Source organism: Choloepus didactylus, chromosome 15, assembly GCF_015220235.1.
Source record: "Choloepus didactylus isolate mChoDid1 chromosome 15, mChoDid1.pri, whole genome shotgun sequence".
Taxonomy (NCBI): domain Eukaryota; kingdom Metazoa; phylum Chordata; class Mammalia; order Pilosa; family Megalonychidae; genus Choloepus; species Choloepus didactylus.
The window spans coordinates 18,608,373-18,730,268 of record NC_051321.1 but is presented as its reverse complement, the minus strand read 5'-3'; the positions used below and the strand labels follow the sequence as shown (position 1 = coordinate 18,730,268).

At 37.3% G+C, this 121,896-nt stretch overlaps 1 protein-coding gene across 2 annotated transcripts; it reads left to right on the top strand.

The window, feature by feature from the left end:
• Positions 1 to 2,540: 2,540 nt before the first annotated feature.
• TRUB1 (TruB pseudouridine synthase family member 1) lies at positions 2,541 to 64,450 on the top strand. 2 transcript variants are annotated; one of them, XM_037805181.1, is made up of 8 exons: positions 2,541 to 2,842; positions 6,543 to 6,641; positions 20,865 to 20,920; positions 34,306 to 34,387; positions 57,382 to 57,454; positions 58,846 to 58,985; positions 60,995 to 61,051; positions 61,806 to 64,450. In XM_037805181.1, the coding sequence occupies exons 1-8, from the start codon at positions 2,557 to 2,559 to the stop codon at positions 62,063 to 62,065; spliced, it is 1,053 nt and encodes a 350-aa protein (XP_037661109.1). In that variant the 5' UTR covers positions 2,541 to 2,556; the 3' UTR covers positions 62,066 to 64,450. The 2 variants fall into 2 exon arrangements, with proteins under 2 accessions (XP_037661109.1, XP_037661110.1); XM_037805182.1 differs by lacking the exons at positions 20,865 to 20,920; positions 34,306 to 34,387.
• Positions 64,451 to 121,896: the final 57,446 nt, after the last annotated feature.

Genomic DNA, 121,896 nt, shown 5'->3' with positions numbered 1-121,896 from the left:
ACTGACTAATGATGTAAATCCATCTATGAAATTCCCTCACATTATCAATCAGGTCAGTATGTGTTTGACCAAACAAACTGGTCACCATAACCTAGCTAACGTGACACATGAAATTAACCATCATGGATGCCAAGCAGGCAGATTTGATAACAGAGTAGAATTAATTTTTCTGTGTCCTGGCATCCCAGAAATCCAATGTGTAAGAAATATCCAATTTTTTTGTATCTTTCAAATGAAATTAACTGATTCTTCACTGGGTTGGTGGAAAATTCAAATGTAAGCATTCTTTGTTATTCCTGGTTCTGTCCTGTCTCTCTGCTCCTTACCTCAGGGTCACAAAAGAATTAGGGAGGCTACCATGTCCAGAAAATTGGAGGAAGGCCTTCTAATCTCTGAGTCATCATTGTTTAAGCCTGCAACCTTCCCTTAAAGTCCCTGGCTCTCTGCTTCCATGCCAAGGGGAGAGCATGGAAGTCTTTGCTGAGGCAGAAGGACACCTGCCACCTTTCTGAAAAAGATAAAATCTCAAAGCTGGGTCCAGGTATCCACTAATACCCGGATCTGCCAATCTTACAGTTTCTCCGTCCTTATTCTCCAAATAAATCTCTTCTCTTTTGGCTTCCGAGGTAACCCCTCCCCCTCAACACACACACACTCACATAATCTTTTTGGTGAATTTAGGATTTTATAATATGTGAGAATGAGATTAAGTTTAACTTTTACACAGGATAGGTGTGCCTGGCAGGGTGGGGCAGTTCAGGAATTGGCAGAAAGTTAAAAAGACAAACTAGTCCACAGTCAGTCCCCTTGTTTATCCGCCCACCATCTACTATCCTTGCAAGGTGGAGACTTGGGGTAGAGGTTCCCAAAATAGCCTCATAACTTGTTACCAAACTAGTCCAGACTGGCTCTAAAGAGGCCTGAGCATAACCGTTATAGTCAGGGGTGGAAATTTGTTCCAACCATTCCAAATATTGCAAATTCACCCAGGGAAACTTATTTCAAATGTTTCCAATTTGTGCTGGCTGCATGTTTCAAATTTGCGCTGGCTAGTTAGGCTTGTCGAATAGAATGTAACCTCTGGAGTATCCAGCCACTGGAGAAACGGGAGAGACTTGCAGTTAGGTGTAGGAAATAAATTCTGCTGGGTCTGTTGTTCTGAGCGCCAACCCCCCATATTTTGGTCGGGCGCCCATTCTTGCAAGATGGTGAATAAATTCTTTTCTTCTCCACAATTGGGTGAGCGTTTATTCCTTTTAGGAATAGTGCGTGTTTCTCACATAATAGAACACAAGAGTAGGTGACTTCCTTCTAGCAGCTATGGCTTTCTAACCCGCAAAAACTCCCCAGACAAAAATTTAGTGAAGGCCTTGTGATCTAATTAAAATGAGCAAGGGTGGAAATTCAGTAAGAACTTGTTCTGTCATGTATTTGTTGAATGAACAGGGACACATTCAAACGGGGTCCCTAACTGATGATCCTGAGCAGCTAATTGGCATCATCAGATTATATATTTATGTCCAAGGGGAGGTTGAGGAGAAATAGTAACTATAAGGAGATGTGGGAAAACAAAGAGGACAAACTTTGTCTCATAATACTCACAATACCATTTAATTTACCTGGAAAGTAACATGAAGAATTTTCCTCCACTCTGTTTTATAACAGCATCAGAGCAATGAGCTTTGCTGGGAAGGGAAATACTTCTATAGGAAGGACTCAAATTGAAAGTAAGGTTTAATTTTGCAGTGTAAAGAGGGGGTTTGTATTAAAAATCTTAGAATTATTAAGAATTACAGTGGAAGGGAGAAGGGAGTGTAGGGGTGCAAGAAGGGGGTGTAGGGTGCAAGAAAGGCCTCAAAATTAGCCAGATATAACAGTGTCGTGGCCTAAAAGTTACTGCTGGGCATTTGAAGGCTTTTATTTATTTATATTCCTACTATGTAATGGCATTTGAGATACAGTAGTAATCAGGGTAAACAGGTTTCTTGCTCTACTAGAACTTACACTTGAGTGTATTTTAATTGTGAACCGTGAATCTAAGAGCACGATAGATTAGATGAAGCAGCGAGCTAACGGAGCCATAGTTCTTCACAAGCAGCAGCAAAAGTCAGTATTTTAAGTTTTCAGTTGGACGCTTGTTGCCCTTAGTTGCATGGGAGTGTGGTGAAGAGTAGGGGGTAGGAGGAAACAGGTTGAACAGATTTCCCGTCAAAAGTATACAGACTAGTTATACTTATACCGGGTTCGGTAGTTGCGTAGTGCAACTCCATATTATTCCTGTAGCTTCGAACTAACCCCACTTAAAAAGCACAGAATATTATAGAAGAAAAACGACTCCGTCATAAGTCTCAGAAGCCTCCGCAATCCCCTGGGCCTACGTGTGACAGCCATGTACTACAATTCCCACAAGCCCCTGCGATGCCCTCCCCGCGCGGCCCTGTCAACTCAGTTCTTCATGTGGGAAAGGATAAGGCGGGGATTAGGGAATTTTGGGCGCCCTCTTGTTGCGTCATCAGTGTGCGCCTAAAGTAAAACACAGATCTGGGCCACAAAAGCATGGCAGGTGCTGAGGCGGCGTTGGGTTCGTCGTCGTCTTTGAAAACAGATACAGCTCCAGTCCCTAAAACTGCAGAAACAGCCTCAGTAATGGCCGCTACGTCGCCAGCGACGGCTGCAGCCGCGGCGGTTGTGGCCGCGGTCAGGACTGGGTCCGAAGCCCGGGTCTCCAAGGCCCCTTTGGCTACTAAGCTGCTGTCCCTGAGTGGGGTGTTTGCTGTGCACAAGCCCAAAGGGCCCACTTCAGCCGAGTTGCTGAATCGGCTGAAGGAGAAGCTGCTGGCAGGTATTGCAGCCCGGGTGGGGACGAGGCTGAGGTAATCGGTGCGAAGGGAAAGTCGCAGAGAGCACACTGGGCTTATTTTGCGACGCTCATGGCTTAAGAGCTTAAAGGAAGGGAAAGGGAGAACGACCATGAAATTATCTCCGACATAAATCTGGGGCATTTCGGGCTTGGAATTTCCCTGACGTGAACTCCTTCAGCCTAGTTGGCAATTGTCGCTCTCAAGAGGAAAAACAAACCAAAAACACCACCACAACAAACTTCTGCTCTTGGGCAAGCAGACCGATTTTTCTATAATTTTATCTTCTAGGAGCCTTTTGTTTGGTGCGCATGGATGTTTCCGTCTCCCCCCATGGAAGCGCTGGCTCTGTGCCTTCAAAGTTACATTCTTAAAAATATTTTGGAAGTGCAGACATACTTAGTTAAACAAGATTTATTACAGTGTTTTCCACATTTTGGTGGGCATAAGAATTACGTGCAATCTCTTGCAGATTCCTCATCCCTACCTAGAGGTTCTTATTCTGGGGAACTGGGGTACTTGTAGGAAACTGCAATTTTAAACATTTGCTCCAGGTTTAAGTAGTCTCTGGCCCATATTTTGAGGGACACTAAATTTTACTTGGTCACTCTCTAACGGCATTCTTTTTGTTTGTTTGTTTCTTCATATACATTGGGAGAAAATGAGAAAAGTCTAAAGGTCAGATGGTTCATGAACTGGGTAGATCATTTCAGACAGCGATGTCAAGGAACTTTAAGTTTGTTGAGCACCTGTAATAAACCAGGCTTGTGCTAGCCTATAGAGACATGAAGATAAAAGATACTGTCCCTTCCCTTAACCCAGCTCATAGTTTAGTAATTTCTTCAGCCTTTGGTGGTAAAATTGTTGTTTAGTATTCAGACCCTCCAGAGTTTGGCCCTGGCCCATCTTTCCATTTAACCTATACAGGTACTTTCTTGTAACATAGTTTACTATACTCTAGCAAACTTTATATGTGCATATACATATATATATATATATATATATATATATATATATATATATATATATATACACACACACACACATATATATACACATATATATATATATACACACACATATATATATATATTATAAAAGCAGATTATCCTGATATGAATTTGTTAATAACTGACACAGAATACAGATTTAAATGTTCCTTAGTAAATAAGTATACTCTTGCAGATATTTTATTTCAATGCTATACCTACTCATCCTTTGGTTAAACTTTTCTTAGACTTTGTTTCCTGTAAGTTCATATAGGGGATGTTGAAGGGATGAATTGCAGCAAGGGCAAGCTTTGTGGTACCAAAGGTTTTCCTTCATAGCATTGGTACTTTCATTTGATCTGATTTGTTAGCTAAACTATGGGCATTTTGATCCTCAAGGTAATGATTACCATTCTTTCTTTCAGGGAGGTTTGTGATAAGGTCAAGAGCCACATCTTGGCCTTCTAGTTAATGTGTCCAATTATAACAACCAGTTAAAACTGATTGTTTCAAAGCTGTTGCTGACATCTTCGGGAAGCCACTCACTCAGATGTAGACATTCTCATTCCCTCCATTTCTATATGTTTGTGATTGATGTATTCTATATTTATGTCAGCTCGACCAGGCTTCCCAAATGCCACTGAGAAAGTTTTTAAAGATACAGATTCCAGAACACCACATTCTGATGCCAGCCACAGTCAATAGTCATGGCTTATTAACATTCCTTGCTTTCCTTTACAATGATTCATGTCGTAATGCAATCTCTTCTTTTTGTCTGTCTGAATCTTTCAGAGCCTAAAACATAATAGAATTTTATAGCTAGTGTTGGGGATTGAGTTATGTATTCCACAAAAGACATGATCAAGTCTTAATCTGTATTTCTGTGGGTGTGAACCCATTTGTAAATAGGACCTTTGAAGTTGTTATTGTTAGTTACAGTGTGGATTCATTTGTGAATAGAATCTTTGAAGATCCAATTTAGTTCAGGCCAAATTAAATCAGGGAGGGCCTTGCTCCATATGACTGGAGTCCTTATAAGGCAGAGGAAATTCGGACACAGTCTGTCAGTAGAACCAGAAGTCAGAGAATGAAGCAGATTGCCACGTGATGGAGGCAGAGATGCAAGCATAGGAACCCTCAGGGTTGCAGGAAGCCAGCACCAGAACAGTACAGACTCAGAGAAAGAGTGGCCTATCAAGACCTTGATATTAGACCTATCCTCCAAAACCATGAGACGATAAATTCCTGATGCTTAAGCAGCCCTGGCAATCTGAGAAGTAGAAAAGACCTTAAAAAGTATTCATCCATGATTGGTACCAATGGAATGAACCAAATTCCAATATGGTAGAGGTGGTATCTCTTTAAGCTTATAAAGAGGTAAATTGGGGCACAAAGAGAAGATAGTAAATTAAGGCGTTTCATACTCCAAGGAGCATCACGCTGGAAATACAAATAGTTCCCCAAAAGGTTTCTATAAAGTCATGCATGAGAGATCTGTAATGAGTTGCAAATGAAGGTTGAAGTGTTTGAAGCCTATGCCTAGCCTTAAAGATTTATGTTGAAGCAGACAGCCATGCCCTTCCAAGCATGTTGATGTTATCAGAGAGCATTCCAGGACTGTGTTCCACTCACAAGGGTTCTGACTCAATAGAGTGGTAATTATATCTTGAGGTTGAGCAACCTCGCATATCCTCTTGGCCATTATAATCTGGCTTCTCCACTTTCCACTGTTGCTTTGCTTTTGCCTTTTCCTTTCCCTGTCTTTCTTCTCTTTCCTTTTTCATTTGCTCTATTTTTTTCTGTGTCAGTGATAATGTAAGGAAGGTTCAGTGGGTTTCAGTATGGTTTTCCCTGCTCCTTCTTTCATTTAAAGACCAGTAGCTAGTATTTTCTGTTTATTTCTTATTATATGCCAAAGTAATAATAATAATAATAGCATTGCTATATTGCTCCCATAGTTTCCAAGCACTTTCATATACATTATTTTATCTTTATAACAGGAATATGAGATAGGCCAGGCTGGTAAACTCTCTTTTAAAATGTGTATACTTGGTAGGTTAAGATGCAAGTAGATGATGAATGAAGCTGTTAGCTACATCCCACATAACCTTTTATTGACATTAAGCTCCTTTAAAGAGTTAAGTTTTGATTAGGAGAGGGAGACCATGAATGTGGGTAGTTTGGGCACTTAATATACTTAGAAGTACGCCCTGCATGAGATGTACTTCCATCTTTTAGGTACCTTGGAGAACCAGGAAAGAACTTCCAGGAAACAGAAGAAGAGATGTAGTAAATGGAATTGAGCACTTTTTAAAACTACCTGCCCGTATCAAAATTTAGCATCTTTTCAGCATTCTCTGTCTAATAGTGCACCAGTAATCAGGTCTTCACTACATTTTTGTCTGTTAGCCTGGGCATTTACCTACTTCTAAAAATGTTTGTTTCTTAGAAAATGAATTCCGGTTTCTAGATAACTAAACTAATTTTGGGATACCATTCCTTTGTAATTTAGGGACAGTTTATACATTTTTAAATGTATTTTGCTAGTGGTGTTATCACAGTCTTCATATGACAAGCTTGTATAATACTTTTTATTTTTTTGATAATTCATCTCCCCCTTTATACTTCTGGAGAATCTACTCTATTTGTCTTGGTAATTACCTTTTTTTTTTTTAAATCATAACTACTTTCATAGAAGCTGGAATATCTTCTACCGAATGGACTAAGAGGAAAAAGCAGACTTTGAAAATTGGTCATGGAGGGACCCTTGACAGTGCAGCCAGAGGAGTTCTGGGTAAGAGATATGAATGGAAGTTTAATGTAACTGTCACTTAATATCAGAAAGAAATACTGGTTAAAAACAAATAAGATTGGCCAAAGCCTTGCTGTTTTCAGTCTACTTAGGACTAACATATGTATACACATGCTAGGGTATATTTTCTAAAATTTTTTGTAACTGCATCCATAGTCACAGAAGTAACATTCATTCGGATTCCCCATCTATACTCCCCCACTCCAGAAACAAACTTCTGTGGAACAGTACTTACCTTTCTACATGCAATGTCCTCTGGTGTTTTATATTCTGTTCTTTTTTTTTAAATATTGAGGTAAAATTCACATGGCATGAAATTCACTGTTTTAAAGTGAACAATTCAGTGGCATTTACTACATTCACAATGTTATACAACTACATACCTCTATTTCGTTCCAAAACATTTTCAACACCAAATAAACCTATTTCATTTAAGTGTGGATTATAACCCATTAAATTGATTTCATGATGCACTAATGGGATGTGACTTATGGTTTGTAAAATACTGTGCTACAGTATCCAATCCATTTTATTAGAGCTAAAATTAGATACAAACAAACGATAAAAACAAACCCTGATCTAAGCTTTCCAGTGCTAAGTAATGCTAAGGAATGGAATCAATGTTTATTTAAAAGCAAATGATAATTTTGGTGAAGAAAATGATCTTTTCCAAAAAAATTAGAAACAATGTATGATCTTGCATTTTCTAAAATTATAAATTATCTAATTCATGTCAGCAAGAGTATCTTTAATTGAGATTAAAATAGAAACAAATCATAATGAAATACATTTTTCTCAATTAGAAGACTTGAATAGGCAAATTCCCACACCAAAGTTATTGTTCCTTACAATAACTAATGATAACCATTTATTGTGTACTACTATGCATAAGGTCCTTGGCTGAGGACATCATAAACTATATACTTTAATCCTTATTATAAACCTATGAGGTAAGTATATCCCAATTTTACAGAGGAGAAATGAAGATCCTTTGTCATAAGGTAGTGAGTGGCAAAGCCAGGATTTGAACCCACTGTCACAGCACTCTGAACGCAGTACTCCAGGTAGCTTCTACCAGTCAGAGTTGCCCTTCAGTTGAGGTCTATGTGTCATAACTGTTCTATTCTTACTGTTTTCCAAGGCAACAATACCATAAATACAAAGGCAGAGAGGATAAGTTATGCTGCTGACTTGTGAATGGGCCCATTGTTTTTCATTTATGGTGGGTTGTTCCTCACTGATTTTCAGAACAATGGTTGACATTGAGGATAGTGAATGAAATCAAATTTATTTTTCACCCTAGCCTAAAGGATCCTGTTGAAGCCGCCTTTTTAGTTATGAAGGGTTGGCATTTGGCTGAAATTTGTCCTTGTGGAGATATTCTTTTGGAAAAAAAAAATTTCCATTTGGAGCCTGTTCAAGTTTGCTAATGCTGCTGTTATGGAAAATACCAGAAATGGATTGCCTGTTATAAAGGGGATTAATTTAAAAATTCACAGTCTTAAGGCCATAAGAGTATCAAAATTAAGGCATCAACAAGAGGTACCTTCATTGAAGAATGGCCGATGGCGTCCGGAACACCTCTGTCAGCTGGGAAGGCACGTGGCTGGCATCTACTGGTCCTCTGCTCCTGGGTTGTGTTTCAAAATGGCTTTCTCCAAAATGTCTCTGGGCGTCTGTTCTTCTCTCCTCCCTCTCAGCTCCTCTGTGTCCTTGCTTCTTTCTTCCAGGGGCATTTCTCTCTAAGCATCTGGGGGTCCTCACTTAGGCTTCTCTGGGGCAAACTTGGCTTCATCTCTTAGGTTAGCATTTCCAGACCTCCTTCTGTCCTCCTTTCCAAGCATCTCCAAGCGTCAGCATCAGTGTAAGTGTCAGCGTAAGTGTCGGCACTTAGCTTCTCGTAAGTATTTTAGTGAACTAATCAAGACCCACCCTGAATGGGCGGGGCCATACTTCATGGAAATAATTTAATCAGAGACTCTACGCTAATCATCAGACTAATCAGTCTGCCCCCACAAGATTGCATTAAAGAATATGGCTGTTCTGGTGGACATAATATATCCAAATCGGCATAGAGCCTTAATTTATGATTGATCACACAGACTTCTATGATGGTGTAACATGTTCATATGTCAAATTAATTAATTTTTCTTCTAATGCCCATGGTTTCTGATGAAGTAAAAGTAAAAAGAAAAAAATGTAGGTGGTTAGCCACAAATAAGGGATATTTGTTTTCTAAGTGGTTCTGAAGACTGTGACAAGATCCTTTTTAAAAAAGCTGGATCTGTGTGAAAAAAATATACTTTCAACATCAACATTTTATACGTTTTTGCTGTGTTTTCTTTGTAATATTAATGGTGTAGATTTAGAAATTTAGCTGGTAAATTAAGATTATAATCTGAAATTCAGGTTTATAGTTCTATAACATAATTACAAGAGAACCTGGAAAATTCTCAAAAGCCAGAATGGTGCCCCCCCCCCCCAAAAAAAAGACATGCACATTGTAATCTCCAGAACCTGTGAATATGTTGTGTTACACAGCAAGGGAGAATTAAAGTTGTATATGGAATTAAGGTTGCTAATCCACTGACTTTATGATAAAGAGATCTTCTGGAATGTCTTGGTGGGTCCAGTGTAAACACAGGGGTCTTTAAAAGTGGAAGCATGAGGCAGAGGAGAGATTTAGACAAAGAGACGTGAGGATGGAAGAAGAGGCTGGAGTAACTTGATTGCTAGCATTGAAGATGGGTGGGGGCCAGGAGCCAAAGGACATAGGCAACCTCTGGAAGCTGAAAAAGGCAAAGAATCTGATTCTGTCTGTCTCCAGAAATGAAAGAAGCCCTGTTAACGTCTTGATTTTAGCTGATTGAGATCCATTTTGGATTTTTGACCTTCAAAACTTTAAGATAATAAGTCTGTGTTGTTTTAAGTCACTAAGTTTGTGTTAAATTATTACAGCAGCAGTAGGAAATGAGTACATTCTTTTAAATCACTTAAAGTGAAAACTAAATTTCTATATACCACTTTTTTTTTTAACTTTAAGATTATAAAAGCACAGTGGAGAAATTTTAAAAAATATAGAGAAAAATGAAGATGAAAATCAAAATTACCCAATTTTCTACCTTCTAAGAGCAATCACTTTTAACATTTTTGCTATATTTTCTCCTAGTCTTTTATCGATGCGCATTTTATAAGCTGAGCTCTATTTTACTATATGTACAATTTTATACTTGTTTTTTTTTTACTTAACATTATAACATAACTATTTTTCATGTTAAAAAAAACTCATTGTAAACATTTTTAATGGCTGCATAATGTGCTATCCTATGGGTAAAATGCTATTTATTTAACTATTCCTCTATTTGAGATGATTGAGGTTATTACTATAGTTTTTTAAGTAGAAATAATTGTGTGAGGAACATCTTTATAAATAAAATTTTTTCCTTGGATTTTTAGGATAGATTCCTAGAAATGGAAAGATACAGGACTTTTATGATGATTGGAAGGGTATTACAGAATCAGATAAATGGTCGTGGAAACTTCCAACCACAGAAAGCTTTGGAATTGCATGTATATGCCCTTGCTTTCCCTAAAGTAGTTCTCATCATAAGGAAATTCTATCCATATGATTTGATAATAGAATAATTGACGTTTGGGTAGGTTGAGAGATAGTGGGTTTTCTGCAGAAAATAGCATTTTAATGAGCACAGAAAATTTGGGATAGAGAGAAGCAGTTTTGCAAGAGTGCTTGGAAAACCCTGCTTTTCATTCATTCTCTAAATTTTCCACACTTTTTCAAAACTTTGTGTCTTTAAAGCTCATGCTTTTCTTTTCATATAAAGTGTCCATTTCTGCCCTCTTCTTCAGTTGTAGATATCCTATTGACCTTTCTAGGTTAAGCTGACATGCCTTCACCTATGAATGAAACCCACCTACTCTCCAGTTTTTATACCACTAATGTAAAACTGCCTTCATGCTGTTTTCTTAGTTTTTGTTAACATCTTTCTCCCTATTAGATTTTTATTTTATTTTATTTTATTTTTTTTTTATTTTGAAATAAATTCAAAGTTGTAGGAACAGTTGCAAAAACAATACTAACCCCATACACAGAACTCCATGATACCCTGACCCCCCTCCCCCGATAACTCAATCCACCAACTTTAACATGCTGTCACATCGCTATTTCTTTCCCTCCCTCCCTCCCTCCCTATCATCCATCATCTATTGCTCTGTCTTCTGAACATATGAGAGCTAGCTGCACACAACCTTGAACAAACACTATAATTCACATATACACTTCCCATGAACAAGAACATTCTTTTATGCAATCCCATTAAGCGCAGCTAAGAAGTACAAGAGATTCAACAATGATACAAAGCTTACATTCTATATTTCCTTTTCCTTATGTCTCAATTATGTCCCTTTGAGCCTCCTGTTTTCCATCCTCCAATCCCATCCAGGTTCATCCTGGCATTCAATTGTCAGCTATTTAGACTGTCTTTTTTTTTTTTCAATTGTGGAAACATATATACAGCCTAAATCTTCCCATTCCACCCCCTCCCTAGCATCCCATTAGTGGGATTAATCATCTTTAGAATGTTGTAATGCTCTTTCCCACCATCCATTACTAGAAATTTCCCTTCACCTCAAACAGCAACCCTACACTCATTTCTTAACTCCCCATTGCCCCTTCCCCCATTTCTCTTAACCCATACTCTACTTTTCATCTCTATGGTGATATTCTCTGATAATTTCTTTGTGTTTACTGTGGGGCTTAAAATTAACCTCTTAAATCCATAACAATCTTGTTTTTCTTTGATACCACCTTCACTTCAATGGGACATATAAACTATGTGCCTATACTCCTCCATTCCCCCACCTTTATATAGTTGTCTAAAATTACATATTTTACATTGAGTTCAAAACCACTGATTTGTCATTAGAGTTTGTGTATTTTATATCATGTAGGAAGTAAATAGTGGAGTTACAATTCAAAAATTATTGACTTCTATTTGTATTCCATTGTGGTTGGAGAATGTGCTTTGAGTATAGTGATTTTGTTTTTTTTTAATTTATTGAGGCTTGTTTTATGTCCCACCTTATGGTCCCTTCTGGAGAAAGATCTGTGATCACTGGAGAAAAATGACTGTCCTGGTGATTTGGGATGTAAGGTTCTATATGTATCTGTTAAAATTCTCTTTGTCTCTCTCTCCTTTCTTTGTTTCTTTGTTGGTAGGGCTCTCTTTAGTATCTGAAGTAGGGCAGGTCTTTTAATTGGCAAAGTCTCTCAGCAGTTGTTTGTGAAAAATTTAAGCTCTCCCTCAAATTTGAAGGAGAGTTTTGCTGGATAAAGTATTCTTGGTTGGAAATTTTTGTCTCTCAGAATTTTAAATATGTCATCCCACTTCCTTCTTGCCTCCACGGTGGCCACTGAGTAGTCACAACTTAGTCTTATGTTGTTTCCTTTGCATGTGGTGAATTGCTTTTCTCTTGCTGCTTGCAGAACTTGCTCCTTCTCTGATCAGAATATGTCTTGAGGTGGGTTTATTTGGATTTATTCTATTTGGAGTTTGCTGGGAATTTATGCTTTGTGTATTTATATTGTGTAGAAGGTTGGGGAAGTTTTCCCCAACAATTTCTTTGAATACTCTTTCTAGACCTTTACCCTTCTCTTCCCCTTCTGGGACACTAATGAGTCTTAAGTTTGGATGTTTCATTTTATCTATCATATCCCTGAGATCCATTTCGATTTTTTCAATTTTTTTCTCCATTCTTTCTTTTGTTCTTTCATTTTCTGTTCTGTGGACTTCTAGGACACTGAGACGTTGTTCAACTTCCTGTAGTTTTGTATTGTGAATATCCAGAGTCTTTTTAATTTGGCCAACAGTTTCTTTTATTTCCATAAGATCTTCTGTTTTTTTATTTACTCTTGCAATGACTTCTTCATGCTCTTCTAGGATCTTCTTTATGTTGCTTATATCTTGGGCCATGGTCTTCTTGATGTCCTTTAACTCCTTTGCCATGTTTTCGTTCCTCGATTGTAGTTCTTTGATTAATTGTGCCAAGTACTGTGTCTCTTCCGATATTTTGGTTTGGGTGTTTGGAATTGGATTCTCCATATCGTCTGGTTTTATCATATCCATTAAGATTTTCTGTTGTTTTTGGCCTCTTGGCATTTGCTTTGCTTGATAGGATTCTTTCAAGTTGTAAAAAAAAATACCAATCTAATTTTTCAGAAACAGTTTGGTGGCATACACTTTCTGTAACTAACCAGCATACGGCATCTGTGAGTCACCTATACCCCTCAAGTCAGTTCTCAACCTTGTCCCCGCGGTGTGTGGGGAAATGATTCTTGTGGGGTTCAGGTGAAGAACTCAGTTTGGGTGTGTTGCTGGAGCCGTCTGCCCTGAATGTGGGGCATGTGTCCAGGTGGCCAGGGAGGAAGGGCAGCTTTAATATTCAAACCCCCCAGGTTCCCGGAGATTCAAGGCCACCGCAGGAGTCTAAGCCTTCATTTCAGTTCAGCCCCAGACCCTCTCTCTCGCTGTCCCACAAACCACCGGACTTGGCGTAGCGCCCCTGGGTTCTCTGAGCGGGCCCCCCCCCTCCCAGCCACGATCCTCCAGGACCTCTGCCGAGGGAATGCCGTGCTACGTCACCAGTGTGCGCCGTCCCTCAAGGGAAGCCCCGGGCCGCCGGGCCATGCAGGGGCTCTCTCAGCCTGATGCAAAGATGGCCGAACGGGGCGTCTCAATTCCCACTCCTCGCACAGTTCCTCCTTCCCAGCTCCGGGACAACTGGCGGGGCCCTGGGCTGTGGGCACGGCCCTGGGCAGGAGTTTATCCAGCCCTCCAGGGAGCCAGCTGCTAGCCGCGGGGTTTCTTTCTGCTTCTGGCTCTCCCCTCCGCTCCCCCAGCCCTGATGGTATCTGCAGTGGGCTATCCTTCAGGCCAGACACCGAGAGGCTGGCCCAGCCCCCTCTTGCTGTGTTTTACTGCGTGGTTCCCACTGTCACAACTGCAGCCGCTCCTGGGTTTTTCCCTTTTTAAAAGAACCAGTTGGTCTCCAAACGCCAACCCCTGGCTTCCCCACACCGCCTTGCGGCTGCGGGTCTTCCAGCCATCTTACTCGTTTCAGAATGCAGACTCCCGGTTTCACCAAGTATACAGCCCCTGTGGTACTAGCAGACCTTGTTCAGCTGGCACATTGCTGTAAACGGTATTCTGGGTCACTTTCTGGTTTTTATCTAGTGTTTTTCACAGAGGTGTTTTTTTGCCCTGTCTCACCTAGCTGCCATCTTAGTTTCTCCTCCCTATTAGATTTTAATTCATTGAAGGCTGGAACCAGGTCTTATTTATTTCTGTACATACACTATAACTTCTTAACAAATTGTGAATGATTGAATGTGGAAAAAGTTGAGTAAAATTCTGTCAAGGAGGCTATCCCTTGAATGAAAAAACCGCTGGTTGGCTGGGTCCCAACTCCAGATAATCCTTTTTACATACTATTTCTGGATCAGTCTTCCTAAAATACTACTTTACTAACCATTTAATTTCAAAAGACCTTGGTTTCCTTGGCTATAATATGAAAGGGTTAAATTATCTAAGTTGCTCTTTTGTTTTAAATTCTGTCATTCTGGGTCACTTAACTAACTTAGAAACCATTACCAGTTCATCATTTCAAACAGGATAAAGACAAACATGTCAGGTGGCTTTTTTTGTCCTTTTATTTTGAAAATACTTTCAAACTTACACGACAGTTACAAAAAATAACAACCACCCCATACCAAGAATTCCAGCATACCCCTACCTTCCCTAGATACCAAGATTGACCAGTTTTAACATTTTGCCTCATGTGTCATTTCTCTGTCCATCTATCTATCCATAGCTGTCTATCCATCCATCCATCTATCCATCCATCCATTCATTCATCTATCAGTCTATTTTTTTATCAATCAATCCATTTTCTGAGCACTTGAGTATAGGTTGTTTATCATGCTTCATGAATACTTAATATTACCACATGTATTTTCAGTATATTCACTTATATAACCATCTTAAGTGCAGTTATCAAGTTCAAGAAATTTAACATTGATATAAAGCTTAAAGTCTATGTTCCAATTTTCTCCTGTTCTAGTAGTGTTCCTTTGACCCTTTTCTCCTTCCTTCGTAGATCCCATCCAGGATCATGTATTGCAATTAATTGTCATTGTTTCTTTTGTTGTTCTTTCTTTTTCTTATTTAATTGTGGGAACATTTATACAGCATTTTCTGATCTCAGCCACTCCCAAGCATACCATTCAGTGGGATTAATCACCACTTTCACCACTTCACTACCTTCCATCATTAAAACTTTACCATCTTCCCAAACAGAAAGCTTACACCTGTTATTTTTATTTATTTATTTTTATTCCTTTTGGTTAAGGTACTGTGCTCCACTAGAACATGCAGTCATAATGTTTCTGAGATTACTGGCACATATTAATGCTTCATCTAGTATTTTTTTAAATTCATTTTTATTGAGATATATTCACGTACCATGAAGTCATACAAAGCATACATTCAGTTGTTCACAGTACCATTGTATAGTTGTGCGTTCATCACCAAAATTAATGTTTGAACATTTTCATTACCACACACACAAAAATAATAAGAATAAAAATTAAAGTGAAAAAGAACAATTAAAGTAAAAAAGAACACTGGGTGCTTTTTTTTTTTTTTGCCCCAATTTTTCTACTCATTCATCTATACACTGGACAAAGGGGAGTGTGGTCCATATGGCTTTTCCAATCCCCTTTTCACCCCTCATAAGCTACATTTTTATACAATTGTCTTAAAGATTCAAGGGTTCTGGGTTGTAGTTTGATTGTTTCAGGTATTTACTGCTAGCTAGTCCAACTCATTAGAACCTAAAAAGGGTTGTCTATATTGTGTGTAAAAGTGTCTACCAGAGTGACCTCTCGGCTCCTTTTGGAATCTCTCAGTCACTGAAAATAATTTCATTTCCTTTCACATCCCCCTTTTGGTCAAGAAGATGTTCTCTATCCCACAGTGCTGGGTCTAGATTCCTCCCTGGGAATCATATTCCACGTTGCCAGGGGTATTTACACCCCGGGTGTCAGATCCCACGTAGCGGAGAGGGCAGTGATTTCACCTGCCAAGTTGGCTTAGCTAGAGAGAGAGGGCCACATCTGAGCAACAAAGAGGCATTCGGGAGGAGGCTCTTAGGCACAATTATAGGCAGGCCTACCCTCTCCTTTGCAGCAACAGTCTTGCCAAGGGCAAATCCCATGGTAGAGAGTTCAGGCCATCAAACCACCAGTCCCCTATGTCTGTGAGCACATCAGCAACTATCGAGGTGGGGAAGCCCAACAGCCCTGAATTCTCCACCAGTTCATCAAGGGGGCTCTGCATATTTTTTTCTTTTTTTTTTTTTTTAACTTAACTCTTTTTTTTTTTTTTAACTATATCCAAAAAAAATTTTTAAAAACGTACAGTAAAAAAACATTTCAGACAAACCCTAACATAACAAGGGAGTAAGAAAAAGACAACTAACCTAAAATAACTGCTTTACTTCCAACATGTTCCTACTCTACCCCAAGAAAATAACCTAATATAACAACATTTCTGCCTACACCTATTATTAACTTCCCATTCCCCCTGCCCTGTGTCCCTGCCATCCTGCATTCTAATTGCTGTCTTTACAAATGTGAATAGTCTCTGATATTTTCTTTGTAGTTACTATGTGCTTAAATTTAACATCCTAAATCTATAACAATCTCGTTTGATTTGATACCAACTTAACTTCGATAATATATACAAACTATGTTCCTATACCCCACCAGCTCCCCACCTTTATGTACTTCTTGTTATAAAATACATTTATACATTATGAATCCAAACCCATTGATGAATTATTACATTTTATGCATTTGCCTTTTAGATCCTGTGGGAAGTAAAAATGGAGTTACAAACCAAAAACATGATAGTAGTGGCATTTATATTTACCCATGTTGTTACTCTTACCAGTAATCTTTATTTCTTCATGTGGCTTCCATCTATTGTCCTTTCTTTCACCTTGCAGAACTCTCTTTAACATCTCTTGTAGGGCCAGTCTAATGATGACAGAATTCCTCAGCTTTTGTTTATCTGGCAATGTCTTTATTCCTCCCTCATTTTTGAAAGGCAGTTTTTCTGGATATAGAATTCTTGGTTGGCAATTTTTTTCTATCCTTACTTAAATATGACATCCCACTGTCTTCTTGCCTCCTTGGTTTCAGTAAGAGATTGGAACATAATCTTATCGAGGCTTCCTTTTATGGGACATGTTGCTATTCCCTTGCAGCTTTCAGAATTCTCTCTTCATCTTTGGCACTTGACATATTGATTATTATATGCTGTAGTGAGAGTCTGTTTGGGGTTTATCCTGTTTGGAGTTTGTTTAGTGTCTTGAATGTGTATATTTATGTCTTTTGTTAAATTTGGGAAATTTTCATCCAATATTTCTTTGAATATTCCCTCTACCCCTTCCTCTTTTTTTTCTCTCTGGTCCTCGCATATCGCATACATTGGTAGACTGGTAGTTCTTCAGGCTCTGTTCACTTTTCTTCATTCTTTCTTCCTTCTGCTTCTCAGACTGAATTTCAGTTGTCTCATCTTCAGGTTCACTGATTCTTTCTTCTGCCAGCTCCCATCTGCTGTTGTACCCCTCTAGAGAATTTTTAATTTCTGTCACTGTGATCATCAGTTCTGTTTGTTCCTTTTCATAACTTCCATCTCTCTATTGATATTCTGTTTGTGTTCATCTGTTATTTTCCTGATTTCCTTTAGTTTCTTGTCCATGTTTTCCTTTAGCTTTTTGAGCATGTTTAGAACCTTTTTTTTGTCTGGAATGTCCCAGATCTGGTCTTCCTCAATGATGGTTTCTAATTCTTTAATCTCCTTTCCTGTTTCTTTGTATGTTTTGTAATCTTTTGTTGAAACCTGGACATTTTGATATTTTAATGTGTTATCACTGGAATTTAGACTCTGAGGCATCTGTTCCTTAAGCTTGTATCCACTAGTGTTATAACATAGCTTTCCTTGAATGCCAGGAGCTAACAAATGAAAAAGAAGGAAAAAAGAAAAATACCTTTCCCAGTGTTTTCAGATTGACCTGTGGGTCAGTACTCCTTCAGGGGTTATCCGTACAATGAATTTAGAGAAGAGCTCCAGACCAAAGAGTAGGGACTTCCTTGATCCTCTCTGTGCATGATTCTTGTCTTGGGCATGTCTCTTTGGCCCTGGGAATTCCCTGGTAAGTAGATAGGAATGTTCTCTCTCCTAAGATACAGTTTCCTCATGGTTCTGGGCATTGTGCTGTATGTCCTATAGCCATCAGTCCTTTGTCTCAGGCAGCACGACTTGACTGCTCTCCCGGGCATTCTGCAGGAAAACTCTGTGAGCTGCCTTCTACATGCAGGGCAAATTCTGAGACAGTGAATTCCTCAGGCCACCATCAGACAGGTTGGGCCAGACATACATGCTCCTAGTATGCATATGAGGGTTACTCTACTACCTCCGGATCTAGACCAGGGATCCGCACTGGGAGTGTGGGCTGGCTCTGTGCTGAGCTGATGAGGGGTGGAGGAGGGACCAGCCAGGGCACCGTGAGATCCCACTGCTTTTTTTTTAAAATGCAGTTTTATAGAGATACAGTCACACACCATACAAAGCATCTGAAGTATATAGTTGCTTGCTCATAATATCCTCACACACTTGTGCATGCATCCACATGATCAGTTTAAGAACATTTTCATTGCTCCAGAAAAGAAATAAAAATAAAAAAGAAAACCCAAATCTTTCCATACCCCTTATCCCCTCCTATTCCCCCCATTATTGGCTCATAGTATTGGTGTGGTACATTTCTTACTGTTGATGAAAGAATATTAAAATATTACTGTTAACTATAGTCCATAGTGTTGCAATAGGTACTATTTTTGCTATATAATCCCACTGCTTTTTAGTATCCTTTTTCTTGATTTGGCACTTACCCTGTTACTGCAAACCTTTAACTGTGTTCTGGAGCTTTGAGAAGGAGGTTTCTGCCATTTTTTTCTGGTTGTTCAAAGCTTCTGTGGGGGGGCAGCGTACGGAAGCATCTCAGTTCATATCGTTGGGGGCATGTCTGTTAGAGGCATCATACTGCTGTTGAGCTTCTCTGCACTCGGGTCGATAAACTCACTGTACTCTTCCTTGGGTCTGAGAATATGTGCAGTTTGTTTCTTCTTTAGAACATGCTTCTCCCTGTGTCATGTCATCAAATCCTATACATCCTTCAAGGCCTAACTCAAACTTTTTGAATGCTCGAATGAAGCATTCTCTGGCATCTAGATATTTCGAGTGCTACTTCCTTTGACATCCCATAGCGCTTATTTTCCTTCTGTTCATTTTGACTCTTAAACATGTACTAGTTTATGTTATTAGCATTATTGACTCACTAATTCAGTCAGCATTTTTTTTGAGCACTTGGATTTCCCTGTGTCTGTCTTTTATTTTCCTTGTAAGAGTACAAGCTCTTTCAAACTCAGGAAACATGTCTCAGGCTTCCTTGTTGTCCCATTAAATGTATTCCTCTTGGACCTGTGCACATAGTAGCTGCTCAAGAAATAATGACTGGGGGATTCATTTGAATGGAATAATTTTGCATTGAATCTTTGTTATGTTACTATGCTAAGTTTTCTGCCTCATAAGCAGCAACATCAATAAGTCCTGTCATTTGTAGGGCATTGTGCTCTACAGAGGACACTGAGGGTTAACAGTTCATGATTTTAGTCTTGAATTAATAAGACTATTGAGAAATAAAGGATCAAGATAAATAAGTATCCTAGCAGTTTAGAGGGGGTTTGGGTAGACTTTATGAAGGAGTTGGGATTTGAACTGGCTTTGAAGGTTGAACTTTGAATACTTTATTAAGGAGTTGGTACTTTAGGCATTGGGACTATAGAGGGTTGTTGAGGGACTTTGTTGTATGCAAAATAGGATTTTAGAAATAGTCATAAAATAGTGTGAATTGGAAGAGGAAGTGATGGGACATAGTGCAGTCTTGTTTGCAGCGTTTCAGAAACAAGGTGATGATAACCTGGTTTAAGCTGGTGGCAGGGGAAATGGAAAGAAAGAGGGTTGCTATTAGACTGTCTGGTTTGGATTTTACTCCACCATATACTAGTTGTGAGATGCTGGGCAAAGTTCTTCTCTCTGTGCTTCAGTTTCCTCACCTATAAAATTGGGATAATAATTGTATTACCTTTTAAGGTTGTTATAAGAAGTAAATGAGATAGTGAACAGAGAGCATTAGAGTGGAACCTGATAACATGACAAACTCACTGAACGGTGGCTGTTATAAATATTGATAATTCTTTCAGCTGGCCAATCATTTCTCCTTGTTTCTTGTGATTCTGAATTGTGTTGGTAATATTGTGTTCTTTTTTCTTATAATACACAACTGTATCTGTTGATGATAGATACCTCAATGTTTACAAAATTTTGCCTGCTATTAAGTGAAGAAATTATTAAATCCTCTCAGACTTACTTAGTGCAATGTGTTGTTGTAAGGAATAAGTAATTTTTGAAATTGAAGAGATAAGTGGGCTATTTTTGTACTTTGTTTGGTTTATCTTAGCATAAGTTCTCCAGGCTTTCATTTTTCCCCAAATTCTTTTTTGTGTTAGGTCAATTTGTTATGTTTCTATTTTCTTAATTGTATATTGCCAGGCACTAATGAACTTGTCATGGTTCATTAGCTATGATGATGGCTTTTGCTTTGTTTGATAATGAAGTCTGTCAAAAGACTTCATATCAGACATTTGAACATGGTTAATTGTAGCATGTGTTTTGCACTGATGCCCATATAAAATCCCAGTTAGTTTTTTGAGATTGTTCTAAAATTTATTGTTATCTAATTGGCTGGGTTGAGGTGTCTACCATGTTTATTAACACACTGAGAATGAAAAAGAAAATAGTCTCCCCTTTTTCACTCTTCAAAATTTCTTAGTTATGTGACAAGTTCAACTGATTAGAGTAATAGGAGCCCTCAAATTATGCTAACAATATGCCTTTTCCAACTTCATGCTATGTATGCCAGGAAATTATGACCAAAAAATAAAGATATTTTTAAAACCCAGACTTCAGAATAGAGTGTCATGATATTTCTTTCTTTGATTTGTAGTGGTTGGAATTGGAAGGGGAACAAAAATGTTGACCAGTATGTTGTCAGGGTCTAAGGTAAGAACACTGAAATAGTTCTGTTTTTATTTTTTCTTTAAGGTTTTTCTTAATCGCCTATGGGTTAGATTTTAAATCAATTAAAAAAAAATGAACTGTATAACTTGCATTAATGAGTGTCACTATTCCTGACTGTTAATTACAATGTCTATAATCCTGATATTTGAGATTTTAAATATTGGGACTATAAATTGGAAATCATAATTGAAAAACATATTAGACTTTTAGAAGCAAAAACTCTGTAATGCCCATAATTAGAAAAATATATACTTAGAATTTTTCATGTAATCATATTGCTTAGATGAAAAGGACTTAAAGACCATAAATTCTATTGGCAGATTTTTTTAAACCTTGGAATTTTTATAGAAGCAGTACCATTTTTAAACCATTCTGTTTTCAACAAAATTCATGATTTGTTGAATGGTTACAAATTGTTTGTTAAAGAAAAAAGTGGGCTTCTTTAATATGGTAAATTATATTGTTCATCTATGAGAGTAGCCTTGGCTAAATAAAAAAAAAAATCCCTTTTTGAGGCATCTGATAGGATTGATAGGAGGATTGGAGAGGCATAAACCTGTGAACTGCTTGAGGCATTCAGTGAATAACCCTCATGAGAAAGAGGATGTTGGAAGGAGCATTAAAATAGAAGTCAAGATGCCAAAGAGTTTAACTTTTGTGGGCCTCTCAGTTTTTCCTTAGGAAAAATGATTTGATCATCTCTTCCAGCTCTAAAAGAGATCAGAATATCTATATTCTGTTTAGCAACTAGATTAATGGTTGGGACTCGGGACAAAGAAAATGCCTGTGGAAAGGAGACTAATGTACCAGTAGATAGAGAAGAGTTTCAACAAGTTCCTGAACTAGATCTTTTCCTGTAAATGGGTTATAAATAGTAGGTAAAATGGTCAAATTTTGTCTAATTTTTCTTCTAAAAAGTCTGAGGTAAAATGCCATTTAAAACGTTTTTCCAATTCATCATAGACTGATGACTTTTTAAAAATATAACAGAAGTGTTTTGGCAATGTCAAATTGCAAAATGAGTATCTAAACACCCTCATTTTCTGAACTTATCTTGTCGTGGACTAGTGCTGGTCTGTGGACCACATTTTGAATGGTATTAGTCCAACTAAGCTTTCTTTAAAAAATAAAAAGCACTGGAGAGCATATTGTCTTTGACACTCCCATTTTAGTTATCCACTGCTGTGAAGACCTTGTGTCTTTCAGTTGGAAAGGATCTTATGCCGTAGATAAACTGAAAAATTTTAGTATTGCTTGCTCTTCAATGTTCAAAATGTTGGTGATAAAAAGTCACAGAATATTTGGTAATGGATGGTGTGATGGCAGCACAACATTGTGAACACAATTAACAGCACTGAAATATATATCTGAATATGATTAAAAGGGGAAATATTAGATTGTATATATGTTAACAGAATAATTTTTTTTTTAAAAAGTCACAGAATACATAAATTGTGTTAGAATGGAGAATTTTGACTATTATACAGTAAATATATACACTGTACTTAAATACTGATATACACAGTTTAAAATCTATATATGATATAGGCTTTTGCCAGTCGCTTGATATTTGTTTCTTAACTCCAAAATATAAGCAATGGTTATATTGATATATGATTAGGGATGATTTTTATTTTCTTTTTTCACATTATTTGGTATTTTCCAAAATTTCTTATAAAGATATTTTACATTAAGACATATTTGTTCTTTAAAAGATAAAATATGTTCAGTTCATTGGAATATTCATTAACCACCCCTTCCCTCTCAGAACATAAACACACAAGCTATATGCTGTTGAAAGGTTTTACTTGTGAATCCCAGGTATATTTCCAGGTATATGTTGGCCGAAAATGTAAATATATCATTGACTTTGTTTTAAATTTTGTCACGTATCATTTTAGTATTCAGCTAGGAAAGCTGAATGTCATACAGTGAAATTATTGATCCTTGGATGACTCTATAGCATAAATAGAAGATCCCAGGCGTATCTTGTTACAGAAACCTAGTTCTTGGGAGCGTCACATTTCAAAAATGAATATTGTCTTTTTAACTATTTGTATTTCTTACACTTTTAATTTTATATTACGTATTTGCAGAAGGATTGAAATCATTTAAGTTTACCTTTAGGTATGTTGAAAATTACATTTTTATCAAAAGAAATTAAAAATTATTAGCAAATTAAAAAAAAATAGATTTTGTTTTTAGCACTGGAAAGAATTTTAGAGATCGTCTTGCCCAGTAGCTTTCAGACTTTTTGACCAAGACCCATAGTTAGAAGTTCATTTTACATCATTTCCCTGTGTACACATACATGTATAAAAAATAAAAATTTCATCCAACAACTTTAATTCTGTGTATGTAGTACTCTTTTTTAAATGCAATTTTATTGAAATATATTCACATACTGTACATCATCCAAAGTGTACAGTTGCTCACACTATCATCATATAGTTTTTTGTTCATTACCACAATTTTTGAACATTTTAATTACTCCAAAAAATAAAAATAAAAGTAAAAATAAGAATAAAAATAAAAGTAAAAGAGAACACCCAAAACATCCCATACCTTTCCTCCCCCACTAGTATTCATTTACTTTTTTCCCCCCATTTTTCTATTCATCTATCCATATACTGGCTAAAGGGAGTGTGAGCCATAAGGTTTTCACAATCACATGGTCACACCTTATAAGCTATATAGTTATACACTCATCTTTAAGAATTAATGATACTAGATTGCAGTTCAACAGTTTCAGATATTTCCTTCTGGCTATTCTAATAAACTGAAAACAAAAAAGGGATGTCTATATAATGCATAAGAGTAACCTCCAGAATGACCTCTCAACTCCATTTGAAGTCTGTCAGCCAGTGAAACTTTCTTTTGTTTCATTTCTTGTCCCCCTTTTGGTCTAAGAAGTCTTTCTCAATTCTACAATGTGAGTCCAGGCTCTTCCCCAGGAGTCAGGTCTCATGTTGTCAGGGAGACCTATACTCCTGGGAGTCATATCCCACACTGGGGATAAGGCAGTGTGTCTACCTGCGAGTTGGCTTAGAGAGAGAGGGCACATCTGAGCAACAAAAGAGGTTCCCTGGGGATAACTCCCAGGCACAATTACAAGTAGGCTTAGCCTCTCCTTTGCAGTAATAAGCTTAATAAGGGCAAGCCCCAAAATCGAGGGCTCAGCCTATTAACCATACAAGTTAAATTATATAGTGTGCTCCAGAAAATATAGATTTTGCACCAAAAACTTCTCTTCCTTTGGTCCCACATAGAAGCCAAAGTTTTAAAACATAGTCAATATAATCCTCTACTCTTTAGTGTGATCTACCCCAGTCTCAACCAAGTTTTCATTCATATGTCCAATCAAAGTCTGATCTCCTTTTCATCCTTTTTAACATTGCTTCATAGGACATTGCCAACACTCACAGCTGCTAAACTCTGGCTCCTAGTCTCAGGTGCCAGACAGACATCTGAATTTCCAGGGACCGACCAGGTCACACACAAACAGCTCAGCCTCTCAGAATTTAGAAATAACCATTACAACTCATGAATAGATGAGACTGCTGTAAGAGCTTGAAGTCTAGGAACCTTTACAATAAGCCTTCCCTGGATAACCCATGTTCCCAGATTAAATTCTCAGAGTTTGCACATTATTGTGAGTCCATATTAGTGAGGGGTTACAATGTTTGTCTTTTCATTTCTGACTTATTTCACTCAACATACTGTCCTAAAGTTCCATTCACCTAGTTTCATGCCTCACAACTTCATTCCTTCTTGCCACTGCTCAATATTCCCTTGTATGTATATGCTGCAGTTCACCATTCCGTTTTTCAGTTGATATACCCTTAGGCCACCTCCATCCATTGCAAATCGTGACTACTGCCACCACAAACACCAGTGTACAAATGGCCACTCCTGTGCCCACTCTTAGTTCCTCCAAGTATACACCCAATAACAGGGTTGCAGGACCATATGGCAACCCCATATTTAGCTTCCTATGACACAACCACACTGCCATCTGAATGGGCTACACCATTCTTCAGTAAATAGGTACATCCCCCTCTCCACATTTTCTCCAGGAATTGTATCCCTCTGTATATTTTTTAAACAGTTTTATTCACACACTATACAATCCATCCTAAATAAATAATGATTCCCAGTATAATCACATAGTTATGCATTTACCACTACAATCTATATGAGGACATTTCCATTTCTACCACAAAAAAAGAGGAAGAGGAGAAAAAAAGAATAAAAATATGAAATATAGAAGAAAAAATTAAAATAAAATACGGTGAGAATTCATACAACAACAACAGCACCAAAAATCCTATACCACTCCCTTATATCCCCCTCTTACAGACATTTAGCTTTGGTATATTGCCTTTGTCACAATTAATGGAAACATATTACAATGTTGTTAACTGTAGACTCTAGTTTGCATTGATTGTATTTTTTTTTCCTATACCATCCAGTTTTCAACACTTTGCAATGCTGACATTCATTTGTTCTCCCTCATGTAAAAACTTTCTTATATTAGTACATTTGATCACCATCATTGACCAATCCAGGTTTCACCAAGTTATACAGTCCCTGTCTTTATCTTCTGTCTTTCCTTCTGGTGTTCTCTCTCTCTTGTCTTTTGTTATCTGCCTGTAGTGCTCCCTTTAGTATTTCCTGTAGAGCAGGTATCTTGTTCACAGAGTCTCTCAGTGTCTGTTTGTCTGAAAATATTTTAAACTCTCCCTCATTTTTGAAGGACAGTTTTGCCAGATATAGAATTCTTGGTTGGCAGTTTTTCTCTTTCATTATCTTAACTATATCACACCACTGCCTTCTTGCCTCCATGGTTTTCACTGAGAAATTTGCACATAGTCTTATCGAGCTTCCCTTGTATATGATGGATCGCTTTTCTCTTGCTGCTTTCAGAATTCTCTCTGTCTTTGACATTTGATCACCTGATTGTTAAGTGTCTTAGATTAGGTTTGTTCGGATTTGTTATGTTTGGGGTGCACTGCGCTTCCTGGACTCATGTGCTTTATGTGGTCATTCAGTTCTCTGAGACACTGCCTATATTTTTCTGTTTCCCTGTCTGTTCTTTTGTGTGTAGGATTTCTGATGTCCTGTTCTCTAGTTCATGAATCCTTTCTTCTGCCTCTTCAAATCTGCTGTTGTATGTCTCCCATGTGTTTTTCATCTCTTCTATTGTGCCTTTCATTCCCATAAGTTCTGCCATTTGTTTTTTCAAGCTTACGAGTTCTTCATCACCCAGTGTCTTCTTTATATCTTTCATCACTTTTGCCACATTTTCCTTTAGCTCATTGATTTTATTTAGCGTATTTGTTTGAACATCTTTAATTAGTTTTTTCAACTCCTTCATTTGTGGTATAAAGTTTGTTTTATAAGTTTTATAAGTTTGCTCCTTTGGGCCATACCTTTGTTTTTCCTAGTGTGACTCATAATTTTTTGTTGTCTAGGCATCTGGTTTCTTTGATTACCCCAATCAGATTTTCCCAGACCAGACAGGCCCAGGCCTCAGGAGGAGGGTATAATTAGTATCAAGTTTCCCTGAGGTTGAGTCCCAGCTGATTGTCAGACTTTCCTGTGAGGCCTCTAGAATCTGTGCTTTTCTTATTCTGCCCAGCAGGTGCACTTGTCAGCCTGCAGCTCCCCACTGCGTAAACAGGTGTGGTGCCTTCAATTCTCAGAGGACCCTGTCCCTGCTCAGGACAAGGGTGGTCAGAAGCCAAGCTTAAGCTGTTTCTGTTTTTTTTTTCTTGTAACCTCCAGGTCCTGGGGTTTGAATTCTCTGAAAGAGGGCAGTCACCTGAGCTGGGCCCTGACCCCCCTTTTCTTAGGGTTAAGATAAGCTCTTTAGGGACATATCTCCTTTACTTGACTTCTTCTTTTGTCTCTCTGATTATCTTAACTCTACCCTTGCCTGGATCAGTGCTGACAATTGAAAATGCCTGAGGGTTTCTCTAATGGGCTACTTAGAATGAGAAAAAAAAAGAAAAAAGGAAGGAATCCCCTTTTCAGAGCCAGTCCCCAGCCCCCCATTTCTCTAGTCAAGAGCCGTAGTTGGTACCTGGTTCTGTATGCCCCTTTTCTTGGGACACAGCTTTTTTCCAGTATTCTCAGCTCAGCTGTCTACAAAAGCCTCCATTTTTATTTATTTATTGTTATTATTATTTTCTGTCATCTCCATCTCCTCTCTGCTGGGAGAGACCTCAGGATTCCTTTCCTGCTTGCTCCAGATTTATCTATGCTCATAGTTTGTATTTAGTAGTTCAAATTTGTTAATTGAAACCACAGTTGGAGCTTGGTTGAGTTACTTTGCCTTGCTTCTAGCAGAGACTGCTTCTTATTCCCACAGGGAAGTGTTCCAACTCAGCCTGCCATGCCAGTTGGGGAGGGGCACCACCTCTGCAGTTTTGGGGGCTTTACTTACAGTTCTATGCTGTGGTCTTGGTCCTTTCACTCATTTCAGACTGGTGTATGATGTGTGTCTAGTCATGGATGTCATCCAGACAGTTGTTCCAGACTATTTACTAGTTGCTCTAGAGGACTAACAAAATTCCATGCCTCCTTATGCTGCCATCTTTCCCTGCCTCCCTGGGTATGATGTCCTCTTGATATTTTTTCTTCTATTTCATTAGGAAAAATTTGATAACTGCAGCCTCATAACTGGATCTGGATCTGATGTTGGACCTACCATTTACTCTTACTCCACTCCTCAGCACTGTGCATGAGTTTTTATTTGCATCACACCATTACTAGAGAAATTAGACGTAGTATGGAGTAGGGTAGAGTTACTTCAAGAGTAGAAATTTTTAGTTGTGGGATGGCAGATATTCAATGTTCATTCTCTAGCTGTATCATAGTACACCCTTCCCTCATCAACCAGTCTTAGTTAGAAATATTGCTAATTGAACATGCTTACATTCTTTCCTGCTTAACCAATAAACATCCATAGAATCCCTTTCAACATAGTGCTTCATGCAGCCACTACCAATTAATAAGTGGAATGTTGACCTTTGTTATAAAATCTTTAGACCATGAGATTATTTTGCTTCTATTCTGTGAAGATCAGAGGTTATTCAGACCATCAACTCTTGTTTTCCTTCCCATTCAGATCAGGGTATGATTAAAGAAAAGAGGTTCTCTTTGTGTTCTTCATTCTCTTCTTCTCCTGTTGTCCAGTAAGATTTGCTTTGCCAATGATAATGTCTCTCTTGAGTTGTCTTCTTTCTACTGCATGATCTTTTGGGGTCAAGTATATAGTATGTGTAAAAAGCATCTCAGTTTTCTGTACAATGCCTGGTATAAAGATTGTAGTCAATAAATACTGTTATTACTGTTCCCTAATGTTTTACCTATCCATGAATCTCTGTTTCTCCTGAGTTCTAGGCCTCTTCAACTTTAAGTTCTGTGGATTTTTTTACCCAAGAAAGTTCTGGGAATCTTGAATGCAGTTAATTTTATTCCTTTCATCCCTGTCTGTGATTTCCTGTGGGCTAGGCTAAACAGGACACTCAACAGAAAGAGGAAGTATATCAGTTCTTTAAGGGAGACAGAGTTCCTCTTGGCATTGAAGTTAGAAAGAAACTTCTTACATAGAGCTTCATGTAAGAGATATTGAGTGACACAGTAGATGGGTCTCATAAATAATTTTACAACAGATCTAGAAGTGGCTTTATGTAAAATGTAAATTAGGTAAAAATTCTGAGGTTAGGCTAATGTGTTCCTGTGACCTAACTTGATTTAAAGATAGAATGTAAATTATCTAGAAGAAGGCAATGGATGCATAGCCCCTCTACTAATTTGCCAAAATTAAGTTTTCTTTGAGCTAGCCATTCACTAGAAGCTGGATAGCAGATGCTGCACTTGGAAGTAACAGACTTTGATGAGGTTTGGGGGTATTATCTTCATTAGCTTTCTGTCTTTCTATATATATTTTCCAAAAAGTTGGTTACTTATGTTTTACAAACCAGATGAGAGTTGATGGCTTTTGTGAAACTTGAAGAGTCTAACTAGCATTGTCCAGATAGAAGGCTACGCTCACATCTTTCTGGAGGTACAGCCATAGTGGTACCTGCAGGCAAAGCCAGCATTTCCTCAGAAAGCAACTTTGTATCCTCTCCAAAAATTGAATAAGTATTATCATTAGGATATGAAAAGTTTCCCATGCTGGATTAATGTATTCAAAGGACAGTAACTTTTCCTAAGTATAGTAATTTTTTAGGTTAACCAGTCAATACAGACTCCAAAATGAGACTTGAATAATGTTCCTATGAAACTTAGCCAACTCTGAGATTTGAGCATTTTTAGTCAGTTTTTTCCAAGTCCAATTTGTACATCTCCTTCCCCCTATTTGTAGTTTTTATTAGTACTATATGGAAAAGTTTGAAGGGCTTATACTAACTGTAAAGAGATGTTGCTTTTTAATGAAGACATTCAAAGCCACCTGTTATTGGTTTGGAGGTTTTTAAAAATGTTCTTCCTCATTCTAAATAGTATCCCTATATTGTTTCCTTGCTTTTGAAACTTGGAATCACAAGCTTCAAAATCAAACCTCAGAAAAAGCAGTTGCCTAGTTGAGATGGGAACAATTATGCATAATTTTGTAAGACAAACATTTTCTTTTCTCCTGAGTAGTACAGAAGCAGATTTACTCTTTTTTTATTATTGTTTTTTATTATGGTAACATATATTTTGATTGTCCAATTCATTGACATTAATTACTTTTACAATGTTGTACTACCATCACCACCTTCCATTATTAAAGCTTTTTCACCACCCGAAACAGAAACTCTTTACCCATTAAGCAATAATTCCCCACTCTCCACCCCCACCCCCACCCCCGGCCACCACCCCTGGTATCTGTACTCTACTTTCTTTCTCTATGAATTTGCTTATTCTAGATGTTTCAGATACATGGAATCATGCAGTACTTGTCCTTTTGTGTCTGACTTCTTTTACTTAGCATGTTTTCAAGGTTCATCCATGTTGTAGAATATATCAGAACTAAATTCCTTTTGATGATTGAATAGTATCCTGTTGTGTGTGTGTGTATACACCACATTTTGTTTATCCATTCAGCCATCGAGGGACACTTGGGTTGTTTCCACCTTTTGGCTATTGTGAATAATGCTCCTGTGAACATTGATGTACAAGTATTTGAGTCCCTGCTTTCAGTTCTTTGGGGGTATATATACCTAAGAGTGGAATTGCTGGGTTGCTTGGGAATTCCATGTTTACCTTTCTGAGGAGGCACAAAACTATTTTCCTTAGTAGCATCACCATTTTACATTCCCAGTGGAAGTGTACAAGGGTCCCTATTTCTCCACATATCCTCATCAGGCACTTGTTATTTTCTGTTTTGTTAATAATAGTCATCCCAGTGGCTGTGAGGTGATATCTCAGTGTGGATTTCATTTTCATTTCCTAGATGCTAATGATGTTGAATATCTTTTCATGTGCTTATTGGCTGTTTGTCTATCTTCTTTGTAGAGATGTCTATTCAAGTTCTTTGTACGTTTTTAAATTGGGTTGTTTGTCTTTTTATTGTTGATTTGTAGCAGTTTTTTATATATTCTGGATTTTAAACCTTTATCATTTATATGGTTTCCAAATAATTTCCCCCATTCTTTAGGTTGTCTTTTTGCTTCCTTCGTGTATCCTTTGATGCATGAAAGTTTTTATTTTGATGAAGTCCAACATCTTTTTTTTTTCTTTCTTTTCCTCCCATTTTTTGGTATAATGTCTAAGAATTCATTGCCTAGTATAAGAGTCTGAAAATATTTGCTTACGTTTTCTTCTAAGAGTTTTATAGTTTTAGCTTTTATTTTTAGGCCATTGATCTATTTTGAGTTAAATTTGTATATGGTGTGAGTAGGGGTCTACTTTCATACTCTTGCATATGAATATCTAGTTTTCTCAGCACCATTTTTTGAAGAAACTATTCTTTCCTCACTGAGTGGACTTGGCACCCTTATCAAAAATCAAGTGACCTTAGGTGTGGAAGGTTTACTTCTGAATTCTCAATTTATTCCATTGGTTATATGTCTGTCCATATGCCAGTACCACACCATTTTGATTATTATAGCGTTGTAGTAAGTTTTGAAATTAGGGAGCATGAGTCCTCTGATTTTGTTTCTGATTTGCTTTTAAAGCAGATTTGTCTGCTTGACATCTGCTGTGATGTGCAGGGAGCTTAAAGAAAGGTGAATAGGAGAATAAAGTCACATTGGTGAGAAACCATGAATCCCAAAGAGCACACAACTCGGAAAATTCTTTAAAAATTCTATTGGACTTCCTTTTTTTTCCTTTTTTTTTTTTTTTTAGTGGACTTATGTTGTAATGAATACATTAATAGAATTTACAATTCCTAGGCATAGAACTTGGAGACTAAACAACTCTAAAACCCAGACTTTGTATAGAATTTATGCAAATGTAAAGTATTTTTAGACCTTATAGAATGAAAGGGTAGGGTTGTATGCATCCATTTCCATGTCTTTTTTCTTCTTCTATCATGTATCTTCTTGGTGGCAAGGCCTTGTTTCAGCAGGAGGCTTTACTGTTCAGGTTAAGTTTTTCCAAGTGGTTTGTGGATCATTGACTACAATTGAAAAATAATTATTACTAGATGCCTGGACAAGGGAATTTAGGAAACAGCTATGATTTAAATCAATGGTTTACAAAGTATGGTTCAGGAACCTGTAGGGATTCCTGAGGCTCTTTTAGGGAGTCTATTGAAGTCAAAACTATTTTCATAGTTTTGCCTGTTTTACACTTGTACGATGTAGTTTTTCAGAGGTTCCATAATGTTCAATAACATTTCTCTAATGGCTAATGAAATGTGTGCATATATATTGTTATTTTAAACATTTTTCAATTTTAACTTCTAATATGGTAAATAGTGCCAGATAAACCCATATAAAAAGAGATTTTGGGGTTTCTCAATAATTTTAAGTGTATATGGGTTCTGAAACCAAAAAGTTGGAGAACTACTAGTTTAGTATTTTTTCCCCTAAAAGGAATCCAGCATGTAACCAGATACGGCATAGCCACAGAACTTGGAATGATTTGAGACTTGGTAGATGCTTGGTAGATGCACTATGGTGAAATGTGAAGATTGCACACTTCAGAACTTCTCCAGCATGTTCTGAAGAGATTACTGTCAACAGCTTTTCATTAAGTTGCTATTGTGTTTTCATCTATTAAGGAATGTAGGAGAACAATAGAGCCAACAGAGTTTAATATTTGGGAAGATAAGGACCAATGAATATCATGCGTCAAGCAGTATGGTACTTAGGAGAAGAAGCCGTGGGAGTTGGGAGAGTTGATTCTCACAGACATCGTTGTCTGTTAGCACCATGACACTCGTTCCCCTCTGTAGTAGTTGTCTTTATTGATGTCTTATTCTGTTATACTCTAACCTTCTAGAGGCAGGGAACTCTTTAGTATGTATCTTTGTATACCCCCAAGCACCCAGGAGAGCAGATTATACTTCATAGTGCACAGGAAATATGAGTGAACGAAATAATGGCTAGTAAATGGATGAATATTTGATTTAGATTTGATATGGACCATCATTTTTTTTCTGTAAGAAACTTGCCAGGGGGTGGGGGTTGGATTTGGGAGTTGGGATGGATTGACAAGGAGGTTTTGAAAGATGAATAGGGTGTGATCTTTAGAGAAGAGCTTAAGGCTAGGCTCTGAGTGCAGAGACTAGAATGATCATTGTATACTTGGAAAGCATGTTAAGGTTCCTGACTAAAGGTTGGTACATAGCATAATAGTGCAAATACATTCAAGGCACCGTAGATAAGATTGCATTGTGTTTTTCTTATGCAACTAGGCAGACTGTTAAGGCAAAAATCAGAGAAAGCATTTGGTTGCTTTACTCTTCCTTATAAGAATTTCCTGTAACCAGATGAGTCATTTTAACCAATGTTACTGTGAATCATTCTTTATCCTTTTTTTTTAAAATAGTAACAATAAAAGTATTGTTTTCCATTGCTGACCATGGGTTAGCTACTGTTCTCAACTCTTTGCTCTTTGCTTCTTCTTATGAAGTACTATTACTATCCCATTTTAAGATAGGGAAAGGAGGCTTCTGCAGGAAAGACGAACTACTTGACCAACTGTGGTGGAGTTGGGATTCAAACCAGCCAGTTTGAATCTAAACCAGTGCTATTAACATTCACTCTGCTATACTTCTCCTGCATTATATGGTTAATCAAGGTTGATTGTTCTAAAATATAGAAGCAGGAATGGGGCATTTCAGGTGATGAGACTGAATGTTTAGTTACCAGAAACTAATTTTTCTCGGTATTAATGAAATAAAAAATAATAATAATTCAAATAAATGTATCAGAATATTCCCTCTTGTATTGTATTTGTTAAAAAAAAATCTGAGTTTTATAATGTGAAGGTGATTTCATCAAAGGGCATTTAGGCTGATATAAAATGTCATTTTTATGGAAATTTGGAGTTTTAATGTTTTTTCCTCAATTTTGTCTCTATTCACTTGCACAATGAACTTGCAAAGTACTTTGAGCTTCCTCTAAAAAAATGCTCACATAAATACAGATTATTTTCAGTAGGACCTATATGCCTTGCAGTTTTTGTTCTCTTCATATGATGCTCTAAATACAATTTTAACTTGGTCAAAAGAGAGTAGTAGAAAGAATATGTACTGTGTAAGTCTGCCATGAGATGAGAAGTAAGATAATCCTCACTTGACTAAGTATGATCTAAATCTTCAGTTATGAATAATGATCAATTCTTAAGAATTAGCTTTTTTCCTTTCAGAGACCTTAAGAAGTATTTCTCTTTATTAAGAAAACACAGTATTAGTTAAGTACACTACCTCTGCTATACTAGTTTTGCTGATTTTTTACATATTTAGCTGTGTTTAAATGCATGGTCTATTTACTAGCATTTTTGTTATTTCATATAAAAAGTAATAAATTGTTTTATTTAAATTAATTTTAATTGTGTGACAAAATTGTTGAATCTGGTGATGGCTTTGTAAGGGTTGATTCATGGATATATTTGAAAATTTTCATTAAAAAACAAAGTTGTCCACTATAAAACTGGTTTTAGAAAATTTGTTTGCAATAATAGTATGTTGATAATCCATAATTGTCAATAGAATCAGACTTTTTTGTCTCATGTTGGCTAGTGTCAGAAGTTTCTGAATGTTCCTCAATTTATATTTATGCTTCCTGCATATCAAAAATAAACAAATAATTGCAGTCTTATTTTTGCCTTCATTTTATTTCAAGTTGGTTGCATTAACAAAATTCTGTATGAACTTCAGGACATGCATACAGTTTTCTCCCTTATTTGTTTTCCTTTAGAGGTATATTGCCATTGGAGAACTGGGAAAAGCTACTGATACACTAGATTCTACAGGGAGAGTAACAGAAGAAAAACCTTACGGTATGAAATTCATCTAATATATTCCTTTTTAACAATCAGAGAAAGTTTCTGGGAATTCAGAACTTTTAAATAAATCTCTTATTTGATATTATCAATGATTTTAATTTTCAATGTATTTCTTTAGGTTAAGAAGTTTGGAAATTGTTTATCACATTGTAACTTGTTTGGTATGAGTTTATTAATAAAGATTTATTGTAATCACCTCTTTTCTTATAAACCAAATTTTGCAAATGACTCCTTTGCCAAAAAACATTTATAGCTAGGAGTTACGATGTTTTTTCTAGTCAATGGGAAACAAATCAGAGATACTCTCTTGTTAGATTTTTTTTTTTTTTTCATTTTTATTGAGATTGTTCAGATACCATACAATTATCCAAAGATCCAAAGTGTACAATCACTTGCCCCTGGGTACCCTCATACAGCTGTGCATCCATCACACTTAATTTTTGTTCAATTTTTAGAAACTTTTCATTACTCCAGACAAGAAATAAAGTGAAAGATGAAAAAAGAAAAAAAGAAAAGGAAACTCTAATCCTCCCCTATCCCTAACCAACCCCCCTCAATTGTTGACTCGTAGTATTGGTATAGTACATTTGTTACTGTTTATGAAAAAATGTTGAAATACTACTAACTGTAGTATATAGTTTGTAATAGGTATATAGTTCTTCCCTATATGTCCCTCTATTATTAACTTCTAATTGTATTGTCATACATTTGTTCTGGTTCATGGAAGTGATTTCTAGTATTTGTACAGTTGATCATGGACATTGCCCACCATAGGATTCAGTGTTATACATTCCCATCTTTTGACCTCCAACTTTCCTTCTGGTGACATACATGACTCTGAGCGTCCCCTTTCCACCTCATTCACACACCATTTGGCGCTGTTAGTTATTCTCACATCTTGCTACCAACACCCCTGTTCATTTCCAAACATTTGAGTTCATCCTAATTCAGCATTCTCCTCATATTAAGTAACCACTCCCCATTCTTAAGCCTCGTCCTATATCTTGGTACCTTATATTTCATGTCTATGAGTTTACATATTATAATTAGTTCCTGTCACTGAGACCCTGTAATAATTGTCCTAATGTGTCTGGCTTATTTCACTCAGTATATTGCCCTCGAGGTTTGTCATCAACCCATTTTTTTTTTAATATGGTTTTGTTCACTCACCATGCATTCCATCCCAAGTAAATAATCGATGGTTTTCTGCATGGTCATACATTTATGTGTTCACCACCTTCACCACTATCTATATAAGAGCATCTACATTTCTTCCACAAGGCAGGAGGGAGAGTCAAAGAAGGTAGAGAGGCAAAAGAAAGAGGAAAAAAAAAATGACAGCTAGGAAGCAGCAAAAGGAAAAATAACCTTAAATCAAAGTAGAATAAAGAATCAGACAATACCACCAATGTCAAGTGTCTAACATGCCTCCCCTATCCCCCTCTCTTATCTGCATTCACCTTGGTATATCACCTTTGTTACACTAAAGGAAGCATAATACAATGACTCTATTAGTTACAGTCTCTAGTTTATGCTGATTGCATCCCTCCCCCAATGCCTCCCCATTTTTAAAACCTTGCAAGGTTGACATTTGCTTGTTCTCCCTCATAAAAGAACATATTTGTACATTTTGTCACAATTGTTGAATACTCTAGATTTCACCAAGTTACACAGTCCCAGTCGTTATCGTTCCTCCTTTCTTGTGGTGTCTCACATGCTCCCCACCTTCCTCTCTCAACCGTATTCATAGTTACCTTTGTTCAGTGTACTTACATTGTTGTGCTACCATCTCCCAAAATTGTGTTCCAAACCACGCACTCCTGTCTTCTATCACCCTGTAGTGCTCCTTTTAGTATTTCCTGTAGGACAGGTGTCTTGTTCACAAAGTCTCTCATTGTCTGTTTGTCAGAAAATATTTTGAGATCTCCCTCATATTTGAAGGACAGCTTTGCTGGATACAGGATTCTTGGTTGGCGGTTTTTCTCTTTCAGTATCTTAAATATATCACACCACTTCCTTCTTGCCTCCATGGTTTCTGCTGAGAGATCCGCACATAGTCTTATAAAGCTACCTTTGTATGTAATGGATCGCTTTTCTCTTGCTGCTTTCAGGATTCTCTCTTTGTCTTTGACATTTGATAATCTGATTATTAAGTGTCTTGGCGTAGGCCTCTTCATATCTCTTCTGTTTGGAGTACGCTGCGCTTCTTGTATCTGTAATTTTATGTCTTTCATAAGAGATGGGAAATTTTCATTAATTATTTCCTCTATTATTGCTTCTGCCCCCTTTCCCTTCTCTTCTCCTTCTGGGGCACCAATGATATGTACATTATTGTACTTTGTTTCATCCTTGAGTTCCCGGAGATGTTGCTCATATTTTTTCATTCTTTTCTCCATCTGCTCCTTCGCGTGTAGGCTTTCAGGTGTTTTGTTCTCCAGTTCCTGGGTGTTTCCTTCTGCCTCTTGAGATTTGCTGTTGTATGTTTCCATTGTGTCTTTCATCTCTTGTGTTGTGCCTTTCATTTCCATAGATTCTTCTAGTTGTTTTTTTGAACTTTTGATTTCTGCCGTATACATGTCCAGTGCTTCCTTTACAGCCTCTATCTCTTTTGCAATATCTTCTCTAAACTTTTTGAACTGATTTAGCATTAGTTGTTTAAATTCCTGTATCTCAGTTGAAGTGTACGTTTGTTCCTTTGACTGGGCCATAACTTTGTTTTTCTTAGTGTAGGTTTTAATTTTCTGTTGCCTAGGCATGGTTTCCTTGGTTATCCAAATCAGGTTTTCCCAGACCAGAACAGGCTCAGGTCCCAGAGGGAAGAAATATTCAGTATCTGGTTTCCCTGTGGGTGTGTCTTAGAAAATTGCTCCACCCTTTGATGCCTCGAGTCACTGTGCTTTTCTGCCCAGCAGGTGGCACCTGTCAGCCTATAATTCTTGACTGGTGTGAGGAGGTATGGCTGTGTTCCCCAGGCTCTGGGGTCTGGTTCTGAATGGAAAGGGCACCACCCCTTTCCTCCTAGAGAAGACAGACCCCCCAGGTGGAGGTCATTAGCATTTCAATGGTCTCGCTCTCTGCTTGTGCTGTCTCCACCCTTCCCTGAGTCACAGCCCTGGAAACTGAAAATGACTGGGGCTTTCTCCACTGAGCCAAAAAAGAAACAGTCCCCTTCAGACCCAGTCCAGGGCGACCCTCCGGCTCTCCCAGGTCAGTCATCACCCAAAGCCTCTGTCTGTTTTTGGGGATGCGTACCTGTAGTGAGCAGTTCACACTCGCTACTTAAAACCCCAGTTGGAGCTCAGCTGAGCTATATTCGCTTGCTGGGAGAGAGCTTCTCTCTGGCACCACGAGGCTTTGCAGCTCAGGCTATGGGGGAGGGGGTCTCACGACTTGGTTCCGCAGGTTTTAGTTACAGATTTTATGCTGTGTTCTCAGGCATTCCTCCCAATTCAGGTTGGTGTATGATAAGTGGATGGTCTCGTTTGTCCCCCCACAGTTATTCTGGATTATTTACTAGTTGTTTCTGTTTTTTTGTAGTTGTTCCAGGGGGACTACTTAGCTTCCACTCCTCTCTATGCTGCCATCTTGCCCCTCTTGTTAGATTTTATCTGTGTCTTGCCATAGTGTTTTTTTACAATTACTTGTCAGCTATTGAAATAGATGCTCCTGTGGTTTTCGAATATGTAACAAAAGATATGATAGAGGGAAACCTATTTCTCTGGAAGTAAAGCAGAACTCACTGGGCCCACCATAATTTTTCTACCATTCCTTCTTTCACTACTCTAAGATAGAGTAGATAAATGACATGGTCTCCTAGCAACTCTCGCAGTGCTTATGCTATGTATAATGCAACAGTTGTGGTTTTTTATAGTCGGTTCTCCTGCATTATTTGAATTATTTGTAGACTTTCTGTGCCCTTCCTCCCTTAATGTTATCTCTTCTTAATTTAGTTTTAGGCAGTTTACTGTCTGACTTTTTCGTGTTTATTTTAAGTATGACCTGACTTGAGTGGCCTTATTATATATTACATATTGCCCCAGTGATGAAACGAACCTTTTCTTGTTTATAATAGCGTCACTTCTCCTGTTAGCATTTATGTGTAGCTTAGCATCTTGCTTGATTAATCAGGCAATGAAATGAAAAAAACAATCACTGATTTATTTCAAGGCTTTTTAAAAAGAGCTGTTGAAATATTCTTTAAATTATTATTATGAAATAATAGCAGACTCTCACTTAATTGCAACCCAACTAGAACCTTCAGCCAGAAGGCTTTTAGGATGAAAAAGGCATAGGGAAATAGGAAGACATCAGAGATTTCTAGAGGGTACTACAGTATACTGTCAGTACATATATAATTAAGTCTCCTACATCTCTGTCTCCATCTGCCAAAGTGTAAATGAGGAATGATTGTTATTCAGAATAATGGTCTTAGGGTAATATAATTAAGGGTTCATTTAGGAATGGGGTGCAGCTTCATGAAATATAGAGAACACTAGAGTAAGCAAACTGGGGTTTCATTTCTAGCTCTGCTCTTTTCTAGTTGTATAACTGAAAATTTCTTAGTATCTTTTTGTTTCAGTTTCCTCATCTCCAAAATGAGGAAGATGATACTTACCTCACAGAATTATTAGGATTGATTGAAAAAGAATGGATATGGAGATCTCATAGGCAAGTTATGAGGCTCCTATAGTAGTCCAGGTAGAGATGATGCTGCTTGGACTAGGGTGGTGGTAGCAGAGATAAGAGAAGTTTTCAGATGAGAAGAATGGTTAAGAAGTAAACTTGGTAAGACTTGTTGGTTGGTTGGATGGGGTAGTGAGGAAGAGGAGGTTGACAACGAAAATCTGTTTCCAGATTTTAAAACAAAGTACGTGATTATGTCATTCTTTGAAAGAGGACCAGAGTGACCAAAGTACTTAAATATATTTCTCCTTCCTGTCCTTAAGCATGTCAGAATTATCAAAAATTTTACTTTCTATTGTGTAATATGTAACCTTATTCAGTTCCTTAAAGAAAGTATGATTTTGAAGAAATTATCTTATTATAATATTGAAATAAATCATAGAGAAACTGAATAACTCTCCTCAGGTTCTGAACAGGAGCATACCCTGCAGTTTATTGAACAGTATTTATAGTTCCAGAAAATGAGAGTTCAGAGAATTTTTCTGATTCACATGATTTTGCTGTATGATTTCAGTAAATTAACAAATATTTATTGTCATATGTAAGCTGCTATGGCAGGTACCAAGGAGAAGGTAAAGAAGTGTAAGACCTAGCCAGTTTCCTTAAGGAACTTACTGTCTACTGGAGAACTGTGATAGTCTTCATTACTTGTTCTGAACTTTTCTGATAACCTAATGCTCCTTTTTTAATAACTACTTTTCTGTAATGCTTCTTTACTATCCTGAAAGAAAATTCAAAGATGCTGTAACCTATGTATATATATATTTCTAAAAAAATCAATAAAATGCAGTAAATGAAATCTAAAGAAGAAATACAAGTAATTTATAATTAAGTAGATACTTTGATATACAAATGCACAATATTAATACACTATAATTTGTAATGAAGTAATCAGATGTTTACAGCTATACATAAATGACAGAATATCATCAGTACAAATGCGGACTCTTACAGATGTGTTGTATTGATAACTCATTCCTGGAAAATTAAGTATATGTAAAAACCATACAAAAAATACTTTGTTTAAAGGTAAACTGAAGTTAGGTTTTAGCCTCAGGTGATTATAAAGAGGCTTTTCACTTCATGAGTATTGGGTAAACATTCAAAAGTTATGCATACAAGACAATTCTTCATTGTTACACTGTCTTATACATTGCAGGACATGTAGCATCTCTGGCCACCATCCATTAAATGCCACCCAGTCATTGTAATAAACGAAAACAGTCCTTAACTGGCCTATTGAAAGCAACTGATCTGTGGAAAAAGTAACTGAGACAGTATGTAGTAACTGGAAAATGAATACTTTTAAGTCATTTTGTCCTATCAAGACTAATACTATTTTTTTTATTGAGATATATTCACATACCACGCAGTCATACAAAACACATCGTACATTCGATTGTTCACAGTACCATTACATAGTTGTACATTCATCACCTAAATCAATCCCTGACACCTTCATTAGCACACACCCAAAAATAACAAGAATAATAATTAAAGTGAAAGAGCAATTGAAGTAAAAAAGAACACTGGGTACCTTTGTCTGTTTGTTTGTTTGTTTCCTTCCCCTATTTTTCTACTCATCCATCCATAAACTAGACAAAGTGGAGTGTGGTCCTTATGGCTTTCCCAATCCCATTGTCACCCCTCATAAGCTACATTTTTATACAATTGTCTTCGAGATTCATGGGTTCTGGGTTGTAGTTTGATAGTTTCAGGTATCCACCACCAGCTTAGAACCTAAAAAGGGTTGTCTAAATTGTGTGTAAGAGTGCCCACCAGAGTGACCTCTCGGCTCCTTTTGGAATCTCTCTGCCACTGAAGCTTACTTCATTTCCTTTCACATCCTCCTTTTGGTCAAGAAGATGGCTCTGACCAACGACGCCAGGTCTACATTCCTCCCCGGGAGTCATATTCCACGTTGCCAGGGAGATTCACTCCCCTGAGTGTCTGATCCCACGTAGTGGGGAGGGCAGTGATTTCACCTTTCAAGTTGGCTTAGCTAGAGAGAGCGGGCCACATCTGAGCAACGAAGAGGCATTCGGGAGGAGGCTCTTAGTCACAATTATAGGGAGGCCTAGCCTCTCCTTTGCAGCAACCGTCCTCCCAAGGGTAAAACCTATGGTAGAGGGCTCAACCCATCAAACCACCAGTCCCCTATGTCTGTGGTCATGTTAGCAACCATCAAGGTGGGGTAGGCCAATACCCCTGCATTCTCCACAGGCTCCTCAAGGGGGCTCTACATATTTTTTTTCCTTTTTTTTTTTTTTTTTTTAAATCAACTGTATGGAAAAAAAAAATTAAAAAAAAAAAAACATACAATAAAAGAACATTTCAAAGAGACCATAATAAGGGAGTAAGAAAAAGACAACTAACCTAAGATAACTGCTTTACTTCCAACATGTTCCTACTTTACCCCAAGAAAGTTACCTAATATAGCAATATTTCTGTGAACTTGTTCCTACTATATCCATCAGAAATTAACAGACCATAGTCATTCCTGGGCATCCCCAGAATGTTAAATAGCTTATCTGTTCTTCTTGGATTATTGTTCCCCCTTCCTTAATTGCTCTCTATTGCTAGTTCCCCTACATTCTACATTATAAACCATTTGTTTTACATTTTTCAAAGTTCACATTAGTGGTAGCATATAATATTTGTCTTTTTGTGCCTGGCTTATTTCGCTAAGCATTATGTCTTCAAGGTTCATCGATGTTGTCATATGTTTCACGAGATCGTTCCTTCTTACTGCCATGTAGTATTCCATCCTGTGTATATACCACATTTTATTTATCCACTCGTCTGTTGAAGGACATTTGGGTTGTTTCCATCTCTTGGCAATTGTGAATAATGCTGCTATGAACATTGGCGTGCAGATATCTGTTCGTGTCACTGCTTTCAGATCTTCCGGGTATATACCGAGAAGTGTAATTGCTGGATCGAATGGTAACTCTATATCTAGTTTTCTAAGGAACTGCCAGACTGACTTCCAGAGTGGCTGAACCATTATACAGTCCCACCAACAATGAATAAGAGTCTCAATTTCTCCACATCCCCTCCAGCATTTGTAGTTTCCTGTTTGTTTAATGGCAGCCATTCTAATCGGTGTTAGATGGTATCTCATTGTGGTCTTAATTTGCATCTCTCTAATAGCTAGTGAAATTGAACATTTTTTCTTGTGTTTCTTGGTCATTTGTATTTCCTCTTCTGAGAACTGTCTTTTCATATCTTTTGCCCATTTTATAATTGGGCTGTCTGTACTATTGTCATTGAGTTGTAGGATTTCTTTATATATGCAAGATATCAGTCTTTTGTCAGATACATGGTTTCCAAAAATTTTTCCCATTGAGTTGGCTGCCTCTTTACCTTTTTGAGAAATTCCTTTGAGGTGCCGAAACCTCTGAGCTTGAGGAGTTCCCATTTATCTGTTTTTTCTTTTGTTGCTTGTGCTTTGGGTGTAAAGTCTATGAAGTGGGCGCTTAATACAAGGTCTTGAAGATGTTTTCCTACGTTATCTTCTAGGAGTTTTATGGTACTTTCTTTTATATTGAGATCTTTGATCCATTTTGAGTTAATTTTTGTGTAGGGTGTGAGGTAGGGGTCCTCTTTCATTCTTTTGGATATGGATATCCAACTCTCCCAGCCCCATTTGTTGAAAAGACCATTATGACTCAGTTCAGTGACTTTGGGGGCCTTATCAAAGATCAGTCGGCCATAGATCTGAGGGTCTATCTCCGAATTCTCAATTCGATTCCATTGATCTATATGTCTATCTTTGTGCCAGTACCATGCTGTATTGACAACTGTGGCTTTATAATAAGCTTCAAAGTCAGGGAGTGTAAGTTGTTCCACTTCATTTTTCTTTTTTAGAGTGTCTTTAGCAATTCGAGGCATCTTCCCTTTCCAAATAAGTTTGATAACTAGCTTTTCCAAGTCTGTAAAGTAGGTTGTTGGAATTTTGATTGGGATTGCATTGAATCTGTAGATGAGTTCGGGTAGAATTGACATCTTAATGACATTTAGCGTTCCTATCCATGAACATGGAATATTTTTCCATCTTTTAAGGTCCCCTTCTATTTCTTTCAGTAGAGTTATGTAGTTTTCTTTGTATAGGTCTTTTACATCTTTGGTTAAGTTTATTCCTAGGTACTTGATTTTTTTAGTTGCTATTGAAAATGGTGTCTTTTTCTTGAGTGTCTCTTCAGTTTGTTCATTTCTAGCATATAGAAACATTACTGACTTACGTGCATTAATCTTGTATCCCGTTGCTTTGCTAAATTTGTTTATTAGCTCTAGTAGCTGTATTGTCGATTTCTCAGGGTTTTCCAGATATAAGATCATATCATCTGCAAACAATGACAGTTTTACTTCTTCTTTTCCAATTTGGATGCCTTTTATTTCTTTGTCTTGCCGGATTGCCCTGGCTAGCACTTCCAGCACAATGTTGAATAACAGTGGTGACAGCGGGCATCCTTGTCTTGTTCCTGATCTTAAAGGGAAGGCTTTCAGTCTCTCACCATTGAGTACTATGCTGGCTGTGGGTTTTTCATATATGCTCTTTATCATGTTGAGGAAGTTTCCTTCAATTCCTACCTTTTGAAGTGTTTTTATCAAAAACGGATGTTGGATTTTGTCAAATACTTTTTCAGCATCTATTGAGATGATCATTTGATTATTCCCTTTCGAATTTTTAATGTGTTGTAATACATTGATTGATTTTCTTATGTTGAACCATCCTTGCATGCCTGGAATGAACCCCACTTGGTCATGGTGTATGATTTTTTTACTGTGTCTTTGGATTTGATTTGCAAGTATTTTGTTGAGGATTTTTGCATCTATATTCATTAGGGAGATTGGCCGGTGGTTTTCCTTTTCTGTAGCATCTTTGCCTGGTTTTGGTATTAGATTGATGTTAGCTTCATAAAATGAGTTAGGTAGTGTTCCATTTTCTTCAATGTTTTGAAAGAGTTTGAGTAAGATTGGTGTCAGTTCTTTCTGGAAAGTTTGGTAGAATTCCCCTGTGAAGCCATCTGGCCCTGGGCATTTGTTTGTGGGAAGATTTTTGATGACTGATTGGATCTCTTTGCTTGTAATGGGTTGATTGAGGTCTTCTATTTCTCCTCTGGTCAGTCTAGGTTGTTCATATGTTTCCAGGAAATTGTCCATTTCCTCTACATTATCCAGTTTGTTGCCATACAATTGTTCATAGTATCCTCTTATAATTTTTTTAATTTCTTCAGGATCTGCAGTTATGTCACCTTTTTCATTCATTATTTTGTTTATATGGGTCTTCTCTCTTTTTGATTTTGTCAGTCTAGCTAGGGGCTTGTCAATCTTGTTGATCTTCTCAAAGAACCAACTTTTGGTGATATTTATCCTCTCTCTTGTTTTTTTGTTCTCTATGTCATTTATTTCTGCTTTAATCCTTGTTATTTCTTTTCTTCTACTTGGTTTAGGATTGGTTTGGTGTTCATTTTCTAGCTTCTTCAGTTGATCCATTAGTTCTTTGATTTTGGCTCTTTCTTCCTTTTTAATATATGCATTTAGTGCTATAAATTTCCCCCTCAGTACTGCTTTTGCTGCATCCCATAGGTTTTGGTATGTTGTGTTCTCATTTTCATTCATCTCTATATATTTAGCAATTTCTCTTGCTATTTCTTCTTTAACCCACTGATTGTTTAGGAGTGTGTTGTTTAACCTCCAGGTATTTGTGAATTTTCTAAGTCTCTGATGGTTATTGACTTCTAATTGTATTCCATTGTGGTCAGAGAATGTGCTTTGAATAATTTCAATCTTCTTAAATTTATTGAGGCTTGTTTTATGTCCTAGCATATGATCTATTCTGGAGAAAGTTCCGTGAGCACTAGAAAAGTATGTGTATCCTGGTGATTTGGGATGTAATGTCCTATATATGTCTGTTAAATCTAATTCATTTATCAGATTGTTTAGGTTTTCAGTTTCCTTATTGGTCTTCTGTCTGGTTGATCTATCTATAGGAGAGAGTGATGTGTTGAAGTCTCCCACAATTATTGTGGAAACATCAATTGCTTCCTTTAGTTTTGCCAGTGTTTCTCTCATGTATTTTGTGGCACCTTGATTGGTTGCATAGACATTTACGATTGTTATTTCTTCTTGTTGAATTCCCCTTTTTATTAGTATGTAGTGGCCTTCTTTGTCTCTCAAAACATCCCTGCATTTAAAGTCTATTTTATCTGAGATTAATATTGCTACACCTGCTTTCTTTTGGCTGTAGCTTGCATGAAATATTTTTTTCCATCCTTTCACTTTCAGTTTCTTTGTGTCCCTGTGTCTAAGATGAGTCTCTTGTATGCAACATATTGATGGTTCATTTTTTTTGATCCATTCTGCGAATCTATATCTTTTAATTGGGGAGTTTAATCCATTTACATTCAACGTTATAACCGTGAAGGCATTTCTTGAATCAGCCATCTTATCCTTTGGTTTATGTTTGTCATATTTTTCCCCTCTGTCTATTAATATCCTTTATTGTACCCATACCGAATCTCTTTAGTACTGAACCTTTCTCCAAGTCTCTCTGTCCTGTCTTTGTTTCTCTGTCTGTAGGGCTCCCTTTAGTATCTCCAGTAGCGCAGGTCTCTTGTTAGCAAATTCTCTCAGCATTTGTTTGTCTGTGAAAAATTTAAGCTCTCCCTCAAATTTGAAGGAGAAGTTTGCTGGATAAAGTATTCTTGGTTGGAAATTTTTCTCACTCAGAATTTTAAATATATCGTGCCACTGCCTTCTTGCCTCCATGGTGGCTGCTGAGTAGTCACTACTTAGAACACTAATACTATTTTTATCCATTTATTCAGATAGCTGAAAATTCACTTAGAGGAAGAAGAAAATGAGCCTCTGGCTTAATCGTTCCAAAGTTCAAATCAAATTATCAGGGTGCCTCCCTTTCATCTCTATCATAGCACCCTCTGTTATTCCTAAATAGTGTTTGTCCCAGTTTATAAATGTTAAGCTCTATGCTGCAGGGCTGAGACCATGTCTCTCTTGGTCCTCACTATATTCTTAGTGTGTAGAGCAATACGTGATGCACAGAAAAAACATTTAGTGTATGAGTAGATAAGGCATAGAGGCATTCTCAAAGATGGCTGCAGGTGAGTCACACAAAAGGCAAAGCATCTTCCTACCTTCTGCCACTTTTTTCTCATCTACATCCAGGTATTGAGCCTCAGGTGCCATTGCTGGTGTGTCTGAGGACTCAGAACTTCACTGCGCTCATCTGTTTTCCAGTGAGCCAAGGATGCTGTGGCTGTGGTTTCTCATGTTGTCTTAGTTGTGGGCCAGACTTCTGGGAAGGCATAAGCTCCTGCAGTAGCAGTATTATTTTTCCAGCCCCCCTGTGACTTTCTTTTATTAGGAGGCTAGAAACATAAAAGGAAACAATGGTATCTCATGCTAATCCTCTGTTCTAAACACCACCACCCCTTGTTCCAAGATCGGGTATTACCAGGATCTTCTCAAATAACATAGCTGGTGTTGTATCAAATGGGAAGGGCTCCCCTTGGACTGTGGTTTGTCTGCCCACACTTCAGATGTTGATCCTGGAGGAAGCTGAAGGGTCATGTCTCAATTACAGTTTAATAACAGGGCCAATGTGTAGCTGGGTATCAGTCTTCTTAGGGTGTCTTTTGTTTGTATGAAAAAAATTTTTGAAGTATTGCATACATAAAGAAAAGTGAACAAATTTATAGCTCAATGAATTATCATAAAGCAAATATCCATGCAGTTACTGCCCTAGTCAAGAAATAGAAGATTCCCAGAAGCCCCTCTCATACCCCATCCAGTCACTACCCCATTCCTCCTTTCCAAAGGTGACTACTACTTTAACACTATGGTTATATTTCTAAAACTATCATATCATTTTGCCTACTTTTGAACTTTATACACTTTGAATAAAAGTTAATAAAAGGCAGCAGTTTATAAAAAATAATCCTTTTGTGTCTGAAATCTTCCACTTGATATGATTGTGAGACTTATCCATGTTGTATGTTGCTGTAGTTCATATTCATACTGTAGTAAATTTTAGTATACTATAATTTATCTTCTAGTCTTCCATTGATGGACAAATAATACTGCTCTGATTGGTTAAAAATATTCTTTTCAGGGGCATATGGTTCCACCTCATTGATTTTCTTTTTATCTTTTTTTTCTTTTCTTTTTATTGAATTAAATATATAGAACATTTCTATCACTCCAAAAAATTCCCCATGCGCTTTCCAAGTTATTCACTCCCCTCCGCCTGCCATAGCTATTCTGATTAATCACCATAGATTAGTTTTGCATGTTCTTGAACTTCGTATTAATAGTAGCATACCATACACACTCCTATGTCTTCTTTCATTGTTTTTGAGATCCATCCATGTTTTTGCATGTGTTGGTATTTTGGACTTTTTTTTTTATTGCTGTGTAGTATATCATTGTATGAATATACCACAATATATATACATTCTTCTGCAGACATTTAGGTTGTTCACAGTTAGGGCCTTTATTAATAAAGCTGCTGTGTATATTTTGTATCTGTCTTTTGGTAGGCACATGCACTCATTTGTCTTGAGTAGTGGAATTGCTGGGTCATAGGGTAGACGCATTTTTCACTTTATTGGAAATTGCCAAATGTTATATAACTTTGCATTTCCGCCAGCAATGTATAAGAGTTCAACTTGCTCCATGTCCTTGGCAATACATTATATTAAGAGTGTTTTTAATTTTGGCCGTTCTGGTGGATGTAGTGTTATTTTAAGAGTGGCTTTAATTTGATTACAGTGTAATTCAGCACTTTTTCACATGTTTTTGGTCTCTTGGCCATCTTCCCTTGTATATTGTCTATTCCGGTCTCTTGTCCTTTTTTTTTTTCCTATTGAGTTGCCTTTTTCTTATTGATTTTTGTTAATTCTTTATATACTCTGGATATGTGCCCTATTTTTGGTTATATATGTTGCAGATCTCTTCTACTCTGTGACTTGCCTTTTCCTTCTCTTAATTGTATCCTTTGAAAATAGAGGTTCTTATTTAATTTAGTCCAATTCTTCAAGTCTTTTCCTTTTTATGCTTTGCCATTTTGGTGTCCTGTTTCAGAAAACTTTTCCTCCAAAGTCATGAAGATACTACCTTTATTATCTTCTAGAAGCTTCATTGTTTTGCCTTTCGTATTGCATCTGGATTTTGTAATGTACCATTTTATTTCTATATGAATATTAAATTGACCCAATACTTTTCCCTACTGCTCTGCATTGCTTCCTTTATCACAAATCAAGTACTCTATGTGCATGGGTTTGTTTAGAATCTATTTTGTTACATGGGTATGTTTGTCTGTCCTGTACTAACATTAACCTGTCTTAATTGTTATAGCCTTGTAAGTCTTGATATCTGGAAAACCAAGTCTTCCCAACTTATGGTTTGTTGCATTTTGTTTTGTTTTGTTTTTTGGTAGCCCTCTATAAAATTAAGTAAGTTCTTCTCTATTTCTAATTTTGATGAGTTTTTTTTTCTTTTTAACATGAATGGAGATTGAATTTTGTCAAATGCCTTTTTTCATCTATTGATTTTTTTCTCCTTATTCAAATGTTAAAAGATCTTTATATTTTTGGAATAAACCCAACTTGCTTGTGATATGTTATCCTTTATATAAATTGCTAGATTTGGTTTGCCAATGTTTAGTTTAGGATTTTTGCATGTGTGAGATTACTCTGTATTTTTCCTTTTTCTTAATGTCTTTGATTGATTTTAACATCAAGGTTATGCTGACTTCATAAAATGGGTTAGGGAATATACTCTTTTATTTACTCTTCTCTGGAAAGTTTATGTCAGATTGTAATTATTCTTTAATATTTGGTAGAATCCACTGGTAAAGACATCTGGTTTTGGAGTTTTCTTTGTTAGGCAAGCTTTTAATTATGGATTGGATTTCTATACTAGCTATTGAACTTAATATATCGTTTAATTTCTTGTGTATTCTAGGTAATTTTCCCCCTAGGGATTTGTCCATTTCATCTAGATTTTTAAACTTATTGGTATGAAGTTGTTCATAATATCCCTTATGACCTTTCTTTTTATTTTGAAATAATACCAAACTTACAGAAAAGTTGCAAAGATAGAGCAGATAAGTTTTCCTGAACCACCCAAGAGCAAACTGCAACAGTGATATCCTACAACCCCCAGATGCTCCAATGTGCATCTTCCATAAACAAGAACACTCTACTCCATAACTGCAACACAACTATCAAGTCAGGAAATTAACTTCAGTACCTTACTGAGATCCAATCCAGGGAGCCCATTTAGATTTTTAAAACAGCTTTCTTCAGGAATAATTGACATATACAAAAATAGACATATTTATTTAAAGTATACAATTTGATAAGTTTTGATATATGTGTTCACCTATGAAGCCATCACTGCAGTCAACATAGTGAACATATCCATTGCCGATAAAAGTTTCCTCATGCCTCTTTGTAATCTCTCCCTCTGTGGTCCATTTTTAGTTAATTTTTGTATATTGTATATGGTGTGATGTGTGACTGAGTCTATTTTTTTTTTACCTATGGATATAAAATTGTTTTGGTACTGTTTGTTAAAAGGTCTGGTTTTTTCTCCAGTTGCCTTTGCACCTATGTCAAAAATACAGTCTATATCTGTGCATGTTTATATCTGGTCTCTCTATTTCTATTCCATTGATCTGTTTGTCTATTTTTACAAAAATACCACACTGTCTTGATTACTACAGCTTTATAATAAGTCTTGAAATCAGATAGTATTAGCCCTCTACCTTATAATTCTTTTCCAAAGTTGTTTTGGCTATTGTAGGTCTTCTGCATTTCCCTATGAATTTTAGAATTAACTTATCAGTTTCTACACACACATACACACACACAAGCCTGCTGAGATTTTGACTGAGATTGGATTGAATCTATAAATCAATTTGAAGAGTATTGACATCTTTTTTTTAAATTCAATTTTATTGTGGTATGTTCACATACCATATTGCATCCAAAGTATACAGTCAGTGGCTCATAGTATCATTATATACTTATGCAATCATCACTGTGAACAATTTTAGAATTTTTCATTACTTCAAAAAAAAATAAAAAAATAAACATAATAAATAAAATCCAAAACACCTCATACCCCATATCCCTTCTTATTGTTGAGGCCTAGTATTGGTGTGGTACATTTGTTACTGTTGATGAAAGAATATTAAAATATTACTGTTAACCATAGTCTGTAGTTTGCAATAGGTACATTTTCCCCCATATACTGCCCCATCATTCACACTTTTTAAATGTTTCATACATTTGTTCTGGTTGATGAAATAATTTATTTATATTTATAGGGTTTATCTCAAACATCATCCACCACAATGTTCACTGTGTTATACATTCCCATGTTTTAACCCCTGGCTTTCCTTCTGGTGGCAAACATGACTCAGCTTTTCATTCCTTTTTATGGCTGAACAATATGCATTCAATAGATATATTACATTGTATTCTATAGTCATCAGTTGTCAGACATTTAGGTTGTGTCCGCTTTGAGGCTATTATGAACAAGTCAATACAATTTAAAATGAGCATGACTAGGATAAAGGACTAGTCATAAATGAGCATGGCTAGGATAAGTGAGCTTTGTGATGCTCAATTTACACACTCACAAAATGTGTAGATTCCTTATCTTAAAACTAAAACTCATTTGAATACTTGCTCAGTGTTATATTCTCAGCACCTAGAAACATAGATGGTTCATAGCATGTGTCAGTGAAGGTTTGCTGAATGAACAACTAAATTCAAAAAAGAGATTAAAATGGGATGGAAAGAAAGCGGAAATGGAAAGGTCTAGGGGTCAAATAGGAGGCAAAATCCAACCTGGGATTTAAAATGACATCTTAATATTGAGTCTTCCAACTCTCAGACAAGGTATAGTGCTCCGTTTATGTGGGTCTTTCATTTCTCTCAGCAATAATATGTAGTTTTCAATGTACAAATCTTTCCTAATTTTACATGATTAACCTCTAAATATTTCATATTTTTATGCCATTGTAAGTGATTTATATATTTTTAAAATTTTAATTTCCAATTGTTTGTTGAAATGCGATTGACTATTGTAAATTGATCTTTTGTCTTATAACCTTGCCAAACTCACTTATTGCTTCTCATTGCTTTTGTATAGATTCTGGGTTAGAGTGGGTCTAAAGCAGACTTTTCTCCAGGTCTAGATTAGCTCTACTCCTAGGGCATGGCTATTCTGAGGTTTCTGTTGAATGCTCTAGGTGTTCAACAAGGCATCTTCATTCTGGATGGTCAAAATTCAAATATCTCCCAGTCTTGTAAGAGCCTGCATAGTAGTTTTTGCTTAACTTTGTGGAGGTTTGCTGTATATGTGTACAACTTAGTATTTAGCCAGAGACCCAAGCCACTGTGAAAATTTCTGAAGTTCTTTCTTTTTGTAATTCCCTCAAAATCCAGTGGTGACTCCTTCTCAAACTTTGTTCTCTTTCTCCTAAACTCAATAAGATCACTGTGCTTTGTTTGGGATCCTCCTGTACCTCCAAGTTCAGAAAGTACCTCCAAGGGCTCACCTCATTTGTTTTCCTTCTCTCAGGGATTACAGTTCTATGCTGCCTGTTACCTAACGTCTAAAAACAGTTTAATATATTTTACCAGTTTAATAGTTGCTATGGTGGCAGGGCTTGAGTGGTACCAGTTACTCTATCGCTATTGAATAGTGTTTTTAATTAGATAGATAGGTAAATACCAACTACCATGTTGTAGTTTCCCTGGAAGAGCCACAAATTTTAAGCAAATAATGACATAAAATAATCTTGTGTATATTAATTTCATGAGACAGACTTTAAAAATTAATTTGAAATGAATACTCTCAGTCACATTGATGGTTTATTAATTTACTAAACAAAGAATATTTACCCAAGTCTTATGACACTTATACTATCGCCATCTTCTTTCACTAAATGTTCTTCTTATGCCTAGTTATTGGCTATAATTGCTTTAGAGATTTTGTTCTTTATTTCTTTTTAATTCTTTGGAGGTAGATTCTTTATTCTTATACCTCTTGTAAGGACAATGCTTATTATTTGGCTAACATCATGCTTTAGATATAACTAGCATACTACAGTATATATTCATGTATGACAAACTTAGCTTTTCATCTTCCAGTAGTAATATCTTTTTTTTACTTGAGATAAAATTCATATAATATAAAATTAACCATTTAAAAAGTATTCAGTCCATTGATTTGTGTTGTACAACTGTCATCACTGTCTAATTCCAGAATATTTTCATCACCCCAAAAAGAAACTTCATAACCATTAAGCACTTGTGTTCCTCATTCTCTCCTCCCCCAGTCCATGGCAATCACTAATCTACTTTCTGCATCTGTGGACTTGCCTATTCTGTTCATTTCATATAAATGCAATCATAAAATATGTGACCTTTTTAATCTGGCTTTTTTTAGTGTAATGCTTTCAGGTTTTATCCATATTGTAGCATGTATCAGAACTTCGTTCCTTTTTATGGTGAATAATATTTCATTCTGTGTATGCATCACATTTTGTTTATCCATTCATCTGTTGGTGGACATTTGGGTTGTTTCTACTTTTTGACTTATGAATAATGCTGTGAGCATTTGTGTAAAAGATTTTGTGTGGACATATGTTTTCACTTCTCTTGGGTTTATACTTACGAATGGACTTGTGGATGGTAACACAAACTTAGCTTTTATAATAAAATAATTTGGTAGGATTTTTGTCTGGTGATTCATACAGCAGATGTATGATTGACCTAGGTGACTTTTAAGTGTCTGGTCAACTTTGAGATTCTGTTATTCCTAATTAAATTCAGCAGGAATGTTGTATCATTTAATTGTGTATGATATGTAAGGAGAAAAATTGTCTTCATCTTCCCAGAGCTTAGAATTTCACTGGTCAGATAATATTTACGCACATAGTAGGTAACAGAAATGGTGTATGATTAGTTGCAGAATGAGTAGCACAAATCATAAATGCCTGAGATGTTAGGCTGGAAAAAGGAGACCCCATGGCAGAAGTGGAATGGGGTCTGAGCTTAGATAGGTGGAGGAGGAGGAAGAAAGCATCCTGTCATCTTGTTTGTAGGAATATCAGTAAACCAGAGCAGCCAAGCAGGACAAAGGAGTATGCTTTTACAGCAGTGTCAGTAAGAACAGGCCCACCAGAAGTAGAAAGCTGTTTTGTCTTTTTTTAAAAATGTGTGGCTGAGACACAAAAGGACAAATATTGTATAATTCCACTTATATGGAATATCCAGAATAAGCAAATTCATAGAGACAGAAAGTAGATCTGAGATTACCGGGGGCCAGGCAGGAGAGGGAGGCAGGGAATGGGGAGTTACTGCTTAGTAGTACAGAGTTTCGAGTTAGGGTGATGAAAAAGTTTTGGCAATGGAAGGTGGTGATGGCAGCACAACATTGTAAATGTAACTAATGCCACCAAATCGTACATTTAAAAATGGTTAAAATGGCAAATTTTATGTTGTGTGTGTGTGTGTGTGTGCATACATATGTTACCATGATGAAATATATATATATATATAACCACAATAAAAAGAATTTCAAAAATGTGTGACTAAGTTATGAACTATTTTAACTTTATCAACAAAGGCATTTTTGGCAATCATGCAGCACAGTGCATTGGCAGTCTAGATTTGGAAGTCTTAGGTTTGCATAACTAAGGTACCGCCACCGGTAATTATGTTGTAATGTTATAGTAGAGCAAAAATTTTTCATGGAAAAAGTCCTCATCTGTATCATGAGATACATGTGTTTCAGAAACAGTTTGAATAGAATAGCCATCTAAGTGAGAATTACCTTAGTGAAGCTGCTAGGTGTTAGGAGAAATTCTTTTGAGTTCCATAGCTCTTCTCAATCTGTTTGAGTCTAGTCTAGTTTTTTGTTTGTATTTAGCTTGTAAGGATCAAGGTCACATTAAGGTTAAACCTGTCTTGCCGTGATGCTATTCAAATCCGGGCACAATATTCCATTTTAGCTTTTAAATTTTTATTCTGGTGTCAGAACAGTACTTCCAAAGATGTTTATTAGTTCTTGTTTAATATTGTCTACATAAAATTGGATGTAACATGAACATACCAGAATAAGAACAGTTTAAATAAACATCCCATGGAATGAAAAAGAAGCACTGTCATTTCTTTCCATTGTCTATGATCTAAACAAGTTATAGAGACTTTCTGTGATTTAATTTATTATTGAATATGAAATATGTGTAAGGACTCATATGTAAGTATGTATGAAAATCCCAAATAATTGAAGTTTAGTATGTCATAATTTTCACTTTTTAAAATTTTAGAACTGTACTCTGAAAAAAAGTCTCAGTACTCATGCTAAAATCCTTGTTATTTATATATATTCTCTTTTGTGCACTGGCCCTTTTTCTTTAAAATACGATTTTATTGAGATACATTCACATACCATACACTCATCCAAAGTTTACAATCAGTTGTTCACAGTGCCATTGTATAATTGTGCATTCATCACCACAATTAATTTTTGAACATTTTCATTAATTCCAAAAAAAAAGATAAAAATTAAAGTAAAAAAAAAAAAACACCTGAAGCATCCCATTCCCCCCATCCCTCCCTATTATTCGTTTACTTTTTGTCCTCATTTTTCTACTCATCTGTCCATACACTGGCTAAAGGAAGTGTGACCTACAAGGTTTTCACAGTCACGTAGTCATACCATATAAGCTGTTTGGTTATACAATTGTCTTCAGGAATCAAGGCTACTGAGTTACAGTTCAACAGTTCTAGGTTTTTCCTTCTAGCTATTCCAATACACTAAAAACCAAAGAGGCATATCTATATATATATATCTATATAATGAATGAGAATAACCTCCAGAATGTCCTCTCAATTCCATTTGAAATCTCTCAGCCATTGAAACTTTATTTATTTTTTAATTCAGTTTTATTGAGAAATATTCACATACCATACAGTCATCCATGGTATACAACCAGCTGTTCACAGTACCATCTTATAGTTGTGCATTTATCACCCCAGTCTATTTTTGAACATTTTCCTTACACCAGAAAGAATCAGAATCAGAATAAAAAATAAAAATAAAAAAAAGAACACTCAGATCACACCCCCCCATCCCACTCTATTTTTCATTTAGTTTTTGTCCCCATTTTTCTATTCATCCATCCATACACTGGATAAAGGGAGTGTGATCCACAGGGTTTTCACAATCACACTGTCACCCCTTGTAAGCTACATTATTATACAGTCGTCTTCAAGAGTCAAGGCTACTGGGTTAGAGTTTGGTAGTTTCAGGTATTTACTTCTAGCTATTCCGTCATATTAAAACCTAAAAAGTGTTATCTATATAGTGCGTAAGAATGTCCACCAGTGTGACCGCTTGACTCCATCTGAAATCTCTCAGCCACTGGAGCTTTATTTCGCAAAACTTTATTTTATTTCATTATTTCATTTTTCTTTCCCCTTTTGGTCAAGAATGCTTTCTCAATCCTATGATGCCAGGTCCAGGCTCATCCCTGGGAGTCATGCCCCACATTGCCAGGGAGACCTACACCCCTGGGAGTCACGTCCCATGTAGGAGGGAGGGCAGTGAGTTTACCTGCAGAGCTGGCTTAGAGAGGCCACATCTGAGCAACAAAAGAGATTCTCTGGTGGTGTCTCTTAGGCACAATTTAAGTAGGCTTAGCTTCTCCTTTGCAGTAGCAGACTTCATAAGGGCAAGCCCCAAGATCAAGGGCTCGGCCTTCTAAATTGGTAGACCCCAATGCTTGTGAGAATATTAGTAATTTGCCAGGTGGGGAAGTTTAATATTTCCACATTTTCCCCCAGTCCGTCAAGGGGATTTTGCAAATAAATTTTTATTTTCTACCCAAATTACTCTGGGATATATCAGGACTTCAGACTAACCTGTACGAACCAACCAGATCTCACTCCCTATTCAATGTTCCATGTAATTACGGTGTTTGAATAAACTGACCATACAAGTTATACTCTATGGTGTGCTACAGAAAATACAGATTTTGCACCGAATAAACATCTCTTCCTTTGATCTCACACAGAAGTTGAAGTCTTAAAACACCATCAATATCATCCTTTACACTTTAGTCTGATTTACCTTGGTCCTAACCAAGTTCGTTTCATTCATATCTCTAATTGAAGTCTGATCTTTTTCAGCTTCTTTAACATTTGCTGTATGGGGTAATGCTGACATTTATAGCTGGCACTGGGCCATTTTTGAGGCAAAAGTTAGATTCCTTACTGAAAGTGTTCATTTAAAAGAACAGAAATTCCAAGAGAAGGGAAGTTTGGTGCGGGTAGAGCAAGATAAATACAACTTTACTTGGAGACAACATTTAAGGTGAGTGTATGGTATAATGAAGAGTAATTTTGAAATTTCAGAGTACAGTTCTATAATTTTAATTTCAGATAAAAATTAAAATGTAGATAATACTTGATAATCTTCAGTGTTATATTAATATTAAGTTATTTACAGTATTTGATGCCCAGAAAAACTTAGAAAAGAACTTAGGGGTATTACTTTTCTTCTTCCTTTCTGTTCACGTCATTATTGATGACTGCAGGAATGGTTCAAGAACTAATGTTACAGTAACAAGCGTACTATATCAATACTAGGAGTCAACAATTGAGGGGGGTTGGTTAGGGATAGGGGAGGTTTAGAGTTTCCTTTTCTTTTTTTCTTTTTTCATCTTTCATTTTATTTCTTGTCTGGAGTAATGAAAAGTTTCTAAAAATTGAACAAAAATTAAGTGTGATGGATGCACAGCTGTATGAGGGTACCCAGGGGCAAGTGATTGTACACTTTGGATCTTTGGATAATTGTATGTATCTGAACAATCTCAATAAAAATGAAAAAGAAAAAAAAACATAAAATACAAAAAAAAAAAGAACTAATGTTACATTTTTCTGAGATATTCGAAAGGTCTTACTAAGAACCAACTAAATGCGTATAAGATGATGGGTTTATTTTTATTGGAAGAAAAATTGAAGCAAAGGTAATTTTGTCTTAATAATCATGTAATACTTTTCTCCCCCTTTATCTCATCAGTGTATATTTTATTCCTCTCAACAGGGTAGACTTTTCTTGTAAAACATACATTGTAGTATATATTTTGTTGGAAATTTTTTTAAATGAATTTTCAGAGCTATTGGTGCAGTGAAAATAGCACATGTGCTCCTGTAGCTGTTTTAGTGTTACCTTTTTTCCTTCATTTTTGGCAGATGAAATAACACAAGAAGATATTGAGAGCATTCTACAGAAATTTACTGGGAATATAATGCAAGTACCACCCCTGTAAGTTCAGTTATCAAATTTGAATAATTGTTTAATTTTCTTTTCAAGTGGTTGATATCACTTTAATTAAAATAAATGGGCCTCTTTTTATCGTACAGTGAGGTAGGCTTTAAATCTGGCATAGCAAATGGTCAAATAAATGTCCCTCATTTAGAAAGGACGTGGAGCTTCTGACATTCTTGAAGAAGTTGTGTTATGTGGTCTCTTCTGTCCCTGGATGTTGCCACAGTCCAACGCTTGTGCTATTCCAGTGTTTATTGTTTTTTTTTTTTAAGTCCATCTGCAGACATCAGGACATGTTCTGAAGCCCAGGGATGTCACTTTTGCTCAGTTGCTGTGAAAGCACCAGTCCATTCTGGATTTAATTATGTTTCAGAGTCCTGATGTGCATGGCTATAAGGTGTTGGGCCCATTCCTTTTGACCCAGAATCATCTTTTGCTTCTCTATTCTTTGTAATAAACAAAACAGATGAGAGTTATAATTTATTAAAAGTATACTGCTTTACCACTTAACCATATTTTGTTTTTGTTTTTTCATGGTTAAATGGGTATAGGATGTGTCAGGATAAGATACTATCATTTCTTTTTGAATTTAGTATTTATTTTGTATTTTTAAAAGCCTTGGTTTCTTCAAGAATGCTTAAACATCTATAGGGAAAAGTTTCTTCATGATTTTGCCTCAAATGTAAAGGTTTAAAATTTTTGCAGGCTCTGCATAAATGTTATTTTGGATCATTATTGTTAAAATGCTCTCGTATTTATTAAGAACTGTTTTGGAATTTTCTTCTCCATGATTGTGCCAAGGATTTGGTCATCTAAAAACATTTTAACATCCAAAGCTATGATCTGTTCAGTAGATCATTTGCTTATTTGTTTTGTAGAGACATTTTGGTAACTTTTATATGAAAATGAATATTATTGTAATAGAAATCATTTTAAGGAAATATAGCCTAGATCACTGTGACCAGAAGCTACTGAGTTCCTTGTACCCTTAACCCAGAATGAGTAGTAGTAAAGAGAAGACCTTCTCCAGGAAGATAGTTAAAGATTAAAATTGACAACATCCCTCATTGAATAACAGAATGAGATACATTAACCTAAAGATTGAGTACCAGAATGAGATATATTAACCTAAAGATTTTTGGGCACCATTTTGTGAAGTAGAATCAAAGAAAAAAATTAGTCTATGTTTAAGAAGGATTTTCCGTTTGAGGGCTGTTAGTCATCCTTTCTTTCTTTGCTGTAATCTAGAATTATTCTCTCATTCTCTCTCAATGCTATGCCCCTCCCTCCATTCTTCCTTCCTTCCCTCCCTCTCTCCTTCCCTTTCTCTTTCCATCCATTCATCTATCTTCTCTCCTGTCCCTTTTCCCCCTCTCTTCTCTTACAAGCTATTCTGCATTAAAAAAAGATGGACAGAGACTTTCAACTTTGATGAAGAGAGGTGAAGTAGTAGAAGCAAAACCTGCCAGACCAGTTACTGTATACAGTCTCTCCCTTCAAAAATTCCAGCCACCATTTTTCACATTAGGTAAGATGTTTGATATCATTTGTATTTACATATACCGTTATTTCATATTTGACTACTTTTGTGTAATTAAAAAATCTGCCTATAATGTTGACAATTTTTAAAATTTTGAATTTAAGGAAGGTTAGAATTGGCTAATACCTTTCTGATAACACATTTATGAGACACCTATAGGTATATGTAGGTTCAGAAAAGCCTTTCTAAATAGGTTGAATTTTTCATATACTGTATTACATTACCTCGGAAGTACCATTTCTTAGATCTCTAGGGAGAAGAGTAAATAAGGAGTATATAGTTTCACAATTTTGTACTTTATAATCTTATGGACAGTTTTTCCCTATCTTGGCTAGTACCAGAGATTTTATGTTCTGTTTAAGAATTGGCATTATTTTGTCTCCTTTAAAACATGGCATTTTGAGTTTTTGGACATGAAGCGGAGTGTTTTTTTCCTTTCTTAGTCCCCTACTTCTGTTAAAGATCCTGGCAATATGGAAAAATAAGTAAGGTAGAAATGTATTCTTGGACACATGGTTGAATTTTAATTTGGCTTATCAATTTGAATTAGATACATATGGATTAGATAATCCATATTAGAAATAAATGTAAAAACCAAAAAGTTTTTTTTTCCTCATTTGGAAATTTTACGATCTTAGCTGTAGAAGTTGCTGAAGCCCTGAACATGCATGAGCTGTGAAGAAACAAAAGCTGTAGTTCTTCTTAATCCTTAGGCTCTCTTAAACTGACCCTACCCTTAATTTCATAGTGCATACCAATTAGGGTTCTCTGTAGAAATAATTTCCCAAACTTGTTCCCCTAAACTTGGTTACTTTTTTCCCTGAACATAATTTAATGTGTATTAAGTTCCTGTAGAATGTAGTTTTGTACAGTTAAAAAAAGGTCACTCCTTTTGTTAAGTTTCCTGATTCTAAAATATTTGACAGATAATGAAAAAAAAAACACACTTAAAAATGTTTTCCTCATTCCATGGAAATGTAGCAGATAGATATTATCTTTGAAAGTAAGAAAAACACTAATTTTTCCAACTGCATTTAAGTCATAAATACTTTATTTTGTTGATTGAAGATTGAAATAGGCCAAGAGTTGTCTTTTCACCAGTTATCAACTATAATGCAAAAATACTAGCACACCTACATTTGATCCTAGTGCTCAGTTTTGATCTAAGCAGTGCCGGCCAGCCTTGAGCTGAAAGAAAGAAAAAGAAAAAAAAAAAAGAATTAGATTCTCCAAGTGGTGAGTTTTAATTCTCCCAATGGTTTTATGTGCTTAAATTAGAAACAGCTGGAGTGTAGTCCTTTTTTGTGAAAATGTGGTGGCTTTTTTCAAAAGATCTTGTTGATGAATAAAAATAACCAGAATAGTGATTTTCTCTAGTTCTAGAGTAAATGATGCTTCAAAAATGCACCTCATTGACCAATCATGCTGTAAACAAATAAACTTTGTTATACTAAGTGTTAAGGAGATGCTTAGCTATACATTCAGTTTGGGGACATTTTGTAATTTTAATGGTTATTTTATGATTTCTTCAGAAGTATTTCCAAGAGAATATTTAAATATGCTGAGCTCTCTGTATATTGCATTACCCCAAACATAATTCTTGTCACATTGAAAAGGTTTTTTTGTTTATTGTTGTGTTTTTTGAGCATACAAATCTGAAAATATTTTTAAAATCTACAGCTCATGATAGCAAAACTGAGATTTCTAACCATTTAAAACCTATTAAATGAACAAGGCTGAAGTATTAAAGTGGTATGATTTGCCAGTTAATTTAAAATATGTTCATGAATTTCTGCTGTTTGCTTTCTCCACACCCTGACTTCTCAATCTCACAGACACATATGCTACCAGATGAATAATTTATGTTTCAGCACATAAATATTTTATCACTCAGTTGTTTGCATAGAACATTTTTACATTTGTTAGGGGCATCATTTCTATGTAAAGTGGATTTCATAGAAGGTTGGCAATTTACCATGTCACTGTTAACATTCCAGATGTTGAGTGTGGAGGAGGTTTTTATATCAGAAGCTTGGTCAGTGATATTGGCAAAGGTAAGCATGAAAATGAATTATGAATTATCATTTAGAGAGTAATCTTCCTTTTTTGATGGGAAGAGGGAATTTTCTGTTTTCCATGTTACTTAGGAAGTAAACTTGAGCTGCCTTCAGCTTTAGAAGCACTGTAAGTTTATGGCATGCAATTATCAGCATCAGCAGCTGCAGTGAAATGCTTGTAATGGGAGAGAAGATGAGAAAGAGAGGAACAGAAAATGAAGCCAGCAGTAATGAATATAAGGGCCAAGATTTTTTTCAAGTACAAAATACTTTAACTCAACAGGGAGCGGAAAACAAAATATTTATACTTCCTTCTAAAAGTTTTCATTGGTTCAAATCAAATTTTGTATCGAATTTTTAAAAACCTGGAAGCCAAACAGCAAGGAAGCTGCAATTCTGGCTCTGCCATTTACTGGCAGTTGTGACACTGGACAGGTCCTATTGCCTCATCTGTAAAGTGAGGATAATATTTACTTCATGGGTTTGCTTCGTGGGTTAAATAAGAACAATGTATGCACAAGTTCTTTGTAGATTTTAAAGCAATTTATAAGGTGAGTTATTAAAAATTATATTGCCACTTAATCATTTCTTAATCTGAAGACCCTTGGTTTTTAAATTGGATTGTTACTAAAACTATACTCTTGAGGTGGTTTAGAGAGGTTTAAATCAAGTTCTGCCATTTGAAAATTATAGACTGTGAAATTCTGGATCATTTATCTTGTGGATTTTTTTTCACCTTTTGTTGAGGTAGAACTCTCTTCCTGTGCCAATGTACTGGAGCTGACCCGAACCAAACAGGGACCATTTACACTAGAAGAACATGCCCTTCCTGAAGACAAATGGACAATTGATGACATTGCACAGTCTCTCCAGCATTACTCATCTCTTCTCCCAGCAGAGTTTGCACTTAAAAAATCAAAAGCTGAGGAGTCTAAAGAACAGGTTCTGAGCTGTGAATATATAACATTAAATGAGACAAAGGGAGAAGATGATGTAATTAAGACATTTTAAGATTGGCCTGAGATTGTCATCATTTCCTGGTTGACATTTGAATCCTGTGTGCAGAATAACAAGCTACATGCAAGAGAAAAACAATTATTTCTAACTTTTTTTTTTGCATGAAGAAAAGTGTCCCTCATTTACAGTTTGTATAGTGTACACTTCATCTGCTGTACATTATAAATGGCTTTGCAGTTCAGTTCTTTGCTGTATTATGGAATGTTCTTTTAGCCTGTTTTCATGTTGGTAGATTGGATTCAGGAAAATTAACTTTCTGAATTTTATCTCCCTTCAAAGTTATTTTTTCCCTGAAAATGTTGAACAAATATTCTAATCAAAGAAAAAAGAAATAGGGAACTACATGTTTCTTTGGTTTCACAAAAGTAAACATAATTTAGTGCTGTGACTTTATTCTGGCTGCCTGGTGGCTCTGCATTGTATTGAAATTCTGTTTTTAACTATGTTTGAAATGACCATTGTTTAGCTTTCTTATGTTTTTTGAGATTTCATTATTATTCAGACCATTTCTTTGAAAAGATTGTATTCATCTAGTAATGCTGTGTTTGTTTAGATCTTGGAAACAAATAAACTTTTCTAATAAATGTTTGTAAATTAACCAAGTTATTGCTACTACCACTAACAGGATGTAAATAGAAGACAAGTGTCTAATTAAATTCACTTCTACTCTACCATTAGAGCAGAGGACAGTTCCTATGGCTTATATTTTGGCAGTTATGAGATTTTTTCCTGATCATTTCATCAATACAGTTGACCAGTTTGTACCAGGTTACTAAATAATGTATCTCTTATTTAAACTAATGAATGTCTTCAATTAAAATTTTCTTTTCTCCATTCTTTGGCATTTATTTGTATCTCTTCATAGGGCATTGATCCCCCAAATATCAGTTTTTTTAGTTGTTTGCTCTTTCAGAGGATTTATAGACTTTGAGATAGCTGTCTTGCATTTCTGGTTAATCTCTTCCACTCTAAACATTTAATAACAGATATTGTCAAATGTTTTCATTCAGATAGCCTACTGGAAATTCTCTATTCCTCTTTATCATCTTGAAAACAGTCACTTTACAAAATAGCAAATTTCATAATTAATAGTGCTTCATAATTTTGTTATGGGAGAGTAATATAGTATGCAGTCTGTAGAAAAGTTAAAATTCTCTTTATTTGTTCAAGCATTACTTCAAAAAAGTCATTAAAAATTTTATAAAATAGGAGTTTTTGGTTTTTATAGATTGACTTTATGTTAAAAATGATTGCCTGCTTGCTACCTCTAACTCAAAAACTTTAAATATGTGAACTAAAGTGGTTTTATTTGTGCTTAATCTAATGTAGACTCAAAATAAAAAGTTACATGCTTCTAGTAGAGTATTTTCAGCATATGAGCAATGTATTTTAACTGAAAATAGTAAAACTAATTCTTAGTATGATCCAGAAAATTATAAGAAAAGGGCTTTGATATTTTGGCATATTGACATAAAATACAGAACACACAAAGTTGTAAGTTGAAAGCTTTCGGTTTTGCTTATTCTTATCTAGTATACTGCAGTTTGTGGCTGCCTCTGTTACTGGAATGGGGGAAGGTTACAGTATGTCTTCATGCATTGCCAGTTAAGGTCCAAAAATAGGAATATTTATGTTTAGGAAACAGCTGAGGCATTTCTGCTCTATCAACTTAAAAATTGACGTGTGTAATTTACTAATGGAGGTGAGTAGATATAATTTGGAAAGACAAGTGACTTTTAAAATGACAACCAGTCTTTTTCTTTTATATTGAAAACAGTGAAGAAAATTTTGTGAACAGTTACTTCAGAAATCTAATTTTTATATTATTTTCTCCTTTTGTTCTACATAATTGCACTCTTAAGGCACCTATAATTTTTAATTGATTAATTTTTCTCATTTGCTACTATCTAACTCTTTATACTTTCGATGATTATTTTAATCATATTATATCATACTTATCTATTATAATTTATTTAAACCATTTCTCTATTGCAAAATACATTGTTTTCAATTTTATTGGGATAAATACATGGGAGTGGGATTATTAAGTGGATAATACAAGCAATTTTAGGGTTAATATGTTCGCTTTATTGCTTTCCCAAAGAGTTGCAACATTTTACAGTGTTACCATTTGAGTATATCAGTTTTACTAAAATTTTACAGTGTTGAGTGGGGGTTTATACTTAGCTGTTGTTAATTTATTAAGTTTAAGAGATAGTTCAAAGTTGCTTTAGTTTGTTTTTCTTTGATTTCTAGCAAGGATGAACATTTTTCCATGCTTCAGTTTGCTATTACTATTTGCTTTTATGTGACTTGTCTGTATGATTTGTTCACTTATATAAATAAACGTCCTGGTTTCATTACACATATGAATAAGTTCTTTATACAGTAGATACTTTTTTTTTATTTTTGCTAACTAAATTCACCAACTAATTTTGATAACTCGCCCGTTTTTGCAGTTGTCAGATTCATGACTATGAATAAAGTTTATTGAAACTTAAATATTTTATTCTTAATTCTTTTGAACAGCTGAAAGTAATCGAGATGCTCTCAAAAGTTAAAAACTAACCCACAAATCTAATTAATTTTTTCCCTGGGAGTCTGGTAGTTAAGTACCAGCTTTTTTTTTTTTTTTTATTTTAATCAAAATATTAAAGAAAATCTCTGTGCTTTATATATTTCTAGACATAGAGCTTCATGACATCATAAAGTGGTTTTATTTGTAAGAAAAAGATATATTAGTAAGTCCTGAAACTCTTTCAACCTGGAATATCACAAATCACTTATTTTAACACATTTAAATTATTTTTTAATATTTCTGAAAAATATTGTCTCAATTTTTAAAAATTGCCAAAATAGCAAATAATTTTTTATTTATGATTTAAAATCCGCAAGTGTTAAAGTAATGAAAATTTGCTGTCTGCTATTTCAAAATTGTGAAACTTGAATAAATGCTAAAGTCAGATTTTCCTACACTAACTAGATCTTTTCTTCTTAAATACTTGAATTAATAAAAGCTACTAACCCATCACTGGAAATGATTCATTGTATAAGAAAAGGGTGCTTTATATTAGGTCTTCAGTACGTTTTATGCCCCTCTGACCAGTTTGAAATTTGTGTCAGACTTACAATAGGTACTTAGAGGTTCAATTAGATTGTGAATTATTCTGTCTCAAAAGAAGAAAGTAAATTACCTTATATCATGATGTATGTAATAGAAAAACTGTGATTCAAAAAGCACTCTAAACATTTTAACAAAGGAGGATAATAGATGTGAGGTTTATGCACAGAAATGATTATAATGGCCTTGTAGTTAAATTTAAATGGAAGGCTTGTCTTGAAACTATTTCTTTCGTTAAGGTATATGAGAGCAGCTCTAGTATGGGCTAATCATTTGTTAAATGTCATTTGTTAAGCACTTACTTTGTGGTGCTTGAATCAGTTATGCCTTCGTATTTTCAACTTTTGAGTTAAATTCTCTTTATGAGCAGGAATATCTTCTGATTTTTTGAGATTACCATGAGGAAAATTGAAGTTAGAAATTATTGTTTTGCTTTTCTTTTCCATAATCCTTAAAATATAACATTAAAATTATATCCTTCTACACAGATTATTTTGGTCTCTATCACCTTTTTGACCCTAGGAAAATAATCTTTTTATGCCTTAGTTTTCTCACCTTTTAAAGGAAGGGCACAGACTAGTCCATCTCTAAGATCTGAACTAGTAGCCTTCTATGCGTAGGTAATTTGTGTTTATTCTGCTCGAGACTTTTTCTTCATGAACACATCATAACTTTCATCAACTCTGGAAAATTTCCATCTTTTATCTCTTTGAATATTGCATCTCTTCCAGCTAGTGGTCCTATTAGAGTTATGTCTTCTCGTTTTATTCCATATGTCTAATTTCTCTCTCATATTTTCTATCTCTTCATCCTTGTGTGCTGCATCCTAGGAAATTCCCTTCAGTCTCTTTTTCAGGTAACAAATTCCCTCTTCTGTTATTTTAATTTACTATTTAACTATCTTAGTATTTATTTCAATGACTGTTGTATTTTTTATTTCTAGAACATCAACCTTCCCCCCCACCCCAAAATCTGCCTTTTTTGGCTGTATGTATGTTCTCTTATTCTTTTGTTAAGTTTTCATTATATGCATATTTTTAACCTAATTGACATTTAATACACATGCAGAAAATTGCACATATTATAAATGTACATCTTGATGAATTTTCACAAATCAAACACGTGTGTAACCAGCACCAAATCAAAAATGGAACATTGCTAGCCCCCCAGGGAGCCTTCCGGAAACTCTTTTCCAGTTACTGCCCACCCCAGTGCACAGGATGACCACTCTTCTGACTTCTAACAATAATTAATTTTGTCTGCTCTTGTACTTAATATACATAGAAGCATATAATATATGCTCATTTATGTATGGCTTCTTTTGCTCCACCTTACACTTGTGAGGTTCTTCTATATTGTTGTGTATGGTCATAGACTATTCATTCTCATTATTTTCTATTCCATTGTGTGAATATGTTACCATTTATCAGTTTTACTGAATGATGTAAGCTTGGCTAGCTTCCAATCTTGGCTATTTTGATAGTGCCTCTATGAGCAATCTGGTATATGTCTCTTGCTGAACATATGTACATATATATATTTTGGATGTATCTAAGCGTGGTATTTAGGTCATAGAGTATACATACGTTAAGCTTTAGCAGTCTTTTCAAAGTTACAGTATCAATAGTGTTTTTTTTTTAATTGTAATCAATCTCCTTTCCCACCCCCACCATTGTTGTTTCATAGCTTCATCAGGACCACGTGTTTAGATTTTCATTTTAACTATTTGGTGGGTGTTAGTTCACGTTGTGGTTTTAATGAACTTTTCTCTAATTTCTTAGGGTTTTGATTTCTTATATGTATTTATTTTTTAGAGCCATCCCTTTTAATTCAGTTATTTGACATTCTATGGGGTAAGGTCTAATATTGTTTGTTAACTGTACTAATTCTGAGACATAATAAATTGTTTCCTCTGTGTTCTGCAAACTTGGATTATGAGTTAATTCAGTGCAGCATTATTTATGGGAATCTTGTAGGCCTGGGTTGACAGTGTCCAGAGAAGTTTGGGGATTGTTTCTGCTAAGCACACCAGGTAATCACTTCTGAAACCCTGATTGTAAATAATGTTACTGTGTTGTCTTGTTTTTTAATCTAAAGTCTAAACCGGTACAGAAAACCTTCCTTGTTTTTGCCTTTTATTTGTGGTTTTCCAGTTTGCCACATGTAGACCTCTGAGGGTACCAGTTTTGTGTGTGTGTGTGTGTGTGTGTGTGTGTGTGTGTGTGTGTGTGTGTGTGTGTGTGTGTGTGGTGGTGGTGGTGGTGGGGTTTTAAAGACACCTCTCATGACCTTAGGCCTTCATTTCTGTTCCCACTTGAAATCCACACCCTTATTTACAGAGAGGAGTAAACTGGTGAGTTTTGACAAACATATAAAGTCGTGTAACAGCCATGAACACAGTGAAGATAATAAAACATTTCCCTAGAACTTCCCTGTTGCCCTTTTGCAGTCAATCCCGTTTCTTCCCTAACCCCAAACCTGGCAACCATTAATCTGATTTCTATCCCTATTGTTTTGCCTTTCGCGGAATGTCATAAAATGGAATCATATAGTTTGTAGTTTTTTGTATTTGGCTTCCTTCACTTAATATAAAGTTTTTGAGATTCAATCATGGTACATAGCTCTTTTCTTTCTGTTGCTTTCCATTGTATGAATATACCACAATTTGTTTATCCATTAGTCAGTTGATAGACATTTAAGTTTCTTCCGGTTTGACGCCATTATGAATAAAACTGCTAGAAACATTCATGTACAAGTCTTTGTATAGATACATGTTTTCTTCTCTTGAGAGTGGCATTGTCATACAGTAAATATGTTTTACTTTTTTAAGAAATTGCCAAACTGGTTTCTAGAGATACAGTGCCGTTTTGCATTCTCTCTAGCAATGTATGAGATTTCCAGTTGTTTCAAGGCCTTGCCAGTACTTGGTATTATGAGTCTTTTTAATATTACCCATTCTAGTAGAAGTGAAGTATCGTCTCATGGTTTGAACTTGCATTTCCGTAATGAACAATGACATTGAGTATCCTTTCATGTGCATATTTGCCATCCTTATAACTTCCTTAGTGAACTGTTTAAATCTTTTGCCCATTTTTTACATTGGGTTACACATGAATACCAGTTATTCCAGCACTATTTGTTGCAAATATTATCCTTTCTCCATTAAATTACCTTGGCATCTTTGTTGAAAATCTCTTGGCCATATTGTATACCTCTAAATGGATTGTCTCTTCTTTCCACTAATTTTTATGTCTATCAGTATATACTAATACCACACTCTCTCTCTTTTTTAAATAGGTTTAAGACCTTTGTTTAATTTTTTTAAATTAATTTTATTGTGATTATGTATAATACAAATTGCCTGTTTTAACCATTTTTCCATTTTTTAAATGTACATTTCAGTGGTATTAATTATATTCACAATGTTATGCTGCCATCACACTGTTCTTTCATTCCTGATCTTGGTAATTTTTTCACTATTTTTCTGATATCTATTTTTTCACATATGTGTTTAAGCTCTTTATTTTTTTCCTCTGTTAGCTTTTGGTTTGATTTGCTTTTTTTCTAGTTTTTCAGGTAGAAACTTAGGTCACCGAGTCAATAATTTTCTAATATAAGCATTTAATGCTGTTAATTTTCTTTGAATGCTACTGTTGTGATTTAATTTAAAATATTTTCTAATTTCCTTTGTGATTTCTGCCTTTACCTATTACTTATTTAGAAGTTTGCTGTAATACATGAACATGAGATGTATGATGTCAATCTTTATAAATTTATTGATACTTGTTTTATGAACCAGAATTGGTCTCTATTGGAATATATTCCATGTACACTTGAAAAGAATGTGTTTCTCCTGCTGTTGGGTGGCTAGTTCTGTAAATGACAATTAGGTCAAGTTGGGTGACAGTCTTGTTCAAGTCTTCTATAGCCTTACTGATGTTTTTTTTGTGTACTTCATCTATCAGTTACAGCAAGGGAATTGAAGTTTCCAAATGTAATGGTGGATTTATCTGTATCTTCTTTCAGTTCTATCCCTTGTTGATTTATGTACTTTGAAGCTATATATATGTTTAGGATTATGTCTTCTTGATGAATTAACTTCTTTATCATCATGAAATCCCTGGTGGTATTTATTTTTCTGAATTCTAAAGTAGATTTTAAAAAAGCCTCTCTATCCTTTTTTTTTTTTTTTCTTTGTGTTCTTATGGTATGTCTTTTTCAGATTTTTTTTTTTAGCTTCTCTTTTATTGGGGTGGATTTCTTATAAGAAACCTATCATTGGGACTTGCTTTTTTAACCAACCAAAAAGGACAATTTTGACCTTTTTGTTGGCGTGTTTAGACTACTTACTTTTAGTGTAATTGTTGATATGGTATGATTAACTTTACCATGTTACAATTTGTTTTTTATTTGAGCAATCTTTTCCTTGTTGCTTTTTCATCTTTAGCTGCTTTCTTTAGGACTGAATATTTTTTAGTATTCCATTATATCTCCACTATTGGCTTCTAAATTATATCTCTTTAACACCCCACCCCCCATTCCACCCCCAGCATAGACCGCTGTTACTGGTTATTTGGTGTGAGGCTCATGGTGAGGAAGGGGTGTTGCTTGTATCTCTGGCTCCAGTCTCAATCTTAAGCAGACCCTGTGCTCCTGGAACTCAGGGGTGGAGGTTTCTCAGCGATTCTGCCCCTTCTGCTGTGATAGCAGATCTCTGCTTTGTTTAAGTGCAGGACCCTGAACTGAATTCATTTTCTGACCTTTCTGCAGTGGCAAGCAGCTTTTGCTTCAACCCTTCCACCAAAGGCCATGGATCTTTGGTTGAACCTCTTCTTCTCTTCTCTTCCTCAGCAGCTTATGGCTTTTGCTTCAGATAAGAAAGGTTCATGTAGAGATGGGGTTTTGTGCCTTTGTGCCAGCAGTGCGGTCTATCCATGTTTCCTCCCCTGCCCCCATTCTTTCTCATGAGCACCTAGTGGAAATCATGGAAAAGAACAAGGAAGTGAATGCAGACCTCCCTTGTGTCTGGGGCATCCAGGGTATCTAAACTGTCACTCTCATCCTTTAAGAATTCATTACAATTTCAACTATTTTCTTACTTGCTCTTAGGGTGACTGCCTCTTTCTTCAGTACTCTGCCTAAAGTGAAACAGTGGTTGTAGTTCATCAACCTTTTGAATTCAGTTTATCTTTTGGCCTCAGCTCTCTGATGGGCTCAGAAATTATCCAGCCTTTTCTCATTGGGGTGGAATTGATGTTCTCTTAAAGCTTTCTACATCCTAAGTGGAAGCAGAGCCTTAAATAATGCTTTTATATTTCCCCCCAGAATTTGTAGTTGGAAGGGTTTTTGAGGGTGTTTTGTCCACAATTTTTTTAACTTTTATTTTGAAATAATTTCCAACTTATAGGACAGTTGCAAAAATAATACCAATGGCAACATAATCCCACCCAGATACCCAGCTCCACCAACTTATAATATTTGATCACGTTTGCCATATCATTGTATCTGTCCATATATCCATCCGTCCATCTATTTTCTAAACATTTGGGAGTAGGTTGTATTCATCATGCTCCTCAATTACTTAATACTTCCATGTATATTTTCTTGAGAACAAGGATATACATTTATTTAACCATCTTATGTACAGTTATCAAGTTCAAGAAATTTAACATTGATATAAACCTTGCAGTCTATATTCCAGTTTTTTCATATGTCCTAATAAAGTCATTTTAGGCCTTTTCTCCTCTATTATTAGACCTAGTCCAGGATCATGAACTGAATTTAATTGCCTGTCTTTTCAGTTGCTCTTTTTTTATTTTTTTTAAATTGTGGGAACATATATACAAAATAAACTTTCCCATCTCAGCCACTCCCAAGCATACCATTCAGTGGGCTTAATCATATTCACAATGTTGCACTATCCTCAACAACATCCATAACCAGAACTTTCCCAGCACCTCAAGTAAAAACCTTCTACCCATTATGCAGTAACTCCTTATTCTCCCTCTACCCACCTACCCACACATGCCCTTGGTATCCTGTACTCTACTTTCTATCTCTATTAATTTGCATATTCTAGCTATTTCATGTAAGTGGAATCAACAGTATCTGTCCCTTTGTGTTTGACTTCTTTCACTCAACATGATGTCTTCAAGGTACATCCATGTTGTCTCATATATCAGAACTTTGTTCCTTTTATGGCTGAATAATATTCTTATATAGATATGCCACATTTTGTTTATTGATTCATCTGTTGATGGACACTTTAGTTTCTATAACTTTGGTTATTATAAATAATTCACCAATATGAACATTGGTGTAGAAATATCTGAGTCCCTGCCTTCAATTCTTTGGGGTATATACCTAGAAGTGAAATTGCCAGGTCATATGGAATTCTATGTTTAACTTTTTGAGGAGCCGTCAAACTGTTTTCCATAGTGGAAATGTTGTTGAGCATCTTTTCATGTGTTTATTGCCCATTTGCCTATCTTTTTTGGAGAAATGTTATTCAAGTCCTTTGCTAATTTTTAAATTGGGTTGTTTGTCTTTTTATTGTTAAACTGTAGGAGTTCCTTATGTGTTCTGGATATTACACCTTTATCAGATATATGATTTTCAAACATTTTCTTCCATCCTTTAGGTTGTCTTTTTACCTTCTTGGTAGTCTTATTTGGTACAAAAACTTTTTAATTTTGATGAAGTCCAATTTATCAGTTTTTTGAGTGTGTTGCTTGTAGTTTTGGTGTAAAGTCTAAGAATGCATTGCCTAGTACAAGGACCTGAAGATATTTCTCTAAGTTTTCTTCTAAGGGTTTTATAATTTTTACTCTTTTATTTATGTTGTTGATTCATTTTGAGTTAATTTTTGTATAAGATGTGAGGTAGGGGTCCACTTTTCATTCTTTTGCATATGGACATCCAGTTTTCCAATCAACAATTGTAAAAGATTCTTCTGGATTTCCTATTTATAGGATCTTGCCATCTGAGATAGGGACAATTTTCCTCTTCCTTTACAATTTGGATGCCTTTTCTTTTTCTTGCCTGGTTGCCTTGGCTAGAACTTCCAGTATAATGTTGAATAGAAATGGTGATAGCAGGTTTCCTTGTCTTGTTCCTCATCTTTGGAGGAAAGATTTCAATCTTTTGCCATGGAGTATGGTGTTAGCTATGGATTTTTCATATATGTGTTTTATCATGTTGAGGAACTTCCCTTCTATTCTTAATTTTCTAAATGTCTTTATCAAGAAAGGGTGTTGGTCATGGAATTGAGAAAGTGTTCTTGACCAAAAGGGGGAAGAGAAATGAAGCAAGATAAAGTTTCAGTGGCTGAGAGATTTCAAATGGAGTCGAGTGGTCATTCTAGAGGTTATACTTATGTGTTATATAGATATCCCTTTTTAGTTATTAGTGTATTGGAATAGCTAGAAGGAAACACCTGAAACTGTTCAACTGTAACCCAGTAGCCTTGATTTTTTTAAATTAAACTCAGTTTTATTGAAATATATTCACATACCATACAGTCATCCATGGTGTACAATCAACTGTTCACAGTTCCATCATATAGTTATGCATTCATCACCCCAATCTATTTTTGAACATTATCCTTACATCAGAAAGAATCAGAATAAAAATAAAAAATAAAAGTAAAAAAGAACACCCAAATCATCCCCCATACCACCCTATTTTTCATTTAGTTTTTGTCTCCATTTTTCTACTCATCCATCCATACATTAGATAAAGGGAGTGTGATTCACAGGGTTTTCACAATCAAACTGTCACCCCTTATAATCTACATTGTCATCTTCAGGAGTCCAGACTACTGGTTTGGAGTTTGATAGTTTCAGGTGTTTACTTCTAGCTATTCCAATACATTAAAATCTAAGTGGCGTTAATGTCTATAGTGCATGACTGTCCACCAGAGTGACCTTTCGACTCCATCTGAAATCTCTCAGCCACTGAAACTTTATTTTGTTTCATTTTGCATCCCCCTTTTGGTCAAGAAGATATTCTCAATCCCACGATGCTGGGTCCAGATTCATCCCTGGGAGTCATATCCCAGATTTACACCCCTGGGAATCAGGTCCCATGTAATGGGGAGGGCAGTGAATTCATCTGCCAAGGTGGCTTGGTTAGAGAGAGAGAGGGGGTCACATCTGAGCAACAAAAAGGTACTCAGGGAGACTCTCAGGCACAATTATATGCAGGTTTAGCCTGTCCTTTGCAGTAAGAGTTTCAGAAGGGCAAATCCCATGATAGAGGGCTCGGCACATCAAACTACCAGTCCTCAATGTCTGACAACATCAGCATCAGTCCAGGTGGGGAAGTCCGACACTTCCACATTTTCCCCCAGCTCCTAAGGGGGACCCTGCAAATATATTTTTATTCTCTGCCCAAATTACTTTGGGATGTGTTACTATTTCACTCTAACCTGTACTAACGTACCATATCTCACTTCCTATTCGAAGTTCCATGTAATTGTGGTGTTTGAACAAACTGACTGTAGAGTTATACTGTTTAGAAAAGATAGCTCCTGCGCCAAATAGACATCTCTTCCCTTGGTCTCACATGGAAGTTGAAGTTTTAAAACACAGTCAGTTTTGACCTTTACCCTTTGGTCCGGTTTACCCTAGTCTTAACCAGATCTGCTTCATTCATATCACTAATTCACTAATTGAAGTCTGGGCTCTTTTTCAGCTTTTTTTTTTTTTTTTTTTTTTTTAACAGTTGCTGTATGTGCTAATACTGACATTCATATCTGCCAAGCTCTAGCTCTGAGTTTCAGGTGTCACAGAGATACCCAATGTTCCAGAGACCAGTCAGGTTATACACTAAGAGATCAGCATCACAGAGTTTGGAGACAGTGATTACAATTCAGGAATAATTTGACTGCTGTAAGAGCTTCCAATCTAGGGACCATTACAATAATCCTTTCTCTCTTTGACTGTGTTCTAAGATTCAATTCTGAGTTTACACATTGTAGTTGGTCCATATTGGTGGGGCATTACAGTGTTTGCCTTTATTTTTGGCGTACTTCACTCAAAATGCTGTGTACAGGATCCATTCACCTTGTTGCGTGTCTCACAGCTTCATCCCTTCTCATAGTTGCTCAATATTCCATTGTATGCATACACCACGGTTCACCATTCTGTTCCTCAGTCTAAGTACCCTTGGGCCGCCTCCACCAGTTCCAAATCATGCCTGCATGAACACACTAGTGTACAAATGTCCATTCATGTCTCTGTTCTCAGATCTTTCAATTACGTACCCCATAATGAGGTTGCAGGACCTTACGGCTCCCACATACTTAGCTTTTTATGGAACCACCACAGTGACCTCCAGAAAGGCAGTAGCCTTGATTTTTGAAGATGATTTTATAACTATGCAGCGTACATGGTATGACTATGTGATTGTGAAAACCCGGTGGTTCACACTCCCTTTATCCAGTGTATGGACAGAGGGATAGAAAAATGGGGACAAAATTTAAATGAATAATAAGGGGATGGGAGGATGGGATGTTTTGGGTGTTCTTTCTTCTTTACTTGTATTTTTGTTCTTATTCTTTTTTTTTTTTTTTTTTTTTTTTGGAGTAATGAAAATGTTCAAAAATTGGAAAAAGAAAAAGTGCTAGATTTTGTCAAAAACCTTTTCAAAGAGCTCGGCAACTATTAATGTCAGTATTACTTTATACAGCAACTGTTAAAAGAGCTGAAAAAGAGTTCAGACAGTTTGAAGGAAAATGATGTTGTTCAGTGATGTATTGGACAATTGAGAGCCAGGGAATTGGAGGAAAAATGATTAGCAGTAGTCATTAAATAGTTTTTCTTAAAGGGAATGAAGCTAAATTTTTGTTTGACAGTAACATTTTCTTAGGCATTTGGTAGTTGGTATCATTGCCTATGATGACAGTAACCACCAAGCTTGTTCTTCTTTTAGCAGCCATGAGTTCTGCCCTATCCGAACAGTGAGCTGTTTGGAGAAGAGCATACCTTTTTACTTCCCTCTAAAGTATCTGGCATATCATAGATTTATTGAGGTTGGTCTCTAATTAGTGGTTTCCAATTACTATTTGAAATATTAAATCATGCCAGTGGTTGAGAGCATGAGCTCTGGTGTTGTAGGCTTTCTTAGCCCTACTGTTACTATCCGTAGGGAAGTTAGTTAACCCTTTTGAGCCCCAGTTTCCTCATTGGTAAAGCGGGGGTATAAATAGTATCAACTTCATAAAATTCAGAAGCTTAAATTAGGTCATTCACCTAAAGTGCTTAAGCATGATTCTTTTTTTTTTTTTAATATTCATTTTATTGAGGTATATTCACATACCACGCAGTCATACAAAACAAATCGTACATTCGATTGTTCACAGTACCATTACATAGTTGTACATTCATCACCTAAATCAATCCCTGACACCTTCATTACCACACAGACAAAAATAACAAGAATAATAACTGAAGTGAAAAAGAGCAATTCAAGTAAAAAAGAACACTGGGTGCCTTTGTTTGTTCGTTTGTTTCCTTCCCCTATTTTTCTACTCATCCATCCATAAACTAGATAAAGGGGAGTGTGGTCCTTATGGCTTTCCCAATCCCATTGTCACCCCTCATAAGCTACAGTTTTATACAATTGTCTTCAAGATTCATGGGTTCTGGGTTGTAGTTTGATAGTTTCAGGTATCTACCACCAGCTACCCCAATTCATTAGAACCTAAAAAGGGTTGTCTATATTGTGCGTAAGAGTGCCCACCAGAGTGACCTCTCGGCTCCTTTTGGAATCTCTCTGCCACTGAAGTTTATTTCATTTCCTTTCACATCCCCCTTTTGGTCAAGAAGATGTTCTCCATCCCACGATGCCAGGTCTATATTCCTCCCCAGGAGTCATATTCCATGTCGCCGGGAAGATTCACTCCCCTGGGTGTCTGATCCCACGTAGGGGGGAGGGCAGTGATTTCACCTTTCAAGTTGGCTTAGCTAGAGAGAGAGGGCCACATCTGAGCAACAAAGAGGCATTCGGGAGGAGGCTCTTAGTCACAATTATAGGGAGGCCTAGCCTCTCCTTTGCAGCAACTGTCTTCCCAAGGGCAAATCCTGTGGTAGAGGGCTCAACCCATCAAACCACCAGTCCCCTATGTCTGTGGGCATGTTAGCAACCATAAGCATGATTCTTAGAATCTGGTAAACAGTAGTAACCAGAAGCAAATGCCATATACTTGATTTATATGCAAGAGGATAAAGATAAATCTGCAATTCTCCTGGTTTATGGACTTAAATTATACATTTCAAAGATGCTTTGGAAGATATGGTTTTAGTAGGAAGAATCAAGCTGAAACAGAAAGAATTTCCTGAGAGTAAAGATTTTTAAACAGGGTGTGATGGTTAACTACATGTTTCTACTTGGCTAGGTTATGGTGTCCAGATGTTTGATCAAGCGGACCCTGACCTGAATTTGTTGCTGTGAGGGTATTTCGAAGATGGATTTACATCTATAGACAGTTGATTGCATATAAGGCTGATTGCATCTACAATCAACAAAGGAAATTGCTCTTGGCAATGTAGGGTGTTTCTTCACCCAATCAGATGGAGGTCTTAAAAGCCAGAACTGAGGATTTCAGAAGTCAGAAACAAGAATTTCTGCCTCAACTTCAGTAAGCCATCTTCCCCAGGAGAATTTGGACTCAACTTCAGCATCATCTTTATCGGAATTTCCAGCTTTCAACCTTCCCTACGGAATTTGGACTTGCCCACCCCCAGGGTCATCTGAGCCAGTTCCTTATAATGAATCTCAATACGTATCTCCTGTCAGTTTGTTTCTCTGAAGAACCCTGACTAATACATGGTACTAGGCTATTGATGCAAGTAAACAAAGTCTTTACAGATTGTTGATGTTCATCTTTTGCATATTATTGTGCTACAGTTTTGAAAGACAGTTGTGGAGCTGTGGCCCATGGCATTCTTTGAGGTTTGCTCTCTGGCTGCTTGTTGAATCGTGCTTTGAGAGTTGTCGCCATTCTGTGTATGTGTTGGATTTCACAATAAAAAAAATGTATTTAAGGAAAAAAAAGAAAGTCAATGTGATGACCATTTTGTCCATCCAATTATATTCCATTCAAGATTATATGTCCATTAAAAAGTTATGTCCATGACAAAAGCAACAATGCCAGAACATGAAAGTCTGTTAATTATATTGAACAATAAAAAAGTAAGAAGGAAACACCAAACTCTAAAAACTAAAAAATGCTATATAGAAAAGTATTAGCACGTAATGTCTTAGGTTTCTAGAGTTGCAAGATGCTTAATTCTTCCCGTATTCTTTTTGTATCACTCCAGGATTCTTCACTGAAACTAGTCCAGTTGAGTGGAGATGAGCTTATGTAGTCAACACGTATTGATTTTACGTTTTATGGCACGCTTAAAACAATATAGCATATTGGTAGATAAGAGTACCAGCTCCAGTAGTGATTCGCTCAGTATACAGACAGGTGTGTCTTCACTGACTGTCCCTCATCCTGTCTCTCTTAAGACCTTGTGATTATGTTTATATTGGGACACAGTCTGAGTAGAATCAAAGAGCTAAAAGGAAACTCTTGTAACATAAATCACCAAGGCCCAAGGAGAAGTGACTTATCTATGTGGATTCAGTACTATATAGAAGGTTGGGAATGAAGAAAAGATTTCTTTTTTCCCCGTAATGTAAAGAACAGATTTTACCTTATGAAACACTTTCTTTTGGTCCAATAGCTGAGATTTGGGCACATACTTAAATGTGCATTTGAATGAGTTTAGCTATTGTTACTAAAGGGGGAAAAGTTTTGGATGAACTTCAAATAAAAGGCTAAAAAAAAAAAAAAAAAGAAAAAGAAAATTACCAGTGCCTTTAATTGTGGGGCTGTCTCATATGCAGAAATCCAACTGTGTAGCCATGGTTAACTTGACTCACAGAAAATAGAATAATAAACTAGATACATTTGAACTTAAAGTATTATAAACATTGTTTTCAGTGCAGTCAAAGTTTTGGATTACCAAAGAATTTGGGAATATAAACAATAATGTTATATATGTGTGTATGTGTATATGTGTCTATCTGCCCACACGCACACACAGGCCATTAAATTAATATACCTCTTTCATTTACATCATCTTATTTGATCCTCTGATAGTCCTGTGAGGTAGAAAGGATAGTTTTTATGTATTATTTAGGTGAAGAACCTGCAGTGGCACTGAGGACCAGATGACTTGTCCGGAGTTGTGTAAAGTGGCAGAGCTGGGTCTCTGTACTCTTCTGATTCCAAAATGCTGTTTACATTCCATCTGGGGAAAAGTGATCTGAAGCACAGATGTTTGGTGGGAGGAATGAAACACAGGCTGTAATGCCAAAAAAAAAAAATAATAACTTGTAATAAGAGTGGAAAACAAGACATTTGTTTCTGGTATAATATGACAGAAAATAAGGCTCTTGTGGTTTGAGATTGAGCATTCAGGAAAGAAACAGGGAGCTGTTTTATTTGGGTGAGACTACTTTTGGAACACTGCATCTGGTTCTGGACCACTCGTTACTAGGCTTATATAAGCCAGCTGGTCGAGGTTCAAAGAAAAGCTCCAAAATGATTAAGGAACTGATGAGATTGATTTATAATGAAACATTAGAAGAATATGTATAGCCTAGCTAAGCAAAGACTAAGGAAAGACAAGCTAAATGTATACAACTACCTGAAATGTACAGACATTGAAAAGGGAGATTAATTATTTAGCATTATACATGGAGGTATAATAAGCAGTAATAGGAGGAGGCGGGGCAAGATGGCAGACTGGTGAGCTGTATGTTTTAGTTACTCCTCCAGGAAAGTAGGTAAAAAGCCAGGAACTGCGTGGACTGGACACCACAGAGCAATCTGTCTTTGGGCATACTTCATACAACACTCATGAAAACGTGGAACTGCTGAGATCAGCGAAATCTGTAAGTTTTTGCGGCCAGGGGACCCGCGCCCCTCCCTGCCAGGCTCAGTCCCGGGGGAGGAGGGGCTGTCAGCTCCAGGAAGGAGAAGGGAGAATTGCAGTGGCTGCTCTCATCGGAAACTCATTCTACTGATTCAAACTCCAACCATAGATAGACTGAGGCCAGACACCAGAGACTCTGAGAGCAGCCAGCCCAGCAGAGAGGAGACGGGCATAGAAGGAAAACAACACGAGAAGCTCCAAAGTAAAAGCAGAGGATTTTTGGAGTTCTGGTGAACACAGAAAGGGGAAGGGCGGAGATCAGGCCTTGAGGCGCATATGCAAATCCCGAAGCAAGGCTGATCTCTCTGCCCAGGGCACCTTTCCTTAACGGCCCTGGTTGCTTTGTCTATTAGCATTTCAATAACCCATTAGATCTCTGAGGAGGGCCGTTTTTTTTTTTTTTTTTTTTTTTTTTTTTTTTTTTTTTAAATCCTTTTTTGCTTTTTCTAAAACAATTACTCTAAGAAGCTCAATACAGAAAGCTTCAAAGAATTGAAATTTGGGCACGTCAAGTCAAGAGCAGAACTAAGAGAGCTCTGAGACAAAAGGCAATAATCCAGTGGCTGAGAAAATTCACTAAACAACACAACTTCCCAAGAAAAGGGGGGTGTCCGCTCACAGCCACCATCCTGGTGGACAGGAAACACTCCTGCCCATCGCCAGCCCCATAGCCCAGAGCTGCCCCAGACAACCCAGTGTGACCGAAGTGCTTCAAATAACAGGCACACACCACAAAACTGGGCGTGGACATTAGCCTTCCCTGCAACCTCAGCTGAATGTCCCAGAGCTGGGAAGGGGGAGCAGTGTGAATTAACAGAGCCCCATTCAGCCATCATTTGAGCAGACTGGGAGCCTCCCAACACAGCCCAGCAGCCCAGAACTGCCCTGGGGGGACGGCACTCACCTGTGACATAGCACAGTCATCCCTCAACAGAGGACCCGGGGTGCACAGCCTGGAAGAGGGGCCCACTTGCAAGTCTCAGGAGCCATACGCCAATACCAAAGACTTGTGGGTCAGTGGCAGAGACAAACTGTGGCAGGACTGAACTGAAGGATTAGACTATTGCAGTAGCTTTAAAACTCTAGGATCATCAGGGAGATTTGATTGTTAGGGCCACCCCCTCCCCGACTGCCCAGAAACACGCCCCACATACAGGGCAGGCAACACCAACTACACACGCAAGCTTGGGACACCAATTGGGCCCCACAAGACTCACTCCCCCACTCACCAAAAAGGCTAAGCAGGGGAGATCTGGCTTGTGGAGAACAGGTGGCTCGTGGACGCCACCTGCTGGTTAGTTAGAGAAAGTGTACTCCACGAAGCTGTAGATCTGATAAATTAGAGATAAGGACTTCAACTGGTCTACAAACCCTAAAAGAACCCTATCAAGGACAGCAAATGCCACGAGGCCAAAAACAACAGAAAATTATAAAGCATATGAAAAAACCAGACGATATGGATAACCCAAGCCCAAGCACCCAAATCAAAAGACCAGAAGAGACACACCTAGAGCAGCTACTCAAAGAACTAAAGATGAACAATGAGACCCTAGTACGGGATATGAAGGAAATCAAGAAGACCCTAGAAGAGCATAAAGAAGACATTGCAAGACTAAATAAAAAAATGGATGATCTTATGGAAATTAAAGAAACTGTTGACCAAATTAAAAAGATTCTGGACACTCATAGTACAAGACTAGAGGAAGTTGAACAACGAATCAGTGACCTGGAAGATGACAGAATGGAAAATGAAAGCATAAAAGAAAGAATGGGGAAAAAAATTGAAAAACTCGAAATGGACCTCAGGGATATGATAGATAATATGAAACGTCCGAATATAAGACTCATTGGTGTCCCAGAAGGGGAAGAAAAGGGTAAAGGTCTAGGAAGAGTATTCAAAGAAATTGTTGGGGAAAACTTCCCAAATCTTCTAAACAACATAAATACACAAATCATAAATGCTCAGCGAACTCCAAATAGAATAAATCCAAAAAAAACCCACTCCGAGACATATACTGATCACACTGTCAAACATAGAAGAGAAGGAGCAAGTTCTGAAAGCAGCAAGAGAAAAGCAATTCACCACATACAAAGGAAACAGCATAAGACTAAGTAGTGACTACTCAGCAGCCACTATGGAGGCGAGAAGGCAATGGCACGATATATTTAAAATTCTGAGAGAGAGGAATTTCCAGCCAAGAATACTTTATCCAGCAAAGCTCTCCTTCAAATTTGAGGGAGAGCTTAAATTTTTCACAGACAAAGAAATGCTGAGAGAATTTGCTAACAAGAGACCTGCCCTACTGGAGATACTAAAGGGAGCCCTACAGACAGAGAAACAAAGACAGGACAGAGAGACTTGGAGAAAGGTTCAGTACTAAAGAGATTCGGTATGGGTACAATAAAGGATATTAATAGAGAGAGGGAAAAATATGGCAAACATAATCCAAAGGATAAGATGGCCGATTCAAGAAATGCCTTCACGGTTTTAACGTTGAATGTAAATGGATTAAACTCCCCAATTAAAAGATATAGATTCGCAGAATGGATCAAAAAAAATGAACCATCAATATGTTGCATACAAGAGACTCATCTTAGACACAGGGACACAAAGAAATTGAAAGTGAAAGGATGGAAAAAAATATTTCATGCAAGCTACAGCCAAAAGAAAGCAGGTGTAGCAATATTAATCTCAGATAAAATAGACTTCAAATGCAGGGATGTTTTGAGAGACAAAGAAGGCCACTACATACTAATAAAAGGGGCAATTCAGCAAGAAGAAATAACAATCGTAAATGTCTATGCACCCAATCAAGGTGCCACAAAATACATGAGAGAAACATTGGCAAAACTAAAGGAAGCAATTGATGTTTCCACAATAATTGTGGGAGACTTCAACACATCACTCTCTCCTATAGATAGATCAACCAGACAGAAGACCAATAAGGAAATTGAAAACCTAAACAATCTGATAAATGAATTAGATTTAACAGACATCTACAGGACATTACATCCCAAATCACCAGGATACACATACTTTTCTAGTGCTCACGGAACTTTCTCCAGAATAGATCATATGCTGGGACATAAAACAAGCCTCAATAAATTTAAAAAGATTGAAATTATTCAAAGCACATTCTCTGACCACAATGGAATACAATTAGAAGTCAATAACCATCAGAGACTTAGAAAATTCACAAATACCTGGAGGTTAAACAACACACTCCTAAACAATCAGTGGGTTAAAGAAGAAATAGCAAGAGAAATTGCTAAATATATAGAGACGAATGAAAATGAGAACACAACATACCAAAACCTATGGGATGCAGCAAAAGCAGTGCTAAGGGGGAAATTTATAGCACTAAACGCATATATTAAAAAGGAAGAAAGAGCCAAAATCAAAGAACTAATGGATCAACTGAAGAAGCTAGAAAATGAATAGCAAACCAATCCTAAACCAAGTAGAAGAAAAGAAATAACAAGGATTAAAGCAGAAATAAATGACATAGAGAACAAAAAAACAATAGAAAGGATAAATATCACCAAAAGTTGGTTCTTTGAGAAGATCAACAAGATTGACAAGCCCCTAGCTAGACTGACAAAATCAAAAAGAGAGAAGACCCATATAAACAAAATAATGAATGAAAAAGGTGACATAACTGCAGATCCTGAAGAAATTAAAAAAATTATAAGAGGATATTATGAACAACTGTATGGCAACAAACTGGATAATGTAGAAGAAATGGACAATTTCCTGGAAACATATGAACAACCTAGACTGACCAGAGAAGAAATAGAAGACCTCAACCAACCCATCACAAGCAAAGAGATCCAATCAGTCATCAAAAATCTTCCCACAAATAAATGCCCAGGGCCAGATGGCTTCACAGGGGAATTCTACCAAACTTTCCAGAAAGAACTGATACCAATCTTACTCAAACTCTTTCAAAACATTGAAAAAAATGGAACACTACCTAACTCATTTTATGAAGCTAACATCAATCTAATACCAAAACCAGGCAAAGATGCTACAAAAAAGGAAAACTACCGGCCAATCTCCCTAATGAATATAGATGCAAAAATCCTCAACAAAATACTTGCAAATCGAATCCAAAGACACATTAAAAAAATCATACACCATGACCAAGTGGGGTTCATTCCAGGCATGCAAGGATGGTTCAACATCAGAAAAACAATCAATGTATTACAACACATTAAAAACTCGAAAGGGAAAAATCAATTGATCATCTCAATAGATGCTGAAAAAGCATTTGACAAAATCCAACATCCCTTTTTGATAAAAACACTTCAAAAGGTAGGAATTGAAGGAAACTTCCTCAACATGATAAAGAGCATATATGAAAAACCCACAGCCAGCATAGTACTCAATGGTGAGAGACTGAAAGCCTTCCCTCTAAGATCAGGAACAAGACAAGGATGCCCGCTGTCACCACTGTTATTCAACATTGTGCTGGAAGTGCTAGCCAGGGCAATCCGGCAAGACAAAGAAATAAAAGGCATCCAAATTGGAAAAGAAGAAGTAAAACTGTCATTGTTCGCAGATGATATGATCTTATATCTAGAAAACCCTGAGAAATCAACGATACACCTACTAGAGCTAATAAACAAATTTAGCAAAGTAGCGGGATACAAGATTAATGCACATAAGTCAGTAATGTTTCTATATGCTAGAAATGAACAAACTGAAGAGACACTCAAGAAAAAGATACCATTTTCAATAGCAACTAAAAAAATCAAGTACCTAGGAATCAACTTAACCAAAGATGTAAAAGACCTATACAAAGAAAACTACATAACTCTACTAAAAGAAATAGAAGGGGACCTTAAAAGATGGAAAAATATTCCATGTTCATGGATAGGAAGGCTAAATGTCATTAAGATGTCAATTCTACCCAAACTCATCTACAGATTCAATGCAATCCCAATCAAAATTCCAACAACCTACTTTGCAGACTTGGAAAAGCTAGTTATCAAATTTATTTGGAAAGGGAAGATGCCTCGAATTGCTAAAGACACTCTAAAAAAGAAAAACGAAGTGGGAGGACTTACACTCCCTGACTTTGAAGCTTATTATAAAGCCACAGTTGCCAAGACAGCATGGTACTGGCACAAAGATAGACATATAGATCAATGGAATCGAATTGAGAATTCAGAGATAGACCCTCAGATCTATGGCCGACTGATCTTTGATAAGGCCCCCAAAGTCACCGAACTGAGCCATAATGGTCTTTTCAACAAATGGGGCTGGGAGAGTTGGATATCCATATCCAAAAGAATGAAAGAGGACCCCTACCTCACCCCCTACACAAAAATTAACTCAAAATGGACCAAAGATCTCAATATAAAAGAAAGTACCGTAAAACTCCTAGAAGATAATGTAGGAAAACATCTTCAAGACCTTGTATTAGGAGGCCACTTCCTAGACTTTACACCCAAAGCACAAGCAACAAAAGAGAAAATAGATAAATGGGAACTCCTCAAGCTTAGAAGTTTCTGCACCTCAAAGGAATTTCTCAAAAAGGTAAAGAGGCAGCCAACTCAATGGGAAAAAATTTTTGGAAACCATGTATCTGACAAAAGACTGATATCTTGCATATACAAAGAAATCCTACAACTCAATGACAATAGTACAGACAGCCCAATTATAAAATGGGCAAAAGATATGAAAAGACAGTTCTCTGAAGAGGAAATACAAATGACCAAGAAACACATGAAAAAATGTTCAGCTTCACTAGCTATTAGAGAGATGCAAATTAAGACCACAATGAGATACCATCTAACACCGGTTAGAATGGCTGCCATTAAACAAACAGGAAACTACAAATGCTGGAGGGGATGTGGAGAAATTGGAACTCTTATTCATTGCTGGTGGGACTGTATAATGGTTCAGCCACTCTGGAAGTCAGTCTGGCAGTTCCTTAGAAAACTAGATATAGAGCTACCATTCGATCCAGCGATTGCACTCCTCGGTATATACCCGGAAGATCGGAAAGCAGTGACACGAACAGATATCTGCACGCCAATGTTCATAGCAGCATTATTCACAATTGCCAAGAGATGGAAACAACCCAAATGTCCTTCAACAGATGAGTGGATAAATAAAATGTGGTATATACACACGATGGAATACTACGCGGCAGTAAGAAGGAACGATCTGGTGAAACATATGACAACATGGATGAACCTTGAAGACATAATGCTGAGCGAAATAAGCCAGGCACAAAAAGAGAAATATTATATGCTACCACTAATGTGAACTTTGAAAAATGTAAAACAAATGGTTTATAATGTAGAATGTAGGGGAACTAGCAGTAGAGAGCAATTAAGGAAGGGGGAACAATAATCCAGGAAGAACAGATAAGCTATTTAACGTTCTGGGGATGCCCAGAAATGACTATGGTCTGTTAATTTCTGATGGTTGTAGTAGGAACAAGTTCACTGAAATGTTGCTATATTATGTAACTTTCTTGGGGTAAAGTAGGTACATGTTGGAAGTTAAGCAGTTATCTTAGGTTAGTTGTCTTTTTCTTACTCCCTTGCTATGGTCTCTTTGAAATGCTCTTTTATTGTATGTTTGTTTTCTTTTTAACTTTTTTTTTCATACAGGTGATTTGAAAAAAGAAGGGAAAGTTAAAAAAAAAAAAAAAAAAAAAAAAAATAAAAAAGACAAACAAGGGAAAAAAAAAAAAAAAAAAAGATGTAGTGCCCCCTTGAGGAGCCTGTGGAGAATGCAGGGGTATTCGCCTACCCCACCTCCATGGTTGCTAACATGACCACAGACATAGGGGACTGATGGTTTGATGGGTTGAGCCCTCTACCATAAGTTTTACCCTTGGGAAGACGGTTGCTGCAAAGGAGAGGCTAGGCCTCCCTGTATTTGTGCCTAAGAGTCTCCTCCTGAATGCCTCTTTGTTGCTCAGATGTGGCCCTCTCTCTCTGGCTAAGCCAACTTGAAAGGTGAAATCACTGCCCTCCCCCCTACGTGGGATCAGACACCCAGGGAAGTGAATCTCCCTGGCAACGTGGAATATGACTCCCAGGGAGGAATGTAGACCTGGCACCGTGGGACGGAGAACATCTTCTTGACCAAAAGGGGGATGTGAAAGGAAATGAAATAAGCTTCAGTGGCAGAGAGATTCCAAAAGGAGCCGAGAGGTCACTCTGGTGGGCACTCTTATACACACTTTAGACAACCCTTTTTAGGTTCTAAAGAATTGGGGTAGCTGGTGGTGGATACCTGAAACTATCAAACTACAACCCAGAACCCATGAATCTCGAAGACAGTTGTATAAAAATGTAGCTTATGAGGGGTGACAATGGGATTGGGAAAGCCATAAGGACCAAACACCACTTTGTCTAGTTTATGGATGGATGTGTAGAAAAGTAGGGGAAGGAAACAAACAGACAAAGGTACCCAGTGTTCTTTTTTACTTCAATTGCTCTTTTTCACTCTAATTATTATTCTTGTTATTTTTGTGTGTGTGCTAATGAAGGTGTCAGGGATTGATTTAGGTGATGAATGTACAACTATGTAATGGTACTGTAAACAATCGAAAGTACAATTTGTTTTGTATGACTGCGTGGTATGTGAATATATCTCAATAAAATGATGATTTAAAAAAAAAAAAAATAAGCAGTAATAGGATGAAGAGTTAAGCTTAAATAAGGAAACATTTAATGATAATGAATCTATTAAAGCTTTATTTAGCCTAGCCTTTACCTGGAGAGGCAATAGAAATCTCAAGCCTTATGACTTTAAAAACTTTCCTGGGTACTAGATATTAGATATTAGAGCATTATTATCACTTTGGTCAAGTGTGATCATGGTATTGTGGTGATATAAGAAAATGTCATTTTTCAGAGTTACATACCCTGGAATAATGGGGCAGAAAAACATGATGTAGGAGATTTGCTTTAAAATACTACAGCAAGCCTTCCCTCTCTGTGGGACATGACTTCTAGCAGTGTAAATCTCCCTAGTGATGTGGGACATGATTCCCCAGGATGAGACTGGACCTGGCATTATAGGATTGAGAAAGCCTTCTAGACCAAAAAGGGGATGAGAAAATTAAGCAAAATAAAGTTTTCAAATGAAGTCGAGAGGTCATTCTGGAGGTTATTCTTATGCATTATATAGATATCCCTTTTTAGTTTTTAGTATCTTGGAATAGCTAGAAGGAAATACCTGAAACTGTTGAACTGCAATCCAGTATCCTTGGTTCTTGAAGATGATCATATAACTATTTGCTTACATGGTATGACTGTGTGATTGAAAATCTTGTGGCTCACACTCCCTTTATCCAGTGTATGGACAGATGAGTAGAAAGATGGGGATTAAAAAGCAAATTAATAATAGGGGGTAGGAGAGGTATGGGATGTTTTGGGTATTCTTTCTTACTTTTATTTTTCTTATTTTTATTTTTTAGAGTAATGAAAATGTTCAAAAATTGTGATGATGAAAGCGCAACTATATGATGATACGGTAAATGACTGTACACTTTGGATGATTGTATGGTATGTGAATACATCTCAATAAAATTGCATAAAAAATACTACAGCAAGGAAAGAATGGGGGAAGGAAGAAGAAGGAAGGGAGAGGGAGAGAAAAAGAGATGGAAGGAAGAAGAGGAGGGAAGAAGAAAAAGAATGGAAAGAATATATGTGAAGCAAGCATAGCAAAATATTAATAATGTATCTGAGGGATGGTGATATTTTAGTCTTCTCTCTGCTTTTATATCTGTTTGAAAAGTGTCATAATAAAAACTTTAAATTATGTTTTCCTGCGTAAACTCAGTAGTGTATTAATTCCTGGCCTCTGTGAATAGGCAAACCTCACTGCCACTTGGGCAGACTTCCCACTGACAGGAAGGAAGGAATGCTCGCGTTCACCACCTTGCTCAAGTGATGTAGGTTGGGCTGGGCTGCAGGACCCTTCCTAAACCTGCTCTACTTGTAGATAAAATTCCAAGAAAATTCTTAGGACTGTAGGTTTGTAGGATTGTAGTTTCCAGAGGTGGAAAGATGTCGAAGGTGAAAAGACAGAGAGCAGGGTTGTCACGCCATTCACGACTGACCTCTTCTGCTGTCCTGTCCTTTCCATTCATGGAAAATACCGGCCATTGAACAGAAGCCTTGATGCCTTCTGGAATGGCAAAACCTTGTTCTCTTGAATGGAGAGATGCTTTCCCTTTATTTATTGAGTTTGGCGAGCAAGAAGAGGGGTAATTCAAGTCAAGTGAAAGGTTTCAAAACTAAGCAAACATCTGTGGAGCTGAAGTTAAGAAAAAAAGAGGGAGGAGAAGGCAGATTTAAGAATTTCCTCTCCTTCAGTCTCTCTAGGCAAATCTCACCTCATCTTGCCTTGAATTTTCAGGGCAGGAAATTTAAGGACCGCTTGGAATGTTTGCCTTAATCTGCTTTTTTGTTTGTTAGAGGACTATAAATATTTTATCTGAATTTTACTGGTGGCAGTCAAGCATGAACACAGACCCAATAATTGAAGACCCGTCATGTCTGAATTTCTTCAGTGATAGGCAGTGAATGGCAGTTAGAATGAGGCAGATTCCAGCTCAGTGTAAGGATTAACTCTATAGCCAATGGGGCTGTCTGAAAGTGAAGAGAAGCTGAATGACCTTATAGGTGGGAAAAGCCTGGTTGATTGTATTTCATAAACAGAAATTCTTCAGCCCTGAGGGCCACTGTCTTAGTTTGGGCCCATATCATCGCTTCCTCTCTCTCTCTCTCTCTCTCTCTCTCTCTCTCTCTCTCTCTCTCTCTCTCTCTCTCTCTCTTTGGGGTGCGGGCTGGGGTGGGGGGGATGACACATGTTTATTTTCATAAGGCCCATATCTCTTACCAAGGCTATTGCAATAGACATACTTAGGCTTCCTTACCTCCAATGTCTTTACGACTCTATCAGCCCCATCTTACCTCCAGAATGACTTCTGAAACACATAGCTGATTGTATCATTCCCTGCTTAAAACTCCTAGCACCTGCAGAATAAAGCCCAAACTTTTCAGCGTGAAAAGGACTGTATCTTATTCTTGACTCTATCCCTGATACTTACACCAGGCCTGGAATATAGACTTCAATGAAGATTTGCTTGCATGCTTGCAGCCTCGGTCCTCTCACTCCCCTAGTTAGTTCTGTGACTTTGCACATACTCAACCTCTTCCCAGAAGGTGACTTTTCCCCTTGTCCACTCAGCAATTTTTCAAGACGCAACTCAAAGTTTATAATAACAAAGTCTTTTCTGATGGCCCAGTCAGAATTAATCCTTCCACATCTAGGTTACCGTGGCACCTCATACATACGCTCATTATGACACCCCATTTTAACCAAACATTTACTTGTCTGTCTTCCCCCCTAGACTGTAGGCTTTTTTTTTTTTTTGGTATCTTTTTTTTTTATTGAGATATATTCACATACCATGCAGTCATACAGTACAAATCATACATTCGATTGTTCACAGTATCATTACATAGTTGTGCATTTATCCCCAAAATCAATCCCTGACACCTTCATTACCACACACACAAAAATAACAAGAATAATAATTAAAGTGAAAAAGGCCAATTAAAGTAAAAAAGAACACTGGGTGCCTTTGTTTGTTTGTTTTTTTCCTTCCCCCATTTTTCTACTCATCCATCCATAAACTAGACAAAGGGGAGTGTGGTCCATATCACTTTCCCAATCACATTGTCACCCCTCATAAGCTACATTTTTATACAATCGTGTTCAAGATTCATGGGTTCTGGGTTGTAGTTTGATAGTTTCAGGTATCTACTGCCAGCTACCTCAATTCATTAGAACCGTAAAAAGGGCTGTCTATATTGTGTGTAAGAGTGCCCACCAGAGTGATCTCTTGGCTCCTTTTTGAATCTCTCTGCCACTGAAGCTTATTTTATTTCCTTTCACAAGTAGATGTTGGTCAAGTAGATGTTCTCCATCCCACGATGCCAGGTCTACATTCCTCCCCAGGAGTCATATTTCATGTTGCCAGGGAGATTCACTCCCCTGGGTGTCTGATCCCACGTAGCGGGGAGGACAGTGATTTCACTTGCCAAGTTGGCTTAGCTAGAGAGAGAGGGCCACATCTGAGCAACAAAGAGGCATTCGGGAGGAGGCTCTTAGTCACAATTATAGGGAGGCCTAGCCTCTTCTTTGCAGCAACAGTCTTCCCAAGGGCAAGTCCTATGGTAGAGGGCTCAGCCCATCAAACCACCAGTCCCCTATGTCTGCGAGCACATTAGCAACCATCGAGGTGGGGAAGCCCAATACCCCTGCATTCTCCACCAGCTCCTCAAGGGGGCTTTGCATGTTATTTTTCCTTTTTTTTTTTTTTTTTAATTTTAATTAACTCTTTTTTAAAAATCAACTGTATAAAAAATAATAAAAATTAAAAAAAATAAAAAACATACAGTAAAAGAATATTTCAAACAGACTATAACAAGGGAGTAAGAAAAAGACAACTAACCTAGGATAACTACTTTACTTCCAACATGTTCCTACTCTACCCCAAGAAAGTTACATAATATAGCAACATTTCTGTGAACTTGTTCCTACTATACCCATCAGAAATTAACAGACCATAGTCATTCCTGGGCATTCCCAGAATGTTGAATTTACCCACGATAGCTTATCTATTCTTATTGGATTATCGTTCCCCCTTCCTTAATTGTTCTCTATCACTGGTTCCCCTACATTCTACATTGTAAACCATTCGTTTTACATTTTTCAATGTTCACATTAGTGGTAGCATATAATATTTCTCTTTTTGTGCCTGGCTTCTTTCACTCAGAATTATGTCTTCAAGGTTCATCCACGTTGTCTTATGTTTCACGACATTGGTCTTTCTTACAGCTGCGTAGTATTCCATCGTGTGTATATACCACATTTTATTTATCCACTCATCTGTTGAAGGACATTTGGGTTGTTTCCATCTCTTGGCAATTGTGAATAATGCTGCTATGAACAGTGGCATGCAGATATCTGTTCGTGTCACTGCTTTCAGATCTTCTGGGTATATACCGAGAAGTGCAATTGCTGCATCATAGGTTAACTCTATATCTAGTTTTCTAAGGAACTGCCAGACTGACTTCCAGAGTGGCTGAACCATTATACAGTCCCACCAATAATGAATAAGAGTCCCAATTTCTCCACATCCCCTCCAGCATTTGTAGTTTCCTGTTTGTTTAATGGCAGCCATTCTAATCGGTGTTAGATGGTATCTCATTGTGGTCTTAATTTGCATCTCTCTAATAGCTAGTGAAGCTGAACATTTTTTCATGTGTTTCTTGGCCATTTGTATTTCCTCTTCAGAGAACTGTCTTTTCTTATCTTTTGCCCATTTTATAATTGGGCTGTCTGTACTATTGTCATTGAGTTGTAGGATTTCTTTATATATGCAAGATATCAGTCTTTTGTCAGATACATGGTTTCCAAAACTTTTTTCCCATTGAGTTGGCTGCCTCTTTACCTTTTTGACAAATTCCTTTGAGGTACAGAAACTTTTAAGCTTGAGGAGTTCCCATTTATCTATTTTTTCTTTTGTTGCTTGTGCTTTGGGTGTAAAGTCTAGGAATTGGCCACTTAATAAAAGGTCTTAAAAGTGTTTCCTTACATTATCTTCTAGGAGTTTTATGGTATTGTCTTTTATATTGAGATCTTTGATCCATTTTGAGTTAATTTTTGTGTAGGGTATGAGGTAGGGGTCCTCTTTCATTCTTTTGGATATGGATATCCAACTCTCCCAGCCCCATTTGTAGAAAAGACTGTTATGACTCAGTTCAGTGACATTGGGGGCCTTACCAAAGATCAGTCAGCCATAGATCTGGGGGTCTATCTCTGAATTCTCAATTCGATTCCATTGATCAATATTAAACTGTAGGCTTTTTAAGTGCAAATGCTATGTTTTCATTTTTATTTCCCCAATGCCTGACATACACTAAGCACTCAACATCATCAGATAAACTTTAGGAGCCATGATATTTGTAACTATGAGAAGATAATGGCACACAATAAGTTTAATGGGTGAATAAAGTAATGTGGCATTCATTCAACACGTATTTATTGACTGTTTACTTTATTTCTAGCTTCCTGTGCCTGGAAAAGACAGACCACAGAGCCAGAGGCCCAGGCACCCTCCAAGTTAGCCACCCCTGGTCCTTATTTTTCCCTATTTCTGTGTTTTAGGTTCAGGGATATGAGTAGCACAATAATATATGCTAGAAATATTTATTCCACTACTCTAAGCTGACTCTCAACTTTCAAGAATCTATGAAAGAAACTATATGAGATATAACTTACTCTAATTTGTGGTGGTTTTGTTTATTTCCTTTTTTAAGGAGGGGGTGGAATTTGTTTGTTTGGTTTGGTTTTCTTCAATAAGAAGCTTCTTAACATAACTAGTCTGGACATCTGTCCCATTTTCAAAAATTGCTAGTTTTGATCATTGCTAAATTGTTCAGATCCCGATCTGTCTGCTCTGCATACATTTGCATTAATAAAAGCAGAAGCAGACTAAAAGTCTTTCTAATGCAATCCCCTAAATGCATGAAGTATCAGATTGCTTTCTCCCATTGGCTCATGCATTGCTGAGGGCTTAAAAGGATCATTGATTTGAATTATTTAATGTGTATAGCAGGTTGAATTTCCCTTTTGTAAAAAGAATCTTTGGGGGCCTTGCTTTTTAAATTTTTTTTTTAATGTTAAATCTCATTTTACTTTGAAAATAAGAAGTTAAAACTGCATTCACATAAGCTCCCAAAGTGCCAAATTTTCATTGTGTTTTTAAACCATCTAGGAAACATCTAATGAAACGTTTCTGCTGAAAAGTAGACTAAAATCGCTGGACTGAAAATATAGTTACAGCTACACATTATTCTAAATGTTCTATTTTTCCCCCTTCTTTTTGGCTTATACTGATGAAATCAGGAGAGAGGGAGAAATCCAATCTATACTAAAAACCATCCTGGATTTTTTTTGTTTTTGAAATTTAAGTTGATTTTGACTTACATTTAGTGTATACAGGCCTGGACTTTAAATGCTGAACAATTTTAGAGTGTAATTTAAATTTTAATTCCTTTTTATTATGGTTTACTCTTTCCTCTTAGAAAGGCATTTGTGTCGTATAGACACAATCTGTGATGGTATCATCACGATGGAGACTTTTTTTTTGCTAGTAGTATGGCTTCCCATAACAAATCACAGTCTTTCTTATATAATCCATTTGACAGGACAGGGCATAAATAAGGAAATGGAAGTCCCATCCACATTAGACAGTCATATGATGTAAAATTTAGGTGGAATGTGAGTGAATTGTGAATATAATGTAATGCAATATAATATAGTATAATAAATGTAATATAATACAGTATAATAAATATAATACAATATAAAATATAATGGAGACACTTTTTAGAGTGAAGGGGAAGTGCTAAAAATAATTAACAGTCATCAACTGATCTATAACAGGTAAAAACTGGACGATCTTAGGCAAGCAAGACACTATCTCACCCTAATTAGGAATCTTGCCCTACTATTAAAGGTGCCATTTACCTTGGTATACTGCAAATTCTTCTGTGAAGTCTCTAAGCAAGGAATTCTGGTAAGTCATTGAAGTAGTTCTCTGCCCAGCAGTGATATGGCAAGAATTCTAATGTATCAGGTAGCACTTTGCTGGATGTGTAGCAGGTAAAAGCCATGTTAGGGCAGAAGACAAAGCAACTGGGACTTGACAAAGGGCATGAACATTGTCTAATTATAAACCTTCTGAGACTGGTGGAAGATCGTTGTAATTGGCTAAGCATCTTAATAAATCAAGTAAATTTAGCATTTGTAGGGGGCCACAGAAATCAATAGCCTACAAGGGAAAGGTGAGATTTGGGTTGCCTATGGCTTTGATTCTAGTATCAGAAATATTGGCTAATAATGTCAGTAAATGAAATAAGTTTTTATTGTTACATGCCATGAAATGCAGCTACTGTCCTATTTTCACTTACAATAATTCCTTTGGAAGTTAGTATACCTCAAAAATAGCTGTAGTTTCTCAAATCTGTGATAATAGTATATGTAGCTTGCCACACTTTCCTTTTTCCTGAAGGTCACTTTGAGATCTTTTAATTCAATTCAGCAAATATTAGGGGCCTAATGTGTATAAGGTGCTTGTGAGGTACCCTAAAAGACAGAGAAGACAGTCTCTGCCCTTAAGGCACTTCTCTATACTACAGGAGAAGAAAGTGAATAAATAATAATATAACATCACGTAGGTAGGTGGCCATTGAAAGGGTACACATTAGAGCTAGGTGCTAGGTATAAGGATATTTGTTACTTTAGTCAATTTTCTGCATGTTTGAAATATAATTTTTAAAAATTAAAAATGTGTATATATAGTACCATGAGGATTTAGAGGACTGAGAGGTGACATCTGCTTTCAGGGAGCTGTGATGGTTTTATCTACCTTTTTCTATAACATTCCCTTCCCTTTAACTTGGCTTCCCTAAAAACCCTCTCTGAAAAGTCTTTTCTCTCTCATACCTGTTCAGTGGTAGAAGCAAAATACACATTCTTTAGAGGCCCCCAAATATTCCCAGCTAATTGTACTCAATAGCCTTTGACTTGAAGTTCACTCTGACTTTCTTATCTAACCTTGCCTGCCTCCCTTGAGGTTGAGCTTTAGCAACTGGTTCCCAGTCTGCCTTCCTCTCCACACCATCTGATGCCAAAATATATCTAGTAAATGACCACCACTCACCTTTTCCACTGCCGCAACTCCAGGCCAAGCCACAAACATCTCTTGCTTGTACTCCTGCAGTGGGTTCCTTTTCCCTCCCTGCACTAGTCTATTCTCTGCACAATTGGCAGAGATAAGTGAGACTGGGGGAGAAGCAGATCTGGAAGTCCTGGGAGAATCTGTCGTGCATATGCTGAATTTGAGTGTTAGATATCCAAGAGTGGGAAATTAGGTGAGTCTGAACCCTTCTGAAGGCTGAAGGGAGTAAATCTGAGATTCATCAGTGTATGACTGGTGTTTAAGATGATAGGTGGGATAAAGTCATCATTCTAGAGAGAGTGTAGATAAATGATTTCTGAGTCCTAAGCCATTCAGAATCAGGTCTATGAGGTAGGAGGAACGCCAGGAAAGAGTGGAATTCTGGAAATTAAGGGATAAAGTTTTTTAAGAAGGAGAGACTGGTCAGTGCTGCCAAGGGAACTAGTAGAATCAGAACAGAGAAGTGATTGTTGGACTGGTGAACTTGAGTTAGTTGGTAACTTTGAAAAAAGCAATTTCAGAAACTACTTGAAATTATTTGCAAGATTTGTTTGGCACATGTGTTATTCTAGGCAAAAGGGCCATGATAATGATAAACACAGAGCATTTACTGCATACCTGGAACTGTATTACTCCATTTATTTCTCTCTAAAATCAGTGTCGTTATCCCACATTGTGCTAGTTTGGATATATTATGGCCTGCCAAAAGCCATATTCTTTGATGCAGTGTTGTGGGGGCAGATGTATTAGTGTTGATTAGATTGGAATCCTTTGAGTGTTTCCATGGAGATGCAACCCACCCAACTGTAGGTGATAACTCTGAGTAGATAATTTCCATGGAGGTGTGGCCCTGCCCATTCAGCGTGGGCCTTGATTAGTTTACTAGAGCACTATATAGGCTCAGATAGAAGGAGCAAGCTTGCTACAGCCAAGAGGGACACTGAAAAACACACAGGAGCTGAGAGAGGAGCTGCAGCTTAGAGTCATTTTGGAGATGGCCTTTGAAAGTGGACTTTTGCTCCTGAGAAGTTGAGAGAGGACATATGCCCCAAGAGCAACTGAGAATGACATTTTGAAGAGGAGCTGCTGCCTAGAGAGGAATGTCCTTGGAGAAAGCCATTTTGAAACCAGAACTTTGGAGCAGACGCCAGCCACGTGCCTTCCCAGCTAACAGAGGTTTTCTGGACACCATTGGCCATCCTCTAGTGAAGATACCTGATTGTTGATGTGTTACCTTGGACACTTTATGGCCTTAAGACTATAACTGTAACAAAATAAACTCCCTTTATAAAAGCCAATCCATTTCTGGTATTTTGCACAACAGCAGCATTGGCAAACTGGAACACACATCTTACAGGTCAATTAAGTGGTTTACCTAAAGCTACACCAGCTAAGTAGTGCAGAGGCAGGATTTGAGCCCACACAGTCTGACCCAAGAGCCCTTGCTCTTAATCACTAGGCTGTTGATCACAGAGGATTTGGGGGGTTGTTTACACCAAATCTGTAATAATGGTGAAATTGAGGAGAAAGAAAATAATTGTGTGCGTGTGAGAGAGATGTACCCACCAATAGCAGAGACACTGGGCACTGGCTAGGGATTAAACTCTTGGAAATACCTACAGATAGAGCAAGGTTTCTTAGACTTTCTGTAAAACCCACATCCCCTTTGATGAACACAGAAATGTCAGACCCACCTTTAATGTTATTTCAAATCAAGGTCAAATTAAATATTGTGACTTAAATCAAAGCAATGTGATAAAGTGCTGCCTTGTTTTCGAACTCTACCCTCACTTCCATATTCTGATATGTCTACACCCACCCCCCCACCCCCCACATACATACATACATGCACAAGAAAATCCCTGACTTGGAGAGCAAAAGGAGAAAGATGAACAAAATGAGCCATTAAAGAAGAGAAGGTTCCGTGGAAGACAGAAAGAAGAAAGGGGATAGGGCATTGTCAATGAAGCCAAGGAGGTGAGGGTGTCTTGTCTAAGATGAGCAGGGAGCACTGCTGGATGTGACAGATTGGGCTCCTTTGGGGGCCCCCAACACTGTGTTTAAGTTTACATTAGAAATAATATTTTTGCATATGCAATATTGTCAGTAACTGAGTATTGTAGTTACAAGCAGAAAACTTAGTGGGGAACATACTTTCAATCCTATAATGGATAATAGAACAACCACAAAATAACCCTCAAATCCATTTTCTTGCTTTCCCAAGAGAACTGACAATTGCCGGTAACCTTGAGGAAGGAGGAAAAGTGCTCCAGTGCTGCTGGGCTTATTTTCAGCTGTCAGCAGGAAAACGCAAACCTCCTAGGCTTGGCTGGTAGTTTTTCAACTTCTTTCTCTTACCCTTGAAATCCAAACATTCTTCGATCCATTCTTTTCTGCTGTGCCAGCACTGGGATTAAGCTGAGTGAGAGAATATGCACCATCAGGAGAACCACAATTTCTCACTGTACATAAGATGGAGAAAGCGCATAGCTCCTGCAGCAGCTGGACCAGAGCTTGCTTTTGAAGAGAAGCCGTAATAGCCATGTTAGGTTTACCTTGCTTTAAACTAATAGACAAAAAGAGGCAGCTGGCTCTCTGTTGTACTGGATATAATAAATCACTTTTTTCTGTGTCAGTTTCCTCCCTTGCCCTAATTTCATAGATGAAATCACATGTGTAGAACTAACTTTGCAATTTAGCTCTGAAGGCCAGAAAGGCTACACAGGGGAGAACTGGGCCTTTTTATGAAACAATTCCCTGATGCGTTAAATCACCCAGAAAGCTAGAGGAAAAGGCTCCCCTGCCTGAGCTAGTGCAAGGAGGGTGCCATCTGAAGGATATCCCAACATTTAAAGTTGCAAGGATGTGGAAGGTCAAGTAGAAATAATAGTCACTATTATTACTTTTTTAATTTTTATTTCGTTTATGTATTCTGCATTCCTGTTCCTATGCTGACACCTCCCTCCAAAATAGGCAATTGTTCTAATATGTTTTATGTACCTCTGTTTGTATTGTTCTTGCAAGTTATGTAAGCCTGTATAATCAATTTACATAACTGTACTGTTGTGTTGCTTTCCCTTTTTTAACTCAACTACGTTTTTAGGATCCATTCTTGTTGCCACATGTATATCTAGTCTACTGATTCTAACCTCTGCAGAATACTGCATGATTCTCATCTCTTCACTGAGTGCTTACTATATGCCAGGTTTAATACTAAGCACTTTAAGTGCATTATCTCACTTGATCTTCACAACAGCCCCAGGAGTGGGGTACTGGTATTTTGGCCATAATCCCAAACTAAGTGGAACAAGTCAGAATTATAGGGGATTCAATAGTGTTAGATACCCATGTTCTGTTGGCCAGGTAGGATTTGCTTGGCGTACTCAGGCTGCTGCTCTAGCAACTGCTTACCACTTCATTTCTTGCCTTGGTCTTTAAATACTGCTGAGTTCAGCTTAACTGTCTCTTTTCTCTCTGGCAGTCTGTTCCTTTGTGTCAAATAGCAAATGATTCTTTGGAATCACCTAGTACCCAGTGACAAAGGAGTTACAACAAAGCATTTGGCATCCTGTGCATTCTCTTGGAAGAACGATTTTATGGAAGCCAAGGGTGGTCTGAGGTCCTCTTGAACATTGTGTGCCAACCACGGCCCAAGCTTCCTGGTTCCAACAGGTGATCCTCAGAGGTTCAGAGCAGAAGTCCCCTCTTCAGTAAAGGCTCTACCAATTGGGTGAAGGCACAATTGCCAGTGATTTTAGGTACCACCTTTTCTCAGGTGGGAATGATGGATGCTGGCATGTGTCACTGAGTATTACCTAACCAAACCTTGTACAAGAAGCTGGAAGCTCTGTTGGGGATCTTAAATAAGTAAAAGTTAATCGATTCTTTATACAGAACATGAAACCTGGTATGGACATAGCTAAAGGGTTGGACTCTACATCTTTATTCATACATGAATCTAGTAGAATAAGTCAGCTCTCTCTCTCTTTTTAAATCAATATATGCACTGATAACGCCATATACCGTATAACTCCTAAATAATACTACTAAGTCTGACTCATGGGCTTCTGACACATGGACATTTCCAGCTTTCCCAAGTCTTTTTCTCCTTCTCTTTCTTAGAATCAAAGTTTGCAGCACACAATTGTGTGGAAAGTTAGCCCTTCTTTGTAAGGCATGGTATATTGAATTATGTACCCCAACAAAGACATGTTCTTAATCTTAATCCTCATTCTTGTGGGTGTGAATCCATTCGTAAATAGAACCCTTTGAAGATGTATTATCAGTTAAGGTGTGGACTCATTTGTGCATGGAATCTTCCAAGATCCCATTGAGATGTGACCCAACTGAATCAGGGTAGGCCTTAATCTGTATGACAGGAGTCCTTTATAAGCAGAAGAAATTGAAATGCAGTCAGACAGAGGAGCCAGAAGCCAGAGCAGCATAAACTGGAAAAACAGACAAGGAAGAGAGAAATTGTTACGTGATGGGCAGCAGAGATGCAAGCCGAGGAACCCCAAGGATTGCGGCCAGCCACCACTGAAATTCCACAGACTATGGGGAGAAAGCATGGCCTTACTGATGCCTTGATGTTGGACTTCTAACCTTCAAAACCGTAAGACAATAATTTTAGCCAACTCACTGTTACATTTGTCAGTGCAGGCTGGCAAGCTAAGACAAGGTGAGATACAAGGGCCCCTCCCAGCAGGAAAGAGACAGTGGCCCATCCTCCTCTGGTAGAGGGACCCAGGGATAGTCTGTTCTGACAGCCTGGAAGGACCTGACACTCCTTCCGGGGCCAGGACAATGGGGAGGACATAAACACCCATTTTTCTTCTCTTAGGGCTCTATATCTTCCGAGCCTCTTCTGATTATGTTCTGATGTCTGCCTCTCCATCTCCTGTTGGATTGGGAGAGACATGGAAATCTCTTACCTTTCATTAAATGAAGAATTATTAAAAGAACTAAAATTGATATTAACAGTGGAAAATGAGGCAGTATGCTAAAAGTAATGAAAAGGTACAAAACTCTTCATTAAAAACTGACAAGGAGAAAAAAAAAAGAGGGAAGAGAAAACAAAAACCAAAACCTAAATGACCTTTTTGTTAGAAAAACAACATCAGAGAAAGTAGACATTGTTTATACTCATGCATATTTCTATGGAATAAAAATTACAGAGACATCTTATCTGATCCTTTCTGAGTAAAGGCGGCCGAGAGTAAAATGGAGGAGAGATTCAAAGAAATGCAAAATCGTAATAGGTGCTGTGCCCCTTTCAGGAATGCTTGCCCATCTCCTCCAAGCTATGAAGTGCTTGAGACTCAACTTCAATATAATTAAGATAGTCTGAAGACAGAATGAGAGAGAGAAAGAGAGAGAGAGGGGGAGGGAGGGGGAGGGAGGGAGGAGGGGAGGGGGAGAGAGAGAGAGAACATGAGCAGGCAGTTTACTGGCAGAACGCTCAGGATTTTTTATTACTCACTCTCCAAATTCACAACTATCTTAGATGAAAAAGAAAAAAAGCTACTCAATTAGAAGAGATGATTGATGCTATATGAAGTTTAAAATACACTCCCGACCCATCTCCATCATTCCAATCCTCTAATACAGCACAGGATCCCAATCTCAGGAAATGTTAAATTGAATTACTGTAAAGGGAAAAAGTTTAAATGGAAAAAAATAAAAGGAAGGATACAAAATATTATAATGCATTATGAAGCAACAGTAATTAAATTGGATCTAGTGTAGAAACAGACCAACGGCTCAGTGAATCAGACATAAAGTCCAGGAATAAGTCAAATGCAGAAAGTAATGTAATATGAAATAAAGGTGGCATGGTGAGCCAGTGAGGGAAAAGTTGATTATGTAATAATGGGTACTGAGATGATTGGCTAGTCATTGGGGAAGAAATAAGCTTCTCCCCTACCTCATTCCTTATACTAAATGCATTGGAGATAGATAAAAGATTTCTGTGTTTGCTAAATAAATTTAAATGCTGTTTTTAGAATATATGCTGGAACTAACCATGCTACTAGCTGAATTCAAATAAAGATGCAGAGGCATAAAATAGACTGAGTCTTTCAAAGCATCGCTATTTTTAAAATACTTTTACTTTTAACAAATTTTGCATCGACTCCCTGAGGAAGCATCAATATGGGATTTGACTCATCAAATAATGAACTCAATCTCCCCATTCAATGTAAGAATCTCTCATATTTAAAAAATAAGTGCAAACAGATACATGTACATGCACATCCATAGCACTTTTCTCAATAGCCAAAAGGTGGAAATAGCCCAAATGTCCATCAATAAATGAATGGATAGACAAAATGTAGCATACATATCCAATGGAAAATTCATCCATAAAAAAGGAAGGAATTTCTGATACATGCTGCAACATGGACAAATCTCGAAAATATTGTGCTAAGTGAAAGAAGCCAGACACAAAAGGTCACATCTTGTATGATTCCATCTGTGTGAAATATCCAAGACAGAAGGCTGATTGCTGATTACCAGAGAGAGGTGAGTGGGGAGCAGCTCCTTAATGGGTACAGGATTCCCTTTCGGGGTGATGAAACTGTTCTGGAACTAGGAGAGGTAGTGGTTGCACAACATTGTGAATATACTAAATGCCACTGGATTCTTCACTTTAAAATGGTGAATTTTATGTTATGTGGATTTTTTTTCAATTAAAAAAATTGCAAGGGAAAAAAAAATAAGTGGACCAGTCCTCTTGGTTCTTGTTAGAGCTAAACCTTTACACCCAAGGCACTAGGAGATTGGTAATTCTTGGTGTAGAGAACACATTTATAGTTGAACTAATTCTGACATCCATCAAAACCAAGCAAAATTAGCAGAGTACATGTGATTGGAGACTTCTGTGATTAAGCTTGATAACTGAACCAACAGATGCAGTTTATATTGGAAGTTTTTAGTGTATCAAAATGATCTCGGCTTAGCCTACCATAATACATTCTGTTTATTTTCTTCAACGGGCTGATTTTAGTTGCTTTTAAAAAAAAATATGTATACATGAACACACACACTTTAACATTATATTAAAATTCAATCCTAAACCATGTTCTGGAACCACATTCTGACACCAGCCATACAAATAATATTTATATTCCAAAAATTAGTAATAAGAAAAATGTTAGTAGTTCTACAATCAGCCATCAGTTACCTAAAGGAAGATTAACATGCTTCAAGACTCAAAATGGTTACAGAAATATATCCAAAAGCATAGAATGAAGGGAATAAAGAGTGAATAAATGAGAGCATTGGACATGGGAGCTGGTAAATGAATAAAGCAAGGGTTAAGACTGTATGCAAAATACCCCAAATTAATAGCTAACATTTCTTGAGCTCTTACTTCCTGCCTGGTGCTGTTCTAAGTGATTTACATGTATTAACTCTCATAATCCTTACTATTAGCCTCTGAGGCAGGCACTATTACCATTCCCATCTTACAGTTGAGGAAGCTACCCAAAGAGGTTGCAACAGGCCCAATTTCATAGCTCACATGTGGTGCAGGCAGGATTTGAAACTAAGCACGTTGACTCCAGAGCCCATGCGATCAAGCTGTGAATCACTGCACTAAGTGAATCTATGTGGTATAAATGTTGCCAGAATGGACACGAATCTAACTCTGTATTTTCCAATGGCCAAAACAAAGAGAGTGATCAGACATCAGTTCAATACATAAATCCCAAGGCAGAGAAAAACAGTTTCACACTGAACACACCCAATTAGTGTACATTTATATATCGTAAAATCTCATTTATTTTCCCAGGTGGCCCATGCATTTATGCTCTAATGTGTTATAGAATAAAAATGGCTGGAGTTCAGGTGTGGTTTCTAGGCCCTCAGGGTAGGACTGAATTATTCTTTAATAGATACATTGTTTAGAACAGTTTTAGATGTACAGAAAAATTGAGATGATACTACAGAGAATGCCCATATACTCCACACCCAGTTTCCCCTATTATTAACATCTTACATTAGTGTGGTAGATTTGTTACAATTAATGAACCAATGTAAATTCATTATTATTAACTGAAGTCCATAGTTTATTCAGATTTCCTTAGTTTTCACCAATGTCCTTTCTCTTTTCTGGGACACCATTTGGGGTATATATTACATTTAGTTGTTATGGCTCCTTATCTTCTTGGTTAGGACTGAGTTTTAATCTGCTGTATCAGAGCCTGAGAACTTTAGGCATAGTTTCCTTGAAGCATTACAGCTCAATCTTTTCAAGCGCTCACGCAAACAACCTAATGTTATGATGGCTCATAACAGTGTTTCAAGGTAATAAACATTTCTGTTTTCTGTGCCTACTGAAAGAACTGCCACTTAGCCTCCTGCCAGATGACTAATGGGGTGCACATGAGCATTTTTCCAGGTAAAGCATAGTTCAGGGGATTTCTTAAACTGCATCCTTATATGCAATCATTGGCAATTAAAGGACTTACGTTTGCATTTCAGGAACTCTGGTTTCACTGACTGTATTTCCAACTTTGAAAAGTAAAGCTTTAATCACTCAGAAAATTTAACTTGACTCGTTTTTTTTTCCCCCCCGCCAAGATCAGTTTCCTCCCACTTGACTCTTTCCCATTTGCCTATTTGCCTGTAAACATGCTCAGTACCCTCCCAGGCTTTAAAAAGGGAAAGAGAACAGTTTCTTGCAATTCTGTTCTGATTCTCTCATTCCATTCAGTGCTGGAAGTCTTGAAACCCCGGCCTGTATCATTGTTTCCATTTCTTCCTCATCCTTCTTTTCCTTCGTCCAGAATAATCAGGCTTTCTTCCTCACTTCTTGCAACTGCTCTGTTAAGGATAACTGGTAAGTCCCAAATACCTTTTCCTGGTTCTCTTTCTTTTTATGCCTGTTAGGGAATGAATCATATCCCCACAAAAGGGTGTGTTTAGGTCTTAACCCCTGGTCCTGTGGTGTGAACCCATTTGTAAATAGGACCTTTGAAGATGTTGTTAGTTAAGGTGTGCCTTAACACAATATGCTAAAGTCCTTGAAATCAAAGGGAATTGGACGTGGAAGCAAAAGTCACGGGGAGGAGCCAGAAGCCAGAAGTCAGTGGAACCCAGAAGAGCAAGGAGAGGACATCATCATGTGACAGGAAAGGCAAGGAACCCAAGGATTGCCAGCTAGCCAGAACCCTACCAACTCCAGGAGGAAGCAGGCCTCTAGCCTCTGAAACCATGCAGATAAATTCCTATTGTTCTTGTTAAACCTATCCATAGTGTGGTATTTGTCCTAGGAGCAGGTAAAGTAAGATAACGCCTTTGGAGCCTTTGACTATAATGGCTGCTCTCAATGTGGTTTTTATGACATGAAATATCATAATTTTCTTTTTCTCTCTCTATTTTCCATTATCTCTTTAACTTTCCTTCTTCCTCCCATAACTAAATGTTATTGTTTCTCAGGATCTGCCTGACTTCTCTTGATCATCTCATCCACACATGGGTCCTTATTGCATCTATGTCAATGACTTTGATCTTTCTTTTATGCTCTGGTCTCCCATTTCTAAATTTCCCTAGATATTTCCAATTGAATAACATGTTAAATATCTAACACAATCCATGGTGATTTGAAACTATATGTACCCCAGAAAATCATGTTCTTAAAGCTAATCCATTCCTGTGGGTGTAAACCTATTATACATAGGGCCTTTTGATGAGGTTACTTCAGTTAAGGCATGGCCCAGGGTGGGTCTTAATCCTCTTACTGGGATCCTTTACAAACAGGATGAATACAGAGAGACGGTCATGGAAGCAAGATGCTGAAAGCAAGATGCTGAAAGCAATGAAACCCAGAAGAGCAGAGCAAGACCAGCAGATACCTCCATGTGCCCTTCCATGTGACAGAGGAGTCCAGGATCGCCAGCAGCCTATCTTCAGGAAGAAAGTCTTGGTGATGCCTGATTTGGACATTTTCACAGCCTCAAAACTATATGTTTGTAAGCTAAGAAATTACCATTGTTAAAAGCCAACCCTTGATGAGCCTGGACCAGGCACTGTGGGATTGAGAAAGCCTTCTTGACAAAAAGGGGGAAGAAAAATGAAACAAAATAGTTTCATTGGCTTTGAGATTTCAAATGGAGTTGAGAGGTCATTCAGGAGGTTCTTATGCATTATATTCTTATGCATTATATAGATATCCCTTTTTAGTTTTTAGTGTATTAGAATAGCTAGAAGGACATACCTGAACATGATCATACAACTATATAGCTTATAAGGTGTGACCGTGTGATTGTGAAAATCTTGTGGCTCTCACTCCCTTTATCCAGTGTATGAACAAATGAGTAGAAAAATGGGGACAAAAATTAAATGAATAATAGGGGGGATGAAGAGAATGAGATGTTTTGGGTGTTCTTTTTTACTTTAATTTTTATTCTTAGTTTTTTTTTTTTGAGTAATGAAAAATTTCAAAAATCTATTGTGGTGATGAATACACAACTATATGATGGTACTGTGAATGTACACTGTGGATGATTATATGGCATGTGACTATATCTTAAGGAAACTGAATTTTTAAAAAAAGCCAACCATTTTTATGGTATCTACTTTGAGCAGCTTAGCAAACTAAAACATGTTAAATATCTATCTCAATCTTCCCCACCAAATCAGTTCCTTTAAGCTTTTCCTATTTCCTATTAATGCTACCACACTTCTCCCAGGAGCCCAAACCTGAAACCTTGATTTTTCTTTTCTTTTCTTTTTCTTGTTTTTTTTTTTTGTTTGTTTGTTTTTTGTTTTTTTTACCATAACCTCTCTCTTGTCTCCCATAATCTATTAGTAGCAAGTGCTACCTTTGACAGTGTATTCTATATCGTCCCTCCCTCCTGTTCTCATTCATTCATTCAGCAGATCTTGAGTTCTTTCTATATGCCAAACATTCTACTAGGACAATTGCATTTCCCCCCTGCTTTCCTGTCTCTTTCTGTCCCCTTCCAATTCATTCAACAATACTGCCAGGTGTATCTTCAGAATATTCTATTCTAATTTTGTCATCTCCATGCTAATAAATATTTAATGGCTCCCATCTGCCTTCTGAAAAATACACTTCTTAGCAGAGTGCGCTGTAGAGTCCTAACTGTTCCCTGGAGCTCCTTAAAGGCATCAAAGTAATGAGTATGAGGGGAGGGACCACTTCAACCAGAGAAACTGTGCTCCCATTTCAAAATGATTTCTTGAATAAAGCTAAAAAAGTAGTGTTAGCCTTAGCCTGACATTTAGTGCCCTCCTCAATCAAACCCTGACTGACTTTCCAGCCTGGTATGTTATTAGCTAATTATAGATAACTTTTTTTAACCCAACTAGACTACTAGATGTCACCAGTGTGAATCAAGTACATCAACCCTCCAAGCCCTTGTCCACACTATTCCCTTTTCCTGCGATGTCTTCTACTCATCTCCCTTGTTGAATTCTTTAGCCATTTTTAAAAGGCTGGTTCAAATTCCACCACCTCCATCAAGTTTCAAAAAGAACTTTCCTTGTGAAATTCTACAAACTTGGTTTAACACATCTTTTTGGCACTTATTATATAGTTGCTTGATTTGTTGTATTCATGCCTTATATTTTCTGTTAAGTTTTAGACTCCTTGAAGGCAATCTAAACATCTTTTTGTCTTCTTTAATACCTAACATAGTATCTTCCCAATGAAAGCAATGGGTAAATATTTGTTGAATGAACAAATCTGTTTTCCTATGGTCTTGCCCTTAAGGAGGTCACTATGTCTTGCTGTCAAAAAGAAAAAAAAAAATCTTACAGCTAGTCAATTTTGTGTCTACATGTAAAACATCATATAAATGTAAATGTAAAATCAAGAGAAAAGAACAAGGACCATCACGAAAAGGAGGAGCAAATAATAGTACATAGAAAATGCATATTTTCTTACTTATTTTGTAGTATCCAAGAAGGTAGAAAAGGTAAGTAATACTTTTTTTCAAATTTTGTACTTAGTTCACTTTTTTGCACCTTTCTTTTGATATGCTTATATAGGAGACATCAACTCATTAAGACTCACTGTATATCTAGGAGATAAGAAGGGCTGCTATGCTCATTAAATAGGTGGGGAAAATTAGATCATTAACAAGGACACATGGCAAAAAAAATAGAGCATAAATTTTCAGGTGCTGATTATAGATTCTGATTCCCTGTCTGTGATTCTTTACCTTTCATCACTTTTTCTAAAGTTATTATCTTTTCTTATGCATAGGACAATAACATTTATTTCCCAACATCCTTGGGATTATAATAATCCTTTTAGAGCTCCCTATACATATTCAATAATATCAACAGTAAGTGTTCTCTGGGTATTTACTGAGTGAATATCTTTATGTACACACACACAGTACCTGCTTTAACACAGAAAATTCTCAAGGCCATTTTCTCAGCGTATCCCACTAAGAACCCAGCTAAAGCAAGTGGCATGAAGAGCTAAGCAATGCCATGCCAATCTTGAGTACCTAAAAGATGCAAACAATTCCTTTACTCATACTTTTTGCTAGCTAGTCTATTTTGCTCATGGAGGAGCAGCTATTTCATCCATGTTATATCCTTGTAATGTTGGGGTATGACGTATCACTTACCTTTTTCCAAGCAGAACTTACAACTGATGACAAGCTGTTGTGGAGAAAATGGATATTTTTCTGAATTCAGTTCTTCATGGAAATAGCTGACCAATTCCCATTTGCTATAATATGACTCTTTTGCTCTTGGTTGGTTTTGAATAATTACTTTACTTCTGTAGAAAGAAGATTTTATTTCAAGCTCATTCAGAGATTTAGTTCAACAAACTGGACAACAGATCAAAGAAAATTTCTTTTAAATCTTCCAATAATAGATTTTTTTTCATCTATCAGTCCTGGAACACTTCGTTCTTCACAGCCAAGCATGTAGATGGTTTTGTTGTTCACTGTGTTCCAAGTTTGCCTTTATGACCTGCTTTTTTCCAACTCAAGATACAAATGGAATAAAATTTCTTATTTTTCCAATTAATTGCTTGAATTCTCACCTCCCCTCATCAGAAAGAAATCTGATATCTTTTTGAGAACTTCTTTTTCTCAATCCAGGAAGTTACTTGGCCCATAATGTGCCCATCTTATTTCTAAATAGAGAGAACCAAAGCCATTGTCAACTGTATGACATCACTTTTTTATTGTAGTAGCATATATATATATAGCATAAAATTTGCCATTTAAAACATTTTCAAGGATTCATTGGCACTAACTACTTTTACAACATTGTACTACCATTACCACCTCCATTACTAAAACTTTTTCATCACCCCAAATAGAAACTCTGTATCCATTAAGCAATGATTCCCCCCATTCCCTCATTCCCCGACCCCTGTTACCCTCTAATCTACTTTCTGTCTGTATGAGTTTATTCATTTAAGTGGAATTATACAACATTTGCCCTTTTGGTGACTGGTTTTTTTCACTTAGTATAGTATTTTCAAGTTGTTTCCATGTTGGAGCATATCAGAACTTCATTCCTTTTTATGGCTGACTAATATTCCATTGTATGTATATGCCATATGTTATTTATCCATTTATCCATTGAAGCAGTTGGTTTGCTTCTATCTTTTGGCTTTTATAAACAATACTGCTATGAACATTGGTGTACAAGTATCTGTTTGAGCTCCTGCTTTCAATTCTTTGGGTATATACCTAGGATTAGAATTGCCAGCTCATACGGGAATTCTATGTTTAACTTTTTGAGGAACTGCCAAACTCTTTTCCCCATTTTACATTCCCACCCACAATGCACAAGAGTTACAGTTTCTCTACATCCTTGCCAAAACTTGTTATTTTCCATTTTTTTAATAGTAGCCATTCTAGTGAGGGTGAGTGGTATCTCACTGTGGCTTTGATTTACGTTACCCTAATGGCTAATGATGTTGAACATCTTCATGCACTTATTGGCCATTTGTATGTCTTCTTTGTAGAAATGTCTATTCATGTCTTTGCCCATTTTTCAATTGGGTTTTTATCTTTTTGTTGTTAGGTTGCAGTTTAATATACCTGCATATGAAACCCTTATCAGACATATAATTGCAAATATTTTCCCCCATTCTGTAGGTTGTCTTTTTACTTTCTTGTTAATGTACTTTGATGCACAAAAGTTTTTAATTTTGATGAAGTAAAATTTACCTACTTTTTCTATTTTTTTTGCTTGTGCACCATCACTTTTGAAAACAGACCCTAGATCTATGGACCCTTGTCCACTGTATTACATTAGCCTGGTTGAATCAGGTTCCAGCTCAGACTACAGTTGTGCCCATGTTTAAATTACAAATTATAGCAGGTATGATATCAAAATATTTCAATATTGATTGAGCATGGGCATTGAATAGTCAGAATGAACTCTAGCCATAAACAACTGATATAACTGTAGACAGTATCAGCTGATTATTAGTCCTGGGTAACAGTCCTTTTTAGTCCCTACTTCCATTGTCAGCCCTTTTTCCCAAAGTACCTCCACCATGCTGAAGTGGCTGGTTCTAGAAGAGCTTCCACCCTGAACCACAGACTACACCAGAACCAGCTCTCCAGAGTGGTTAGAAATCTGGATATCTGTTCTACACCCCTTTTTCTTCAAGGTATTTTATTTCAGGGATATTTTTACTTTTACCAGCCACTGAGTTTTAGAATCTTGGAGATGATGGTTTGGAATATCGGTTACTTCACTCCCAGAAGGCCCCTCTACTCCTTTTTGCAAATAAAGATACCCACACTTCCCAAAGTTCTTCATACCTAGAGGCAAGTCTTCATATGAAAAAACAAAATACCCTGTTATATGTATATTTTATATATATATATATATATATATATACACACATACATGTATATAAAATAGGTCTATACTTGCCATGTATTTTCTTTTTTTTTAATTCCATTTTGAAATAAATTCAAACTTACAAGAACAGTTGCAAAAACAATACAAATCCCATACACAGAACTCCAGCATACCCCGACCCCCCTCCCCCAATACCCCGATCCACCAACTTGAACATCCTGTCACACCACCATTTCTTTCTTCCCCTCCCTCCCTATCTATCATCCATCATCTATTGCTCTGTCTTCTGAACATAAGAGAGCAAGCTGCACACATTCTTGAACAAATAATAGAATTCACATATACATTTCCCATGAACAAGAATATTCTTTTATGCAATCCCATTAAGCGCAGCTAAGAAGTTCAAGAAATTCAACATTGATACAAAGCTTACATTCTATATTTCCTTTTTTTTTTTCTTATGTCCCAACTGTGTCCCTTTGAGGCTCCTCTCCTTCATCCTCAGATCCCATCCAGGATCATCCTTGGCATTTAATTGTCAATATCTATTTAGACTGTCTTTTTTTTTTTCTTCAATTGTGGAAACATATATACAGCCTAAATCTTTCCATTCCAAACCCTCCCTAGAATTCCATTAATGGGATTAATCACATTTAAAATGTTGCAATGGCATTACCTTCATTACTAGAAATTTCCCTTTACCCCAAACAGAAACCCTACACTCATTTCTTAACTCCCCATTGCCCCTTTCCCCACTTCTCGTAACCCATACTCTACTTTTCATCTCTATGGTCATATTCTCTGATATTTTCTTTGTGTTTACTGTGGGGCTTAAATTTAACATCTTAAATCTATAACAATCTTGTTTTTCTTTGATACCAACTTAACTTCAATAGGACACATAAACTATGTTCCTATACTCCTCCATTCCCCCACCTTTATGTAGTTCTTGTCAAAAATTACATATTTTACATTGAGTCCAAAACCACTTATTTATCATTACAGTTTATGTATTTTAGATCCTGTAGGAAGTAAATAGCAGAGTTACAAATCAAAAATACAGTAGTATTGGTATTTGTATTTACCATGTGATCTTTACTGGAAATCTTTATTTCTTAATGTGGTTTCAGTCACTTGTTTAGTATCCCTTCCTTTCAGCCTGCTCAATTCCCTTTAGCATTTCTTATAGGACTGATCTACTTGTGATGAAGTCCCTCAGCTTTTGATTATCCAGGAATGTTTTCGTCTCCCCCTCATTTTTACTCCCCAGGTGTTTGTGAATTTTCTAAGTTTCTGATGGTTATTGACTTCTATTTGTATTCCATTGTGGTCAGAGAATGTGCTTTGAATAAATTTAATTTTTTTAAAAAATTTATTGAGGCTTGTTTTATGTCCCAGCATACAGTCTATTCTGGAGAAAGATCCGTGATCACTAGAGAAGAATGTGTGTCCTGGTGATTTGGGATGTAATGTTCCACATATGTCTGTTAAATTTCTCTCTATATCTCTCTCTCCTTTCTTTGTTTCTCTGTGGGTAGGCTCCCTTTAGTATCTGAAGTAGGGCAGGTCTTTTATTAGCAAAATCTCTCAGCATTTGTTTGTCTGTGAAAAATTTAAGCTCTCCCTCAAATTTGAAGGAGAGTTTTGCTGGATAAAGTATTCTTGGTTGGAAATTTTTCTCTCTCAGAATTTTAAATATGTCATGCCACTGCCTTCTCACCTTCATGGTGGCCGCTGAGTAGTCACTACTTAGACTTATGTTTCCTTTGTATGTGGTGAATTGCTTTTCTCTTTCTGCTTTCAGAACTTGCTCCTTCTCTTCAGTATTTGAGAGTCTGATCAGAATATGTCTTGGAGTAGGTTTATTTGGATTTATTCTATTCGGAGTTCGCTGGGCATTTATGCTTTGTGTATTCATATTGTGTAGAAGGTTTGGGAAGTTTTCCCCATCAATTTCTTTGAATACTCTTTCTAGACCTTTACCCTTCTCTTCCCCTTCTGGGACACCAATGAGTATTAAATTTGGATGTTTTATTTTATCTATCATATCCCTGAGATCCATTTCAATTTTTTCAATTTTTTCCCCATTCTTTCTTTTGTTCTTTCATTTTCCATTCTGTGGTCATCAAGGATGCTGAGTCATTGTTCAACTTCCTCTAATCTTGTACTATGAGTATCCAGAATCTTTTAAATTTGGCCAACATTTCTTTTATTTCCATAAGATCATCTATTTTTTTATTTACTCCTGCAATTTCTTCTTTATGCTCTTCTAGGGTCTTCTTTATGTCCTTTATATCCTGTGCCATGCTCTTCTTCATGTTCTTTATATCCCATGCCATGCTCTCATTGTTGTCTTTAGTTCTTTGATTAATTGTGCCAAGTACTTTGTCTCTTCTGATCTTTTGATTTGGGTGTTTGGGTTTGGGTTCTCCATATCATCTGGTTTTATCATGTACTTTAAAATTTTCTGTTGTTTTTGGCCTCTTGGCATTTGCCTTACTTGATAGGGTTCTTTTAGGATACAAAAAATACCAGTCTCTAATTTGTCAGATCTACAGCTTGGTGGCGTACACTTTCTCTAACTAACTAGCAGATGTTGTCTGCGAGTCACCTATTCCCCTCAAGTCAGTTCTCCACAACTTTGTCTTTGTGGTGTGTGGGAGTCTGATTCTTGTGGGGTTCAACTGGTGCACTAAATTTGGGTGTGTTGTTGGTGCTGTCTGCCCTGAATGTGGGGCAGTGTCTGGGTGGTTAGGGAGGGAGGGTAGCTTTAATAGTCAAACCTCCCAGGTGTTGCCGGAGATTTAAGGCTGTTGCAAGAGTCTAAGCCTTCATTTCAGTCTCGCCACAGATTGTCTCTGCCACTGACCCACAAGTCCTTGGTATTGGCGTAGGGTCCCTGGGATTTCCGAGCAGTTCCCCCTTCTCAGCCATGCTCTTCCAGGACCTCTGCTGAGGGAAGTCTTTGCCACGTCACAAGTGTGCACTGGCCCAGGGAAGCCCTGGGCTGCTGGGCCATGCAGGGGTGTTCCCAGCCTGCTGTAATGATGGTTGAATGGGCGTGTTAATTTGCTCCTTTGCACACAGCTCTGCCTTCCCAGCTCTGGGACAATTAGCTGTGGGTGTACTAAAGGCCACTGTCCATGGCTGATATTGTGGTGTGTGCGCGGTGCTGGGGAAACACTCCCCGTCACACTGGGACCCTTGGCGTGGCTCTGGGCTATGGCTCCGGCCCTAGGCAGGAGCGTCCCCAGCCCACCGGGGAGATGGCTGCAAGGGACATGGTTTCTTTCTCCTTTTGGCTCTCCTCTGCCCCCCTGGCCCTGAGACAATCAGCAGTGGGTGTGGGAAGGGCTATCCTCCATGCCAGGCACCAAGGCGTTGTCACAGCCTGTTCCTGCCGTGCTTCACTGTGCGGTTCTCACCGCTGTATCTGCAGCCTCTCCCAGGTTTTTTTTTTTTAAAAAAGAACTAGTCTGTCTCCAAACGCCAACCCACGGTTTCCCCACACAACAGTGTGGCCACTGGACTTTCAGCTGGCTCACTCACTTGTTTCAGAATGCAGACTCCCAGTTTCACCAAATGCATGGTCCTTTAGCAGACCTTGTCCGGCTGGTGCATCGCTGGAACTGGTGTTCTGGGTCACTTTCTGGCTTCTATCTAGTATTTTTCATGGAGGTGTTTTTTCGCCCTGTCTCACCTAGCCGCCATCTTAGGTTCTTCTTGCCATGTATTTTCATAAGCCACAGAACTACCTAGGAAACCAACCCATTAGCCAGACAAGGAAGGTCTTCTCCAAGGAGACCTTCTGTTGCTGCCAGTACAGGGAGCTTCTCTTGGGAGAAAAACAAAAGCAAATAAGCAAATCATATCCCACTGTCCATCATATTAGACTTGTTTGTCCGAAGAGATTATTAGCTGCATGAAGGCCAGTACTTGGTGCCCCCATTTCAAATGCCCTGCTTTTCTGCTCCAATAGAAAAATTGGCAGGGCTGTTGTTTTTAATTAAGGAAAGAGAAATGAAGTGGCTGTCCAGGTCACCCAACTATTAAGTGACAGAACTGTGATTAAAAGTCACCAGGTCATTATAGCTCTGACCATCAGATCAAGCTGAATTCCATTCACCTTTTGAGACCCAGCTGAAGACCCTCAACTATGAGGACAGGATTTTTTCCTTCCCCAGACCAGTAATCTTGGAAAGTGGGGTTAGAATATATCACAAAAGGCCGGAATGAGAGCCTGAGGAATTTCAATCTTATTTATCAGGCAGTTAAGACTTATTTGAAAAGGAGAATGGCACAGTCAGGATTGAATTTTTGGAAGATTTATCTGGAAGTAAATTCAAGAGATGGAAGAGAATCAAGGAGACTCATTAGGAAACCACTAGGAAAGTCTAGAAAGGAGGAAATATAGAATTAGACAGGGATATAGGCAGAAGTCAAAGTTGGTTCCAAGGTTCAAGCCTTTAGAACATAATTTTTTTTCAAAAAATAAAGGACACAAGAGGGCCTGGTCTGGGAGAGGAGGTGAATTAGCATTGGAAATACAGAGCATGATCCACTAGAGAAGTGTTCCAAAGATGTCCCATCGAAATACATCTTTTAAAATGAGGAGAGAGAGAACCTATGTTTTGTCTTTCTATAGAATGTAAATTCTGCAGCACCTGTCCTAATGACACATGCACCCTTTTTGATGTTTACCAACTGCCATGTGCCATAACCTGTCTTGGGAAAAGGGGATACATTTCCCAAAAAAGATGACTGAAACCATCCTAGGTTTTGATGTTGAATAGACATCCTCATGGCATAAGTGCTCTACTAGATAGAGATAAATAGAGGGTGCTATGGAGGTGCATAGAAGGTGGTGAGACAAGGGTATCCAGGAGGCTCCCTGGTGTTGATGACCCCTGAGCTGTGTTGTAAAGGGAGACTCTGATCTGTTTTGGAGGAGAAGTGGGTGAGAGTTTTCCATTCTAAAATAGTTACAAGAGCAAAAGCAGAGAGGAAAAGAGTATGGTACTGGGAAACTGCAAGTGATACAATAAGGGCACAGCATAGGGCATAGAAAGGGGGTGACAGGGCATAAGATGAAGGTAGTGGGCCACAATGAGAATAAAACTGCTTCAGTCAGAGTGAGGAAATGGGAGACCAGGAAGGACGGGAAGGGATCCCAAATAGAATTTCAATCTTAGAGAACAAAGTTTTCATGCTTGTAGGAACTGTCAAAGACCATTCTCCTCCAGCCACCTCATTTTGCAGATAAATAAATAAAGCCCGGAAAGTTTAAAGGGTTTGCTCAAGGTCGTACGGATAATCTGGCACTATAGCTCCCAGGTCAGTGCTCTCTCCATTGGGTTGTCCTGTCCACTCCCTGGGATGACTAAGTCTCAGAAAGGGAGTGTGACTTGGTCAAATCACCCAATGCATTAGCAGCGATATTAGAGCTTTGGATTCAACGTCTACTGCTGTTCTCTACCCCATAGGTCACGGAGGGGGAGCAGCTCTGAGAAACCACGTGCTCAATGGCATAGTGATGCCTGCTACGTAACAGATGGGGACTAAGATAAAGGTGGTGAAAATGAAGAGTTTGAGGAATTACGAGTGTGGGAAACACTACAAGCAGAAATGATGATGTCCTCAAGACTAACAACAGAGAGAACAGATGAGCCAGAGTCTCTCATCATCCTGGAAGATGAGAAAGGGATCTAGAGGGAAAAGAGGACATTGAAGAGAGGGAGGAGTAGGTGGAATATGCACATGATGGGGCCCTGCAAGAGCCATCATTATTTCAAAAGAGTGGTAGGAAGAGTCTGGAAGGGGTGGTGGAAAGCTAGGCATAGTGACATCCCTTGGTCTCTAAGGAGGTTTTGATGGAAGAAGTGTCAGGGAGAGCAAGGGTTCAGTCACAGAGAGGAGTTAGAGATGGCAGTTGAGGAAAATGTAGGAATCCTCAGGGCATAGAGAATGAGATTAGGAGAAGCTCTAACTAGGGTACTGTGGGGGGAAGTGCCTTTGAGCCAAAAAGGAAGGGGAATGTGGGTGGAGGTGGCAGGGGATAGAGGTTTGAGCATAGAATGGTGAATTTTCAAGACAGGGTTGAGGGAGGCGGATGCAGGAAGCCAGGGTGGGCACCTGGGCTTACGGTTGGGTTGGTGTGTCAGGAATAAGCACTTATTGTGTGCCAGGTCCTGTGCCAAGTGCTTGAGATTCCTTATCTGTCAACCCTTGCAAGATCACTCTGATGCAGGTACAGTTATTCGTCTCATTTTACTGATAAGGAACTTGAGGCAAGGAGAGGTTTAGTACCTTACCCAAGGTCACATAGATTATAGGTGGTAGTGCCAGGATTTGAGGTCAGCCTGGCTCCAGAGTCCTAGCTCTCAAGATCATGGTTTACTTCCTGGGAAAAAGGTTTAGTACAAGAAAAGCTGAGGTGATTGCAACCCTAAAGGTACAACAGGGTGTCAAGTTTCTGCAAAGCTCATTGTCTTAGGACATGAAAGAGAGAACGTGGGTTTGCGTTCCGTATCTGCCGTAGTGTTTTAGGATAAATTACTTGATCTTACTGAATGAATCTTGGTTTTTTTTATAGAAATACTGTATGGAAGTAACCATCAAGATACCCATCTTGGCAGAGCACCCAGAGTGTGCCTATTAAAATATAAATCACATCCTGCCAGTGCTCTGCTCAAAGCCATCCAGTGGCTTCCCATCTCCATCCAGGTTGAAACCAGTCTTTCCAATGGCCTGGTCTCATCTGCTGTTGTCCTCTCCCTCCCGTATCCTGCCCTGCTACAGGCTGGTCTCCTTGTTGCTCCTTGTAAACCCCAGGCATGCTTTCTCCCCAGGACCTTTGAGCTGGCTGTCCTCTTTACCTTGAATACATACCCTACCCTACCACCCCCCAACCTCCAAGATATCCCAACTCACTCCCTCACTTCCCCCGGCTCATTGATCAAATACCTCAGTAAAATCTTCCCTCTCTCTTCTGCATAAAATTGTACTTTCTATCCCCATCCCCACTGTACAAGTTAGCTATTGCTGTGTAATAAATCATCCCCCAAAACTTAGTGGGTTAAAGCCCGCAATAATTATTCATTATTCTTCATGGTCCCTAAGAGTTAGGAATTTGGGAAGAGATCGCCTGGGTGGTTCTGGCTTCAGAATCTCTCATGCTTTTGTAGTCATACTGGCCTCAAGCAGCTGGGGCTGGCTGCACATCTCTCTCTTCACAGAGCCTCCTCCATAGGGTCTCTCCACGTGGGCTGGTTTGAACTGCCTCGCAGCATGGTGGCCTCGGCAGATGGGGCGTTTACAGGGTGGCTTCACAAGTGAGTATTCCATGAAACAAAGGGAGAGCTGCATTGTCTTTTATGAGCTAGACTTGGAATCCATATAGCATTGCTTTCATATGTTCAATTGGTTGAGAAGTCACAGAACTCCACCCAGCTTCAAGAGCAGGGGACATAGAACCCACCTCTCAACTGGAGAAGGGTCAAGGTCACATTGTAACAAGAGTATGTATGATGGGAGATATCGTGGCCCTCTATGAAAAAAATAAAATCTGCCTCACCCGCTTTACTTTCTCACCCATAGCATTTATCACGTTCTTGCCTGCTATTTAATTGACATGTATTTTTTATGCCATATGTCTTCTCCAACTAAAATGCCAGCTTGTTTCATTCACTGCTGTGTCCTCAGAGCCCAGGACAGATCCTGGCACAAAATGACATTCATTAAATACTTGTTGAATTAATAAATTATGCTTTTTACTTCTAAATACAGGCCTCTAATTTAGATATTAATGTAACCTGAAGACAAAACAGAAGAGCCAGGATTTAAATGTCTGACTTTCCATTATTCCAGGCTGCACAGCACACAGATGCACCTCTGTGACTCCCCTCCACTCCTCTACCTTCATCCCTGTGTAGATGCACACAGTGCCACAGTCCAATACCTGACCACATTTCAATTTTTCTGCAGTTGGTTGCACTCAAGCTGAGAGCAAAGCAATTCCACTTTAAATCCCCTTATAGCAGATATTTCAGAGCGTGTTCAGGGGTAACCATCACACTTCATGTTTAGGTCTTATTTCTGCTTTGCTGCAAAAAAAAAGTGGGGGGGGGCAATTAAATGAAAGGTTAGACAGCTTTTTAAATGGCCCATTCAAACTTTTGACTTATTTTTGGCTCACTGTCTTCATAGTCATTTTACCAGTATTTGTCAATATTTCCCTTAGGGAGCCCTCAGATCTGTAATATTTGAAATAATAAAGCCTCTCTGTTGGCCCTTTAAAAGATTTGTGGTAAAACTGCACCATTAACATTCACAGTTCCTCATTTATGAGGCCAGATTGCACTTATTTCCATATTCCTCACTGTTTCTCCGATGAGGATTTCACATAATAGCATTTGAAGACCAAAGACTTCAAAGCAAATTCTTTACCATTTTTATCTTGGAAAATATTCAAAATTTGTATAATTAAAGTGAAGTCTTCCTAGAGAAAATGACAGCTCAAAAAATCTTAAATGTATCTCCAAGAAAAAAGCTGTCAAAGTGACATTTAGTTATAGAGTCACATCTCTAAAGCCTTCTCCTGATTTCTTGTAATCTTTAAAGGTTCTGTCGTGGCTGAATTCAAATCACTTTTTAAATTATTGTGGCCTCCTTGAAATATGAATTCTGAGGTTGAGGGACCCCATCTTCCATTGGCTCCAGATTTGTCTAGACATCACTTCGAGGCATTTTAAAGAAAACAAAAGCTGAAAACAAACAAACAAACAAATCTTCCTTGACCCTGGTGTTCTGGTTTGCTAAAGCCACCGAAATGCAATATACCAGAAATGGATCAGCTTTTACAATGGGAGTTTATTAGTTCACAAATTTGCAGTTCTAAGGCCATGGTGATGTCCCAATTAACGAATCAAGAGTAAGATACCTTCTCTAAGGAAAGGCTGATGGCGTCCGGGGTTCCTCTGTCACATGGGAAGGCACATGTCTGGTTCTGTTGAACCTTCTCTCCTGAGTATGGCTTTTGGTTTCAGTGTCTTTCTCCAGAATGTCTCTGGGCTTCTGTCTCAGCTCCTGTGGGTCCTTGCTTGCTTCTCCCTAGGGCAAACTCTGGATTACATACCTTAGCTTCTCTGAGCTTTCTCTGTGTGAGCGCTCTTAAAGGACTCCAGTAAAGGATTAAGACCCACCTTGAATGGGCAGGGGTCACATCTCCATGGAAACAACCTAATCAAAAGATCCTGCCCACAATAGGTCTGTCCCCACAAGATTGGATTAAAAGAACATGGCCTTTTCCGGAGTACATAACAGATTCAATCTTGCACACCTTGTTTCTCCACAAGATACCATCCTATTTTTCTCTTTTCCTTTCCACCAAAAGTTTTTAACAAATCTTTATACCCTCTGTTTCCATTTTCTCCTCTCCTAATTACTGAAAATTATATGGCAAATATTACCAATGCCTTCTAACCAAATTGACAAATCTAAGGGAATTTTTCAAGTACTTTTCTTAGTTGACTCTGTATCTCCCCGGTCTTGACATCACTTTCCCCCTTGCATCCTCCTCAGTGTTCAAGCATCCCCTCTGCTGAGATGTTTTCAGAGCAGCTGGCGTTTAGTGTCATAATTCATGCATCCTCGTATAGAGGGCTTGCTCGGACTTCACTAATACACACTGATGGGGAAGAGGAGGGAGCCAGAAGTAGGTTGGGACATGGCTAGGGAAACTGACCCATCTCCAGGACTCATGACTGTAGGGGGAGCCCTTAGCTTTAATGCTTGGAGTACAGAAGGGCTTGAAAACTTGGGCTGGACCTGAACCAATGTGCTAGTCCGTGGGGTCCAATCCAGTGTTCAGTAGGGATTTCCAGGTAGTGACTATTTTTATTAAATTTACCCAGTGTCAACTTTGTGTCAGGCATTGTGCTAGGCACAGGGGATACAAAGATAAATAAGCATAGTAGCTTTCCTTAAGTTGCTCACTGGATAAGTGGAGAAACAGAAGAGTGAACAGATAAGTGCAAAAATAATATAGAAGAGCAAAATTCAGCAATGTCTTCATGCCAGTGGCCCAGAGGTGAGTATCAATGGCCTTGTTTCAGTTGCTCTTTCAAGGATTTGATATCGGACTTGTTAGGTTTTGTATTTGAGAAACATGTTATTGTTTTCCACAATTAAACACATGAATAAAATAAAATTATCATTTTGATAAATAGGTGTTAAGAGCAACTAAAAAACCAGGGTACTGTCGGTTCTCTTAAAATCTTGCCATGCTGCTTCCTTTTATTTTATTTTGTGTGTTTCCTTAACTACACAAATACCACTGCTTTCTTTGTTTCTTAATCTGTTTAAACCTCACACCCTCCATCACCTCTAATTTCTCCCACCCATTAATTCTCCTGTCCAGAATGAAACGAAGATGACAGAATGTCTAACAAAGGAGAACAGATTTTGGGCAGACAGTATTTAGAAGAGGAAGGAAATAGTCAAGGCAGATATGATAAACAAAAAAGCAAACAATTCTGCACTACAATAACTTCTAGAAATACATTTTAAAAAGTCTAAGACCTCAGGAGATATGTCTGAAAAGAAAGAAATAAAAAATGTAATAGAAAATAATAAGAATGATGAATTTAAAATGTGTGGGATGTGGTCAAGACTGTACCTGTTGTCAAGTTCATAATCTTAATTGCTTTTATTATTTAATTATTGGTCTCTGTCACTTACTGTGTGACTTTAGATGATTTAGCCTTTCTGAGTTTTGTTTCGGCGTGCGTAAGATGGAGTAATGATGGCTTATAACAAGTGTGGAAGGTGGTGTCTAGTATGTAATAGATACTCAAAATGTAACAGCTACTTCTGAATATAGATTTAAGAGTTACAGTTTGTATTACAACTATTTAATACAGTTTTAAATACTAATACATTTAAATATTGTTAACAATTCAAGAGTTTTGAAATTAAGTAAATGTGTCATACCTATCATCATCTAAAAAATGCATCTTTGTTCACTTATTTTGACTTCATATGATGAGAGTTGGCAGTTCTTAATTAAGCCCTCACAGGTTTTGTAATATTGATTATATGATAAGCAAATTATTTGCTAAAATAATATTCCTGCTGCTTTTTTTGGGCATTGCCTCCATAGAAACAATTCGTACATATTAATATTAAGCATCATGTCTGATTGGCAACAGTTTCTGATGTTTAAACAAGATTTTAATTTGAGAAGGAGCCCATTTGGGTTTTTCACATTCTGAGAACTGAAACTGCTTTATTAGTTCTGTTTTTCTGGCTCTGGGAAAGGAGGAGATATGAATTCAATTAGCACCTTGGTGTTTTCTTTATCCTTCATTTCAATATGGGAGATACTTCATATGCACAGCCAGTGTCAGGTCACATCAAAAGAGGGGGAAACAGTTTCTTGGTTTTCAATTTTCTCCCAAAAAGGAAGGTACCCATTTTGTTCTGCTCTAATTAGTATGAGAGCTAGTGCATGACTTAGAGAACAAGCAGATGCTTTGAAGGCGGTGTGACACAGGTCTTCATTAATCTTCTCTCCACAGGACTTTCGCTGCTACTCTGTCTAGGCTGAAGGAAATCGCTCAGGAAGTAGAACAGTCACACAGAGCCCTAACCAACCCAAGCCAGATTTTATAAAGGACAAGACAAGATGAACAGAAAATAGGCTTCTCACAGTCTCCCACTTCCTTCTGTATCAGAAACTCAGAACAATCAGAACTTGATTGTTTTAATTGGAATTTAGACATTTAAAACATTATTTCAAAGTCAATGTTTAAGTTTCCTAGGCTGCTTTAAGCAGGTAACATGAAATGGGTTGGCTTAAACAATGGGAATTTATTAGCTTACAGTTTGAGGCCGAGAAAATGTCCAAATCAAGGAATCATCAAGATGATGTTTTCTTCCCAAAGACTGGCTGCCAGCGATCCTTGGCTTCTCTGTCACATGGCAAGGCACAGGCAAGGCACATTGCGGCATCTGCTGGTCTCTCCTTTCTCTTCTGGGTTTTGTTGCTTTCAACTTCTGTCCTCTGTGGCTTGCTCACTTCCTCTCTCTCTCTCTCTCTCT

Coding starts and splice junctions, on each gene's coding strand:
- TRUB1 (XM_037805181.1), top strand. CDS start 2,557: ATGGCAGGTGCTGAGGCGGCGTTGGGTTCGTCGTCGTCTTTGAAAACA. Junction 58,986..60,994: donor GCCACCATTTTTCACATTAG/GTAAGATGTTTG, acceptor TTAACATTCCAG/ATGTTGAGTGTGGAGGAGGT. Junction 61,052..61,805: donor GGTCAGTGATATTGGCAAAG/GTAAGCATGAAA, acceptor TTGTTGAGGTAG/AACTCTCTTCCTGTGCCAAT.